This window comes from Rhamphochromis longiceps, linkage group LG3 (assembly GCF_057381845.1).
Source record: "Rhamphochromis longiceps isolate RC_006_pf linkage group LG3, R_longiceps_female_GT1.1, whole genome shotgun sequence".
NCBI classification, from domain to species: Eukaryota; Metazoa; Chordata; class Actinopteri; order Cichliformes; family Cichlidae; genus Rhamphochromis; species Rhamphochromis longiceps.
In genome coordinates, this window is record NC_140559.1 from 61599582 (window position 1) to 61742610 (window position 143029).

General features: G+C 43.0%; 10 protein-coding genes and 1 non-coding gene across 12 annotated transcripts in view; 2 read left to right on the forward strand and 9 right to left on the reverse strand.

Annotated features, from left to right (window-relative positions):
* Positions 1-4739: 4739 nt before the first annotated feature.
* On the reverse strand, positions 4740-5845 carry LOC146675610 (lysophosphatidic acid receptor 6). The gene has a single exon (XM_085402563.1). The coding sequence runs from the start codon at positions 5843-5845 to the stop codon at positions 4889-4891; it is 957 nt and encodes a 318-aa protein (XP_085258689.1). The 3' UTR covers positions 4740-4888.
* Positions 5846-10200: 4355 nt separating this feature from the next.
* On the reverse strand, positions 10201-12897 carry mblac1 (metallo-beta-lactamase domain containing 1). The gene is made up of 2 exons (XM_085400599.1): positions 12445-12897; positions 10201-11011 (listed from the first exon to the last, which is right to left on the reverse strand). Exons 1-2 carry the CDS (start codon positions 12862-12864, stop codon positions 10769-10771), a joined length of 663 nt encoding a protein of 220 aa, XP_085256725.1. The 5' UTR covers positions 12865-12897; the 3' UTR covers positions 10201-10768.
* Positions 12898-16548: 3651 nt separating this feature from the next.
* mpdu1b (mannose-P-dolichol utilization defect 1b) lies at positions 16549-21967 on the forward strand. Its single transcript, XM_085400600.1, has 7 exons — positions 16549-16708; positions 18579-18644; positions 19992-20124; positions 20241-20326; positions 20628-20746; positions 21063-21173; positions 21352-21967. The coding sequence occupies exons 1-7, from the start codon at positions 16582-16584 to the stop codon at positions 21469-21471; spliced, it is 762 nt and encodes a 253-aa protein (XP_085256726.1). The 5' UTR covers positions 16549-16581; the 3' UTR covers positions 21472-21967.
* A 3818-nt stretch (positions 21968-25785) lies between these two features.
* Positions 25786-29723, reverse strand: sox19b (SRY-box transcription factor 19b). Its single transcript, XM_085400601.1, has 2 exons — positions 28696-29723; positions 25786-27124 (listed from the first exon to the last, which is right to left on the reverse strand). The coding sequence occupies exons 1-2, from the start codon at positions 29355-29357 to the stop codon at positions 26863-26865; spliced, it is 924 nt and encodes a 307-aa protein (XP_085256727.1). The 5' UTR covers positions 29358-29723; the 3' UTR covers positions 25786-26862.
* Positions 29724-33998: 4275 nt separating this feature from the next.
* eif4a1a (eukaryotic translation initiation factor 4A1A) lies at positions 33999-38761 on the reverse strand. The gene is made up of 11 exons (XM_085400605.1): positions 38646-38761; positions 37428-37470; positions 37196-37328; positions 36957-37096; positions 36674-36842; positions 36152-36261; positions 35907-36050; positions 35684-35821; positions 35507-35596; positions 34818-34897; positions 33999-34664 (listed from the first exon to the last, which is right to left on the reverse strand). The coding sequence occupies exons 1-11, from the start codon at positions 38666-38668 to the stop codon at positions 34520-34522; spliced, it is 1215 nt and encodes a 404-aa protein (XP_085256731.1). The 5' UTR covers positions 38669-38761; the 3' UTR covers positions 33999-34519.
* LOC146675615 (small nucleolar RNA SNORD10) lies at positions 36411-36551 on the reverse strand. Its single transcript, XR_014910879.1, has one exon. It is a non-coding gene; the product is annotated as a small nucleolar RNA SNORD10 (small nucleolar RNA).
* Positions 38762-41030: 2269 nt separating the features above from the next.
* On the reverse strand, positions 41031-60545 carry senp3b (SUMO specific peptidase 3b). The gene is made up of 12 exons (XM_085400604.1): positions 60374-60545; positions 58900-59042; positions 56697-57371; positions 56192-56305; positions 54063-54174; positions 52528-52675; positions 51500-51547; positions 47241-47318; positions 43944-44081; positions 43441-43524; positions 43264-43314; positions 41031-42305 (listed from the first exon to the last, which is right to left on the reverse strand). Exons 2-12 carry the CDS (start codon positions 58985-58987, stop codon positions 42195-42197), a joined length of 1647 nt encoding a protein of 548 aa, XP_085256730.1. The 5' UTR covers positions 58988-59042; positions 60374-60545; the 3' UTR covers positions 41031-42194.
* Positions 60546-61312: 767 nt separating this feature from the next.
* On the reverse strand, positions 61313-90961 carry lrch4 (leucine-rich repeats and calponin homology (CH) domain containing 4). 2 transcript variants are annotated; one of them, XM_085400603.1, is made up of 18 exons: positions 90586-90961; positions 74157-74301; positions 73237-73366; positions 72937-73042; positions 72441-72687; positions 71490-71586; positions 71255-71348; positions 71088-71179; positions 70943-70995; positions 68125-68280; positions 67893-67961; positions 67699-67762; positions 67551-67614; positions 67166-67267; positions 66992-67089; positions 66698-66835; positions 66140-66217; positions 61313-61726 (listed from the first exon to the last, which is right to left on the reverse strand). In XM_085400603.1, exons 1-18 carry the CDS (start codon positions 90755-90757, stop codon positions 61616-61618), a joined length of 2016 nt encoding a protein of 671 aa, XP_085256729.1. In that variant the 5' UTR covers positions 90758-90961; the 3' UTR covers positions 61313-61615. The 2 variants fall into 2 exon arrangements, with proteins under 2 accessions (XP_085256729.1, XP_085256728.1); XM_085400602.1 differs by lacking the exon at positions 61313-61726 and adding an exon at positions 65068-65949.
* A 10351-nt stretch (positions 90962-101312) lies between these two features.
* On the forward strand, positions 101313-103053 carry LOC146675618 (histone H2A.Z). Its single transcript, XM_085400606.1, has 5 exons — positions 101313-101423; positions 101723-101800; positions 101945-102058; positions 102136-102265; positions 102492-103053. Exons 1-5 carry the CDS (start codon positions 101313-101315, stop codon positions 102551-102553), a joined length of 495 nt encoding a protein of 164 aa, XP_085256732.1. The 3' UTR covers positions 102554-103053.
* Positions 103054-133610: 30557 nt separating this feature from the next.
* Positions 133611-135822, reverse strand: LOC146675619 (protein NLRC3-like). The gene is made up of 2 exons (XM_085400677.1): positions 135527-135822; positions 133611-135385 (listed from the first exon to the last, which is right to left on the reverse strand). The coding sequence occupies exons 1-2, from the start codon at positions 135732-135734 to the stop codon at positions 133611-133613; spliced, it is 1983 nt and encodes a 660-aa protein (XP_085256803.1). The 5' UTR covers positions 135735-135822.
* A 4731-nt stretch (positions 135823-140553) lies between these two features.
* The window catches only part of LOC146675620 (uncharacterized), a 7564-nt gene continuing 5088 nt past the window's right edge, over positions 140554-143029 (reverse strand). Inside the window, exon 5 of the mRNA XM_085400656.1 lies at positions 140554-141846. Coding sequence (XP_085256782.1) covers positions 141729-141846 — 118 coding nt within the window. The 3' untranslated portion in view covers positions 140554-141728. The remainder of the gene's footprint in view (positions 141847-143029) is intronic.

Here is a 143029-nt window from a genome sequence, read left to right on the forward strand (position 1 = left end):
AAAAGCTTATATTTTACACTGCATGATTTACACTGAGATGTACGCTTCATTGCCCAAGTGTACAAATAACTAACTAATATGTAAACCGTTTCACCATAACGTAGGAATGCTACTGTGTTTAGTAACGACTGTGTCGTCCATGTGGCCTCGGTCTCCACATCAACCAATTATTCTGATTGATTGACTGAGTATTTGCAGATATGTCCTTACAGCCTTTATTATAAAGAAGATGTGATTGTGAGCTTCTGATAAAGCTTCAAAGCCAGAAAGTATAATCCTAGAAAAAGTGAAAAAATGCTGTTCTTCTTTTTATTTTTAATGCATTTTGTTATTAATAGTTGTCCTACATTGTCACTGTAATACATCGAAATGACAAACACTTCTGTACCATAGCTACAAAAATAAAAGCACTTATTGGTCAGGAATCGTCGCGTATCCACCACTAACTAAAGTAGTGATTTAGCAAACGCCTCCTTGCCTGAGACCCTCTGAGACTTTATACAAACTCTTTTTCATTTGAAGGCTTGTGCAGTACTCTGCTCTCTGCTCTACTGATGTGTTATTATAGGGCTGATCCACCTCTGTGTGTCTTTAAATATTACATTATTATACTACTTTAAAACATAAGGGAAATGATCTGATGCCAATTTAAAACTGTACAGTTGTATGATGAAGAATAAAATGTGTAGCCTTCCAATAAAGACATGGTTGATATTCCAGGTCCTAATGCTGGATGAAGTGTTCAGATTTTTAAAGTAGCATTCTCAGCTGAACCTTCCGATTGCTTTGATTCTAAATGTTGATTTTAAACTTAATTTGGTCCTCGCAAAGAAACAGCCACAGCGGCATGCTTTTCACAAGTAAAAATACAGTTTCTTTACACATTCAAGCATTTCAGTTTGAACAAGAGGAAGTTACAGCAAAACTAGAGCCTTTGTGTCTAAGGTCTGTTGTTTTTAGAGATCACACACATAGACAACCACACCACAGGAAGCCACAGACATGAACACAATTTCAACTTCTCATAAAGATCTGTCTGTTAAAGTTGTGCAGTCAAAGCAAAAGCAGAAGGTTCAAGGTTCTTTATTTGTCACATGCATAGTTATACAAGTATAACACAGAGTGAAATGTAGCCTGACACGCTCCTCAACATGTGCAAAAAAATGGGGGGGGGGGGGATGTAGAGGAAGAACATTATATATATATATATATATATATATATATATATATATATAGTATATACACATTGGGTGAATGTGCAGTAGTAGCAGCAAGCAGGTGAATTCTGTACATTAATATGAATGGACATCTGACTATTTTACAGGATAGACAATATAAACATATTTAAAATTAAAGGAATTGAAATGTACATTGTGCCTTGGTTTAGTGTCTGGAAGAGTCCTGTCTCAGTCAATTATAGATGATGTGAGAGGGCGGGTGTGTGTGTTTAGGGCACGGGTGGCTTGGGGATAGAAGCTCCTCTTGAGTCTCTCTGTCCTTGCCCGGAAGATGCGGAACCTTCTACCAGATTGCAGAAGTTGGAACAGTTTGTTGCCAGGATGGGACGGGTCCTTCAGTATCTGCGCTGCTCTAGTCCGGCATCTCCTGGTGTAGGTGTCCTGAAGCGGGGGGAGAGCAATCCTGCAGCAGCGTTCTGCTTTACGGATCACTCTCTGGAGAGCTTTTTGGTCCTTCACACAGCTGTTCCCGAACCACGATGTCATGTTCTGTGTGAGGATGCTCTCCACAGCGCCTGTATAGAAAATCCTGAGGATCTTTGGAGAGACCCTGAACTTCCTCAGTTGTCGTAGGTGATACAGGCGCTGCCTAGCCTTTTTGGTCTGGACCTGAATGTGGGCAGCCCATGTCAGGTCTGAGGAGATGTGAACACCAAGATACTTGAAGGACTGCACCCTCTCCACTGGAGCTCCATTGATGATAATGGGCTTGTAGTCTCTGTGCTGACCCCTTCTGAAGTCCACCACCAGCTCCTTGGTCTTGCAGACGTTCAGCTGGAGGTGGTTGCCCTGGCACCACGATGCCAGATTCTTCACTTCATCCATGTAGGCCGCCTCATCGTTGTTGGAGATGGCACCCAACACCACTGTGTCATCAGCAAACTTCACAATGGTGTTGGAGCCATGGGTGGCCACACAGTCAGAAACACCAAAGCTGTTCCTGCCCTTCAATTACAGAGCACACTGTTTTATTCACTTCAGCAAACAATTGTAATTACAAGAAAAACGCTGTGTAAATTCTTAAGTTGAATACTTTGTATGATGCTGAGGTATAATGACCTTTGAAGACACCGTCTGTATGAAGAAACATGCTGCAGGCACTGCTCAGGTGTGGCTTTGGCCCATTCTCCCACACATTCAAATCCTGAAGGTCCCGTGGCCCGTGCTATAACTCCCCATAGATTTGGATTCAGGGCAGCTGATTGGCTGGTACCAGTTTAGCGTTTCCTTGGCCGTGTGTTTGGCATCATTGTCTTGCTGAAACATGCACTCTTTGTTCATCCTCCTGGTAGATTTTTGTCAGGAATGTCTCAGTACATTATTCCATTCATGCAAATTCAGCTCCCAGAGTCCTCAGTGGAAGCTTCGGTAGTTTAGACATTCTTCTGTAACCAATGTCATCGTTATGTTTCGCAGCAATACGATTGCAACAGTCCTTAGACGCTCACTGGTTTTATATATCATGAAATGTCCATTGTGTGGCACATTGGTAATGACACAACGTTTTATTGGCCATCAATTAGGCCTGAACCAGCTGATAATAATCAGTACTAAGTGACAGGATTGCTTTCTAATTACTGACAGATTTCAGCTGATGTCATGACTTTCCATGTGATTTCCCTTTCTTCATGTGTTCGGTACTTTTTCCCCGCATCTTTTCTTATTGTTACACATCGATGGTTTGATTTCTTTAGATTTATCGCATAACTGCTGCATCTATTTCATGCATCAGGCATTCATACATTTAGTCCAAAATGTGTTTATAGAAAGATTATTTGACTTTAAATTCACTTTATCACAATTCCAAGGCTGCTCAGCACCTAAGAAGCCACTGCTTTACAATGAAAAGCCAGGATAAAGTTTCCAACTTCCCAACAATCTTACTTTAGTGAGAACTCCCCAGTAAACTGATGGAACAAAATGTTTGGCCATAAAGGCTGAAATAAGCAAACTTGAAGCCTAAGAGGTCCAATTTTGATATTCCTTTGAAACTCCCACGATGAGGAACCTAATGAGGAGGATGATTGAAGGTTGTTATCATCATGTCCTCATCCAATCAGAATGCAAAATAAAACAGCCACCAGGTTGTTGTTTGTTTGTTTTTTTTTAGTTTTGTGACCTTTTCAAAGTGGACAGACAACAATAAAGAGACAGGAGATAACAGCAGGGGACTTTTCATTTAGCGACTTGACACAGAGAATACAAGAATATCATTTCATGTATTCATTATACATGTTTTGGAGCTGCAATATGCTGGTGTACAGACAAGCTCTGTTTCAGAGATGGGCTTTTAACCAGACGCATTATCTACAGTTTCCAACAGCATTGCTTTCTGGTAAAAGAGTCCAGGTGCTGAACTTGCAAGATAAAGTTACAACATTCGATTTGTTGTGTCCAGTGTCCTGACTTTTTTGGAAACAGGTTTAGAAATGATGAAAGAATACAATCAAGTCTTGGCCCCTGTGCTATCCAACATAACAGAACATAGTAATAAATAATATGGTCTTCAGATGATGCACATACAATTTCAGGTGAACAACAAAATCAGACATCTTACATCGTATAATTATTTATTTAACAAAACGAAGCCAACACACAGAAGCAGTGTGTGAAAAATTAAATACAATATTACTGCTTCAGCGGGAGTCACGTAGCCGCTAGCTGCTAATAATCAGATAATCTGTTTATGTGCTTCTTATATAAATTTTTTAGTGCTGTCAGTGTTAATCTCTTTAAAATGATGTTAACGCCATGACCGCATTAATGCGGCAAATCTCAGTTAGCGAGTTAAGGTGGATCTCCCCGTGCGTGGGGCTGCACGGCATCAACGTGTTGACGAGCTAACCACGCTAACGCATTGATGCCATGCAGCTCTATGCACGGGGCGATCCACTTTAACTCGCTGAGATTTGCCGCATTAATGCGGACAGCACTAAAACAATTTGGAACAGAATAAATGGACCCTTGCAGAGCAATAGCAATTCATGTTTACGTAGTTCAAACGTGTATAATAAAAGATATTATCTTCTACTTTTTTATAATAGAATATTATTTTATTGCATCTCCATGAGCTTTGTGCATTACATTGTTTGTTTTTAGAATCTGTTATTGCATGGTAAAAAAAAACCAAAAAAAAAAACCTTTATGACCATTGTGAAGACATAGTATATACAAGATTATGCAAGATGTGTTGTTGTGGAGAAACACTTCCCTGTGATGGCTTAGTATTGTGCAAGCATAATACTTGCCTTGGTGGTTGATGAAACAGTGTCTCTGGCTGCACTGTGCTGTGCTGCAGGTTTGATATTAAAACTAAAATTAATGCCAGTGAGTTAAGAACCTTTTGGAAGGACCCTCATTTAAAGAACACCTCATAAATAAGACGTTAAAGGTTGAGTAGCAATATAGAGAAAAGCAAAAGTCATTTCACAGTCTGCTTGTATTTCATCAAATGTGATGGAAAGAGCACAAAGGAGAAAAACAGAACTCGTGCTGGTGATGATGTTGGTGAGAACATAAACCAAAGACAGACAGATACAGACAACTGAGGAAAACATGCCCAGAATGCACCTTTCAGGATAACAGTGACCCATGGAGCTAAGTGGGACTAAGAGATCCTCCAACATCTTTCAGCTATTGTGAGCACTCAGCTATCTCTGCCCTGAACTCAGATTGTACAGGGGGAACATCTTTTGAACAGTGCCTATCACCATGTTCTTCCTGAAGGTATCTGTGGTGAAATAATACGCAATGGGGTTAAGCACTGTGTTTAGACAAGCCACCACCAGGCTGTAGCGGTATGCAGCCAACATGGGGTGCATACCGCTACAAGTTCTAGAGGTTATAGGCTCTCTGTGCAGGGAGAGGACAACTAGGGTAGCATGGTATGGAGAGAAACTGAATAGGAAAATAAGCAGACTTGTAGCAATCATCCTCCGGATCTTTCTGCTGTTCAGCAGATTTGTCTGAGCCACAGTGCTTTTTTGAACAGTATGAACCAATATCCAGGAGCATACTAGCATAATTGCTAAAGGGAGCCCAAACCCCAGAAATAAAGTGGAAAAAACTACTGCTGGTTGTGTGGCATAAACCGGTGGGTTATCAAAGCAATGTTTAGTAACATTTAAAGAAACATTTTCACGCTTGAGGATGTAGATTGGCACACTTGGACCAAAGGACAGTATCCACACTCCAAGACAAATCAACCATGACTTCTGTCTTGCTCTCTGAATTCTTGTAGACATAGGAAAGCTGACAGCGACACAGCGGTCAAAGCAAATACAAGCGAGGAATAAGATGCTCCCATACATGTTGGCCTTCAGGATCAAGCCAAGGCAATCACACAACACCAGAGGAATGCCTTCTAATCCAAGGTGGTAGTAGATTCTCACTGGCAATGTGAGGATGAGTAAAAAGTCCGCCACAGTCAGGTTGGTCATGTAGACAACTGTTGGGGATCTGGATTTGATTTGACAAAAAAAAAATACCAGAGCTATAACATTCAAAGTAAGACCCACGATGAAGATGAAGGAGTACAAGCACACGTGGATGATGTCGAAGTGGTTCGTACTGTCATTGGTGCAGGTAGTGGTGTTGCTGATGGACATCGTGACCTGTGAGAAAGCAGAAAAAATAATGCATGAAAAAAACAGGTTTGTTGCAGGTTTAAGTATCAAAGAACAATTCATGTTCAGCTCAGATGTCGTCAATCAAATAACTGTAACTTATGTCATGTCAACATAAAGCTTCTTTGATTACTACGGCAGCAATGTTACAAACTACTATCTCAGCTGGGAAACAGTCAAAGAAGCACACGCTGATCAGAACCATAAGTGAAGCAGCTCACTGAAGTGACTACACACAGTCACACACAGTTCTGAATTGGTGTAAGAAAGACAAACTGTCAGACTCCAACCTGATTCACCAAATCGAAACTGGACTTAAAACGAATCACAGTGAAGCTGGAATTACTGAAGCCGTCGTCAGGCCTAAGTCTTTGCAATATGTTAGTGATTAAAACAGACCTCGCCCTCGCACAGCTTCATACCACTGAAGGGACACTACAAGGATGATTGAGCTCTATCATTGGCTATTTGCTGGGTGGGCTGAAATCACATTCAGGTTACCCACAGAAGAGGCTCCGCAGTCAAAGCTTCTAGTACCAGTATTAGTAGCTCAGGAAGATAGGGTGGCAGAGGAGCCAATCACTGGCTTCAATGTGATTGAACACATGTTAGAGAGGGGAATAGAGCCGCCTCGTGCTGTGAAGGAGGATGTTAGCACAGTATTCTCCACTGACTGTAAGAAAGCGGAAGTCTTTTTAAAGGTGAGTTTGTTAGGAGCAACTCAGGCGGACCCCAGCAGCAGATCACAGTACGCATTTAGCTCGAGTGTAAATGACTTATCTACAGTGACAGAGTAACAATAACAGTTCTGGGATTGCAGGGATAACTGGCGGAGGACTTGAACGGTCTATGGGAAGAAAAGGGAGCAGAGATTACTGAGTGGACACTAGACTTGTAGTCAAGACCGCCTAAACCAAGACAATACCAAGACCACAAGGTATCGAGACCAAAACCAAGACCAAAATCGAGACAAGACCAAGGCCACAAGGTATCGAGACCAAAACCAAGACCAAGACAAAGTCGAGACAAGACCAAGGCCACGTAAAAGTGGTCTCGAGACTGGTATCGAGACCAAGACAGGTCTTAAGACATCCAACTCTAGTGGACACGGAGAGAGGAAGACGAGGGTTGTGTGAGGTAATAGAGTTGGAGAGCTTATTTGTCACGAGTTTGGTAGAAGGCTCGGGCAGTGGTAGTGAGGAGCTGGGGGCTGAGGCGAGAAGAGTGCGTGCTGGTGGCACAGGCAGATGGGCGTGGCCAGTTCCCCTTCTCCAGCACAGCAGCAGAAGGTAAGACAGCTATTGAGGGAGGAGATTGACATGTTTGCACCCAATGGTTTTTCTTACAGCACCTCCTTCTCAAAACTCCACCTGTCTTCTCCTGCCTGCTCACCCTCTCTGCCTCTCTGCATGACTCCGAGGAATTTGGACTCAGTGTATCCCTCTCATTTGAGTAAATTATGGTTGTGGAGAGATTACTCGAAAATGATGCATGGACTAATTCTCCTGTCTTCCTTCCCCCAGACCATATCTGTTCCTCGAGTCACAGTCCACTGGCTTCACTTAAACCCTCACCACCATATGGCCCAAGTGTGTTCATGTGTTTAACTGAGAACATGCAACTCAGTCCTGCTCTCTTGCCTGTTCTCGTCTAGGCCTTGCACTTGCACTTAGTCTGCATGCCTCCAGTTTAACCATTCATAACAGAACAGCACATCATGCTGCGTGTACGCACAGGAAATAAAAATCTGGAGTCTGGCAAAGCTGTTTCCACAGGGTGCAATCGTGGAAAAATAATCCCCCTCTGTGGAGTTTTTGCTACATAATCTGTAAAAGCTGTACTCAAAAGGCATTGTAGCTCCAACAGTATATACACAGTATAAACTTATTGCTTCACTAACACGTTATCAGGAAAGATAGCACTTTAAATGGCATATGTCCTTAAGTAGTTTGGGAGGACGAATGTAAAACAGTCTATCACATATGTTGCCATGCATATCCCCCAACCTACTCAAATATGTACGTGAGAAAAGAAATGAATGGACATGATGAAAAATTAGTCGTCCTATGTATTCTTTTGTTACAAGATCCCAAATCCACCATAAGAGCCTATTGCAGAGTACTTAAAAGTACTTCTAATGTTACCTTTCATAATTACACATCATACAAGTGCTCTGGGTTTACAGCTCATTCACTGTAACATTTCCATTTGGTTATAACAAATAGCTGAAAAGTCATTGGCTACCTGGAAGATTTTAGCTGAGAGCTTGTAAATGAAAATCCACGTTTGGCCAAATGTTGCGCTTTGCTTTAGTTTACTGGGTTTTTGTTTTTGTGACAATTTGTAAAACATTTCACACCATGAAGACATGCAAAGGTACAACAGTATCTCTGTTTCTAAACATTATTTGTGTCTGTTTGAAATAACATGAAATAGTCAGTGCATTTTCAAACCAGTACATTTCTTTCAGTTTCATGTCGTTCACACAGACTAAGGTAAGGACAGGAAGATACACAAATAACATTCCCCACAATTTTCTGGTTTGGTTTTACCCTCTGTAGAGCTGAGTGACAAGTACTAAAATAGTGTTAAATAGTATAAAATAGTGTTTAAAGGTAATTTGTAAATGCGCTGATAGTGTGAGTTTTACCTGTTTGATGATTAAATTTATAAAGATCCAGTGGAAGCAGAAGAAGAGCACTTCTGTGGTGAGCTGATATCTTTGCCACAAGGCAGCTTCCTGTGCTGACATCGGTCAGCTTCTCTCTGCTCAGTTTTCACACGTGTGTGTGGTACGAATACTTTCTTTACATTTTCTGTACGTGTTATGGAAATGTATCCACACACAGTCTGTAGTTTGCTCTCATATCGTTATTGTTTGTGTAAACATAAACAAAATTAATTATGTTACAAATGTTATTGGGTCATCTCCAAGCAGATCTAAAAATCTTTGTATTAAAATAAAAATGACTATTTTCTAAATTCAAAGTCATGTGACAAAACAGACGAGGCTCGTTGTCTTTTTTAAGTTTTAGTTATTATTGACTGGCTTACATGAATAATGCTGAGCTTGATTTACTTCTAGCTTGATGTTAAATTTACATCATATTTATATCTTAGAAGAGAGATCCCTCTAGAGGCGAGCAAATCACCCGGGTTCTGTTCATCTGGATGTTGGAGGAAACATCAGTGGAACAAACCTTTCTTCAGTCACAGCTGACAGGATGTTACCCCAACCTTCCCCAAACCCCAACTAACAGTGACCCTGAGAGGTCAAGTGGACTGCAACTTAAGAAAACAACAGCAAATAGAAAAAAGCTGCAAAAGAACACAAAACACAACAGAAACAGGAAAAAACACAAAACAAGCCCCAAAACTGGCATCGTTTTGGGGCTACATAGTTCTACAGTGGCAGAACTATGTAGATGTAAATGTGACTGAAGGAGCAGAACAAGTGTCAGGCTTAAAGAGTGTTTCAGTATTAGACATGCTGTGGCATATTAACATATTAATCTGTAGAGTTTAATTCGGCTCTCTCGTGTTTGTCAAATATTTTCACTATGTAAAAATAAATTTTTTAATTCAAGTTTCTTTTGTTTTTTCTCTTTTTCTGCTGTTTTTTTAAAATCGTCAAACACGTGACCTTTCATCAGAGTCGGATATCAACCACACACAAAACTGCATGTCAGGATCCAGACTGGCTGGTCCTCCCCCTCCTATCAACCCTCCCACATATCTGACTTCCTGAGTGGGCCGTAGTTCTTCAAATCAGCGAGGAAGAGCGCGACGGTGCGAACGACTGAGTCTGCAGACAGTTTATGTAGGAGGCTCGTCGCACACCCTCCTGTACACGCTGAGTCTGCAGAGTTCTGCTTTTCACCAAGTGTCCACATTTTCAAGTTTACAGATAAAATGTTCATGTTTGTGTTTTAGCTCTCATGGGTCCTCAGATGCAGCTAAAGGTGGGGCTTTAACAAATCACCCCTTCAAAGGAGTTCTCTTTAACTCATCGATCCTTGCTTCTTTGATATCGAGTCCTCTAAAGGTCAACAGCACTAAATGTTTAAAAAAGAAAATGTATTTTCTCATCACGAGCCCTAAATCAGCTGAGTCACATGTCACAGATGCACCTCCATGCATTTGTGTTGATAACACACTGATAACAAGCTGTGGGTCTGTGTGAGGGTACGTCGATGATTTTGATCTTTTCAGAGAAGAATTTGTCTTTGGGCTGTGGAAATGACTTTAACCAGACACGAGCAGATACATGTAGCTTCAGGCTCACCTGTTTGTTTAGCTGTATGTCCGAGACTAACTTCACATGTGGGACAGAAAAGTTTGTTTCTTCGTCTTTAATCCATTACATCGTTTCAAAACCCAGCTCGTTTTGAATAGTCTTTATTAGATGACGCATTAATGATTACAGACAACGGAGTTTGGATTTCTTTGGAAGTTCAGGATCGGTTATAAACTTGCTGACCAACAGTGATAAAGAAACAATGGAGATTTCTTTGTGAACAAATGTTCTGTAGACACCAGTTTGATATTTGAGGCTTTAATAGTGGAACAATAAACATTTCCTGTCACTGACCTCATTTGTGTCGTGTGCTGATGTCAGTGGTTCCACCACAACTTTGCAGCTACATGTTGAAAAGTCCATACAAGTTTTATTATGAGTTCATTTAACATTAACCAGAGAATGTTTTTTCTCAGTCCACTGTGAAAGGTAAGCGAATTAAGGCAGAAATGTAGAAAATCCCACAGCAATTCACAGAAAACTACATTCAGTGTCACAGTGGTGTATGTGGAAGTTTGTCTTCCTGCCAGAAGTTCTTAACTTTGGCTTGAATGATCCGAGTCGAGCTCCTAGTATTCAGTAAAGTCCCTTCAATTCACAAGTTGGAGTCACTTGTTCCTGAGAACTCTGAATGGAAGTCCGTGTCCTGGTATGATCACGTCGGCAGTACGTAAGGCCTCCTGGCGGCTGACCTCGTGTACTGCAGCGTTCATACTTAGATCCCGCCAGCTGTTCTCGTCTGAGCAGCACTCAAACAGATCTCCTGCGATCAGCACGGTGCCTGCTGAGGTCCCCTTCACCTGCACGCTGATATCTTGTCCTGTGTGGCCTGGAGTGGGAACTATAGACACCTGTGGATGAAACAAGACTATTTAAAAACACTACATACATTTAGAAAAACCAACGAGATCACCAACTCTGTCACAGGACTCAAATTTTGAGATTATTGTTGAAATTATTTAATAGTTTTTCTTTATTTTTACTACTTTCTACATTGTAGATACAAACTGAAGACGTCACCTATATGAAGCAAGATATATGGGATTATGTAGTAAAGACAAAAGTGATAAATATGTTTTATATTTTAGGTTCCACCCTTTGCTTTGTTGGCAGCGCTGCAAACCCTCGGCCTTCTCTCAGTGAGCTTCATGATGGGGTCACCTGACATGTTTCCCCTCACAGGTGAGCCTGTCAGGGCTCATTTGTGGAATTTCTTGCCTTCTTAATGAGGTTGGGACCATCAGGTGTGTTGTGCAGCAGTCAGGTTGGTGCACAGCTGACAGCCATATTAGAGAACTATTATAATTCATATTATGGCAAGAACCAATCAGCTGAGAGAAACAACAGCCCATCATTACTTTAAGAACTGAAGGTCAGTCAGGCTGTAAAACTGCTAAAACTTTGAATGTGTCCCCAAGTGCTGTCACAAAAACCATCAAGACCACGATGAAACTGTCTCACATGAGGACGCCCCAGGAAAGGAAGAGCAGGAGTCCCCTCTGCTGCTGAGGATTCATCCGAGTCACCAGCCTCAGAAATCACAAGTTAACAGCAGCTCAGATCAGAGCCCAGATAGATGCACACAGAGCTCCAGTAGCAGACACATCTCTACATGTTCAGAGGAGACTGTGTGAATCAGGCCTTTATGGTCAAACAGCTGCTGAGAAACACAAGGAGTGGACATTAGACCAGAGGACATCTGTGCTTTGGTCTGATGGGTCCTGGCCTCCACAGTCACCTGACCTAAACCCAGTGTGGATGGTTTGGGATGAGATGGAGCTCAGAGTGAAGGCAAAGGACCAACAAGTGCTCAGCATCTCTGGGAACTCCTTCAAGACTGTTGGAAACCGTTTCAGGAGACGACCTCATGAAGCTCATGGAGAGAACGCCAAGAGTGAGCAAAGCAGGACTCAAAGCAAAGGCTGTTTGGAAGAATCTGAAATATCAAACATGTTCTGAGTTATTTCACACTTTTCTTGTTTACTACAGAATTTCATGTGTTTATTCATAGTTCTGATGCCTTCAGCGAGAATTAATGTAATCCGAATGAGAATACTTTATTAATCCCTAAGGTAATTATGTAAATGTAAATAGTGTAATAGTTCATTACTGCGTAAATAGTAATGACAACTGGTACACACACACACACACACACAGTCCGTGTTTGCATCGCGGTGGTTTCAGTGTGTTGTATTCCAGCTAAATGAAGATCAAAATAAGAAATAAATCTCTCGGTTCAACCTTTAAATTTCAGTGTGTGTTGTGACAAAAATGAAAAACTCACATGTTCATCAACGGTGTAAGTCTGTCCCTCTGCCAGCTTGCTGGGACTGTATCTGTCCCCTTCACTGACGTCATATCCAACAATCATCTTTGCAGTTGGGAAAAGACTCAGATTTCCAATGTGGTCTGAGTGTCCGTGGGTGCCCACGACCAACTCAATGTTTTCTGGGTCCAAACCTCTCTTTTTTAAGGTCGTCAGAAGGAAGTCCCGGTCCCACGGCCCCCCAGTGTCGACCAGGATATTCTTCAGTCCCGTTATCAGAGTGATGGTCCCGTCGGCTCTGAAGTTCCCGTCAGTCTCCGGACAACAATATCCGGGTTTCAGGACGGACACGGAATACGCCTGACCGCAGAAATCCAACTCCGTCTCTGACAGAGGGACTTTCTTAAGGGAACAACATCCACCAGAGGTTACCTCCATCACTGCAGTTACGGAAGTGGTGTGGAGCGTTTCTTCTTCTTCCTGAAAAAGCGGAATAAACAGAGAAGTCTGCTGCCCTCTAATGGTTGTTATCTGTTACTGCGGGTTTAAACCGACGACTGAAAGCATCTTTTATATAGTCATTGGGTTGGAGCAAAGCACGAAGGAGTATTAGGGCTTTATTCAGAAAAATATATTATTGATCAGTTTGAGAATAAAGCTGAAATAATACTCTGGACTTTACTCTCTTTATTATTAAAAAAAAGTCTGTGGTGATTATCGGCCTCTGCAAAACGCCTTCTGTAGATGAGTTAATGAGATCATACTTCAGAGTCAGTTTTAGTCATAGGAAATGATTTCTCTTTCAGCACAAACACAGTGTGGTGATAAGAATAAAGACAATGAAGAGATGGAAGCGAAAGCAGGAAATGAAATGGCTGGAAATAAGACAGATGCCAGCATACAGATAGTTACACCCTCGTGAAAAAAGACGATGTATGTTGTTTCACAAGACACAGTAAGACAGCTGGTCAAGTGGTCTGTGTAGGTTCACCATCATCTAGGTCATGGGAATCTAGAGTTTAGAAATAAGAGCAACTGGACTTCTTAAGTTTCCTGAAGACGTGTCACTTCATATCTGAGAAGCCTGGAACTGAAGAAGCTTCTGGATGAGACACTGGGAATGTCTGAGGCCCCAGTCTGCCAGTTCTTCGACTTCCACCTCAAGCAAAGCTTCAGTTGCATTACAAGGGAAGCTGAAGCTCATGGTTCTCCAGGATAAATTTTAAAATCTTATTTCTCACGTACAAGTGTATCCATAAATCTGCTCCTTCATATTTGTGTGAGCTGCTCCACTGTTTCCCGCCCTCTCAGATCCTCATCTGCTATTCATCTTACTGTTCCGTCCGCGGGTCTCATCACTGTGGGTCACAGAGCTTTCAGTGAGCTTTCAGTCGCTCGGCTCTGGAACTCTCTTCCTCCAGCCATAAGAAATATTGACTCCCTTTCTGTGTTTAAGTCACAGCTCAAAACACATCTGTTCAAACTGGTTTATTCACTTTAGTGCTGATTTGATCTGTTGTCGAGTTCTGTTTTGCAATTTTAACTTATTTTATGTATTTTATGACTATTGTTCCTTTTATTAATTTTGTTCTTTGTAAGGTGACTTTGGGTTTCTCGTAGATCTCTTAGGACTGTCCTGGCTGACATGTGTCTGCAACGTTGAGGTTGGGGTGGCCTCTAGATGGGCAAACTGAAGTGATGGTTCCCCTGATTAAGAAGGGGCCTGTAGGATGTGGCTCCAACTATTGAGGGATTATACTCCCCAATAAAGTCTATCCCAGGGTAATGAAGAGAGAGTTTATCTGTTAGTTGAACCTTGGATTCAGGAGGACACATGTGGTTTTCATCCTGGTCATTGAAACACTGGACCAGCTCGTTATCCTCTCAAGGATATTCGGGGGGGTGTGGGAGGTTGCCCAACCAGTCTACACGTGTTTTTAAGGAGAAGGCATCTAACCAGGTATCTCAGGGTATCCTCTGGGTGCTTTTGGAGTATGAGGTGTCTGGCCTGTTGTTAGGGGTCATTCAATCCCTGTACAACCATAAAGCTTGGTTTGTATTGCCAGCAGTAAGTTCAACTAGCTTCCAGTAGGTGTTGGACTGTGTCTTTGTTACCCTTTATCAGCAGTTTTAGTCATAGCTTTTATGGACAGAATAGCTAAGTGTAGACAGATGATGGAGCAAACTAACCAAAAAACAAGTTAAACATAAAGGAAATCGCACAGAAAGAACAATATAGTGTCCACAGCTCCACCACAGAGTAACACAGTGAAACATTAGGTCCCTGTTAGTATACAAATTAATGATGAATTAATATATTGATTGACTCTGTCTTACAGAAACATAAAGGTTATGATTATGTTAGTTTAAGCACCACCCCGACCCATACTAACTATCTGAATACTTGCCGCACAGGCTGAAGCGAGGAAATGGCAGCAATCACCCCCTGTAGCATAGCAACCAAAGACACAGACAGTGTTTCAATTCGTTTCAAAGCCTGACGCTTGTCTACCCTGGAAAACTCAAACACGGTTTTATTTGTGTTCACTTGGCCCATACTCTGAGCTTCTATCTGATCTCTCTGACTTTTTGTCTTATTTCATGTTTTCTAAAAGGAAACTCATCTGTTACTATGCTAAATAAGTGAAGCTCATCTATTTGTTAATTCTAGCTTCCTTTCCATATGAAAGTGGAGATCATAACGGATCTCAGAACACCAAAAGCCCTCAGAGAGAAAGACGACTACACTTTGTAATGAGACTAAATACAGCTTTCAGCAACAATAGCTAACTGCAGCCACAAGATGGTAGTAATGGAAAGGCTGGATGCACATATTAACAGACAGGAGCTTTATGATCAAATCTGTTTCAGCTGCTCCTGACTTTTTCTCCTCACTTTTTTCTTTGACTTTCACTCAGTATTTTAGAGTATTCATTTGTTTCAATAGCTTTCTTTTCAAAAACCAAGACATAATTTTCGTAAGGCTTAATAAAGTTTTCTGATTCTGAAAGGACAGTGATTGGTCTAAATCTTAAATTATGTTTTAGATTTGACAAACTGCTTCCCTTGCTTGTCCTAATGGAATCCCACTGGTAGGACTGCTTTCTTCCATTTGCGCAACATCTCTAAAATTAGAAATATCCTGTCTCAGAGTGACACTGAAAAACTAGTTCATGCATTTATTACTTCCAGGCTGGACGACTGTAATTCATTATTATCAGGAAGTCCTAAAAACTCCCTGAAAAGCCTTCAGTTAATCCAAAATGCTGCAGCAAGAGTCCTGACAGGGACTAGAAAGAGTGTGTGTATTTTGCCCATAATGGCTTCTCTTCATTGGCTCCCTGTTAGGTCCAGAATCAAATGTATAATCATTCTCATCACACACAATGTCTTCAGGCCCCTGCTGCTTTACTTGTGGTTTAACTACATAGAGTATTTAAAAGTAGAATGGGAGGCAGAGCCTTCAGCTCAGACACAGACACCGTCTCTACTATTAGAATTGCACTTAAAAATTTCCTTATTAAAAAATGCATAGTTAGGGCTGGATAAGATGACCCTGAATCCTGTCTTGGTTATACTACAAAAGGTTTAGTCTTTCTTCTTCACGTACTTTTTTCACTCACTGTGTGTTTATACACCACTCTGCATTTATTTATTAGTTGATCTCTGGCTTTCTCTCCTCATCCCCAAACGATCGTGCCAGATGGCCAACCTGATGTCTCAGCCTGATTCTGTCAGAGATTTCTTCCTGTTCTTCCCACTGTCACCAAGCGTCAGGCTTAGTTCTTGTGAACTATGGCTATAGAAATTGAATTGGAATAGTAATCGACCTAAAACCATAATAAGTGTGATTTACTTTAATTCCACTGTAATAATGCGGTGAATTTGATTGCTATCCGATCCCTTACAGTTAGTTACAGCTCCATCGTTTGTAAAAGACACTTTTTCAGCTTCTAGAAATGTTGTTTTTATCTTTTAGGTGGTACCTGTGTAACTGATATATATGTAAGAAATTAACTAAACACGTACTGTAATGTTACATGATGGAGTCGAGCACTTTATGACAGCACACTGTTAGCGGAACACTTGTGATGTCATTTGAACCGGTGGGATCTTGTTTCTGTTACACATTAACGGCGACGTCACATCTTGACAATGGCGGAAGAAGCCGTTGTTGTTGAGGGTTTGTCTTTCATGGATCCTTTCAAAGGGCTTCTGTTGACATATTTTATGCCAGAATCATGCTACGACGAGTTCTTCCTCAAGTTCAACTTTCTAGACGGTAAGAGGCTCGTCGTAGTTTGACAAGCGCAGTTTATTCCCGAAAAGTGTAACTCTGAGGGTCTGATGACAGGACACGAGCGACGTTTCCACGTTAGGTGTAAATAAAGTGAGAGTCATGTGGTGTCGGAACGCTTAGTTAAAATGTAACGATATTTGAATACAGCTGCATGCAAACAATGAGGGAGCTCGTTTGAACCAGCAGTCTGCTACAAAGTAACGACACGAATGTACCTGAACACGGGCTCGACACGACTGGCAACACCGTGTCAGTTCCACTCTGTTACTCCAACTACGAACTACAAAGTCAGAAAAACAGCAAACAGGAAAAAGTTATTGGAGGAATATTTGTGTTTTTATTCTCTCAATTTATTTCAAAAAGTTCATTTTAAAAAATCAGGTGAAGGAAATGTCTTTAAAGTTGATTCACAGATTTAAGTCACGATGTCATTTACTGTAGAAACGTCGTTTTGTTAGCTCTGATTATTCTAGCTACCTTTTCTCTTATTAATCACATGCTGATTTTTGCCAAGTTCATTATTCACAAATGTAGGTTTACAAGCAGATGGCTTCATTTTCGTGAGATTATAAAAGAATTGTAGCAAATGTCTCCGTGATTTCTTTTTCACAAAATCGAAACGCTGGCAGTTCCAATCTCTGTAATGTTGAAGTAAACTTAGTGTAATCCTGTTTGCCGTGTGTTCTGTTTCACTGGAGTTAGAAGTGAATCTTATTGAGAGAGGAAAATGTATTTACGACACAGACTGTGGTACAGAGTTATTATAATTTAATATTTAAATTAGTTTTTGTTCTTGTTCACTTTGGTGGCCTCAGGATCTGATCTTTGGTTTTTGCGGGCGATGTGGTTCTTTTAGCTTCTTGGGATCATGACCTCCAGCTTGCACTGGAGCTGTCTGTGGAGAAGAGAATTAGCGCCTCCATGTCAAAGACCATGGTTCCCAGACAGAAAAGGGTGGCGAGCCCACTCTGAATCTGGGATAGGTTACTGCCTGAAATACAGAAGTTCTCGGGGTCGTGTTCCTGAGCGAGGGGAACGCCGGATTGGGGCGGTATCTGGAGCGATGCGGACGCAGTTTGTTGAGGTGAAGAGAGAGCTGAGTATGAGAGCAAGGCTGTCGATTTAGCGGTCTATATTCCTACCTCACCTGTGGAACAAGCTCTGAGTAGTGACTAAAGAGGTTACGGCTACAAGTGCCAAGAGATGAGTTTCATTCAAAGAGCGGCCGGGCTCTCCCTTACAGAAATGGTGAGCTTGGTCATTGAAGAGGGACAGAGTAGAGCCATAGCTCCTCCACATTGAAAGGAGCCAGCGGAGGCATCCACTAGGATGAATCCTGGACACCAGCTAGGTGACGTGTTCCAGCCATGTCCTACCTCCTGCCTGGCCTCAGTCAGACTTGCAACCTGAGCCCAGATACACAGCAGAAAAATTACTCTATAATTTCCTTCAGGATTAATAAAGTATTTCTGATTCTGATGGATGCTTTGAACCGAGTTGAGTTGTTTCCTTTTCGGTTAGTTTCCAAAATAGTTTTTCTGGTTTTAGTTTAGGCTTTATTACTAAATATGAAATTAAAGATGCCTAAATGTTTGTTCACTAATAGGTTCAGTTAACTTTAATATCCCTGCTGTAGAAACAAAGGCCTGTTTGTTTGGTTTGTTTTGCAACTTTACGATTTTTATTCAAAATCAGTTTAACAGTGCAGTGATTTTTTTTTTCTTCACTTAACTGTTTTCCTTTACTGCAAATAAAAAAATAATAAATAAAATAATAATAAATAATGAATGTATTGCTGCAGACATTACATTCCAAAGGTCCTGATAATCATTCAGCCTGTGTTTTCTTCCAGTGCCATGTCTGAAGATTGTACTGAGCAAAGGCCTGGGGATCGGCATCATACTGGGATCAGTGATGGGTAAAATGCTTCCTCCACCTCTCTTTGTACCTGCTGTTATCTGAATTGCTGCCTTAGTCAATCAAAAGATAGAATATATTATTTGGCTTATTTGTTTTTAATTATAAATAAACATCAATTTCATTTAATTTTAGTGAAATAATTAATTATAGTCATATATCCTATGTAGTATAGGCCCATATTTGCCTCAAGGTGCTTTATATCATGAGGTAAAGGAAGGTTGGAGATTGGCCTATAATTAGCTAAGACTGCTGGGTCTAGAGATGCTTTTTGAGTAAAGGTTTATCTACAGCCAGCTTGTGAGAAGACGTCAGGAACAGTAAGATGAATAGCAGATGAGGATCTGAGAGGGAAACAGTGGAGCAGCTCACACAAATATGAAGGAGCAGATTTATGGATACACTTGTACGTAAGAAGTAAGATGTTAAAATTTATCCTGGCTTCTATGGGCGACCAGTGAAGCTGCTGAAGAACTGGGCTAATATGAGCTCTTAACGGAGTGCAAGTTATGACCCGAGCTGCAGAACTTTGAAGAAGTTGGAGTTTATGAAGGGACCTTTCAGACCAATAATAAATAAAATAATTAATAAGCAATTGGAGTTAAAAAGAAATCATGGGATCACTTTATGGACCAAAATGTAACAGCTGAACACAGTCGTGGCTTCTTTCTGCAACAGAAATCAAATCTTCTCCCGTATCTGTAGCAGAAGTTCCCATGAATGTGGGAATTTATGGTTGCTTTGCTTTCAGTCTTCTGTCCAGTTCAAACCAGCTCGATGGGGTTTCAGTCTGGAGGCTGTGATGGACACTCCGTGTTTCCAAGCTCTCCATCTTGTTCTTTTTTTTCAGACCTGCATGTATAAGTGTTGTGATCTTCTGTCTCTCTTTCATTGTTAATCGCCTTTTCCTCACATCACTCTACTTTCTGCAGTACAGCACTGTTCAGCTGATGCTGACGAGGGTTTGGTACCACAGTGTGTCCAGCACTGCTTACTGCAGACAGAGGGGGCTGGAGCTGTAGGAGCAGCAGCTTCTGCACTGCTGCAGAGCAGCTTCAAACTGTTAGCCCATGTTGTCCCTGAGAAAGGGCTTTTTGTATCATTGTGAATGAGCATTATGTTGTTTAACCTCTGACAGTTCAACACTTTGTACCATTTCAAGCTCTTGACTGGTAGTGTATACACTGTATACAAATCCAAAACCCATTGTTTGCTTCAGTAAATCGCTGCACCCATCTTCCACCTATTTTCCTTGAAAATATAAAGAGGCGAGGGGCGGTGCAGGACTTCTGTACGGTACTGTGTGTTAAATTATTTTACAACTTTTTCCCCAATTGTTTTTTAACAGTGAAGCTTCCTCAGATCTTAAAGCTTCTTGGAGCGAAGAGCGCTGAGGGGCTGAGCTTCAAGTCTGTGCTGCTGGAGCTGTTGGCGATCACAGGGACAATGGCTTACAGTGTTGCCAACAACTTCCCTTTCAGGTTGGACCATGTTTGGTTGAAGTAGAAATGGACACAAGGTGCTCTGAATTCTGCATGTTATTGTAATCAGTGTTTATTAAGGGTCCAGGTTTTCTTTATGCCGTATGTCACTGCAGTTCCTGGGGTGAGGCTCTTTTCCTCATGCTGCAAACAGTCACCATTGGCTTCCTCATTCAGCATTATGGAAAAAGAACCAGCACAGGTAAGACTTCATGCAAACTGAACTGTTACCAGAACTGCTTCGGTCGTTGTAGAATTTTGTGAAGCTTATAGTCGCCTCGAGCATGTATTCATGTGGCGTATAACTGTGACCAATGGTTTGACTTCTCCCCTTGATGTTATTAAATACCAAAATATACATGAAAGACATTTTACATCTCACAGCTAGTCTTAACTGAACGGATACCTTTTTGTTTGTTTGTTTTTGTGGCGGAAACGTGCTTCCACATGAGACGAATCATTCAGTTTAACATTGTTACATCGACATGTTGCTTCCCTTGCAGGTCTCCTATTCATGGTTATATACTTTATCCTGCTGGTCCTGCTGCTGTCTCCAGTGACTCCTATGTCAGTGGTTACCTCCTTGCAGGCCTTCAACATGCCGGCGATCATCATTGGGAGGGTAGGCCTGCACACGTCACACGCGTGGTTTTAAATCATCTGTAGCTTTTTTCAGACGTTGTCTTTTCAGGCATTCCTGTAACACAGTACAGTGCATCCAGACAGACTGACAGTACTCAGAGTGATTAGCTTGTAATACATTTTCAAGACCTCATTGTGTGTATGATATGTCAGCTAACACGTGTCATCAGATGAATCCATCTTTACAGTTACACCGACAGTGTCCACTAACAACATGCAGATAGAAGAACGTGTCAGCCTCCACAAACAAACGCGCGAGCTTGAGTAACACGTGATAATCTGTCCGGTTCTCTCAGCTCATCCAGGCATCCACCAACTACGCTAACGGTCACACCGGCCAGCTCTCCGCCGTGTCTGTTTTCCTGCTGTTCGCTGGGTCCCTCGCACGCATCTTTACCTCAGTACAGGTGAGACGATTAAAATACAATGCACACCTCCGTGTCTTTGCCCTGGTTTGAGCAGTTTTTACGGGGACCATTCCTCATCAGAGCGTTAGCTCTTTATTGAACTAAGATCTCATTATAGAGGACATGGTTCACATTCTGCAAAAAGTAAATTATTGAGCTTTATGCTGTCTTTTTACAGGAAACTGGAGACTCACTGATGGCGCTCACCTACGTCATATCCTCAACCTGTAACGGCATTATTACTCTGCAGGTTCTTTACTACTGGAACAGTTCACCTCAGAAGAAAAAAGAGGATTAGACAAATAACCGTCACTAAACGTGGATAACAGAGAGCCATCTACATGTTCGTTAGACACTATGTGTGTCTTTAAACTTGGAAGACCAAACTTACACATGAAATGTTTGTACAAAGCCTTTGGGACACATGGTATTATAGATGTGCACCTGACTGACGTACAGGTGAAATTGTAACAAGCCAGGCTGATCATTCAGCTTTTATGATGAACAGCTTTGGTGGTGGGGTTAAATTATGGGTCGAGCTGCTGCTCTAGTCCTCTCCCTCCCTGCACTGTCCTTACATTCCTTTTGATGCAGTTTCCCTGATTGTGGTTCACACTGGTTTTAATCATCACAGGGTTAAATCTGTAGGCCCTGTGGAGGAAACACGCCGAGTAACCATTGCACATTTGTTTATCATATATATTCCACTGACTTGTATTGTAACAGCAGCGAGCGACACAACATATCCTTATATTGAATTTCTCTTCAGCTGAAATAAAATATTGTGATTCTAAGTTGGAGGTTTACAGTTTTTCTTTTCTGCATCATCACATAAAGAGTGTGTGTGTCTGTGTGTGTGTGTGCGTGTGTGTGCGCGTGTGTGTGTGCGCGCGTGTGTGTGTGTGTGTTCCTGTCTAGCTATCTTTGTGAGGACCGAAATCTGCATTCTACTATAGTTGTGAGAACCAACAGGCACTTGTGAGGACGCACTCACCGGTCCTCACAAGTGTGAAGCCATTTTGAGGCTCAAAATGTGGTTTTAGTGTCAGGGTTACAATTAGGTTATGGTCAGGTTTAGAGTAAGGGTGAGGCATTCATTTTTAATGGTTAAGATTAGGGTAAGGGGCTAGGGAAACCATTCTGTCAATGAAGGTCCTCACTAAGATAGCTGAACGGGCTTGTGTGTGTGTGTGTGTGTGTGTGTGTACATATTTTTTTCCTGTTTTCTTATAAGTTCAGTGAAGTGATGCAGAAACCAGAGACTGAGAGCTGAACGTGTGCATATTTACTCGCCGGTTAACTTTGAAGAACGTCCACGTCCTGCAAAGAGTTTGTGGATCTCAGGTTTTTGGGTCTTTACCTTACAAAATAAAGAGTTGTTGTTGTTGTGATTTGTTGTCATTTAAATAAAACTAAATTGAATCTTGAATGTAAACACTGAATCACACTTTAAAGCTCTGTTGGTAACCACCACCTGATGCTCACACACAACACTCACACAAACAGAGAATGACTGCAGCTCTTTGTAAAGACTTTTAAGTCACTCTTGGCATATCCATGGCAACCACTTTTTGAAGCCTCATTGCTTGTTGCTAGGTGAGGAGATGTACTGGACCAGAAAATCCTTCCATTGACACTCCCTCCACCTCCTCCTCCTCCCACACTACTCTTTCTCCCCCTTCTATCCAATTCCTATCCTCGCATGGTCCCATGGACCTCAGCAAAAACACCAACATGTGTGCTTCAACGTCTCCCACTTAGAACAAATGGTCAACGATTGTTCCCGTGCTACTTCTGTTGTCATGTCACATGGTTTGCTGTTCTTGGTTTTTATATTTTTATAGCTACTCCCTAAAAGATCCCTGTTTTACATTTTAAGAATCAAGAGTGTTGTGGGAAAGTGTTAAAGGTCCACATCCTAGGAGGGTCCATACCGCCTTCCAAGAGATGGATGGATATAGAGATGTGTGTCACCCTAAAATATGTCATGTTGAAGGGCTGAGAAGCTATAGGTTTTTGCAGTCTCTTATATGTGCTCTATGTTGTTATGCCCCTCCTGTTGTTGGTCTCGGTGCGCTCATCTTTTCTCCCTTTCCTCAGGATCCTATCCCCTCCCCTCAGTGACCGATTAGCCAGTGCGTGATTCCCTCCCATTTCCATGAGAAAGGCGCTGCTCGGTGAAAGGGTTAAGCCTGTGGACTAAGTCCTAAAAAGCAACCCTAATTTTCTGCTCGGTGGGGGAGTGAGGAAAGCGGGGAGTGGGAACAAAGACGCCCAGGGGAGGAGCGGGGACTCTGGGTTTACTATATGCACCTGCGACTTGAAAAGCCACGGACAATGTGCTTCTGAAACGGCCAATTACGAACGGGCCATCCACTCGCTTTTTCTGTGGAAAGACGTGGGGGAGGAGGAAAGACGAGTCTAAAGGAAGGAAGAGACTAAGGAAAGTGAATTTTTAAAGAGGGTAAAGATAAGAAAGTAAATAATCGAGCTCTAAATAATTCTGGGGACAATAGAGGACACCCTGTCCTGCCTTCCCAGCCCCCAAAATTCATCCTCCCATATCACATGATCCCCTGTGTTCTCCCGCTTTAAGTTCATTTTTGTCCCAAGTGTTATCCTGCCTCGGGCAGAGCTAATGGCTCCACCCGGTAGGAGGAAAAGTGTCTCTGGAATGCTGAGAAACACAATTTAAACTTGTTCAATTCAGCTTTAAAGTCAAAGATTCTCTTTTTTTGATGCAAAGCAAAAATTTACGACTGATAAACTCAGAACATTGTGACAACGGGAAAAAAAGGTTTTCCTGTTTTTCTTTTTTTGCATATTTGTAACAGTTTTCAGATCTTCAAACAAATTTTCATATTAGGCAACAATAACCCAAGTAAAACAAAAGTCCTGTCCTTCTGTTGAAGGACAATTTCATTTATTAAGAGGAACAAAGTTACCAAACCTGCGGTCCAAAGTGAAAAAGGAATTGTCCATTTTTAAATCATAAATTAACACGCAGGCCTGATTACTGCCTGAACTGATGAACAACAAATCACTTAAACCGGGCTAAGTGAAGTTGGGTTAAGTGAAGGTTAAGACATCTCAAAGCAACACTTTATGTTGTGATCTAAAGAAACTCACTAACGGATCAGAAACAAAATCATCGATATCATGTCCAAGTCTCCAGCGGACCACGGTGACAACTATTATCAACGAACTTAGCAGAGCGGCTGTCTTCCCGGGAGTGACCGGCCTACCAAATGACTCCAAGCCTGTGTCGCTGACGTGTCCAGGAGGCGATAAAAGAACCAGAACTACATGAAAAGAACCTCAGGCCTCACTTACCTCAGCTAAGTGTTCATGATTCAACAGGGAGAAATAGACTGGGACAAAATGGCATTCATAGATTTCAGAGTGAAAAAGAGCTAAAAAGTCTCGGGGAAAATCACAGGAGTCTGATACAGAAATGTAACTCTGTCCCATCCATCAGGGATGTGTTAGTGTTTGTTGGTGTCAACTTTGGGAGCCGACACGTTTCATAAAAATGAAACCTTACCAACAGTCGAACATGGCTGCAGCGTGACGGTCTGGGGCTGCTCTGGTGCTTCAGGATCGATGACTTGCTGGAACCACGAATTTGCAAATTGATGGAACAATGAGTTCTGCTCTCTACCAGAAAATCCCAAAGGAGGATGTCGGATGTCAGTTTGTGCCCTGAAGCATGAAATGATGTTCGGCCTTCAGGGTTTCAGGTTATGGAGCAGAATGATGATCTAAAACACACCAGTCCCCTTTAAAAAGGGGAAAAGTGAACAAAACAATGGTTTTGGAGCGGCCTGGACAAAGTGCTGACTTAAATCCTGACCGCCGTTCGTACTCAAAACCCTCCATTAAGGCTTATAGTGGGGTACACTCATACTGCATTCATAATGCAAATATTATAATTCAATAAAAGTTCAAGTGTCAAAGCAGGTAAATACTAGGCCGACATTAAAATGGTGAAAAATCAAATTGTATTAAAACAATGTCAGAATCATCAGTCTGTGTAAATGTGGCTCATGATTGTTCTCTTGAGTAGTTTTAAGGGGAAATCGTTTCCAGAATTACTTGTATTCACTATATAATTGTAGTATTCTAACCCACAACCTACCCACCTAATCCAGCCCAGCACTGTGCAAATGGATGAATGATTACAATATAAACTAAGAAGCCGGCGAGAGCATGAAGGCTGGATTAGTGAGTTATTGGATTGGAGACAAAGTGAGCTGCTGTAATTTCATTTTCATGAAACGTGTTGGCATATACCTAATTTATTAATGTTGTTATGAAAGCCACAAATCTTTTCCATCAAAAAGGAATCAGACTCTTAGTCTAAGAGCTTCATATACATACTGTTTGCATAAATGCTGCCTACGGTAACTTACACATGACACTGGGCAGGTTAAACCCCGAATGCTGGACATAGTTCAGCTATGATGACTAGAACAGAATTATATCACAGTACGTGACTGACATGTCCCGCTTGTGTTTGAAGATCACACTTTGAATCCAACCAGGACTAAACTTAAAAAAGAAATTAGCATTATCTCAACGTTTGTTACTGCAAAAAGTTTAGAAACAAGAATAAAGGTTTTCTGAGGTTTAATCAGGAACACGCATCCATTCTCTTTAAAAGTTATAAAAATACAACTGACAGTTCATTTAAAAACAACTCTGGTCTTTTTCCAATCCAGCGTCCTTGTATGGAGACATTTGAAAGACCAACTGAAAATCTAGCAGTTCACATAAAAATCCTTTCAATTATTTAAAAGCATAGAAAAAGAAATACTACACCTGCCTAGCGCAAGAGGACATGAATATAAATTCAGCATGCTCAGTTCAGATCGATGCATCGAAACATGAAAATGTCCTAAAACTAAATTATAGCAAATAAAACACCTGCACACAGTGAACACAGTCAGATCTTAGAGCCGAAAGTGTGATTCTGACTGAGGCTGCTTGTATTACTGCATGTAGGAGGTACTACTGCACAAAGCCAGTCCTTTTCCTCGTAGACACGGTGGTGATTGTCCAACAGAAGTTTGTTTCATTTCATTCAAATGTAACTGAAGAGTAGAAGTCCAGATCTAACACAAGGCTACTAAACCAAAGCCACATGGCAAAGAGTTAGATTTTAAAAAGCTCTGTTATTCAAGTTGTGCATTTCATTCTCGAGTTTCCTGCTGACGCGTCACAGCAGCACTAACGAATGGCCAGCAGCTCAGGTGATGTGGCTATCACATGATTTCAGATGGCAGAAAGTGACAGTCGCCATTCGAAGACGTGGCCACGGGAACCAGTCCAACCAGCACTGACTGTGCTGGAACCATAATGAAAGCCAGTATCGCAAGTATTTAGGGTGGTTCTAAAACACAAGTTCTATAATACACAAAACACTAGAAAATATTACATGTTATGTACAACAGACACCCCGGCTTCACTCCAGACATTCAGTGAGAGACGTCTGTGGCAGGGTGGTGGGTGGAGTCTCAGCGCTGCGTGTGTGGCCTGGATGCGTCGTGGCACCAAAGAGTACATTCGGATACTTGTCGTACTGCAGACACATCATCAAAAACTTCACAACTTCTTTATGCTGACATTCTGAAGTACTCCACACCCGATTCCATCTCCTCTCTAGCTGCTCGTGAACCGTTCGTCAGTCCTAGATGTGTGTGAGAGGAACAGTTCCAGTGAGGTAGTGCTGCTGCACACTGGTGTAGCCCCTCTGTGCTGTCGAAGGGTCGCTGGCATCTCCTCCCGGTCCAGGAATGTACATGCTGATCATGTCTCTGAGGTCACCCTGCAAAGCCCCCCGATGGTGGTTTGGTGTTCCCGTGGGAGGAGAGTGGGACACCGGTTCTGATTTCACCATGGACATAGTGACAGGGCTGGGCTGCTGTGGACTGCTGCTGTATGACATGGGGCTGTGGGGTGAAGACGGCATTACAAGTTAAACAACATCAAAACAACGTAATTATTTTGGAATAAAAACGTCAGGATGTACTGCTGAACTACAATTCTGTCCTGTCTTTGTCCACCATAAAAACCAGTGTGCACCGAGCTAGTTACAGCACTTTATCATCAAACACACTCCTGCATTACTGGAAACTCTGCAATAGTTATTTGAATCCGGTGTAGTAATTATATCCAGTTAACTTTTAAGCACCAGATATTTTCAGTTCTGTGTAACATAGATAATAATGCCGCAGAGCGAAATACAGAATTACTTCTCTTACACTGAGAATTTATACATACATATTTTTATCTTGCACTGGGGATTTTGTTGCTATCATCACGTATAAAAATTCCCAATATGTTAACAAACCACAGCGTGAACTCTACAACAGACATGAGTGAGCGCACAGCAGACTATGTTTGATTTTGTAGGAAAACTGCGGGATGACTGGTCTATGTGTCACAGCTGTTTTCTTTCAGTACATCTGCTTTTCTATCTGAATCCTCTATCATAGTTAAATGCGTATTAATGTACACTGATGCAAACTTGTCTTGATTTTCGACACTAAAATGCATTCATTAAATACATGTAGAGAGATATTTTCAGTGTTGGAAGAGACTGGATGGATTATAAAGTTGATACGTGTTCCTGATAAATCTTCAAAATACTGTCTGAGAAAATTTTTAAAATTTGGATTCGACTTGTGTTTAAAAGCTTAAAGGAAAAATCTCAAGCTTCAATGATTCCACTGCTGTATTAAAAATGCAGTGACAGATACAGCTGCAGACCAGTCAGCAGAACCAATCAAACTGGGAACTACTGCAATAAATTGCAGCATCATCCATCCTTACACCTGAAAATTTATCAAGTGTTCAGACTTTGTTTAGGGTCATGAGATCTGTGCTAGGAGGCAAAATCTCCCCTAACACAGGACAATGGTTTGGACGGGGGTCTGTGGGCAGGGGACCACACACGGAGCAAGCCTGCTTGCCAACAAGTTATACTGATAAAGACTGCAGGCAGAGGAATGCAGACAAACCTCGTTGCTCAATCATATGTAGACTTCTTTGTGATTCGGTGGGAATGGATGCAACATATGTGCCTCATTTGAATAAACTCAGCATGATGAGTCCTGTGGCAGTTTGAGAACATCCAGCATTACTTATTTCTGGTATCTTAATTTTCATTCAGTAAAAAAGACATTTCTCAGACTCGTTTTTTAAAATCAGAATCAGGATACTTTATAAATCCCCAAGGAAATTATGTAAAACAATATAACAGTGAGGGGATTTTCAGCACAGAGAAATAAATTCACCGAGTGAAAGTCCAAGGAACCATGAAGTCGCGCTAACGAAGGATTGCACGCTCCGTTTCCACCAGATTTTAACACCTTTGACCTGAGTTTGGAGAACTCAATGAAGAAGTAACCTACAGTTTAAACGCTGCTGCTCAGTATCGTATCTGCGCGCTTTGCCATCTTTAACGAGCGCTGGGAACATGCGCGGTTGTTGTTTTGCAGAAACGCAGACACACACTCACCTGTATGAGTTGGCCCCGTTCATGTACGTCTGCGGCGCCGTCATTGCAGGTGGGTACTGGAGAGCTGACAGCTCATACCGGTGGAGCTGCTGTGTGTAGCCCAGTGCCTCGCCCTGCATGCCGGCGTATCCTCCGGTGGGGCCCCAGCCATAGCTCTCCATCCTGGGGCTCCCACCTTGGCTCTGTGCCGCTGCCACCAGCAGGTTTCCCGCTGTCAGTGGGTACTTGCCTACCTGAGTGTCTTTTTTGAGTAAAGGCTTTGTCTTGCGTCGTGGCTTGTACTTGTAGTCAGGGTACTCCTTCATATGGACCGCACGGAGCCGCTTGGCCTCGTCAATGAAAGGCCGCTTCTCAGCATCGTTCAGAAGTTTCCACTCGGCCCCCAGCCGCTTGCTGATTTCAGAGTTGTGCATTTTCGGGTTTTCTTGTGCCATCTTGCGCCTCTGCCCCCTGGACCAGACCATGAAAGCGTTCATGGGCCGCTTGACTTTATCCATGGGGTCGGCTCCAGGTGCGCATGCCGTTTTAGAGCTCGGGTGAGAGTTTCCATTGCTGCCCATGCTCCCGGTCATGGTGCCGGTGACCGGTGACATTCCCTGGGAGGTCTGATGAGAAGGGGGCTGGCCAGTCGGCTTCAGCTCGTGTTCCATCATGCTGTACATGCTGGGAAAAGTAGGAAAGTTGAGTTACAAATAAACGATCGAGCACTCAGGAGCCTTCGTCGCCGTCAATCTGGCGACTTTTGGCCAGGTTTAGTTACACGTTTCCCCGGGGCTTACGCACGACACACCCGTGAGACTGCAGCGGACAACCTGCCCCCCCTTTCTTAAATTAAAAGTCTCTCGAGGCAGTCATTAAACTAGCACTGAGATACACTTTCACAGTAAAGTTTTGCGGTTTCAGTGCAGTGAAAGAGTTTACGGAAAACCACTTGTTGTCAGACAGCCAGCTCACACACTGAACTCATCTGTCTGTTCACTCCCAAAGTTCTCCTATTCTCGTGCAGTCAGGCATGAACCAATGGGAATGGCAAAAAGCTTCATTCTGTGCGTGTGCATTTGCAAATGAAAGGGCTCCGGGGGTGCGTGAGACACTTGTTGATGACGGAGTTGGTGAGAGGAAGCATTCCAGTAAGACAAGACGATCTTAATAATCCCCGGGCAACTGTAAACTATATACTGAAAACGAGGTTTTAGCAAAGTTGTCTGTGGAGGCAGCCACGCAGGCTGTCACGCGTCTCCGGGCTTAAAATATGGTTCGAAAGATCCGCAAATATAAATGTATCTATAATCATGAAAGTTGAAATAGTACAAACAACAAAAACTAAAAGAGTAAACAGGGTTTTGTGTTTATAACCAGTTCGATTTCATTTATAAAGCACAACAACAACAGTGTTTGAAACTGCGGGGTAACCGTCCGACAATATCACAAAGAAACCCCCAACGATGAGAGCTCCTCTGTGGGCAACACGGGGGACACAACTCCCTCTAACTGTTAGCCAGGGCCAGGCTGAGAGAGGAGCGCATGCTGCCGCTGGTTGGTTAGGGAGGTGCAAGAGAAAAACCATCAATAATTTCATTTCAACAGAGACATATTGTGTCGCACAGCCTGTCGGGACTGTTTCACACACGCAGCTCTGGTTCCAGAGTTTTTAAAAGAGCAAGAGACTTTCAACTTAGCATTTCAAACCTAAAAGTTTTTCTAGAAAGAGTAAATTATTTGCACACAGTAACAGAATTATGTAAAAATAGCTCCTGAAAACTAACCATGTTATTGAGTAATAGCACAAACCATGGGTGTGCAATGGCTTTGTAAAACTTGTAGCTGGTAAAATCTGACTGAGGCTTATCTTCCAGTTTACATCCAACAGAAGTTTGAGCTGCAGCTTTAGAAAGCTTCATGCCAAAAGCGAAAGAAATCAGTTTAGCTTGAGGAAAAGATATGTTGGTGTTCATAACTCAGGAGGTGGATATGAAAAGTTCCAACTGTCAAGAACTGGAGTGGAAGTGTCATCGAGAAACTCAAAGAGAGCCAGAACAAGCCTTACAGAGGTAGGAAGTAAAAGACTAGTGAGAGATGCATCCAAAGATCCCAGAACAACTGCCGACACACAAGTGACCCCAGTAGGACAGTCACAATTGTTATTTCAAGGAAGACAGTTACTTGCACCCTGCACAGGAAGCAGAGCAATGGAAACTGTGCAGACACCTTCAAGTCAGACTGAGATACGCTAAAGACAACCTGGAGAAAGACTATGCACACTGGAAGCCCGTCCTTTGGTCAGAGAGAACTAGCCATAGAGACGCTGCTTATGTTTGGAGAAAGAACACAATCCCCACAGTGACACACAATGACGAGAGTACTAATCTGCAGGGATGCTTCGGAGCGTCTGGAACTGTGAATGTCGTCAAAGTGGAAGGAATCGGGAAAATCTGGAACCCTGAAGCAGTCGGCAGCAAAGCTGGGTCTGGGTCGCTGCTTTATCTTCCAACATGACAACAACACCAAACACACATCCCTCATGGTGAACCACCTTCAGAACAACAAGTAAAAAAGCTCTGACTTGAATTCCATTGAAAGTCCTTGACAGTTTAATTTGGAGGAGCTTGAAAGTCGCTAAGAATGTACTGGGATTACTTTGGAGATGTGCGAGTCTTGTTGAACCACAGCAAACGACTGCAGCAATGTCGACAACCCTGGTAGTTTTGTAAAATGATTTTATCACCGTGAAGTGAAGTTGCTTGAAAAAGCTGAATTAAAAGTGTTTGTTCTGTTGGTACGTAACCAAATCATGTGTTAACATCAGTTATCAGAGTGTCCTTAAAGCCAACACTGATGAGACAATCATAACGAGAAGCTTCAGATGAGAGTTTGGGTCGAATTTAGTTCCAAGAACTTCAACGTTATTTATACCAAATCACAACAACGTGTTTTATATTGGAAGGTAAAGACCTCTACAATGTAGCCAGCTCTGATTAGTACTCACAATCAGAGCCTTAAAGAATGATAATAGAGTACGATGTGGCTGTTTCGATTACTTTAATTATGCCGTACTATCTCCTGCTGACTTTGTGAACATGTCAGAGAATCAGAGACTCTTTTAATGTTAAAGAGCTTGGACCGTGAAATTTCCATTATATCTCCTCATTCAGCAGACCCACGAAATAATGATGAGATTCAAATGTTTTGGAACGCATCAAAGTCCAAACAGCTTGATGGAAAGGAGGGGAAATCTGAATGAACAGAAATAAAGTTGGATAAAATACGCTGGGGTTTGGAGGTCAGAGAAGTGGGTAAAGGCTATAGATTTATAGGGGGAGAAATAACCAATGAAAACAGGGAAGGCCAGAAAATGAAGGTGAAAAGAAAGGAGGAGGGATGCAATGATGAAGGGATGGATGATGAAGGGGTGGGTGATGGGTTGGTGCAGGAGGGTGGATTTGGATGACAGGGCTTGAATAGACCTCTATTCTTCCCTACGCTGGCTTCTCTTATCATGCAAAACAGGCCCGTTCAGCCTCCCAGCCATCCGTCACACAAAGAAAGACCATGGCAGCCTTTTTACAAGCCTCACACTCACATAATCCACCCACCCCATCCCACCATCTCTCAACCCTGCGATCCAACACCCAACAGGGAGCGAGTTGGTACCCACAGTGTGCATGTGGCATTTGGGGGATGGGCACAGGGTACATTCACCACAAACAGCGCCTTTGGAAAAGGGACCACCTAACCTGAGAAGCAGGCCACAAAGTTGAGCTGTGCACCATGTTTTGAGGCTGTGCAGACACGATTATAGAACCACGGGAAGCTGGAATAAGGCTGCCCGTCCATCCCAGGGCTAACATTTCTCTATCTTACGTCTGTGCCTGTGAGCTGGAAATTAGTCTGTGGATAAACTGTCAGTGTCGCTCCTCCAGCAGGCTGGGAGAGAAAGAAAATGCAAATCCACAAGAGTGTGCATGTGTGCTACAGAGAGTACAGGGCTGATTACGTTAGCAAGGCTGAATCGACGTCTCCCTCTAGTGGACGGAGACGTTATCGTTCATACATTTGTTGGCCTCCTGCAGGACATGCTGATGGTGCTGCTTCTCAGACAGCTTCTATTTGCTCAGCAGGAAAAACACTGTATGCGTCTCTATTTCATCATTTTATATTCCAGCTTTATTACAAATGCACACATGTATCTTTACCTTATCGTAGACATGCCTTATGCCGTTACATGTTTAGTACTTTATTATGAAGAATTGCACTCTATGCAAGAGTCCGTCAACCAGCCGCAGCCTCAGTAAACTGGTACGGTCTGTAGCTGCTGCACCCACGGTGGGCGAGTCAACCTCAACACCGTTTCACACAAACATCAAATATTTGAATAAGAGCAAATTAATTCAGTCCTATGACGCTCCTGTTGTCTCAGGGCTGTCTCTTTTTAATGAAGATTCAGATCTTAATGAGCTCTCTTTAATTGGGAGAAAGAAAAAAAAGACAACGGGAAAATGCAACAGAGACACTGACACGTTCTCCTCTGATGGGACACAAACGTGTCTGAAGATGTGAATATTATAAGAGTTCCAGCTCTAACATTGACTGCTCCACTCCATCGCCCACGTCACTGAGTGAGCTTTGCCACAAAAGTAGACACCACACAGGATTTGGCCAACAGAGGGCTGCTTTACAGCTTTAAAGAAAAGGAAAAGAAAAGGATGTTTTTATTGTTTTTCTTTTAAAGACCAATAAAATAAATACTATACAGTATCCAATGTAGAAAACCTGATACACTGTCTCAAAAAAAAAAAAAAAAAAAGAAAGAGGGGAAACAATCCATACATTTGGGGGAAAAATAAAAAAATATTAGCACTGATAGCACACACCTCATAATACGAGAGCTCAGAAACTTTTGGTGGAGTGGAAAGCAAGATAAAAATCTCTATATACTTTTATATTTGTAGTTTGGTCCAGATGACACTCCCCATTCATCTATAAGATTTGGATGAGGTAGGTTACAAAACATGACCACAACCATTTGAAATCTTATATTCCCTGTAAAAAACAAAAAAACAAAAAAAAAAAAAAACAAAAAAAAAAACTCCAATCTCAACTAACTGGAGACGGGGAAAAAAATAAAAACCAAAAAGCCGCTTGGATCTGGGTCAGGAGGCCAAATCGCTACAACTCACCGTTTCTGCCTGCAAGCACTCCTCATCTGAACTCTACTGTACAAATGGCTGAACAGGGTTACGGCCGCAATGGGAAAGGAGGAAAAGCAGAGAAGCACAGCAGTAAAGAGGATCAAATTTGTCAGCCACTGTACAGCTCATTTTATTGATCATGTCCTGTTTACTTCCAGAACCCAAAACCTGCTGTAAACATGACCGTGGGCGTGCGTTGTGCAAATACACTGAAGATTGTTTAAATACTGAGCTAGTCAATCACACCGCTGTTCATTCAGAACACCGTCGAGTCCAGACTGCTCGGGTCAGCCGACCGACGCTGCAACAGCCAAACCTCACACAAGCTGCAAATCAACAGTGTCTCTTTGCCAACAATCAGCAAGTATAATGTCATCACTGGACTTTAAATGTGCTTTTGGAAACAGTTCTGGCGTGAAGCAGAGTATTTAACCGCTGGGAAAATTTCAGGGTCGATAAAAGACAATGGCAGATGGAGCGGGTCAGCAAGTCATTCTTCCAAAATCATGTCAAATGCTGAGTAAATTCAGGGTGGAATTTAGAAAAAGGAAGTTTTTAGTATTCGTATTGTAGGAAACAAGCTTTTACTTCTAAAACAATCGGATATGGGTGGACAAACAGAAGCGGGGAGTCTTCTAGATAAGATCGGCCACGTTCATGGGCATCTCCTCCACGGTGGTGTTGTAGAATGTCTCAATGTCCCTCAGTGTTCGCTTGTCATCCTCGGTTATCATGTTAATGGCTACTCCCTTTCTGCCGAAACGACCTCCCCGACCGATCCTGTCAAAAACAAAAAGGGATCACCGTCACTGCAGATATCATCTCTTTGGGTTTGCTGCTCATGCTCACGTTGGACAAAGAGTTGACGTGAACATTTCATTTGCCTGTTGTGCATAGCTGCCAATCATGTCTGCAAACCGTTTATGTCCTCACCTGTGGATGTAGTTTTCCCTGTTGGTTGGCAGGTCGTAGTTGATGACAAGGGAAACCTGCTGAACATCAATACCTCTGGCCTGAGAAGAAACAAACACCTTTACTTACATGGCACAACTCAATTTTGGATCTAACAGCGAGCCAAAGCAGGAGAAGGATGGTCTCTGAAAATGTACTGCTCCCCCCTTCCCCTGGAGTTTCTCTGCATCACTCTGAGACAGGATATTTTAGAGATGGTAAGCAGCCTTACATATTTGTTTAATATGTGCATTGAAGGACATGTCCTGGTCAAACAGGAGGCCGAGGTCATGCCATCCAAGAGGAATCTGGCTGTCAGGGCCGAGCACAATAACCTCAGTTTGATCTTTATGGCCATCTATCAATTAAAATTGGGCCGTAAACTGGATGTTTCTTTGCACTCATGTCCTGAATAAGAGCTAACCCCACATACAAACTGGTGGTGGGTCCAGTTTCTATGACCCACCACAGCTTTACCCAGAACTCTCACAGGTGAGCTACAGGAATAAATGTAATCTGCCAATTAGTTGTGAGTCAGGGATTTCAACCCAGCTACAGTGGAGGGCAGATGTCTGCTCTACCAAGGAACTTTCAGTCCTTTACCAACACTGCAGCTGGCAGGAGAGGGAACCTTGGACTGCAAACAGCACTAATAAGAAGCAGTTACATACCAACAGGTCAGTGGTAATAAGGACTCGACTGGAGCCCGAGCGGAACTCCCTCATGATCAGGTCTCTCTCCTTCTGGTCCATGTCACCGTGCTGAAAAGACAGAATGAAGTCTTACAACATGCACTGAAAGTTTCCACACTTGAACCAAATGTTTCAGTCACACAAAGAGGTTCGTACCAGAGCAGAAACTGTGAAGTCTCTGGCATGCATCTTCTCAGTAAGCCAGTCCACTTTTCTCCTTGTGTTGATGAAGATCACAGCTTGTGTGATGGTCAAGGTTTCGTACAAGTCGCACAAGGTATCCAGCTTCCATTCCTGAGGACCACCAGGTCAGACTGTTAGCACAGCAAGCTCAGCATGAACACCCTGATTACAGGGAAAGCGAGTGCACGTTTTTCACCTCTTTTTCCACATTTATGTAAAACTGGCGGATGCCCTCAAGTGTCAGCTCCTCCTTCTTCACGAGGATTCTGATAGGCTCACGCATAAACTTCTTTGTGACCTCCAAAACATCAGCTGGCATGGTGGCAGACAGTAGGACAACCTTAAAAAGATTTAGAGATATCCGTCAGCTACAAGCAGAGTTCATATTTCAAGCAAGGATCTTTGGCTCGGCCGTTACGGCGCTGACACCAAAGTTCTAACCTGGATGTTGCTCGACAGCTTCTGGAAGATCTCGTAGATCTGATCCTTGAATCCTCGACTAAGCATCTCATCAGCCTCGTCCAACACGAACATTTTGATGTATTTAGAAGCTGCAAAAAGGGAACCACCATGTTACACATACGGGCACATAACACAGCCATACGTTTGCACACCGATACAACTGATTCATGTTGGATTTAGGAATCACGTGCCACTAATGAGGTTTCGGTAATGAAGCGTCTTCAGGTGTAAAGGTGCCGTATTCAGAAGTAATGAACGTATGATCATGCCTCTGGACCTCTGTTGTCATGAAAGCTCGAGCCAGCAGAACGCCGACCACAGCTACACCACAGCAGGGGCTTACAGTGTCAGCTGACACGCATGGGTTTCATCATTATACAGCATTATACAATAACTGACCTCCGAGGTGATCAAAGTCACCAGAGACTCGTGTTAATTTCTTTCTTTGTGGTCACACATTTCAAACTAAGCCTGATTTAACTCCTTCTCAGGAAGACTTACAAAGGTTTTTGCGAGTTAGCATGTCAAAGACGCGTCCGGGAGTTCCCACCACGATGTGTGGGGCTTCAGCCTGCAGTTTCTGGACCTCACTGCGGATGTTGGTCCCTCCAATGCAGGCATAGCAGCTGGCTCCCATGTAGTCGCCCAGGGCAAGGACCACTTTCTGAATCTGAAAGAAAGTCAAAGACCAGACGTTAAGCCATGCAAAAGGCTACATGAGAGATCCTTAAGAAACAATAGCACAATATGTCACTAGTGTAAGAGGGCGGGTGTGGAAGCCTACCTGCTGAGCCAGCTCCCTAGTGGGAGCCAAGACCAGAGCCTGAGTGCCTTTCAGCTCCACATCAATCTGCTGAAGGATGGAAATGGCAAAGGTGGCAGTCTTCCCAGTGCCAGATTGGGCCTGAGCAATCACATCGTAACCTGAAATTAAAACATGTGCAATTTAGTATCCAGGGAATTCTTGGGGTTGTTAACTGCTAAGTGTTAGAAACACATCATTATATATTGAAGCACGCTTACCCTTGATACAAGGCATAATGGCCCTTTGCTGGATAGCTGAAGGTTTCTCAAAACCATAGGCATAAATTCCCCTGAGCAGGGTCTCACGTAGACTCATCTCATCAAAACTATCCACAATCTGGTTCCAATTGCTCTGGAAAGGTTAGAAAGAGCACAGGTTTATTGTCAGTTCATTACATGCTGTGCTGTGAAGAACGTCACAGTGTTGGTGAGAGTTTCATAGGAGACTTACCTCAATGATCCCATCTGGCTCCATGCCTTCAGGGCCATTGTCTCTGTGAATGACAGAAACTCAGTTATCTTTCCTCTCAAGCTGCACTTGTAAATGACCTTAATGCACTAAATCCTCTCTGCCCACGAATAATGAGAATAAAAAGAATCTTCTGTGGCACAAAAATATCCCCCTTTAAGTAAACGCGCTGATATAATCATTACCAGGCTCGCAGTTATATCATTCTTCCCAAACTTGGCATGAAAAAAGAAGCCTTCGCCCCTTGTGCTGTGACGCGCGGCCTTGTGGAGAGGCCGCCATTTTTGCTACATACAATCAAGATGGTCGTTTCTCCATTCAGGGGAGGAAAAGACAGGGGCGGGTGGACGCTTCACGGAGGAAACAGAGCCACAGCCACGTCGAATGTGGCCAAGTAGTCGACAAACGCCGACATCTTTGTGTTCAAAGCGTTCGGATCATTTAGAGCTGTCCGCGATGCTATGAAGAAAGCGGCAGAAGAAGCTTCGCGGCTTTCCGCCGCGGCCTGCTCCGCATTAGCTGCTAGCAACAGGGCCTGCTAGTCTGTAACTGTCGGCGAAAGTCGGCGAAAGCTATTGTTCCTTTAGACACGTAAGGCACAGCGCTTTATGGAGGCAGCACACAGCTCCACCACATGCAGCGTGTGTAAGCGGAAAAACGACCATTTTCAGCGGCCTTAAAGCGGCCTTTGTTTAAAACGCCGACCATCCGTACTAAGACCATGTGACTCCATCGAACAGCACGAAACGGCATTAATTCACCTTTACAGACAAAATAAGGTTCGTTACGTGTATTACACCCGAAAATATCGTAGTTCCGATGTTTTGGCTTCAATATCAAGTTACTACAAATGAAAAGAGGAAGAATTTTTAAAGGCCTACATCAGGCTTGTTCACGTGCTGTCGCCGGATGCCGATAACGACCGCAGTCTGTATCCACATCTGAAGCATTAAGACTAATATAACTTCTGACTAGCATGACTTTAACGATCTAAAACATTCAATCTTATTTCACACTCGTCTCCTGAAACGCGCAGAGTCCTAATGTTCATCTAAGACAAAAAGTCCCCGAATGTTACTCGACTACAAAACTCGGTTAAAAATCTGCATTCTTGAGAACATCAAGTAAAATATGACGGATTGAAGAAGAAAATACGCCCTAGAACTCACACTTTATGCGACCAAAAGTAGCCCTCCTTACCTGTTATCATATTCAGCCGACATTATTTCAAAGAAAGAATCCGCAGCAGAAATCTCTTATATAGGTTATGCGCACAAAGAGGCTTTCTCATTGTAAAAGCTCACCGTCACTTAGCTGTGGTCCCGCCCACAGGCACTTGCGATTGGACGAGCTCTACGTCACGTAAAAGTAAGCAGACCCACGGGGCGGACCGTTTCCGTTTACAGTATGCTCGTAATTCACGCTCGTGCCCGAGTTCTTTAGCCAAAGAGGCGGGGTTTCAGTTTTTACGGAATCCGTTGGTGACGCAACCGGGTTTCTTCAGTCCGCCTGCCCAGGTGTGTCCCCGCTGCTTTGTTCAGACATTAAAAAACGCCGAATTAAAAATAAACACAATTTTTAAAAATTAAAAATAAACACAATTTTTAAAAATTAAAAATAAACACAATTTTTAATTCGGGTCATGCAACGTGTTAATGTTCCAGCATTACGTCGAGTATTTACAGCCTATCAGAAATGAGGCTCCTGTGTAATATGCATCAACACACTGCTCTTTACATTCACTCATACTCTATCACGGGAAAGAGTTAAAAAAAAACTATTTCTGTTGATTATCTCAATTTCGTGCTGAATCTGGATAATGGACAAATCTAATGACAGTGCAGTAGGTTAGCTCCATAAATGTAAATAAATAAATAAAGCTTGAAAAACTAATGTCTATAATGGCACATTTTAATGCTTTAAAAAAAACCATAACCACAAAATGACACCATGAAATTAAACTGAACATTGTCCCAGTGACAATAATGTGGCATCTGTACCTGGTTTAGAACTTTTTAAGTGTTATCATGTATATGAAGAACCCATCGTGTCTTTCTAGTCTCTACATGTGCTGAGAATCATTCAGATATTTGCTCTGAAATGGGGTTTTATTACTTTCATGTAATGTGTTTTTTATTTCTTGATCTAATATTCTGTCTCCATTAAAATTAAACTACCATAAACAACTAGGCTGCTCATTTCTTTGTGAGCAAACTTACAAATTCACCAGATCATCAGATGATTGTACCACTGTACTAATATTCACTTTCTACACAGATTGATGCTTTTTCTTTGTGGATTCCCTCATCAGGTATTGCTTTTCTGTATGGGGCCGATTTGGACTTCACACCATGTGGGCAGCAAAAACAAAAAAGCACTTGGGTTTTGGTTACGACTTGTTCTCTCAGTGCTTATGTATCGTCTGAGTGTCGACACCTATCACAAAAAATACTGCAGTGGCTTTCCTCACTTTCACAGCCGTTAGAAAGGGACTGTGAAAAGGTGTTGTGGCAGTGATCGAAGCGCCCATTACAGCAGGTATCAGTGTGAAAGGGTCTGCAACCATCCCCTCTGCAAAGAGCTGGTTGAATACCTGATACTGCAGGTTAATGAGGCACGCATTCACACCCCTCACCCACCACATCCTGGTAGTAGTCACTGCAAGGCCCCCTTTGTACTTTGTGGATGATGCAATCAATATGGGACTGAATGATATCCTATAATATCTAGATGCAGTTAGTTTAGCGACATGTTCAAGGCCGTCAGCTGTGCACCCCCAGCTTCCCCAGAGAAAGAGTCTGGTTTGGTGCAGCCACAGAGCACGGAAGCTCAAAGCAGACAGTTCAGAACTGGGATCACTATCACGAGGAACAAACCATAATGTGATGAAGAAATGACCCAAGAAGACCTCTAACTACTTTAACTTTTCATGAAACCCAAACATATTACCACAATCACTGACAGAGACAGGAAAAAATTAAATGCAATGTAAATATAGTTCTTTGAGCCAACAGGTCATTTCAGTTCAATCTCCCACAAGCTGTTTGTGACTAGAAAGTTTGACTAGGACTAAATTACATCTGCAGAGCTTATGGGGTGTTCCCCGTTTGCAGGAAGAAACAGTGGTTCTGATGGAGACTGCATAGCTGTCTACATCTGCGTGCCGGTTAAACACACTCTTTCAAAATGCTAATGTCCACATTTTGGACAAAGGTTTGAAAGAGGAGTGAACGACCCTCTTTGAACAGACGTGGCGTCTCACACCGACAGCGTCTGCCATCTACGATACAGCTTTGAGATCCTTCCCAGACGCCTTAACACACATCCTGGGCCTTTTGACTTCAGTAAGTCACATGATGGGGGGCAATGGGTTCACCTGAAACCTTGGCTGAGTGTGACCCACCCCATTTTCACACCTTGGCTCATGTGATTATGTAGAGAATCAATAGGGGGTCAACGGCCCTCTTAGGGACAACAGGGCTTAAAATCTGGGACTGATTCTCAGACGAAACGTCTTGAAGAAACTGAACGTAGTCCTTCCATTACTATGATGTGGACGAGTGAAAACCTTCACACACACACACACACGTTTGCCACATATTTTTATTTTTAGCAGTCATAACGTATTGTAGAAGATATATAAAACAGCTCTCTTGCATCAGCTCCTTCTTGGAAAAAAAAAAAAGCAAAGCCAAAAACAACTATTCACAAGTTTTCTTTTGTTATAAAAAGAATAAGAGAGCACTGTATCTCCACTGTGGACATATGCCTGGTGTGTATTTGTGGTCCTCAACAAAATGGCTTTTATACTAACCAGAAAATCTAAACAAAAACAAAAAAAATAACAAGAAAAAAAACAAATCGTCTTTTTTCTTGATCTTTTATGAAACCCAAACATGTTACCACAATTACTGACAGAGATTGAAACACATTAAAAATTAAATGCATTGTAAATATACTTCTTTGAGCCATTTCAGTTCAATCGCTTTCAAGGTTTATGACTTGAAAGCGATCGAGGGGGAAAGTTTCTACTGTGTGGGCCAGCATGAGGCGGGACTCATGGATGCTGCAGAAATCCAACTTTCCCTGAGATTCACCAGAAAAAAGTTTTACCTGCCAACATAACCATGGATTCCCACTAAACTCCAGCTGAGCAGACCGCAGGAAACGGTTAAAAATATTGTACATGGAAGTTTCACACTGTAATACACTGGCAAACATTTTGTGCTGAACAGCTCGTCCACAACGGTGGCCATTGCATGGGGTACGTTTCATTTGCAAAGATGTCAAGTAATGACTGGCTGGATGGAAAAGTCACTGCAGCCCTCTAAACACAAACTCCACTGTGGGACTTCCCTTCATACCTCCTGGACGCAGGCTTTTCCGTACCTCAGTGCTCCCTCTCCAACCAGAAAACTAGTGGACTATCTTTACACGGATAACTAGCACATCCCCAAAATAAGACAGCTAGTCTTGGCCTCTCACAACCACAAAGAACTATGACAGATATTTAAATCAGTGTTTTTCAAACAAACCGAGGGAAGCAGAACCTGAAAAAATAAAGTCAAACAATGTTCGCATCTAGAAGAATTTCTCTGCATGGTGGAAGAGAAAAAGTTAGGTTTGTAATGTTTATTTTCCCCCAGTCACTTGCTCCCATTTTCCTCTTGTTTTAACACTGTCCCTCCATCCTGTTAGACTTCAGGGACGGAGCAGGTGTAGCTGGCCACAAACGATGGAAATGAAGGGTCACACCATAAGCTTGCAGTGACACAGTTCTTTGTACATCTGTCTTCTGAGGCGGGGCATGTCTTGCTGCCCAAAGTTGAACTGCTGCCCGAGTGCCAGACACTTGCAGTACTGCAGGATAGCAGATAAGGAAAGGTCAGGGTCAGATACTGAAACACATTTAAAACAATCTGATGTGTGGTAATTACCATCTATGCAGTAGGTACATGTTTCCCTCATAAATGCTATAAAGAAGTGGAACAGACTAATCCAAATTGTCTATGGCTAGCTCTCAACAACGAGAGTTCGTGTTTATATCAGGGCTGGGCGATATATCGAGTATATTTGATACGTACGATGGTTAAAATGGTTTTATCGTAACCATCGAGTGTAGGTTCCCGCACGCTGCAAATGCATCATCAATCCCCCCTCCTAGCTGGAAAATGTTCTACCTGCCACACTGTGCTGAGCATGCGTGTTTATATGCTAGCAGATGGGAGAAATATGGTGACAGCGGGAGTTTCGGACTCGCTGTCGTCTGGATTTCACGAGAAGGTTGTCGAACAACATGAATAAACTCTGCATGTCAACATCTCCCCACACACCAAAGGAAACGTTAAATACACCAGCTGTGATTAGAGCTACGACGGCCTCTGTTGAAGGAAACCGTTCACGTTATTGTTTATCGTTCCTGAAGCATATTTGCATCTTTGCATCTTTTGCTGCTGGTTCAGATCGTTTTGGTTGGAGAGTGACGAAACCTTTGATGTTAGACAATGTGACGTTTGCTGGGTTACATGAAGCTGAGTGTGGCTTTGTTGTTTGTGTTTAGGCACATAACCTTTTTAATTGTTGTGTTGGCCGTTTGGTGTTTGCAGAAATGGTTTCTATGAGCTTGTGGCTGAGACTTGAAAGTTTCTGTGGATACCACACATGTTGGTATTTACATAAAAAACCCGACCTCACTGAGGCTCACACTGCAGCCCACCCCCTTTGCTGCTCAAGACATATCGCGATATAGCCAAACAATATGGCAATATTAGAGTTTCCTCATATCACCCAGCCCTCATGCACACTGTAGAAAACTCACCTGTAACACAAAAGCCCCACAGTCACTGTCATTGTTCTGGCGGCCCACATTCTGCAACATTACAAATACATTAGCATTAGCAATGGTACCATTTCAACTAAAGTCTACTTCTCGTTTGATTTTTACTCAAAGTCTCACCAGAGCTTTGGTAAGTGTTATAAAGAAAAGTCGTGTTACCATTTTGAAAAAGCCGGTCCATCCTGTCAGGAAGTCTTGCTGGTCTTTTTTGATGGCTTCAGCTTGCAGGTATTTGTAAATGTGCTGGAATCAAAATGAACACGTTCAAAGAGACTGAGACACCTGTTTCCAAAAACAGGGATTCTGACTTTGAGCAGTAGGTTCATGGATACACTATAGGTGTGACAGCCCGCCCTCTCCTATCAGCAACTGAATCACTGGCAGGACAGACAGAGCAGCAGCTCTGGACCCGAACATTTGGGTTTAACACAACCCAACTGAAGAGGTTACAAAAACTTTGGTCTTTTACAACAAATTTGAAGTGTTAAAAAATACTAAGTTTTTTTAAAAAGCAACAATATTAGCTACCAGAAATATCACGCAGCTGCTTATTTGCTACTATTAATCATTTTGACAGAATAAGCATCTATACCCACTGACCTTTCTTCAAAAACCGTTCAATCATCCACTCATTCCTTTTCCAAAAGCTGCCTGATCCCTACCTTTGGGCAACGCCTGTTCAAAGTCCTCTGAGAGTCAAAGTAGGTGATGGCTCGACGAGGAATGTCAACACTGACCAGCGACCAGTGGACCTCAAGATGGATGGGGATCAACAACAGATCCTTCTGAAAGATGTCGACCTGATAAATGAACAGAAATAAACGAGAGTTTGAGAGACGTAACAAAAATCTTGGTTAAGCTGTCGGTTTTCAATTATACGATGCCCCCACCCTGTAACACTAAGCCAGCAGTGCTCCTAATGTGGTCTGAAGCAATGTAACCAACACACAGATGGAAAAGCTTGTAAAGTGGTGTATGCGGCTGCTAGCCAAGAGCTAATTCAGTTATGAACCAAACAAAGCCAGACGCTAACAATGTGAGAAGTATGTTCTTCCTATTAAGACAAGCAGATGAGTAAGGCTGTCATCACATCATCGCTTTCAGTTCTATAAAAACCCGTCACAACATTTTTCCATGGGATTTTACAGGTACTGCAGATAAACCACATGCAAGTATTTCATTGCTTTGGTGTATATTTGTTACACGTTTCAGACCAAACTAATTTTACTCACATTTATCCAAAAACACCTTGATGATCAAAGATAGTTTTACACAGAATATTCTCAAAAAACTAACAGCATTGAATATGATAATATATGGTAACATGTGATATTAAACAATGATATATTAATATAACAAGACGAGGACGGAGTAATGTCCATGGCTGCTCTGCTGCTTCGGGACCTGGACGACTGCAATTGATTCAACCATGAACTCTGACCATGTCCAGCCATCAGGTCACTCAGTAAGCTTAACCACAGGTGGGCAATGCAGCAGGACTGAATATTGTCTAATATTTCATTATGTTTGATTATCTTAAAATGTGTGAACAAGACAAACGTGCAAGAAACTAAGAAATGAGGAACGGGGCATATCCTTGCTCAACAGTGCTGGATGATCAGGGTCGAACAGAAACGGAGGCACACACGTTATCTCAACAAAAAACTTTAAAGTAAAACTTTAATCTCCAGACACTCGTGGGATCTTTTTAGTCATCAGATCGTAAGGTTGCATGATGATGATGTGCCTTCTATGTGTATAATATTAGGATGAGATTTAGAAACCAAAACTATTTTATATTTACAAATGAGCTGGAACTGTGGATAAACAATTACAATTTAAATGTTAAAAAATATTCTGTTTAAACCTTTGAAAAAATAAATTGTAATTGTGTTGTTTATATTATTCCTCTCATGAAAACTGGGACGGGCTTTCAAATCTTAACTTGGAGAAGCAGCTAACTAAACGTATAAAGTTGACTGTTTTTTATTCAAGCACTAAAAGAGCGAGTCAGGATGGCTCCTTTCAGGGGTTTGTAACAAGCTGTAACAGTAATCATGTAAAGACAACATGCTTATCTGAAACTATACAGGAGACAGTTTAAGTTCATTTTGTAACAAAGAACCTTTGAAGTTTGAAAGAACTGGACTCAGTTTCAGATGAACTCTCCGTGCTCTGCTTGCTGCAGAGCTCTTATGTTTGAAATACAAACTAGACTTTTGTCTTAACCAAAGTTAGTCTGACGCCTTGTTTTTGACTAAAGATCCCAGAGAAGATCAAAATGGTCCATTGGTAGTGTCAGTAGATACCAAATAAAAAAGCTGAACCACAGTGGTTTTTGGACAAACAGCTGATTTCCATCTAAAGCCAACGCACAGAGCAGACAACTGTGCGTACAGCTCAGGCTTTGTTATGTTTGAATGAAAAGAGCACATAAACAGTCAGATCTAAAAAAAAACTAAGACATAAAAATATATGTTCATTTTCATTTTGATGTCACAACGTTCTTTGAAAGTTCAAACTGAAGCAAACTGACATTTACAGCACTGAGCCATCAGAAAATGGTCAACGGTCAGAAATGTACTGAAACATGCAAACACACATGGAAATCTAAGGCAAAAATACATTTGGTGAGACCAGCCTGAACTCTCCAAGGTCAGGTTCAGTAAAAACTTTCTAGCTTGAATAAAGATCAGTCCAAAGGTCTTCTTTGTTCCCTTTGTTCCCTTGAGAAGGGAACAAAGGGAACAAAGGGAGGAATCTTGAGGATTCCAGTTTCAACATCTCTGAGGTCCAAACCCTGAGTGGGTCATTCTACGACTGACCAGGTTTCATTGTTTTTCTATCCAGGTCTTTGCTGCATTACCTGTGTGTTTGACATCGCTGCTGTAAAATAAAGCAGTCAGATGCTTTCCAGCTGGAACTGAAGGGTGGCGCAAAATCTCAGTTTGTTCTGCATTCAGTATTACTTCAGGTTTAAGAAGATCCTGAGCTGGCTGACATGCAGTCTCTGTTGTACAGACGAGACCGTTACTGCACCTGTTCATCTACAATCTGAAGCTAAAATCTCACATTTGGACGCATCACTCTATCAGACTGGTTGCCACCAATTTTTAGTGTAGTTGTTGAGTTGTCTGGCACTCCTCAGCTTGTTGTCAGTTTACCCTGCTTCTTTAGATATTTAAGACAGCTACTACTACTTTTGTCCTCCACTTGTCCAGTTTCTTGACTGCATACAATGCCAACATCTGCAGGAGTTTACAGGAAAAAGCTCTTTTTGTCACCGTGTTGGTCACAGAACTACACGGCAGTGTTCAAACAAAAGAAATCTGAACCAATTATGTGTTTCGAAACTGTGACAATGTTTCATCCCCCAGAAAAAAAAACTACTGCTCAACACCACTCGGGTCTTTCTCCTTGGAAGCAAAGACTTCAAGAAATGGGCGGCTGGCTCAAGACCTTTGTGGAGTTAGTAAAGTGAGAAGACTAATCTGTGTAGTTTTAAAAGCAGAGGGTTTTCCCCACTCTTACTCCAGATGTGTAAGAAAACCCCACGGACAGTGAGGCTTTAACCTAGACCAGTGCAGATCATACAATCATGCATCACACACAGAGTCGTATAGAGATTCTTTGACTCTGATATTATGTACCGACTTAATGAAAAACTCAAACTCTTCTAAGCAGATGAAACACGGTTTCCACTCGTGTGCAGCCTGTCATGACGTTTGAAATGTGCTACTGATGTTCAGAAAGTTCTTAGTTGCAACTGTCTGCATGAGAGGTCTGAATTATTTAGACCACCTTCATAAATTTGTGTTACATTGTAATTTAAAGACAAGACTGAATGTCTTTTATCATCCAGCTCTAACGACACTCCTCATTGTTTTATTCCTGCATATTGATACAAAGTGTTAATATGCTGCTAAACTACTCCGAGTATGTTGGCCACATTCACTTACATTTTTTGTCCACCGTTTGACTCCTTCATAGCCTTTTGTCCTTAGCTTATCGTAAAAGAAGCTGTTGAAAAAATGGACCTGAAAAAGAAAAAAAATGATTTTGATTGATGACAGTAAACATGTAGTAATGGGATTACACAGACCAGTCATCGCAGCCAGAGACAGGACTTGGCACAGTCCAACGTTTTATTTTTTATTTTTTTACCATCATAACATGACAGCAAAAGGAAAAAAGCTCCTTAATCCATAATTGGCAGCTCGTTATACCCGTCTGCTGATAGCCACACATCCTGCCAGGCGTGTTTCCACACTTTATAAAAAGAACATCAATTAGCATTCAGACAAACTCTGTGAGGCCCAGGTGGACGAGAACAACAGATAAGACTGGTTTTGGTTTTTCCAGCTGGGGTGGACAAGGCTGAGCATCAGGCCTTCAAACCTCGGCCTGTGCTTCGAGGTTTCCGATGGTTAGAACGACTCAGGGGTGTTGAACCCCGACTATTATGACAAGTTACTCTAAACATGTTACAAATTATCTCCACTACATAAAGACATACTTGAGAAAAACTAAAAAAAATTTGTTATTCATTAAATCTTTGTTGGTTGAAACTATCTTGGAGCCGTGGGAGCAGCCATGTTTTTTCGCACACAATGCATTCTGGGACGATGACGTGTATTGGTTGTCGGTAGTATAGGTGCTTTCGTTCAGCTAACCTGTTTTGTTTTTTAAAGTGTAGCAACCGTATTAATTAACTTGCCTATTACCTGGTTACGACTTGGTAGACCAGCACTATGCGGTCTTTGAGTCTGATGTTATTAGCCATGTCTGGGCCCAAACTCAGCTGCAAAAGTCAAATGATCACTGCGGCATTACTGAGAGTTAAAAAACTGTCTAAAGTTGTTCATCTGTAATAAAATGATCAGTGTGGCTGCTCTGCCAGGTGTATCAATTAAGTTTAATATCCAGGCATCCATGAAAACTGAATTTATGACATTTAACTGAATTAGGAGTTAGCAGGAAGTTAGCTCACTAGTTTCCATCTAAATATAATATACAGTGGAACCCCGAATTATGAAATTAATTCGTTCCAGAGGGTCTTTCGTAAGTCAAATTTTCCTAAGTCGAAGCACCTTTTTCCATCGCCTTTTGAGTGAGGCGATGCTGGCTGAAGACGAAGTTCTTGGTGGAGGAGGTTGAAGAAAGCATACGCATGCATGCATACATACGTACATGTACATAACATTATGGAATTTAATTTAATTTTTTTAAATTTTCTATATTATCCATTTCGTTACGCGGGCACTTTGCCGTACCACGGGCAGAAATATTGCCGTTAAGTGCCTTCGTAACTTGAATTTTTCGTTAAATGGGGTCTTTGTAAGCCGGGGTTCCACTGTACCTGTACCACTGTGTTCTGACTGAGAGATTTATTATCAAATTCAAACGTACAGCTCTGCTATCTCCTCCAACATAAATGAAGACTAAACAGCAGTGACGTTTGTAGGGTTACTGAAGTTGGGCTAGCTGGTATATAATGATGTGCTACGTGAACGCTATGTTAGCATAACATAAACAGTAAAGCTGGAGGATGAACGCTAACAAACTGAGGACTTTTTTCCCACTTGATAAAAGTTCATATGAGAGTTCCCAATGGTTAGGGACGAATGTAATCGCATGGCAGGATGCTGTAAACGGACCAAACTTCAGTCAGGACTGAGATAATCCATCCACAATACCAGGTTAGTCATTAATATACTGCTGCTACATGGGCTGGGCTGCAGTTACATCGTAAGGGTTTAAAATCTGAGCTTTAAAATGATTGGCGGTAATAAAAACCGTGAGAAGCCGACAGTGATCACTGACTGTTTTTAGGGGCTTGTTGAGTTTAAATCGAACAAGATACAAAACATTAAAACATGTTAAAAACACAACAGTCTTATTAAAGGCAGACTACTTTGGGCCCGGAAGCAGGATTCATCACGTTACCACTTAAAGACCGGATACTGGTCATGGAGGCTAACAAGGGCTGCCCAAAGAACATCTGGATTAAGACAAACGCTCTGAGACGCCGTTGCCATTGGCAAGCAGTAGCCGCATAGACACCAGTAGTTTTCCCTCACTCTCTCGTCATCGTTTGACGGATTGTTTTCATCTTCATCTACACTAAGTGCTGGTTGACTGTTTTCGGTTTGCTCTGGTTCAAACTGGAAAGGTTGAACAGAAGTGATTTCCAGTGCGCTGCTAACTGTGAACTGGATGCGGTGCAACCGTGTGACGTCACTACCCAGAGTGCATTGAGAAGTAAATAACAATGGCGACCTACTGGTAAATCGGTTTTATATAAAATGTGCTTAGAAGGAAAACATTTAGTATATTTTAATACCACATGTGTTATTGAAAGCACAGTACACATTTTAGCGCAAACATGTCTTAATAACCGGGGTTCCCTTTAAACTAACATAATCATCCTGCTGTAACCAGGTAAATCCATTTGTTTATTAATTAATGTACTAACAGGGACTTAGAAGAGAGGGACGCAATGTTTAAAGTTTAACATTTAACTGTTTTACTCTTTGGTGCTGTTGAGGACACGATATTGTTCTTTCTTGGTTATTTGTATTTAAATCATTTGCTCAAGTTTGGTTTGTTTTTGTCTGGCAGCAGAACGATTAGACACAAGAAGGTGTTGGTGGTGTACCGGGGGCTTCTGTTTAGAACTATGCTTCCTCATCCCCGTCACCCAGCCATCTTTTTATTCTCAGGTCAATCTGCCAGGGGAGAGCTAACGGAGCCTACGCTACCTTTGACTGCACCGGCTACAGCGGCCTGGCTAGTTACGGGTTTTTCCAATCAGTGATCCTGGCCTCCACAAACGGGCTACATTTATTACATGTATTTCTTATTCATTAACATCTGACCTAATGAGCAGGAAAGTGCAGGAGGAACAGGTCAAGAGGCCACACTGCTAACAAGTCGGCTATGAGCTAAGCTAGTGAATCGCTGAAGACACAGTGAGTGAAAACTGAAAATAACTAGTGTGTGAATCAGAGAGTGCTCTGGACAAACCACGTGAAGATTACACTCTGAAATAAGACGTTATCTGTAAGTTTCCAATTAAATCGACTACACAGATAAGCTACACAAAAACAACAGTGTATGTTTGAAAAGGAACAGAGTGATACAGTACAGACAGCAAACATCAAGTGATGAGGAATAATCAGGCCCCATCTTATCTTAATGACCTTGTAGTACCATATCACCCTATTAGAGCACTTCGCTCTCGCTCTGCAGGCCTACTTGTTGTTCCTAGAGTATTTAAAAGTAGAATGGGAGGCAGAGCCTTCAGTTTTCAGGCCCCTCTTCTGTGGAACCAGCTTCCAGTTTGGATTCGGGAGACAGACACTATCTGTACTTTCAAGATTAGGCTTCAAACTTTCCTTTTTGCTAAAGCATATAGTTAGGGCTGGACCAGGTGACCCTGAATCCTCCCTTAGTTATGCTGCAGTAGGTGTAGGCTGCTGGGGGATTCCCATGATGCACTGGGTGTTTCTTCTTCACTAACTGTGTGTTAGTAGACCTCTCTGCACTGAATCGTTAGTTACTGTTAATCTCTTCCACAGCTTGTCTTCGTCACCCCAACAGATCCCGTTAGATGGCCCCGCCCCTCCCTGAGCCTGGTTCTGCCGGAGGTTTCTTCCTGTTAAAAGGGAGTTTTTCCTTCCCACTGTCACCACAGCGCTTGCTCATAGGGGGTCATGTGATTGTTGGCTTTTCTGTTTTCTTTGCACTATTGTAGGATCTCCAACCTGATAATATAAAGCGGTTTGAGGCAACTGTGTTGATTTGGTGCTCTATAATTAACACTGAATTGAACTACACCAATTCAAATAATCAATAGTTTCTGCTCTAAATATATTATTATTATTATTCAGTTATTAGACCCTCCACAAAAATATTTACCATAATAACAATGAAAAACGAAGGAACATATCACAGCTGTAAGATCTTTGTATACTCAGTTTATATATTCTGAGTGGCTGTTTTCATTATGATACATCAAGTATTTGATGTAGTTGATCTTGTGCACTGATGTATCGAGTGAAGCATGGTTTCAGTGTGTTCAGCACAGAAGGTTCAAACAAGGCTGAAGAATCTCAGAAGATGTTACATATGGCTTTTGCAACGACACAATAATAACTGTGGGTAGGTAAACCATCCACAGCACAAGCTGCAACAGTTTCGTTTGCAGCTTCCTCACCTTCTTTGGCACAGAGTCCATGACCAGCTCACCGTACATGTTCATCACCTGAATAACACAAAAACAATGTAAGAATTAAAGTGCAAAGAGAAATGTTCTCAGGCAGCAACACTTTTGATACAATTCTCTTTACTTTTAAGGCCCGAGTGTGAAACCAAGCAGCCGTTTTCATAAACACAGTCTGATTTTAAAGCCTCGCTGAGGGCCTAAACTTTGCACACGCATCTGCTCTGGTGAAAACGTACATATTTTATGGGTCTGGCATGTGGACAGTACAAAATGATTCTGCATACATGGTTCCACCTGTGTGGGTGAAATTTGGTACACGTGTGCAACTTTCCAAGATCAGTTCAGAGAAGCTTTGAGACAAACCCAACAGGAAGTCTGCCGTTTGTCATTTCCAGATATTACACTTTGTGGTTGACAAGGAATGTTGAAACTTTGGTTTGGAAAGTCTTCAGTAGTTTGTTTTACAGTTTGCCTCAAAGTTACGACAGGAAGCACAAACCTGCATATTTGACGTGATCGTTGAGGAGTTTGATTTAAATATGATTACAGGAAATGGCTCAACTGCACCACTCCACCTCCAGCCAACTGAAATTTTCAATTCAGTTCAGTTTAACTTCGATAGCCCCAAAGCACAACAGCAGTCGCTTCATGGCACTTTATTCTGGAAGGTAAAGACTCTACAATAAACCAAAGAGTGAGTGTCCTGTCATCACTGCTCACAGCTTTAATTTGTTTTGCTTTTCTTGATGATGAAACATTGGATGTTGTAACATCTGGACTTTGGAGAACGAGAACATATACTGACGTACCTAACTCAGCCGATGCCATGCACCTGCATCATTTACAGCACGTACAAGTTACGAAGTATTAACAGCAGTATCTCTAAAATGTGCCACCGCAGGAACAACACAGGTGTACTGAATCACATTTTAATGACTCCCTTTGGACTTAGGTGCACTAATGCCTAAGATTAAGTCAAAATTCCCCCCAAAAGCCCCAGTTAGAGTGTACTAGCATACCTGGTCATTGAGCCAGTTCTGTCCATACAGAGTGCCCAGGTCGTCCATGGTCAGAACATGCCGCTTGTAGTTGACTCTGAAGGTTTTAGCTACAACAGATCCTGATGAGCGGTGGAAGGAGTGTATTAGATGTTGGACCACTGCTTTTCTAAGGAAGAACGAATCAAAATCAGATGTACAGTTAGCTCCATGTATTCAGACATCGCTAATGAAAGCTTTCACTACACAGCCCAAATCAAAGGATCGCTACAGCAAGTGAAAGAGGACACCTTTGCTGCAAAAACAAAACAACTGCAGTTACATAGTGATTCTGTGAACATTAAGTTGTGAGTTGTGAAAACAAAGCTTAACGTCTCATTCACCCAAACATTCATGCAAGCATGTTTCTGTACATCTAAGAGCTTTTATCCATCTCCACACGCCGCTGAATGCCTCACGAGCAACTCAAGATTCTGCAGCTTCCCCAAGGATACTGAAGCATGCAGCCTGGAAAAGCTAATGGATAAAGAAAACACCAATTTTCCGATGAGTAGATGACCTGCTCTACGTTCACAGCCACACTAACCCCGGTTCTCTGAAAACCAAGTGAGCTATGAAGTATGCCATCCTGGTGTGACCAATCACGGGAGCTCCGCTTCCACCACATCAAGAAGATGGTTCAAGCACACAGGGTCCCCAGACCCCCTCTATAGGAGCCCCTGGCTCCACACCAGGCAAGTGTTTCTTTGATGTGACCATGAAGTCCGGCAGCATGGTGAGATACCGGCTTTGGTTTTCAGAGAACTGGGGTTGCTCGTGTAACCAAACAGTGTGTATCTCACTACAGGAGACTGCATGCTCCAGAGACTATAACACCTCGACCGAGGACACGCCCGAGCTCGGTACGGCGCTAACAGCATGCTAAGCATCAAGAGTCCAGTGAGTGCACAGTCACATCAAGGCCAAAAACAAAACCCTAACACATGTGTGGGGATGCAACACCCTTAAAAAGAGAGCCCCTAAAGGGTCCACCTTCCTCTGGTGGACTTAGCAGGTCCACAGCAGAACTACCTCACTGTGGTTGGAGGGAAAGTTTCCACAGGAAGTATTGCTACATAAAATTCACTCATCCCCACACACTCCACAGGCTCAAAACTCAGCCCTGAAACTCTGACACTGCGGCTAAGTCCCAGGAGGGAACAACCTGTTTAACAGCAGGCGTCAGGCGGTGGGGCCCCTTATCAACTGCTTCATTCCCAAATGCAACATGGCTGAAATTGGAGCTAAACACACTTTAATAGTGGGAAATGCTCCCAAGTTATCCAGAAAATCCTGAAGGAGCAAAACACATTTGATTACGAGACGCACACATGTCTCAAATATGCATCAGTAAGTGATGGTGTTGAAGCTCTACGTGGTCTCAACCGCCCTCAGAGTAGTGCTGCAGATTACAGCGTAGATATGGACACCAGCTTAACCTTTACTGCACAGAAGGATGAGAGAAGGATGGTAACAACACAGAACACTGTTAACACAACAGTATCACTACGTCTCACCTGTGTGGGTGTGAGAAGTTTTCATTGAAGATGTCCTGAAGTTTCTCCACAACATCATCCACGTGGATGGGGATCAAACTGCCGTACTGCCGTAGCGACTCTTCCAGAATACCTCGAGACAGATGACAGCCACATGAATGAGGGCTGCGCCACACACAGGTATAATACAGGTAACATCATACAACATGTCCAGCTGAGATACATGCATTTACATTTGCGAGCACCAACAATGAGCAAACCCGAGCAGTGAGTTTCATACTGGCTGATGTTCAACAACAGAGGACATCCAGCACAAACTGAAACACACTCTGTGCTCCTCCATGAAGAGCACAAGGCTGTGACGCAGCAGGGTTACAAACCTGTGAGACTGTACAAGCTCTGGCTCACGTGCTGCTAACGTTCACATGTTCCGCCTCCATCACACATGATGTTAACCATACAAACGGTCTCCCTGCTACCCTCTGGATAAATAACAGTGTGCAGCTGCAGCACTGTGGAAACGCCACATTATTCATGTTCAGTGTTTAGTGCAGTCGAGCTATAGTCTATATTCAACTCATATTCTTTGTGTCAATACTTCACTTTAACTCTTAGCTGTCACCATGTAAATGCCAGCGTTTCACCCACATTTCAAACTATCTGGGAGCAGCGAGTGACAACGTTAAGCCCCACAGCTCCCAGTTTTTAAACAAAAAGCACCAGTGAAGATGATGCTGCCATAGTTTAATGTCCACACACACTAAACAGAAGTGTCAGTCTTCCACAAAAGCACAGCAACTCGTTAGTTTTGTACTTCATTTAGATTTCATATAAACCACATTCATGAAAACGATACCGCTAAGCTGAAAACAGTTTATTTGAGAACATGAACACAAAAGGTTTCATTTGTTTTTTGACAGATGTCAAACTTTAAATGAAAAACATTTGTAAGATGAAACCAACGAGCAGTTCATGTTGAGACGTCTTTTCCTCTTATCACGGCTCATTAATGACATCCAAATATTTCTTGGCCAATGATGGAAATCAGTGGAATACTCGATTACTAGGATAATCTGACCCACCTGCCACAGAGGCAACAACAGGGAACGAGTGGGTACAAAGACACAGCTCTGCTTTACACGGGTCCAGAAAGACTTTACAGAACCAGGTTGGACCGACACGGCACTGCTGACACAGTTACACACGAGACATACAAGGCCACAGACACAGCATGAACTGTTACTGATGCATCACACATGTGTGAGCATGTGTTACAGTACACTCTGTAACATGAACACTGTAGGACCTCACATTGATGCTGACATGAGAAGCAGCGCACACTGAAACACAACAGGGAGGTACACAAGGACGGACATGAACCAGGACGTCACCCAGTCACAATGAAGGAAACACGTGTCAGTCTAAAAGCAGTTTAGAGACTCACAGCTAAAGACAAACTCTAGACCCAACAAAGACAGCGGACACCTCAGACCCTGGACGTAAAGTCCGGATCGCTGCAGTCAAAGCAGCTGTTACGTGAGGTTTACAGCTGAGGATAACAGGACATTATGGAGGAGCAACAAGTGTGTGGACTGATTGGTGCCTCCATATATATATGAGATAAAAGCAATGACAGCTGGATGAATCTCGAGTTATGGGGTCCCGGGCTGCCGTGTAGAGTGTCCCCCCGACTCAGACATGTGACGTAAGGAACATGAAAACAGTTATGTGGAAACAGCCTTCCTCACTATCAGTACGACACATTCAGCATCTGCAGCTCAGACTGTTCAGTAAGGATACGTGTTTAACTCCAAGACTGATTCAAGTCTTTGGGTATTAAGACAGAGCAGACGTCATGTTTGATGCGAGCTGGCAATCACCGCTGCTGCCCGTCAGCCTCCTGCTAGACACACCGATGTTTTTCATTTTCAAAGCCTACGTCGCCTCATTCACAAGCTCTCACATTCAGAAAACCTGACCTCTTCAGCTCGCTGATATTCAAACTCGTCCAAGACTTGATGCCCATGCTGTAGAAGTTTGAAGCGCCTACGTCGCCTCGTTCTCACATTCACGACCTTGAGCGTCCGTGCTGCCCACGCTGGTACTGCACAAACATTTAAGGCAAGGCTAGAAGTATTTGTGATACATACCATTCACACAACTTGTGTGTTCTTCAGTAAGAGCCAGCTCTGCCGGCCTGACCTCTGCCTCCAGGGTCACTCGGTCCTCCTGCTTTCTTGAGGAGGAGCCGTTTATTTGCTGATCTGCCAAAGGAAAGAAATCATATTTGTTATGGAATCTGCAGACTCAGGCATTTTTATCAAATTCCAAAAATAACAGTTAAATCAATTTGGGTCAAAGGTAACTTAACTGCAACTTTTAACAGTAACAGGGAGGCTAAACTAAACTCTACTAAGCATGACGCTGCAGCGTATCACAGCTGGTGTCACTGCAGGTTATGGAAATTTATTATTATTCCCACTTATTCAAATGCCTCGTGGGGATTTTTTCACAAAAGCAGTAAAACTGGCGACTGAAGCAGACTGAAAACATCTGTTACTTTTGTTATGGTACTCTGATTGTTGTCACTGACAAAACATATCATTTTAAATGCCTGCTATTCCCATTACTTAGCATTCCCACACGAATACGTACCTCTGTCAGACTCTGTGTGCCCGTCATCACTGCCGTCATACTCCTCGTGCCCGTACGGGGGGCCCTCATACCGTTTCAGTCTCCTCTGTTCTCTTTGAGTGTTCCTTTGCCCTTTGTGGCTGCACCTGGGTCTTACGGAGCACATCCACCGGGCCTGCTGGCGCCAGCTCTTCCAGTGCTGAGAGAGCCGAAATCCAAGACCTCCACGGCATCGCAAGCGCCCGAGTCTTCTCAGAGCCCTGTACTTGCTTAGGCGGGACCTAAACAAGTCTCCCGCTTCAGCCTGGCTTAGTGCGTGAGCTACGGGGGCCTCGCCGATCTCTTCAGCCTTCTGTTCTGGTCTCTGATGATCGTGCTGCTGTGAATGAAGGTGCTCGGAAGACTGGGAAGAAAAATCTGAGATTCCCCACTCCTCCACCTCCTGGTCTCCATCCTCTTCAACATCTTCATCCTCGTTGTTTTCCAAACTCTTGCTGTCAAACTTACCCATGTCTTCACCATCAAAGTTGTTAACTTCATCGTCACCTACAGCTTCAGTCCCACCTATGCCATCTTCCTCATCCACTACATATTCACCCGTCCACACCTTTTCTTTATGTTCCAGTCTCAGGTGCATGGGGGTGGATACACTGTGATCTGACACTGGGACTATGAGGCGGTCCGCTGGAATCCCACCTATGAAACAAACAGCAGTGATTATCGACCAATCAGGCATCACGACAGCCCAAAAGTACTGCTGCAGCTCATTACAACAGGTAACAATGTATCTATGAGCTCTTCCTACACAATATAAACAAGGCACACTTATCTGTACTTATCTGTATCACATTACTTAGCAACCACCTACCAACAGGCCAAACTATCCCATTTGTAGTGAGCATGGACCTCTGACACATTAAAAAAAGCATCGTATCGTCTTCATTTCACTAAAAAATAACATCTACCCCACAGTGCTGTCCAAAGGCCTTGAGTCACCCCCTCAGGCTTACTTTGAATATTTGAACACAGCCTTAAGTAACAGCTCTAGCTGCTGCTTCAGTTTTCCTTGGGACATCATTAATTTTTTATTTTTGGAGGTTTGGTTTTTGGCCTCATTTCACTCAGTGACGTTGGGGATCTTGTCAAAATTGAAATCTGGAAAAGTATGTCCAAATTTGGGTCGACCCTGCAAAACCACGAGGAAACGTTCTGCCTGGGAACACATTCAATCATTCGTCTGTGTGTTTAGTATCGGTTAATCCGACATCCTTTGTATCCTGGCAAAGAGAGACTACCAGAGTCTGATTAGTGTTTGTTGTATGATCACCAAAAAGAGCTTAAAGACACTATAGAAAAGCAGCAGTTATAATAAGATGAGAGCATGTGTGCATACATTCAGTCCGTGTTTATTAAGGTATCGATGTGTGCTGTGATCACTCCATCCTCGATGAAATGAATGAAATATCCTGGTGGGAAACCTAAGCTGCATGCTGGTTTCACACACCACCCACGTCCACGTTTTAGATACCAAGTAGATCGGGGGTGGGGAACTCCAGGCCTCAGGTCCTGCAGGTTTTAGACCTCACACTGGGTCAACACACCTGAATCAAACGAGTTCATTCACAGGCCTCTGGAGAACTTCAAGACATGTTGAGGAGGTCATTTAAATCAGCTGACACATCTAAACCTGCAGGACACAGGCCCTCGAGGCCTGGAGTTCCCCACCCCTGATGAAGACTTTGAAATCAAAGACTTTCTGGGGCCCCTGAGGGCCACAGCTCACTGCTGGACTTCACTGGTTACTAGATCGATTTTTTTTAAATGGCATAAAAAGCAAGTTCTTAAAACATACATGAGACACAATAAAGAAAAAGGAAAACAAATTGAGGCAAGTTTTATAAACCTACACCACACTGTTGTTGAATATTCACTCATTTATCACCGACATTTAACTTCAGGGGCACAGAGAGGATGAGAAAGTCAGTGCAGGGACTCCAGCAACACGTCATCAGGGTGATGATGACCCTGATGAAGGCCACAAGTAACTCCGTAAAGTTGTTCCTCTTTACTTTTAAGTGTTGTGTGTTGTGACATTTCATTTCAAAAATGGAAGTGACCTCGTGTCCATCAACCTCTTAGGGTTTCCACAGATGCCTGACCCAGTGGTCTGAACGTCCACCCTACTGGGGGGTAAATATTTTACACACAAACAGTGAGTGCTAACCTCCTCCTGTGTCGTTCTGCCCCACAGCGGTCAGACCCAGGTCTCTCTGCCAGCGGTTCTGGGCTAGGCTACCACCACTGTCTCGCATTATCCAAGAAAAACCCACAACCTGCGCCAGCTCGTCACCTACAAACAAACACAGTCTGCAACGGTGGGAGAGAATACAGTCAGTTCATGAAGTCCACAGTGGACATCAGAATAACACAGTAGCTGCTTCTGTCTGTTTGGATTTTTAAGTGACAAAAAGAAAACTCTATGAATCACTTTGCTTCATAGAGATGCAGTGTTATATACCAAAATGTAAAGATGAAAGTACACATTTCCATGCAGATTATTCTAGTTTGTAAATTACAATGATATGCAGTTGAGTGTTTTCACAGCATTTATACATGAGTTGATCTGATTCAGCATAGATCCAACACTGAGACAGTGCTCCATAGGCAGTACAGGACACTCAGGACCCTGGGATAGCCTGGGATATTGTATTTTGTAGGGGAGTCTCTAACACTTTAGGGCTACCGTGGACCCGCCATGTCTTACAATAAAATAAGAACTGGGTGGTTACAAAACATATTCATAAGTAGCCTATAAAAGACAACTTCACACGAATGAAAGCCTATGGTTCAATAAAAAGTAGAAGTATTAGTAAATTTCATTAATTTGACATGGCAGCGCTTTTCTAATCTTACTGAACACTTGGAATGTAAACAAGCCGTTACATAGTCTTGACTTGTTGTTACGAAGTACTGAAGCTAATTTTGGCACAATTATTACAAAACAACTACTAGGAATATAAAGGCAGTAATAATGACCTAAAACCCCCACGCCGTAATTTTACAACTAACGCGTGGGACCGTTTCAGTGGGCAGCCACAGGCTTTGCTACACAGACAGAATACACGTCCCGGTGCCTCCACGCTGCTTCACTTATCCTGCTCACTGATGTTAGTCCTGCAGTTTGTCTTGCTAGCTTCACTCCGACCACTGTGTGATGACAGCGGCATTGACAAAAAGCGACAGGAACTACACGTAGTTATGGACTTAACTGTTTACGTGCAGGATTAAAAAAACAAATTACTAAATAAATCCTCTTCTCAATAAAACTCTTCCATTATGAACACTTCTGCAGGAAATAGTCTACACCAATGCTATCTCGTGAATGCTAATAGCTAGCTTACCGTTGTTTCATAAAATTAGACTGAATAAAGCTCACACCAACTGCAAACTCCTTTTTATTATAATATATCATGACTATTGACAACCAAAGCATCAACACGAACATAAGGAATAAGGTGAAGTTATTCAAATTTGCCGAGTTCTTTAATTATCTGTTGAGTGTGCGGGCTAACCTTTGAGCTATAACCATGTTGTCCTCAGCTAGCTAAGCGGACTGTAGGCAGATACCATGCTAGCAGAAAAATAAACCGCCCAGTGTGTGTTTGTTTCCTAGCTAAATGTTGCCACTGCATGCTTACCCTTGATCTGTAGGGGTGTAGAAATTTCTATCCGCGTTCTTCTGACAGAATGTGAGCGTATTCTGTGTGCACAACACTGACCCAAAACAAACGCTAATTGATGTTGAATCTCATTCAATGAAGTCAAGTGTGGGGTAGCTGTTTCCACACTCTCCCTCCGCTTCCTCTCTTCTTCTTGTGTTTGAAGACGATTGGCCATTAGCTGTTAGGCACTATACCGCCCCCACGTGGTATGGTGTGGTATAGCGGTTGGAAAGACTCAAACTCGGACTTCAACGTTTACCGGTTTCCTGCTTGTTTTGCCACTTTTGGTCTGCTCCCAGGGGATGAACCATTATTATGTCTACACATTGCAGACAGCCTTTGTAATAGCAAAAAAAAGTCAGGCTGTATAATTTATCTTTAGAATCTTTTTTCCATATGTACTGCCCATTTATGTTTGCACATTGCAATAAATCACTTCATATGCTTTTTTTTTTTTGGCAAAATAAAGAAATAAGGGATGGCACAAGCCTTTGGTCCTAGAGCTGCTGTGCAAACAGAACCATTAGAAATTATTCAGGTGATTCTTTCATTGTTGGTCTGCTCCAGGCCGTGCAGACCATCATGGAACTAAAGGAAACCAGATTCACACGCAACAGGTTCTGTCCATGTCTACGGTTAGAAGATGGAACGCGTCGAGTGACCCACATTCATTCAAACTGAACTCTGAGGCGAAAGCAGTGACATTAAGTTATTGTTTACTGTGCTGTCAGGACTGAATATTGAGCTGCAGAGAACAGCAACTCACTGATAATGTTCAGCTGAACTTACCCTCCCAGCGTGCTTGGCAGTGAGAGCAGCTTGCTGGTTCCTGCTGAACTGACGACTTGCATCCTTCGCAGTTCATATTTCAAGTCATAGAAACCGTTTTCCATCGCTCACATCAACAAATTGTAGCTTTGATATATTTTTTATTGTTCATTAACCACTTGTGTTTGTTTTGAACTCACTGCAGTACGACTACAGGTACACAAAAACGTCACAGACTCTCTAAAATGGTACGGATACAACGAGCGCTTGAGTGATTTACAGATCTATTTGAACCGTTACCTTTTTTATGAAATTTGAAAGCTGTTCTTAATACAAACTCTGTAAAGTTGATCAAATATGAAGCATATAAAAATAAAACACTGGCCCTGAGATACTGCTGGCGTGGCACTGGGGTGCCGAGACTGCTTTGAGCTAGCAGCCACAAAGGCTTCATGTTTTTGGGGCTCGCTGGTCTGCCAGATCGGACAACGTCTGGACAGTCTGGGCCAACCGACTCAGGCCTTCGTCCTCCATGATGAGTTGAGGTGAACACAAAGAATCCTGGAAGGGGACGGAAAGAGCAGGAAGTAGATCCAAGTAAGAAACATACACTTCTACACATTCACCAGTAAGCAGTCACTCATTAATATCAAAGTAACAGTATGTCCAGCTTTATAACTTTGATAATGCTGCATATTTCTAAGTGTGGTTTGATCAGATTTGAAAAACTTTGCTAATGAGACAAAACCAAGGAGTCCTGTCACTTAATGAGAGGATGCAGCTACATCACAGTGCAAATGTTCCCCTGAATACCAGAGCATGACTTTTACTGACGTATTCATTCTTTACTGAAGATGATGCATTTGACTGTGTGTACTTACCTGTGTGAGCACGAGCTGCCTCAGGACTAATGCAGGTGTTTAAATGGGTTTGAAATACAGATGCTGCTGTCACTGTATTATAGAAACTCTGAAAGGTTTTTGTTCTTCTAACAGAAAAAACTGAACCGAGAGGTTTCAGACTCATTAGCAGTTTTGATATTAGTTTGATGGTTTGTCACAACTCACACATGACGGGTCGACAATGAAGACAGATGAGACAGTTTCAGGAGGCGAGGTGGACGCATGTAAGCTTCACAAAATGAGACACTGAAGCTGCAGGAAGACAACAGCAGCAAAGCAAACACAGCAGAGAAGCACCAAAAAGTTCTTTTGAAATCATTTAATTACAACAGACAAAGAGTCAAAAATCATCCTCGTTAGTAAAAGGTGTAGAAATATACAATACAAATGCATTTGGACTAACATTAAAGAATATGTCTGCATCATTGTGGATTTTATCAGTTAGTGTTCGTCCAGTTTGACCTACAAAAATATACATCTGAGCTGAAACAACAGCAGAGTGCTCATAAAACTGTCAGATATAAGAAGCAGTTATTTTGGTTTTACAATGGACAAAAATCTAAATCAGTATAAAACAGCGTCCTCACACCAGAGCCAATCAATCCCACTGCACTCACACTGAGGGGGCGGAGCAGAGCCAACATCGCCATCGTGAACGGAGCTCAGCTTCTACAACTATCACTTGCACCTACTTCATATATCATGTCTAAACTGAAATAAACACTTGTGTCCTTGATTTTGCTCGGTCATTGGTCTGTAACCACTACAAAAATAGAAATTTAAACACCATAAAACAATAAATACAATAAAATTTCCTTCAGAAGAACCTGTTGAAACAGGAACTCCAGAAAGTGAGAATTGTTAAATAAGCTTTAAACAGAAAGTAAGGAAACGCTGTTTGTTGCAACGAGGCGTCTGTTCTCACACAGCGCGTCCTTCACCATGAAAACCTGCCACAGCTTCTCTGTCAGCACCAAGCAGCCTATTCTGACACTCTTACGCTGACCATGTGGTGCTGACAGTCAGGTGCTGACTGGAGCCTGAACAGGTCAAAGTGTGGAGGTGACATAACGGGACTCTTACCTGATAAGGTAAGAAAGCACCTTTGGTGGGAGATGCGCCAAAGGTGCTCTGTTCAGAGTTTGGGGACGGTGAGGTTGGAATAGCCTAGCCACAGTGCTGACCTCAGTCCCATCAAACACTCCTAGGATCAGCCTGTTTGTCCCAGACTAACCAACACAATCACACCAGTTGACTTGTGACGCATGCTGGTCAGAGGCCGTCCAACCGCAGTGTGTGACCTGCATGAACCCAGGCTGCTGTACCTGCGTACGGTTCTTCCACAGGCCGATGAGTCGTGTTTCAATCCAACAAGCAGAATAAGCTGTTTGGCATCAGCAGAGAAGGTCTGGCAAGTTTGTCCTGTTATTTCCTCACAAATGTGGCACATTTAAGGGGAAACAGCGGCTCCTGCCAAGCAGCACAGTTACAGCACAGAAGTAAGTGCTCACACACAAATGTGCACACTTACTGTTTGTTTAGACGTTTGTTACACAACTAAATTTACAATAGCTTCTGATTCAGGTACCGAGTGCTTCACATTAAATAATAATGATGAATGCAGTGTGTTACATGTAAATGAGCCCATAATCTATTTACATAGAGAATTACAGGTGGACCCATGTAAGTCTGGGATAACCAAAGTTCATATGAAACAATAGACACGTGTAACAGGAAGGCGCTGCTCGCCGCTCTGAGCTGTGCTGCTCTCTCATCTCGTCAGATTAAAGGCTCGAGGCAGCTACTGTCGCTTCATATTTGGTGCCATTTATATAAACTGATCCAATCAGCTGGCCCACAACATACAGCTGATAGACTGAAGCAGCCTTTAGGTAAAGTGGCCCTGAAGCCAAAAGCCAGACTGCAGCGTCTAGTTTTAGTCCCACAACAACAACAGTGATGGAAATGAATCGTTTGTAAAAAGAGCCATCATCTTTAAATCAATGGTTTTTACATGAATAATGTCCCATTTTAGTCAGTGGGCTGATTCAGTTGCTGTTACGTCTAACAGCAGTGCCAAACTCATCATGAATAAACAACAAACTGTGTCTCAGCAGAGTGACATCACAGGAAGTTTACACCACGCTGACGGGCTAAACCGGCTCCTCAGAGTTCCTTAAAGTGGAAGACGAGAAGGTCTGAGGTGAGATCAACACCAGGCTGTGGTGATGTGCACACTCACTCACTTAGCAAGGACACTGCTGTAAAGCCAAACAGAAAGTTATAGAAATAATAAAGTCAGCACATAAAGAAAGCCCAGAGTTACACAGAGGGACTTTTAATCAGGGCTCATCACAGGAAAGGAAGCACAGCAACTTTTTTAAGGAAGTTGAAGTGACGACGTGTATGAAGCTAAAAGGAAACTGTTTTCATTTCCTATTTCTCCCAGTGAAATACTATCGCTTACACTCAGAGTTTCAGATGTTTGAATATTTGCTCAAACACTGAATGTAGCCTGAATCTCCCAAATGTCTCGTCCTGCAGGTTAAACAGCTGCAGTAACGAGTGTGTCATGTTGGTTGCACACACTGGCCCTGAGTAGAAACAGCAAAGTTTCCACGCTGAGCCAATCACATCTGTGAATCTCCAAAGGAAACTTTGTAACAGGGTTATTTTACCTGGATACATCTAATTGACCTGTTAGAGTGACTTAAAGTGCGCACACTAATCTCACAAAGTTTTAAAACTACTAAGATGTTGGACTTGTTTCACCGAGACAACCAAACATAGAACAAAATAAATAAAGCAATAATTTAATGACCTGTTTACATTTATACAGACAGGTTAGAGTCCGGGTTAACCGTGATTGGTCAAACAGACCATTGACAGTAATGGAGCTGACACAGAGAGCGTCCTGGAGGGGTTTGAACCTCAGGTCTGAGGCAGTAACGGCGCCCCCTGCTGAAGCGCAGGCATGTTTCACTCGCTCACATCAGGAAACATTATCCTTTATTTTGTGTATTCTTGTATTAAATAATGAGGTGCAGATGCTCTCTATGAGCTCCTCACGAGGTCAGCAAAAGCAGAGATCCCTTAGATGGGTGTGTCAGGCATAGAGGCCCCGCCCACCTGTCAGGTACAGCTAATCAGACAGACTGGCTAAGAGCGAGGATTATCTGGAGGGGAGAGGGCTGCAGCAAGGGCCAGCGTAGGAAACATCAGGAACTGTGAATCATGCAAAGCATCGAGCCCAACAACACAAACACACACACAGTGAGACTTGGTCACAGCTTCTCTCTGTGAACATCCTCCTGCATGTCTAATGAGACACTTGGTTAACCTGAGATTTCAAATACACAGAACAGCTGGGCTCTGTTTCCCTCAGACTTCCACCAGTATAACCAGTGTCATCAGGACAGATAGCAGTTACCTTTCACTTGTCACTAATGGAGCGACCCAGGTTTAAACGAACTTCCAGGAGATGGTTGGTGATGGTGCAGGCAGCTGTGACACAGACAATCATCACGGAGCGCTTCTGTTCAGTCACCAGTACAAAGCAGCACACTTACAGGTCTTACAACACGAGCACCGTTTGCTTTCTATGCTAACAGCCTGTTGCTATGGCGAACGTACTCCGTGTCACATGTCGTTGCTTTAAGGGAGCAGGTAGCAGTAGAGGACGTAGAGCAGCGCCATGACTGCACAGTAGAAGAGCAAGAAGTCTGCGGACAGCAGCGAGGTGGAGGACGACGAAGCCTCAGGCGAGGAGTGGAGGCGGGGCCGGTCCTTCTCCTCCCCCTCCACGGCCAGCAGGGCTGTCACACAGCGCAGCACATTGGGCAGCTTACACAGAAGCACATCAGAGCACACACACACTTCAGTCTGGACAGGAGAGGACACACACGCACGCAAACGCACAGAAAGACAATATGAGTAGTTATATTGTTAAAGCTAGGACATCAGAGACGACAGGACAAAGGGCAGAACAGCAAAAAGCAGATTTAGACTTGATTCAAAGCACTGTCATCACAGCAGACTACACCAGGACAGCGTCGGGACATGCACACGTTACCTCGGGGACTCCCAGCCGGCGACAGGCGGCGACAAAGTTTTCCACGTTGAGTCGACACTTTGCCAGGCTCAGTTTGGGCTGCGAACCACACACACACACACACACACACACACACACACACACACACACACACACACACACACACACACACACACACACACACACACACACACACACACACACACACACACACACGCGAGTTATTCTCCATCACAGCAGGAAGCTGCAGCTGTACTTTTACACTCTCTTTGCCGTTTCACATTCAACATCTTCTGGAAGCTTTTAATGTGAAATCTGAGAAGGAAGTAGGAAGAAGCTACAAATATGTAACAGCAGTGTTAGTTGTGACATGAATCGTTCTGCCTGTATGAGCACTTCGTGTTTCTGATCATAGCGAGCCGACTTTATCTGCACAGACGCGCTGCAGCTCTCACAAACTGCTTGTTTTACAAAGAAAGGTGACGTGACCGACAGGTGAGTGGACAATGACCAGGTGAGTCATACAGACTCTACTGCTAACAGCAGCGTCATATTTCGTTTCAAGGCTTCCAGACTCACCACCGCTGGGGAAGGAATGTGGATGATGGACACAGAGCGTGGGCGGATGTGATTCACCAGCTGGCAGAGGATGGTGCCATTGGCCAGAGCTTCACCCATATCCTCTGGTAGAGTGATCTTCAGCCGGGACTCTAGAGTCTGATTAAGGACACAGAGCGTCATGGTTTAAAGTAGACCCCACTCAGGTGCCATGACACTAACACAATTAGTTCGTCCTATGAGGAGCCTGACTGTGACACCAAGCGTCCAGTTTCCCGTTTAGATCACGAGGAAGTGTTGGTCTGTGGGGCTGACCTTGCGTAGCTGAGTGATGTCCGGTCTTTCCTCTTTAGGCAAGCGCAGCGTCGTGCGAGACTCGCTTCTGCCAGACTCCCCAAGAGAAAAGATGGCCCCTGAAAGCAGACAGGTAAATAAAGGTGTAAAGGTGTGTGGATTGTGGAGTGACGCTGTGGCGTGTTCTTTGGGTACCTGTGGGTTTGACGCTGCTGTGAGAGGACGTCCGAAACAGGAAGCTGCTGGGTTTCTGGGCCTGACCAGGAGGAGGGGACGTCTTGGGGGAGGACGGGAAATCTGATGCAAACGTCAACAATGCAAAGTGTTAAAGACGCACTCTCACTCACATCACAACACAAAATGACACACACATACAAACTGAATCGAACATATTTCATAATTACAACACGGCTCCTCTTCATCAAAGCGTGACTGCAACCACTCGTATGTGGAAGACTTGATTGCTTCACTGAAATGTGCGCTTCTGAGGAACTACACTTTGATGTGTTACAGCACATGTTGCACAGTGGGATTTAATTGTGAAACATTCCACCCACACACACTCTCTCTCCTTTGTTACCTGTCTTGCTGCTCGATCGCTGCAGAGAGACTGAAGGAGCGCCTGTGCTCATTTGGTCAGCGCTCTGAGGGAGAAACAAGTGTGATTTAAAACAGCAGACACACAAACCCGTTTACCTCAGTGAACTGAAGACAAGGACAGTACTCACTGCACATCTGTGTCGCAGGCCAGATGTGCCATTCTCTGCTTTGCTGCTTTCTGGTGATGTACCACTAGAGAGAGACACACGCCACTATCAGCAGCAGAACCTCAGCCCTTTGTTACCACTTTAACATAGATTTTTGAACAGGCGTTTGTCTCTATGGCAGGCCTCACGTGTGTTTATCTGCACGCCATCCTTACCATGAACTACTTCCCATCTGCTGTGCAGTGGCCACATGACTTCCTGTTTTGGTGGCGAACTTCAGCGAACTACAAAATAACAGGTTAAGACAGGCAACAGCGTATAATTAGATGAGAGCACAGTTACAGCGTTGACTCGAGGGACACGTAAGGTAAGCAGAAACGCCGAGTCATCTTCAAAATAAAAGAAATGTGCAGACGCTAAAAGCAGAATATCTCCGTCAGTATCAACCTTGCTTTCTCCTTTTGCTGCTGCTGAAGCCGTTCTCTCTCCTGCCAGATAAACAAGGTACCAGGTCTCCTTCGCTCCTCTAGGGAGGGGCTGGAGGGGGACAGAGGAGACGAGGAGGCTGAAGATGAAGAGCCCAGCTCGATGTGGAGGCTAGATCTGGGAGTGACAGACACAAAATGGATACAATCAGAGTTTTTTATCCGATTGTTTCCAAGCTCGTGAGCCGACTTCCAGGACTTCTTATTACTTATCACTGGCAGCTTGTCTGTTAGAGACGCTGCTGACATACAAACTAAACTAGGACTCTCTGAGAAGAAGCTTCCAACATTTAAACTCTGATTCCTCTTCAACAACACAAACTTTCATATCCAAATGTTTCCCATTACTGATGTTTACGTACGATTTACATTCACAGACGTTTGAACCTTTTACTTTATCCAAAGGAAGTCGGGCAAATACGGAGGGCTAAACGTGCACAACTAAACAAAAGAAAAACACATACGCTGTTCCAAACATCGTTTTAATCAGAGAATGGCATCAAGTCGGTTCAACATGTGAGATACTGATCTGGTCATCTAAGGAGCTGCTCTGCTATTAATTAAACTAACAGGAGCAACAATGAGACAAAGTCCAAAATAAATAAAATGGTTTTATAGGTGAAAGCCGCTGAGTTTGGTCAGTGTTCCTGCTGACTGGCTGACACCTGGATCATACAGAGGCTGCACAGGTAGTCCGACTCCTCCAGGACGGCACATCAATACGTGCCACTGACACAAGGTTTGCTGCCTCCCAGCACAGTCTCAGAAGCATGAAGGAGACTGCTAACTCTAGCTTGACATTGCCAGAGAAGGTGCTTAACCCAACAGCATTACCAGGATCTGCTCCTTTGTGCCATGAGCTACAAAATGACCTTCAGCAAGCCACGAGCGTGACCGTCTCTGACCAACAATCAGACTTGGGCCCTGTGCTCACTGCCTGCCCTGGGGCCTGACAGGTCCAGGAGCGGTGCTCCGTCCTTTCCACAGATGAGAGCAGGTTCACCCTGAGCACAAGTGACAGGTATGAAAGGGTCTGATACCTCCAGACCCGGACTTTCATCAAGCATCTCAAACTTGGGATGGACTGGTCCTGTGGTGATTGACTGGAATTGGACATACCACCACAGACAGACCCTTCAACCACAACTCAAAAGCTTTGCAGAGGTCTTTGGACTGAACTTCCCAAACATCATGCTGATCCAGTGAAATCTGTAGGAAAAGTCCAAGATCAGAAACAGCAAAACCCCGTCAATGTCAAATATTTGATTTTAAAAAGTCACACATGGCACTATGGCTCCAGTTTTCCTCACCCACCAGCATAAAATACAAAGAGCTTTATCACAACGGCAGCGCGAGCAAAGGTCCACGACAATCGTCACACCGAGTCAAACATTCCCTCAGATCGTCAGAAAGGAGAGAGGCTGTTCTTGTTAACAGCTGGTGTAACCCTGCTCACGTCTCCATCACAGAGCCCACTGCGTGCCTGAACTGTGCGCTGCTGGACTCGAGTTGTGTCATTTGCAAGTGAATTTACCCACGTGACCTTGGTGGCTGTGGACGTTCCTTCCTCTACTAACCCACAGTGCACGTGACACTATCCACTCGGCCACAGCGTGGTTACAGAATCAGCACCCTGGCGTCTCCATTGCTGTCTCGGGTGACTTCAACCACGTCACCTTGGACATGACACTTCCACCCTTCACACAGGACGTGGTCTGTGCCACGGACCGACTGCATGCTAATGTCAGGGAGGCATACAGTTTCTCCTCCTTTCAGCTCTATGTGCCTACTGTGAAGATGCAGAGTGTGACCACAGGAGGTGATCAGAGGGCTGTTTTGGGGTGACAAGCATGCGCTGAGACCCACGGTGAGGACATCAGTGGGCTCACCCAGCGTATCACTGAGCGCATAACCTCCTGCACAGACTCTGTTGTCCCTCCATTGTTACCCAGATAACAAGCCGACACTGAAGATGAACTGAAGGGGTCCAGATGTGGACTGACATTAGACTGACACCAGAGCTGAGGACACCAGCATCTACCTACTCAATCGAGTCTACGCCCTGGACCAGCCGGAGAGGAGCGTGAGCGTCATGTTGTTTCAGTTTCCTGGTGCATTCAGCAGCATCAGACAGACCTGCTGGGTGATGATCTGACAGCGATGCAGGTGGATGCCTCGCTCGTCCTGGATTGTTGATTACCTGACAGGAAGACTAGAATATGTGCGTCTTCAACACTGCGTGTCTGACCAGGTGATCAGCAACACAGGGAACCACAGGGGGCCTCTTCACTCTCTACACCACAGACATCAGCCACTGCACCTTAATACCACTTTCCACCACCGACATCTACCAAAGCTTTAGCTTTTAGCTAACTAAATGCAAACAGTCTTAATATATTTGCCAAGTCTTGTTTTGTTTAGTGTGCTGTGTGCAGAATATAAAGTTATGCATCAGCATTGCTCAATCACACTAAAGGCCTAAAGTTTCTTCTAATAACATGTATCACTCTGGGTTCCAGTGTTATAATACAGTATGAAGTGGATTCATGTTGTGTGAACCTGCAACATATTTAACCTGGAGAACTTTTGTGCTGCACAAAGCAAGTATTGCAGCTACACTTTGGGAGGTGAGATTTGTGCAGATAATCAATATTCCTCTTTTAATTTTGAATTCAGATTTCTGCTTGTGGTGTTACAGAGCAGACCCTGCGCTCTGAGGTTTGAACCTACTGCAGGTGATACAGCCATGCAAAACTCTGACTGTGCTTCACACCACTGACCTGGATGTTGTTGACTCCTGGGATTGCAACGGTGACGATCTGTCCTTCTGATCCTGAAAAACCAATACGCGGTCAACATAATCAACACAAACACAGGACACGACACTGCGTGACAGCTGCAGATCGGCGTGAGGATGACTGGTACCGAAGGAGGCGTGGATGTATTGGTCCTGATGTCGTCCTCTTCCTCTGTCACACTGCTGTCAATGAAGTCAACCTGCTCCGCATTTCCATTCACTGTGAAGAGTACGATGGTGTTCAACACGTCTCACAGCACAAACAATGATTTATGGCCTGTGCCTCTTTCCTCACCTCTGTTGGATTCCTCTTCTTCCTCCGCCAGGTTACTTTGGTCTCTGTTGACCTCAGCCATGCGGAGGGAGCGCTCTGAGAAGTCGTCAGCAGACTGAACACACAGCACATGTCAGTGAAACACTGATCTGTTTATCTAATACTACACAATGCATTTCTATATCCACTATTATAGATATTAATAGAAGAATATATAATGCAGTCACATGTGACAGTGTGTATCCTGTAACGTTACCTCGTTCCCAGACCATCGTTTGCTGCCGCTGTCAACGCTGTTGAAGCCAGAGTCCAGCCCTCCTAACTGACCTGGAAACAGTTCCTGGTCTGACAGACTGCAGGGAAAACACCATAAGCACCCATTAAAATGAAGAAGAGCAAACATTGTGTTAGTCGGGGCAAACTGTGAAAGAGCGCCGCTCTAAAGGGCAGTGACTCATGTTTTTAGGCTCTGGTGCAGTGTTAGAGTGGATTTCCCACAGCAGAGTTACTCCTCTTATCTCTGTCCTTGGTTCAAGTACTACAATGTTACTGGGCGGCTAAATGGAATGCATTGATTTACAATGGTACTATTTTCATTTGAGTGTAGATGGATACTGAGCGGTGCCCAACCCCCGGGCCACGGACCAGTACGGGGCCGCGAGAGTTGAGGTTTGGATGTGAAATTGACAGTTTTCAGGGTTTTTATCGTTAACTCTGTTTCCCTGGGTCTTTTCCCGTGTTGCAGTTGTGCGTCTTATTTTGAAAGAAATATTTATGCGTTACCATAGCGACCAGAGAACATTGGGGTTGGGGTTTAAAGCATTAAGAGGCACAGAGGAGGAAGTTGCGCTAAATGTTGTTGGCGCATTTCAGGAGGACGCTGCTAATAAAGTTACACAGTGAATCTGCATTTATCATTATATTTACCAAATCCCACAGTTTGTGTCTTGGTCGTATCATTTTATTTTGTTGTCTCGCTTAGGAAATCAACTTCCAAAGTATTTGTTACTCACAGAGGTAAATTTACAGGATTATAATATCCAGACAATCCAAACACGCTGGCGTAGCACCTCCACATAGAAATATGTATCGTCACATGTGTTCTTAGGATCTGACTGTTACAGCAGGAAATTGCACACAGCGTCTTCACTGACTTAACCCAACCAGTTAAAGAAGTCTTGACTATCTCTTAGACCTTTGTCCTTACCAGCTGTTAAATCCAGTGGGTCTCAGGTGTTTCTCCAGCTCTTCTTGGCTCCTCTTACAGGCCTCCATGTTGAGGTACTTGAAGATGTGGTATTTGCCCTTGGAGCAGATCTGCGCTGGTGGCATCTGCAGTGGATTGCTATCCAGTGAGATGCTTTGCAGATGCCTGAGGTGACGGTAGCACAAAGGCAGATGGGAAACTCGGTTGCAGGAGACATCGAGCCTAACGAGGGGCAGCTCGGATATTTCTGTGTGGGGAACAGAGAGGGTAAGAGTCAGTCGCGCCGGGCTTGGAGCTTCGTAAACATTAAAATCCAAACTGACTTCATACAGTTGAAACCTCAACTCCTTCACCACTGGACGTCGATCCAATAAGAATTCACTTCTATATTATATTATCTACATTCCCTCTCTGATTGGCCTGTTCAGCACTCTCTTTTCCTACTGTGGATTTTCAAGTAAGCATGAGTGGCAAAGGGCTCCAAGTTTATTTGTACCTTCAGGCAACGTGGTGAGCCGGTTCCTTCTTAGGTTCAAGTCTCTCAAACACTCCAACTGCCCGAGCTCTGCTGGCAGACGCTGAAGTTCATTACAGCTTACATCCTGAGAGAGAAAAAACTATAATAAACCAAGAGGAAAACTGCAACACAGAAATGTGACAGTGATTAAACTGTAAGACTGGACGTCTGACCATGAATCACAGGAAGGTGAAAGGGATGCTGTGAGGGGTACCACTGTACCCTCCACAGTACAAACAGAACATTTCAAGGAGAAATGATGGTGTGAGTGTGTCGTACCAGCTGTCTGAGTTGTGTGAGGGAGTATATGGAGGCGGGCAGTGAAGACAGCTTGTTGTTACTGATGATGAGCACTCGAAGGAGGGGGAGCTGAAAGACCGAAGGCTGTAAACTGGACAGGAGATTACGACTGTGGAGTCACAGAGAGAGTGATGCAGTTTAGGAGGTGTGACCTGGGACTGCACACAAACACAGTTAGATGCTTTACTACATTACACAGTGTGTTTGCTGTGAGCTGCACTTTTCCTGCTCCAACTAACAACAACCTGGAGGGTTCGCCTTGTCTCCTAGCAACAGCAAAATTAAAGTGTCCAGGCCCACATTAACAAACACTAAGACACAGAGGCTCGCCTCAGAGGTGAACCTGATTACCGACTGCTGCCTTTGCACTAACCAGCGCCTGGTTCTACCAGCCTACTGAGAGCATTTGTGTGCTCCCTGATTATTATCAACAGTTGGATTAGTGATCAGCCCATGATTGTTTTATATAGACTGGATGAACAGTGTACAGATGGAATGATCACTGTTTGTGTCACTGATACCAAACTATGACTGCTGACTACTCAGTAAGTTTGTTTTTAAAATGTATCATTTTATATGAACAAAAACAGCATTTTTATTGGACTGAACGTGGCCCAACAGTCCACCTAAAATAGTTCAGGACCAAAGCTAAACCTGTTTCCATTTTGCCAGAAATGTTGCTGCAGTAACAGTGTTTCTCACTGTTTTTGAAGTAGGACTGGCCTCCATCTGACGTTACGACAGAAGCGCGTTACCTCTGCTCTTCCATTACCACGGCTCTAAGAACTGTTGGAGGTCTACATTTGTCACAACATTACTTACTACAACAGAATACAACGCTACTGCTAAACAATGCAGTGCAGTAATCAGAGTCACGTGTTGCGGTGTGTAGGAGTTACCTGAGGTTGAGGTAGGTGAGAGCCTGCAGGTTGCTGAGGCTGGAGGACAGGGACCGCATCCCATTGTGGTACAGGCTCAGTGTCTCCAGGGAGATGAACTGACACAGCTCCTCTGGCAGCTCACACAGGCGGTTCTTTGACAGATCTGGAAAACATCAAACGGCCCAAACTTCAACAGTTGTAGATACATTGATACAAATGTTAAAATGGACCAAATGTTTATTAAATGTTTTTATGAATGAGATCTTTGTTTTATGCCACATACAGCAGCTTGCACTGTAAAACCTGCAGCATAGACTTAACCACCACCGCCTCCTGCCTTTCACATTACTGTACAACACTGTCAGTCACCATGAAGACAGCGTGGCGCAGCAGTCACGTCTCAGCTCAAATTAGACATTTAAATGAACAAATGCAGTCAAAGGATCAACTTGATACATATTTTTTTTTTAAATTACTTTACAAATTGTTTTTATTTGTTTATATTTTGTATGTGTTGGTAAACTTAAAGGTCAAGTTTCCTGATAATCTCATGAATGCAATAACCCTGAAAGAAGTCACCTAGCACTTTGCATTTGATACCACGAGTGTATCCACTAATAATCTCAAACAAGGTTAAATCTCAGGTCAGAGGTCAGAGGCTGACATGTTCATGCTTCAACAGGACATCTGTGCTGTAGCTGTGTCTATGTAATCGCACACACCCCTGAAACCCGACACTGTGACCCGAGGTATATCCTGATGTGCATGCCCCTGCATTGATTTCAAAATCCTACACTGCATTGTTATCTGGAATTATTGCACCTCTGACCCCTGACTTTGAGGTCAAGGTCACTGAGATTCATCAAACTCCAAGATTTTTAAGAGATACACCAATGGGATCAGTGTAAAACTCCTACTTTGCTTCGTTCTTGAGTTATTGCATTCATAACCTCGGGTATTCCGGTCACCCACCTTCCTGCCTGGCATAATGACGACGATATCACATCAGCCTTTCATGGCCGAGGGCTAAAAATGTAACTTAACGTTGGGTCAGTGCAGGTCCCAACTATTGTCATTGGGCCGTTCGATACCATCAGATCCTCCTGGGCATTTATGGCTAATTTTTAGATGCAAGTTTCCTCATTTATGAGTGAGACGATAACAATCACCAATATAAGGACTCAGAAATGTCAGCAAATTCCCAGAGGGAGGTTGCTGACATCATCTGAAAGGACATGAGGGAACATAAAAAGAAATGGAGGGACAAATATGTCTGACCTCACGAAAGAGTAGAGACTAAGGAGGGAAAAGGTTACTGCATGTAATTTTTTTCTATCATGGGCAGAAACACATAAAAACAAATAGATAATTAACTGGGACACAAACACACGGTACAGTAATTAGCACCAAACACACCAGCACAAGCAGGTCGTAGGTCTACAAATATTTCCTGCTGAAGCCTAAATCAAAGATCTCGGCTGGTGAGAACAGGACACCGTCACTGTGTGGGTGTGGAGTTTTTGTAAAATCTCTTTCAGTTTAGTTAAGAAATAGATTAAATGACTAGTAAGCCTGGTACCAGGTAGTGACAACACCGATGATTAGTTGATTAGTTATTCCCTAACCTTACCCAAGAAAACCTCACCAGCCCAAACTCTGCTGACCTTGTTAGCAGAGTCAGACTGATTTCACATTAGAAAGTGTCCTGCTGTGTTTCAGCCTGGCATTAAGCAGAAACGCTCCACAGCGAGGAGGCGGCCCAGCACGTCACCATGATAAGAACTGAAACCTTTTGTCAAAGCTGACTCAGACCAGCTCTCTTCAAACACTGCTGTTTTCTCTGTCCTCTCTGGGGAATCAGCTCACATTCAGCTGAGCTGAAATGTGATTGGATTTCCTCGTCAGGACACACGGTGCAGCTTCTTACTTCCTTCAGTGTCTACAGTAGAGGTGAAGAGAACAAATCCACGATACTCTATAAAATCTAATATACGATTAAAAAACCTGAATGTTCTTTTTATTTACATTTATTTTATTCTCTTATTATTCAGTCCTCGCTCCCACTCTGGGACTCAAAGCAGTTCAGCTGCACACAACCCAAAAGACAAAACATTAAGAACTGAAAAAAGTAAAACGTGTGTTGAAGAAGCAGAACAGAAACTCAAATATATGACAAAAACTTTGTCCACATAGTGTGTAGGGCTGTAATAATCTATCAATTACTCTATTAGTTAATCGAGTGATTATACAAAAGCAAAAAGACAAAATGAACAATGTTTTAATGTTTAACTACGACATTTGTATTTACGTGCCACATTAAAATGTCATTATCTAAAGAAAACATTTTCTTGAAAAAAATCTATAATTTCAAGTACAGTCAAATACAGAGTAAATAAGATAAATATGCAAACTGCACTAAGGCTTAAAAAATGCTCTGTGTTGTTTCTGACATTAATAGGAGGCAACGAGACGTTATGAAGGTGCACATGTTAAAATCCACCCAACACTCTCATGGGCTCAGTTTTACTGGTCCATGTACTTTTTTATGGGCCTGTGAAAAACTTTACAATTTCATATTTTTAGATATTAAGACAAAATTTTATTATTATTTCACTTTAAAAATGTTATGAAAGCCTTGAAATAAATGTGGTCTAGTACACCCCGGGCCCCCCTTTAGACTCACCCCTGTTTGCTTCCATATAAACTATGACGGCTGCCGTCAGCCTTCAGCGAGCTGTATCATTTAAAGATGGCACCAAGCTAAGGCTACGTCCACACTAATGCGTTTTCTCTCCGTTTTGGCCTCCCGTCCACACTGAGACGCCGTTTTCCTCAAGCAAAAATGCAGCGTTTTGAAAACACTCTCGAAAACGCATACATTTCAAAACGGAGCTGTCCCGTCGCAGCGTGGACACTCGAAAACACAGACTTTCTAAAATGATGACACATTTTAGTCATGTGATGCAGTCATGTGACCAACTAAACAGAGATAGCAGAGGGCATTATACAGCAGTTTTGTTTGACAGCGCTATTAAAGATTAATATCAGCCTGCACGTGCTCCAGAGAGCTTTTCTTCAAATTCTTTAATTCTCACTCGCTTTTGCAACTTTGTACTTTTGTGTTACTCGCAGCAACAACAACACCTCATTGTTAGTCTGTTTAAAAAACTTTTTGTTGCGACGTTTCAAAGAGCCAGAAAGTAAATAAGCAGCAGACAGAAATGAGGCAGGTCGAATCTTCTTACGTTTCGCGCACACGCAGGACTGCAACGTAAGCGTTTTCGGCCGTTTCAATGTGGACGCACAACTCTGTGAAAACGACTGAAAACACTAGTGTGGACACGGAGCGTTTTCAGGCGTTTTCAAATCTATCTGGGCTGGTGTGGACGTGGTCTGAGTTAACAGTTCATCTGCATATCTGAAACCCCCTGTGGAGGCTTACAGCAGACTTGTCTGTGTGAAACAAACAGCGGTGGATGGAGGAGCTACAAAGTTTGTTTTTCATCACGGTTTGTTGGTCCGCTGGTCTGATGGACGACTGCTGCTAGCTTTGTTAGGTTTGAATGTTGCGTTTTCTTTTCCCTGACTCACTTTACCTGTCATTGCTCGATTACTTAGATATAAAAATGCTTTGTTAATATAAATATATATCATGTTTATGGTTATTAAATGACTCCTCTTTGTTGGCTGTATTTCAATCAAAGAAAATTCAGACCAGCTAGATCTGTATGTGTTCACTCAATGAGAAGTAACAACGACTTTCATTGCTAAGCATTGCACATGCTGCTGCACACTCTGGAAAAAGTTCAAATCTAACCAAGCAGGAACAAATGTTGGATCGCTGTTAAGCTAACACATCATCAGAGCTACTTTCTGCGTCTTGAATACCAAGGGTAAGTAATGCATGTGTACAAATATAGACCTGAATATATTCATTTCTGTAGGGGTGGCGAGTAACCCTCTACCTTCATGTCACAGGTCGTTCAGTGTTACCCTGTCTCACAGGATTATCGGCCACTTCAGGATACCTGCTGACCTGGATCGACTCCCGTTAAATTACCACAGTGGGTGTGGAGATGTTTCACCAGGCTTAAGAACAGGGTCAGCGATTATTAGCTCGGAGAAACTGGATCAAAAATATAAACAAGGAAAAGCACATAACAAGAAAAAAACAGTATGCAGGTTATAGCAAGCTCTCACTTGCCCTGTGCCACCGTCACACTCTGTGGGTATTTTCCAGTAAAAGTCACAGGCCTAACCAGTTTGAGCCCTGGTCCATATGCAGACACTCTGACAGTGAGCAAAGTGAACAGCTGCTGTGGATCAATGATTGTGCTGTGGCCAGAGGGCACAGTAAAACACAGGGTAATGAACCCTGTCAGCAGTAAGACGGCAGCTCTGAAGCTCCACGTCTGCTATAAGGGACCTAAATACATATAAACACTGTCAGATTAACCATAACGCCTCACTGTCAATGCCATTAACTACAGACATCATGGTGAAGCTCATTGGAACGTGACATTTCACAGAATTTGTGCATCCATCAGGTTCATTGATGCTTTTTGTTCTCAACCGTATCAGCAATGGATGGAGTTTGTTTATTGCCACAAATGATATGGCAGACAGTGAGCTGGCATATCAACACGTCCATCACATACAGCAGGTACACGTCACCAAGTTTCCCAGTAAATATATTTCTAAAGCTGCTCCTGACGCAAAGAAATCCAACCATAGATGTCCATAAATTATGTGTAATAATAAGAAATGGAACAGGATTGAACGCATGAAGAAAGAGAGGTGCAAAACCACATGGAAAGTCATGAGACCAGCTGAAATCTACCAGTAACTAGAAACCAGTCCTCCCACTTAGTACAGATGAATATCAGCTGGTTGAGATCCAACTAATGGGCCATAAAAAGGTGTGTCATTACTAGAGATGGCACGATACCACTTTTTTATGTCCGATACCGATACCGATATCATAAATTTGGATATCTGCCGATACCGATATGAATCCGATAGTGTTTTTTAATCAACAAAACTGTTTTTTTATATCTTGCTGCATTTTGTATAAGTTCATACTCAAGTTTAAAACAACAACTACACTAAAGCTATTCTGTTATACCTGTATGCAAAAAAAAAAATTTCATAGTTCAGCAATACTGATCAATCTAATAAACTTAAACCTACACCATCCTCCCTATTCTGGTATTTTAAAGAGTACTTAGCATAAATATTAAGCAACCTAACTAATAGGGTTCCAACTCCCAGCAACAACAAAAATAAATAAATAAAAAATAGGGAACCACCCCTCACGCTCCACCTCATGATGCTTAATCGACGTAATCAACCTTAATTTGATGCAGTGTGAAAAAAATGCACAGAAATCAATTATTTTTCAAGAAATATTAAATAGATTCAACATCTTTCTTCAACAAAATTGCAGACTGCACAGATGGTACCTTCCCAAAGGAAAAAGTACTATAGCTTACTAGGGTATATATATATTAGACTTAATAGTTACTATATACAGTAATTGACTTCTATTCATTTTACATCAAATTAAAACTTTGGGTGTCAGATAATTATTTATTAAAAGCTCGACATTTTAAATGAGAATAAGAAAGAAAAGTATGTCTTTGTGCCCCCTTTTCCCTGTTAATGCCCTATCGGCCCCCCTGGCTAAACTTTGCTAGATCCGCCCCTGCACAGTTACCAGCCGTCAGCTACGTAGAAAAATATCCTCGAGTAGAAAGTAATAATAAATAAATTCTAACAACAGCTTATCAAGCTTAAACGTGCTGCTGTTGTTTAGCCGCTGGTTTCCTCTTTCTGGTGCAAAGTGGGCCAAAAACAAACCAGAGAGACGGACTCGCGACAGAAAAGCCGATCAGCTGATCATTAAGCAGTTTCATGATTGAAGTAGCAGCCAGAAGAGGCAGTCGCTCCATATATCGTTTGGTAAGCTTAACGTGGGAATGCTTTACAAACATTCAGAGATGGACTTACACACTTGCTTTACTTCTCTCGGGGATAACTTTGTCGGAGATGAAATGCCGGGTTGCTAGCGAAGCTCCACATGCTATCCAGACCACCGACAGGTCCTGCATGCCACAGCCGCTCTATCACGTGATGCATACTGCTCCGACGTTCTGAGGCGAGTTACGGCGTGTTGCAAGTTTTATGAGGTGCTTTCGTGATATTTAATGGATCGGATTACATTTTTTATTTTTCTCCGATATCCGATCCAGTAATTTAGGTCAGTATCAGACCGATACGTAATATCGGATCGGTCCATCTCTAGTCATTGCTGAGGTGCCCCACAAGAAACATCTGATCAGGGTTAAAACCAATGAGCTCTCTCTCTTCACAAACCTGTTGTTGGAAAACATACTGACGGCTCCAAAAGCAAAGACCGCGAGCAGGTGCTCGCCACGAGATGCCAGACAGACGAGTGAGAAGAATGATCAGAAGAGTTCTCCAAGATCCAAGAGCGCCATGGCCTACGCTCACCCTCACCACACACTCCAGAGCTAAAGAAGAAAGCATGGTGAGGCGTGTTTAAAGATTGGTGACAAACATTCAGACGAGCCTGTGAATAACTGGTCAGATGAGACACGTCTGGAGGAAGGACCAGCACGCTCTGGGCACGCTTCATGTAACTGAAGGAAGGATGAATGGAAGACGTACCGAGACCTTCTGCTACCAGGATGACGAAGATGAAATGAAAACAATGATCCCAAACACACGGCCAACGAGACTGAATTGGTTAAGAAAATAAAGCTGGCGCAGCCAATCGCCTGACTCTAATCGAACATCTGTGGAAAGAGCTAAAGGTCAGAGTTCAAAGTAGGGGCTTACGGAGCAGGTTATGGAGCACTGTTTATGTGGAAGAATGGGCCAAAGTCATGTGACTAGTTTCTCTATACAGGACGTGTCCTCATCAATAGGCTTCTGTACAAAGTATTAAATACATTTTTGTTCAATACTTTCCTGTTTCACTGTGTCATTACACACAAGTCAACATCTATTGTTTCATTTCTTTGCATGTGTGGATTGCATGGCTATTACTGACATTCGGTCACAATGGCAGCACGTTTACTTTTAAATACTTAATTCACCCTCTGCACCTGACTGGTCAGAATAAATTCATTTTTAATAATAAATATCTGTTATTATGCTGCCTTACCTTCAGCTGGAGCTGGGCAAGTTTTCCAAAATGTGAAAGTAGGGAAGGTGTATTTACTGGAACAATGAAAGCAGATCATGAGGCTTAAAAGGGGGCTGAAGGTTTTAAACAGATCAGTAGAAAGAGGAGGATTTTCCTTCCAGAGCAAAGCTCTGCATCTAATTACAGGCTCTGCAGGAGGCTTTATCCTGGACACTTACGTCACCTCTCACACATTGATCAGACAGAACTCGGTGGAAGGCAGAGGGCTTCCAAACACCTACAGCATGATAACACAGGACACGAGCTCGAGACATCAAACAGGTTTAAACTCATTGTTTAAAAAAGAAAAAAGTCAAATGAAGTCATCGGCCCTCTTATGTTCCACCCTGTATTGCATAACAGCGGGCCTGAGGAGCTGCTCAGCACACGTTTGTTTGTGTTATGAGCTTCATTTGATCACAGCTGACACACTGAAACATTACAGCCTTCAAAGTCTGAATATTTATCCAGGTAAGATGGACAGATGGACATAACCTGGACTTCATCTGCACAAAACGCATCTATGTTTCATGAGAAAGTCACCACTACTACAAAATACAGCGGTGTCTCCCACGAGTACTTGGGAGAGTACTTGGGCGAGTACTTGGGAGAGTACTTGGGCGAGTACTTGGGAGAGTACTTGGCAGTATTTATGTAAATATAAATATCATTATATAATCCATTGGCTATGCTGTCCACCCCTGCTGTACATTTTTTTACCAGCTTTAGTCGTTTCTAGGATGTGACTGATGCTCTGCATGAAACTGACCAGGTGAAGACCACATTGTGAATGACATATTAAATAGCATTTCATTGTTGTTCACTTTAACTGCGGTGGCTGATATCATATAAACATCATAAGCACATTTTACAAACAAAATAAAATAATATTTCTTTAGTTGAATTTGTGAAACATAGACACAAACATTACAGTTTGACATCATAAAAATAGTATTTCTGCACCAATGAGGTGATTCCCAAAAAGCTATTAGCCAAAATGTTGGCACCTTTAGCATGCTGCGCTTAAAACAATTAGAGGGAACCGGATAACTCAAAGACGTGACGGGGCTAAAAATGACATTTAAAATGAAATCTGATCCTTTGTGTGCAGACGCTTCATCACAAACTCTCACTGGAAGATGTGTTGTCAAGAAGCCATCTCTAAGGAAGGGAAATGAGATAAACACTGAGGTGGATCCAATTACACAAACACTGCACTGAAAATCAGTAGCAACACAGCTCAGAGTGATGAATCCAGATTTGAAACTGTCATTGCATGATCTGTTTAGCAGATCTTATGAAAAACTGGCTCCATTACTGATTGTCCCATGTCACGTTTCCTGCACATTCTCCACCTGCCTGTGCTGAGGTGTGTTCACGTTAACAACATGAGCCTGAGTTAGTGGGCAGGCACCACTGCCAGGAGACAACAAAAGAACTGAGAAGACACAAATAAATGAGTCACAAGGAGAGGCTGTAGGCAAACGTGTGCGTCGCTTTTTGTAATAACATGAAACAACTTAGCAACAAGTGCTCGACATATGAGACAACCTTACATTTGTATTCGTGTGTGTCAGAACATCTAATACTGACTGACAGTTATAGACTAAAGTTACTTTACTAGAGTTCGACCAACCACGCGTCTTGGAAATGACCTCATTCGACTACTTTACAGCATTAAATATGCACTGAACACAAGCATTCCTGCTGCTGTGAGCGACTACAGCGACATCAAGCTTTATTATACATTCGATTTAGCGCCATGTAGCAACCAGCTACCTCTTCCCCTCACCCTGGCTCTTTTTCATAAGACAGCATCAGACCACAACGTCTGTTCTGATGCTGTTTGTTTCGCAATGTTGCCAGTGACAACACAACTCTGTGTCTGCTGAAAGACAGGATGTGGCTGTGTGGATTCCTGTTACAGTGTTAGTGATAGCAAGCCGATGAGCAGCACTACAGACAGAAGCTAAAGGCGTTCGGTACAGCGTGTGTGAGAATAGACAGAAACTGCACTATTTCATTAGGTGGGAATCTAAATGTTTCTGTGAGTGATGGAGACGTGCAGCAAGTTACCATTTAAATCATAGCGAGATGTTTGGATATGACCCGATCTTAACCAGCAGCGTGTTCCAGCAGCGTGTTTCCTACCAGCAGTATAACTAGCAGCTCTGTCTGACTCATGTGAAACAGACTGAGAATGTTGCCTCATTATTTGATGCCCTTATTATTTTATTCATTATCTTTTATCCTGTCACACCTCCCGTCTTCGTTCTGTTAAAGCTATACAGACTGCAGGTTTTGCTTTAGCTCCATATGCAAAGCTCAGTGTGTCCATGCAAAAGGCAGAACATGCTGCTCAGCACACTGACAAACAAATAATACGACACAAATGATGGGCATGAAAAACTAAATCTAACTAAATAAATGTCCCATGGTGGTTGGAGGTAAAAACATATAAATAACATTGTTTAAAGACTTCTTTTTAGTTTTAGTTTGTTTTCCACTGAGTTATCAGCTTTGTCACTGGTTAGCTAACAGAAACTATTGTAAGTCTAACTGCTACCAACCAACCAAACCCAGTGACGTAAAGGTTTGTACTGGCACCAAACGTGTTCTAGAAACTCTGAGCACTTATGTCTTAAATGCAGTTGCACAGTTTGAGGACAGGGAGGCTCCATAACTGACCTAAACTACAGTTCGTATAAATCTGTTAAACTACTTTCCTTTCATTTAAACTCGCCTGAACCTACCTCTTGATTAAAGACACCAACAACCTACAGCCACATTATTAAGAAGCACATATTTCATCTATCAAATTGTAAAAACTTTGACGTTTGCTACAATAATAACAATAAATGGGTATATGTGCACATACAGTATTTATTTCAACCCCTCGAGGCCCCGTCTTCTACCCACTTGCACAGTGAATCTGCTGTTACGTAAGAGAGGGACGGCCTCAGCTTTCATTATAGAGGAGGCGGTCCTCTCCACACAATTCGATTATTTACACACCAATAGTGGTAGATTGTGTTTCAGGGAAAAACACAGGACTATGTGACCTGGGTTTATGGATCACGTGGTCTCTAGCTCATGTGTGTTGTCATGGCCCCGTAACACAGAACGTGTTATTTTTTCTCCTATACCGGACTATTTAAGATCAGATAACTCTCTTTATTGTCATTGCACAGTCATACATAGTACAATGAGATTGGAAAACTGTCCTACGTCGGCACTACATATAACACAACACGATATGAGACATCACATCACAACGCAACACAAACAACACAACACAGTATATTAACTTAGTAATAAAAAAAAAGAAGAATAAGTGCATGTGTATTGCAAACTGTTATTATTGCACATTAATTATAATTGCACCTTGTTATAAATATAAATATTATTATTGTTTTAAACATCGTTACCTCCCCCCCCCAAAAAGTCCAGGGAGGTAGCCAGTCAGGTCAGCTATTTGCACTGATCAGGGCTACTGCCCTGTTGTAAAAGCTGTCCTTTTTGGGAATTGAAGATGGTAGATTACTTCATATTTTTTTTTTAATGAAACAGGTTAACTTTAAACTTTTAACTGGAAAAATGGAAACGTACTGTTGGAATTTACATCCAGTTTGTAGTGGTTAGCAGGCTACGACTTCCTGAATAATAAAGTAGCCTGGAACGCCGGACCTGTTGGAATTTAATGCATTTAAAACAATGTGGTTAAACAACAACAAACAGCTTTAACAAGGAAAGAAAACATATCAGCAGGAGGAAACTCTACACTCACATACCGTGAAACTTATTCAAGTTCCAAATACAACGTTCAGTTCAGCTCTATTTAAACTAGCACCAAATCACAACAACAGTCACCTCAAGTCACTTACTAGTGTAAGAAAAGGACCCCACAAGAACACAGAAAACTCCAATAATCAGACGACCCCCTATGAGCAAGCACTTTGGTGACAGTGGGAAGGAAGAATTCCCCTTAAACAGGAAGAAACCTTTGGAAGAACCAGGCTCAGGGAGGGGCGGGGCTTAGAAAGACGGGACAAACCATAAACTATTGTCAGTCCTTACAAACAGATCAAAATAACAGTAACATGTCTCACAACTTCCTACACACTGAAGACCAACAGCTATGGGAACATAGGAGTTCTGACTACACACAGACACACACAGGCCACAGACCCAAACTAGTTATCGTCCTTAAAGCTGAAGACAGACTCTGGATCAGAGAGAAAAAACAGCAGCAACCTTTAAAGCAAACAGCTGTTTGTTACTAAAAGCACTACCATGAAAAGATGTCATACTGAAAACTCACTCTGAACTAAAGTGAAAGACTCTGATTAACAGAGCCATCCATGAAGACCACCAGGCTGCCCTGTTCACCAACAAAAAAGAAAACCCTTTTCCTCACAATGAGATGTCCCATCCAGTCTTATCAGTTCATGAGACGCTCCTTCAGTATTCCCATGGATATGTTTGAGGAAACTGCTGGTTGGTTCATAGACTCACTGTGATGTTTTTAGTCTCTTACACTGACATGACAGCTGGATGGAAACATGGTGCCTGGCTAACAGAACCTGCTCGGTAATCGGAAAGGGAAAGCAGGGAGGCTCACAGAAGAAAAAGCAGAACTAAAGACTGAGTGAACATGCCGCCCACATCCGCAGAGTAAAGGAAATAAGACCTCTCTCTCACAGAGCAGATGCCAGCTACTGACAACAAGGCTCGAAGCCATACAGAATCCATACTGAAGCCACACAGCAGGTAAAATAAGTATTGAACACATCACCAATTTTCGTAGTACATATATTTGTAGTAGCACGAATTGCTCAGGTGTGATTTTGGCCCAGATCTCATTATTACACATAACTTATGGACCTCTGTGATTAATTTCTTTAGCATCCGTGGGCTGAATGGGTCGCTACAGACGTCTGGTGAGAATTTCATCTCATTAGCATCTTTAGAAATATATTTAATTTGTTCAATACTTATTTTACCCACTGTGTGTTAAAGTGTGTTCACCGAGTTCACAAAGTACAGAATAGCTTTGTAGCTTCTAGCAACACTTCCCAAATATGTTCCCTTGGATCCCCTGTGGAGGCACCGTGGGCAGACACACACTGCACTGTGGGCCCCTGCAGGGGTTGGTGCTAGCATACCTACATTATGCCCACACACAACTGCTCAAGTGTGGACAAGAACCCCCAAGGGATTTATGTCTCTACCCAGACTCAACAAGATATACTATGGAGCTGTTTACAGAAAATAAGATAATCACATGTGGCCTAATATCATTGACTTCTTTAGTTGGTCAGCAGTACATCAATAAGGTCTCCATCACCCTTTCTCTGCCCCTTGCTGACAGTGTGATGGCTGGAGATTAATAATAACTGATAATTGAATGTAGTGGTGTATAAACATATAGTGAGTGAGAAAGGTGACTGAAAGAGAAACACCCAGTGCATCAATGGAGTCCCCCAGCAGCCTACACCTATTGCAGCATAACTAAGGGAGGATTCAGGGTCACCTGGTCCAGCCCTAACTATATGCTTTAGCAAAAAGGAAGGTTTGAAGTCTAATCTTAAAAGTAGAGATAGTGTCTGTCTCCTGAATCCAAACTGGAAGCTGGTTCCACAGAAGAGGGGCCTGAAAACTGAAGGCTCTGCCTCCCATTCTACTTTTAAATACTCTAGGAACAACAAGTAGGCCTGCAGAGCGAGAGCGAAGTGCTCTAATAGGGTGATATGGTACTACAAGGTCATTAAGATAAGATGGGGCCTGATTATTTAAGACCTTGTATGTGCGGAGCAGGATTTTGAATTCTGGATTTAACAGGAAGCCAAAACAGGAGAAATCTGCTCTCTCTTTCTAGTCCCTGTCAGGACTCTTGCTGCAGCTGCATTATACATGTAAGCATGTATAATGTAAACAGAATTGGTCCTAGCACTGAACCCTGTGGAACTCCATAATTAACCTCAGTGTGTGAAGAGGACTCTCCATTTACATGAACAAATTGGAGTCTATTAGATAGATATGATACAAACCACTGCAGCACAGTACCTGTAATACCTACAGCATGTTCTAATCGCTCTAATAGGATATTATGGTCGACAGTATCGAACGCTGCACTGAGGTCTAGCAGGACAAGCACAGAGATGAGTCCACTGTCAGAGGCCATAAGAAGATCATTTGTAACCTTCACTAAAGCTGTTGGTGGCTATGAACGATGTCCGTCAATTGAACGGGTGGTGGTGTGGACATGAGGCAGCCAGTCATCACAGAATGCATTTCAAACAGGATCACCAGGAGCAATGGTGAAGGAACGTGTCCCAAAAAGTACGTTCTAACATACTTTTGTTTATGTATCACCAAATATGCAATACATGAGATTTTTTTAAAGCAAGAATGTTGTTGCGGTCGATTTGCCAAGATAAGATAATTACTCCAACATTATCTGAGATGTCAGGTCTAGAATCAGCTCTGATGTTGATGTGTGAGCCTCACAAACAGAAGCTGTCAATAACCAGAAGGGACAGGACCGAGGAGGATTTATTAGAATAAATAACAGTATGGGACAGAGGTGGTAATACCAGTACTCTATCGTATTGTTTTTGCCTTATACGCTTCATTTCCAAATATGAAGACATGATGGGTGTCTCTAGACTTTGGCACATAACTGTATCTATATGAAAAATGTAAAACATAAACAAATGCGCGCGCACACACACACACACACACACACACACACACACACACCAAGTGAGCAGCTGGGGTTCTCAGTGCCGGCTGTCCAAATCCCCTCGTGCTCTCAGCATAGCTGTACGACCAGCAGGACCCCAGCAGCCTTTATTAGGAATTTGGAGACGTGGCGAACGACACTACAGGACAACTTCAATTCTTCAACAATTTTCTTCTTAAAATGCTTAAGAAAAAGTTACCTAAGTTTCTCAGCAGTCCATTTAATCTGCTTGCTGCATTGAAGCATACTTGGGGATTAGCCGAAACCTAACCTCACAGCACTATAGCTCCAGAACAGCTTGGTGAATCAGCACTAGCTGAGTACGTCCCTTACAATCACAGAATCAGTGGGTGCAGTTTTCTGCTGATATAACGTCTGTGTCAGGAGGCACAACTACCAGGTACTTCTGTGAAACTCAAAGCATCTCATTAGGCAAGACACTCAAATACAGGCTAGATGCTACAAAACTGACTGTTTCCTGCTAAACAACAACTGAGTCACTGTGAGCCAGTGTGAATGACAGATGTCAGCAGCTGCCTTGTTAATGAGGACAACTGAAACGCTGATTTCAAGATTCTGCCACATGCCTCGCAAATGTATTAAACTTTAAATAAAAAATGCTTTATTAAGTAACTAACACATTTGTTAAAGGGCTGTGTGTCACCGCTTCTCCAATCAAGCCACAAACGCGTAGTATATGAAAGTCTGTGCACCACTGCATCTGAAAATTTAATTCTCTGCTAAGACTTCAGTCTCCAAATGTTCAATTCATACACTTAACCTTATAGTGTGAAGAGTATGTAAACAGAATTATCATTAACAGTCTCAGCGGCATTCACTTTGATGATATAGTGATGAAAGCCTGAAATACTTCCTCATCCTTTATTATCAAAAAGCACTGACTGAGTGACACACAGGAAAAATGATGTGTCAAGTAGGCATTTAAGCGAGGCCTTGGGACATAAACACCCAATCAGAATCCAAGCATCGTAGCCTCTTTCATATCACAGTCACCACTCAGTGAGAGAAAGCAGAGCTTAAGCTGATGGATAAACTCAAACACCCAGATAAATGATAAAGATTAGGACAGCGATACTGTAACTAATAGATGTCCAGGTATATTTTGCAGCTTATTTTAGCTTTTATTTTTTAGCCTCCCACCCTGTCACAGCACATGCCTGACCTCCCTGAGCCTGGTTCTGCCAGAGGTTTCTTCCTGTTAAAAGGGAGTTTTCCTTCCCACTGTTGCCAACAATCAGGAGGAATGTGGTTGTTTGGGTTTATCTGTATTAGCGTTAAGTCTTTACCTAAAGTGCCGAGGTGACTGTTGTGATTTGGGCCTATATACACTGAACCGAATCCGCCCAAAAAATGTTACAAAAGATTTTTACTGTTGGGGATTACTGGATCCCACCTCTTATTTTGAAAGATCAGATGCTGCTAACCAGCTAGCCCAGTTTCAAGTCCAGTTTCTCTGCTGCAAGCTGATCAAGTCACTGTTGCAGAGGATGTCGTTCAGATGCCTCTCCTTCAGGCCACGAGGGCCCATTTCACAACAGAGTAGTGGCTTTAAATGCTGTGCTTGACTCTTTCATCCAACGCAGGTTCTTGAACAGGTTCACACTTCTTCCACTACTGATCTTTAATGTAAAACCACGACATCCCAACATTAATGCTGTACACAGCTATCCCCCACAGTCATGAGTGCCCCACTCATGCCCGTAAAGCAAAGAGCCAGATGGTTACAATATGCAAAGCAGCAGCAGCAGCACTGCGATCAGACTAATTTCACCCGCTTGGATGAGGTAATCCTCTTTCACCATCGCTAGGCTAATCCACACCTACTTCACTGTTTTTACTACTTTTACTCTGTTACCAACAGCACTCTGCTTTGATAATGATAACTAGCATGAATCACCGGTAAACACAAAGTCTAAACCCCGTTGAGGGTTTCACATGATAAGTTGAGGAAGAGGAACTCGTCTGGCGTTTTTTCCTTTTCTCGTTGGAAGTTAGCTTCCTGAGAATAGCAGCTTTCTTAAAAGCGATACTTATGACTGTGCTCAACTAGAAACGGAACTACAACCTCATATGTTTGAAGCTCTTAAGCAGAAACGTATTTGGGAGTTATATTGGCCGCTAACGGCGCCGCTCAGGCCGGTGGGAGACGGGCCAGCTGTACGAGGCTGAATCCCTGTTAGAGATACTTGACGTTCATACGGTTAGTCACGTTAACCTGCCGAAGCAAGAAGTCGCTATGAAACATATAAAACAAGTCAGTTAAAACGTAGAGAGGCTGGCCATGTAGCTAGGACAGGATCGGGGAAACTTTGAAAACAGTGTTGTGCAACGCGGCGGGGAGGGGAAGGATGAGTGTTCGCCCTGAGCAGAAAGAAGCAGGTGGCGATACAACAAAAGGCGTCTCTCATAATTAAAGCTAGCATGATGGCAGGCTTTTTCAACTTACTTAGAAAAGTGAAAAACAAGCTAACCTGCGTGTGTTATGTCGGACAGGTCATAGTTCTTGGCGCTCCGAGGAAACTCCTTCAGTTTACGGTTTGACAAGTTGAGAGCCCCGCTCGTGGCAGCCTCCTCGAGCGCTTTTTCCACGCTACGACTGGCCGCTACTGTGGCAGGCAGCTGGGCTCCATCCCCAGCAGCCATCAAACGTACAGGTCTACCTCCTCTTACACTTTGTTTGAAGCGTCCACTCCACGTTCATACCCTGTAGGTCCGTGTAAAATCCAGAGTGGGCGTTCTTCGTGGACACTTTCAAAGCAGGGAATTATTTCTTTTTTTAACGCAGGCTTCGCTCAACAACGGAAGCTCTCGATTCCGTTACTGAACCAGGGGCTGTCAATCTTCCAGGAAGTCGCGCCAAGCTACAAAATGTCGCAACTGTTTTACGGGAAGCCCGGGTTTCTCCTTCAAAATAAAATACCAGAACCAAAATAAAATAGTGTAGTAAACCTCCGACGGTTATGAGTGCTGCTCTGTATGTGGCAGGCTTTTAGCAGAGCAAACAGAAAAATAACATTGCACCAATAAAAGAGCTCACAATCCTGACAACTGTGCATATTTTAAGTAACTAACTAAACTCATTTTTAGCGATAGATGATATGGTTTGGACATTTTATCGTCAGTTGTGATAATTTTAGGTTCAGATTTTGACTTCTAGGCTCCTCGTTACATGAAGAAGAATTGCAAAATGTTGGGAACTGTAACACTGGCACTATCATAAGGGTTCAGTTTAGAATGAACTGGCTTTACAGCACATATCTATTCGCTTTACATGTCAAATGATGTACGGTCCATCACAAAGAAATATATAGAGAAATAAATGTTGATAGGTTACATGAAAAGTAGAATAGCCTTTTATTGTCATTGTACATGTACGGTGAAATTGTGGGTGCTCCACACTAACTGTGCATGAAATGGTAAATGGTAAAAGCGCTTTACACATCCAGTCATCCACCCATTCACACACACATTCACACACTGGTGAATGTGTGTGTGGAATAAAATATAAACAGTTGTATAGACAGAATTAATAACAGCCAAGAGGAGTACATACAAACAAGAGAACCATATACAAAACAGGAGGAGGGCGCACATTACAGTTTTGAAACTGATGAAGGTTAATCAGACCATGGCTCAGATTGGTAAGTGGGTGGGTAGGGGTGGGGTGTGGGAGGGATAGTGTTTGTTAACAGTCTGAATGGCCAGAGGGATGCAAGGGATGCAGTAGAAGGCCAGCATCAGCTTCTGGTCCAGGTTATTCTTCCTCAGGACACGGAGGAAGTGTAGCTGCTGCTGAACAAGGCTTGGTTTGGTCCAGGAGTACAGGAGGAGGCCCTAATCTATACTCATTACAGAATATTTAAGTGTCCTTCCTGAATGTGGCTTAAACTCTACAATAATCAGGACTGAGTTAAGTAAGGTTAAATTAGAACACGTGGGTTAAACCTCATAAGGATAAGTAATCATACATAGTGCTGAAAGTATTCATGGGTTCAAAATACATATATTAAATGAAAACTGTGCAGAAATGATTTCTGTTGAATATTTGCTGCTCATTGTTGAACTGAGATATAGAATTAGTAAAAAGGTTACTGTGACCATTTAATCCTCTCTGAAACCGAGCGTAGAATTTAAAAAGAAATATTGAATCACAAGTTCCACCTTTCCAACTAGAATGATCTTTGTAGAAATTACGACTACATACGCTCACCGTGATGACTGAAATCCAGTTGTATGGTTGCATAACCCTCAGCACCAGGTGCTGATGGGCAGCTGATGGAAACATGACAGCCACCTACACAAATACTCATTCTTGGCGACCTCCCACACCGTGGTCGACTTGGTCAGCAGCGCTGGGAAATTTAATGTAGACACTGCTCAGTTCACAAATATCCCTGCAGACTTTATCTGCCAGTTGACCTCTATTAATAAGTACAGAAATCACGTGCCTGTTGGTGTTCATTTACTAATATTACCAAACAAAAGTCAAATCAGTGTCCATGAAGGATTAATTTAAAGCCTCTGTGCAGTCACAGCACTCCTGGTTAAATCTGTAATTATTCAAAAGTCTTGAAAAACTAATCGCTTTGAGCTAAGACAGATGAAATGGCCATTTGAATTAACTTTGTCTATTAAGCGTTAGAACGCAGTTATGTTGCCTATTCTGGGTTTTATTTTGTTAGGATTGACCGGAAGTGAAGCAACGCTGTGTTTGTCGACGTAGCTTTCACGGGGGTTATAAGGGGTGCGGCCAACGCGAGGGTAGAGGGAAGCATGGGCGTCGCCTCAATGAAAGTATTTTTGAGGCAGACTGAGGAGGCGGAGACTATGTGAAGCCTGTTAATATAATAAATGTATTTATATCTACATTAAAGTTTCAGAGTGTAAACTTTTTACAACACAATCATAATCACACACAAGCTTTTTCCAAACGAAGGCAGAAGTTAATGAAATTTTCTTTAATCTTTCATTTTCATTGTAGTACCGACGGGATTAAATTCAATATTACTGTGTCCAGTATTTTCATGTTTTAAGCATCCATATGAGACATACTATAGCTATAGTTATAGAGTGATTCACTGTGTGTTTGTGATTCGGATGCATTCCGGTTTGCAGTGTGTGGCTCTTGTTGGAGGGTTGTTTGGGTTTATAAATAGTTGATATGGAGGATTCATCATCCTGCAGGAATCATAGGTTTGTCCTTCTTTAATCTACATTCAATGTCCCCATTTTAAAGTGTGATGGTTGTAAAATAGTTTACATTATTAAAGAAATGCAGTTTCTTATCCCTTTATTTCTTCTGGCAATGTGTTGTTTCAGTTCTCTGACTGATCGTTGATAATTACAGTGTAAATAATGTTTGTTTATTCTCCACCATAACTTTGTCATGGTCCTGGATTCTGAGCGTAGCATAATGTTTTAGTTCTGTTTAATATGACGTTTTCCACATAGTCTGCTCTTCATTTACATCCTTTGAAGTTTGTATTTAAGTTTAAATCTGAGTTTATTTTTCATGAGTCTACTCTCTGATTTCCCTACTTTTATCCACAGTTAAAGTCATTCCCTACTCTTCAATCTTCTTACCCTGTTCCCTGTTCTTAAGTCAGCTTTGGTGTCAGATGTTCACGTTTCGTTATTTCCTGTTTTATTATAGCTTCTTCCCTCCTGTGCACTGTATTTAGCTTTGTGTCCTGTGTTTTGTTTTACCTGTTCCAGCTGTGCACAAAATGTGCACATTGTGCTTTTCATTTCAGGTGGTAGAGCGGGTCACCTACTCACCGGAAGGTTAGTGGTTCGATCCCCGTCTGCTCTAGTCTGCATGCCTTGGGCAACGCCCATGTTCCGATGCATCCATCAGAGCATGAATGTGAGTGGATGTTAGATAGAAGCACTAAAAACCTTAGATAAAGTGTGTGAATGGGTGGATGCACGAGTTGTATAAAGCTCTTTGAGTGCTCAGTGACAGTAGAAAAGCGCCATATAAGAGTTGTATCCTTTGTCTCACTTCAGTTCTTTGTTGTGTCATACTAACCATTTGTCTGCCTTTGTATATTAGTCACGTCGCGAGTCGCCTCGGGGGGACACCCTAGCATGTTGATCCAAACCGAGCTGACGTTCCATGTGATGTGACAAAAGATGCCCTGACCGATGTGTCACGTCATGTGTCGCCAGGGACCCACACCGTTGGCCCAGGACCAAGGATCCTTGTTTCCAGCTGGCACCATGAGGAGGTGGTGTTGGGGTTTCACCAGACCCTCCGGATGTAGGCTCACGAGCCTACGCAGCATGGCCTAAATGGTGCGAATCCACTGGCATCCAGTGCGTTAAGAGGATGCCCAAACACCTCAAAGCTAAGATCAACAAGAGAGTCATACGGCCGGTGGCCCTATAGGAGCAGAAGATGGAGATGAAGATGCTCAGGTGGATGGTGGGCGTAACCCGCCTGGATCATGTGACGAATGAAGGTGTTTGAAAACAACTCGAAGTTGCCCCAATTGAAAAGAAGATGAGGCAAGCGCACCTACAGTGGTATGGACACGTCATGTGCAGTGAGGAGAATTTGGTGTCAAGAACAGCCCTCTGACTTGACCCTGGATCTGCCGACTGCAAGGAAGACCGAAGAAGCGGTGGATGGACGCAATCACCAATCTCGCCGTAGAGGACACCCAAAACTGATCCAAATGGAGAAGACAGAGCCATGCAGCATGGAGGAGAGGAAGGCACTCACATCACTTAGTAATGACAATAATATTATCATCCTTCAGACAAGGGTAGGTGCACAGCTCTGCTAAACCAGAAAGACTGTCATGAGAAATAGACAAAAATACTTATGAGGCCTTAAAACCAGACCCAGGTTGTGGTTACAGGAAGAAGGTGATAGATTTTCTGGCTTCGATCTTCAACCCGCTGGTGGGCAGCTCTGAACACCACATCCAGAACATCCTGGGTTTTGTTGAGAAGGTGAGAGATGTCATGATGGAGGCAGATGAAACCATGGTCTCCTACGACGTTACATCTCTCTTCACTTGCATCCCAGTCACAGAAGTGTTGGAGGTAGTTCGTAAGAGATTACAGGATGACCCCAACCTCAGCAACAGGACCACTCTCAGCATCGACCAAGTGTGTTTGAACTGTGTCTTCATTCCACCTACTTCACATACAAGGGTCAGTACTACAGGCAGAAACATGGGTGTGTCATGGGCTCCCCAGTTTCACCCATCGTGGCCAATTTGTACATGGAAGAAGCAAAAAAGAGGGCTTTGCTATCCTACCCTGGAACACCACCAAGCCTTTGGTTCAGATATGTGGATGACACCTGGGTGAAAATCAAATCTCAGGATGTTCCACAATTCATGGATCACATTAACTCAGTGGACCGACACATCAAATTCACCAGGGAAGATATGAAAAGTGGCAAGTTAGCCTTCTTAGACTGTGAGATTTCCATCAGTAATGGGGGACATCTAAAAGCTGACGTGTACCGTAAACCTACATATACGGATCAGTATTTAAGGACACCCACAAACTGGGTGTCATCAGGACGCTACAACACAGAGCGAACACCATCCCCACAGACACAGCAGCCAGGGAGGCAGAAGAACAGCAAGAAGGCCCTGAGTAAATGTGGTTATCCCAGCTGGACTTTTGTCAAAGCTGGAAAAACGCCTAAAGAAAGCTCCAGCCGATCCAGGAGAGAAGGACAACTGCTGCCCAAGCGAAAACCTGTAGTGATCCCGTATGTGTCAGGAGTATCGGAGCAACTGAGACGCATTTTTTCTAAACACCGGGTCTCTGTGGCTTTTAAACCCCAAAACACGCTGCGCCAAAAACTGGTCCACCCCAAGGATCGGGTCCCCCGACACAAACAGAGTAACATAGTGTAGCTGTTAAGTGCAGGAGGATTGTCAGGATTTATATATCGGGGAAACCAAACAACCTCTGGCTACAACACAGCAGAGCCACCTCGTCAGGCCAGGACTCTGCAGTCTATTTACTCCTACAGGCCAGTGGACACTCTTTCAATGATGAGGATGTAACATCCTGGACAGGGAGGAACGCTGGTTTGAGGGCGGAGTCACGGAGGCCATTTACGTGAAAAGGGAAAGACCATCTCTGAATCGAGGAGGGGGCCTAAGGGTACATCTTTCAATCATGCTGTGTTGCTGTGTGTAACTGTGGTCATAAAAATTACTACAGTGAATTTTTTTTTTAATTGTATAGTAGAAAGTAAAAAAGAGACATTTTTCTGTCGTTTACCCGTTTATAGCTTAATGACTTTTTGTAGTATGAAGGCCAATAAGGGAGGTTTTTATCAGCAGGAAACGCTGTTAAAGTCCATTCTGCTTGTACTTGTTTGTGGTGCACAGCAGCTCAAACAAGTTGGGAATTATAATATAATAATAGACTAATTTAAACACCCAGACAATGAACCATGGCTACATGCACAAAGACACTTTGTATATAGTTTATTTTATGTAATATTTAATACTGAATTGTAAACTAAGTCTTTTTAAGGAAGCAAGTTTTTGTTCAGTGTTATCATAACAGCTTTATTTTTATGCATTTACTACTGCCAGGGAAAGCACACATGAGGCTAAAGTTGTGGACAAGTTTGAAACATTTCATTGACTAACATGGAAAATGCCTGAAAATAAAAAAGAGCATCATCCATCCATCCAGTCGCTTCCACTTATCCTTTTCAGGGTCACGGGGGGCGCTGGAGCCTATCCCAGCTGTCATGGGGCGAGAGGCAGGGTACAACCCGGACAGGTCGCCAGTCTGTCGCAGGGCGAACACACAGAGACAGACAACCATTCGCACTTAGTGGCAATTTGGATTATCCAATTAACCTATCCCCACAAGCTGCATGTCTTTGGACGGTGGGAGGAAGCTGGAGTACCCGGAGAGAACCCACGCAAACACAGGGAGAACATGCAAACTCCACACAGAAAGACCCCGGCCTGATGGTGGAATTGAACTCAGGACCTTCTTGCTGTGTGACAACAGTGCTAACCACCGTGCCACCGTGCTGCCAAAACGAGCATCACTTTATCCTAATTTCACTACTTTACCGCTAATTTTACAGATAGACTCTGGGCATTGGCATCCTTCATGCAGTGGAGCCAGTGCATCCGAACAGAGGGCGGCCCAGGAGGTAATAATAAAGAGAGTTGATGTGTATCTGGCCTCCTGCTCTGACAGTTTCCTGCTCATGTAAATGTTCGGGCAGCTGATCCCCTTTACTTGGAGTGTAGAGCAGGGGTTCCCCACAGAGTAATGTGACGACCGACCCGACACCCTGTCATGCTTGTCACATTGGGAGTGTTCTTTCAGTACCCAGTACAGTGGTCTCCAGCTTCACTATATAAAGGAGAGAAACCTCATTAGTTTTATCATGCACACCTGTCCCTCCAACCCTACTGCCACTGCCCCTTGAGCTCGCTGCACCACCCCTCCCCTGCAGCTGAGGCAGGGACCACATCTCCGCCACAGCCTTCTCTGTACGAACGCTGCCTGACACTGCTTCGTCCACTGGACCAGACCTGGGGCGAGATCAGTCAACGGGCTGATCAGTTCCGTGAAGCCTGGCATGAACTGACAGTAGTACCCAGCCAGCCCGTGGTCAAATCCAGTGTTGTGAAAAAACGAGCAGTGCGTACCTGGTCCAGGAGCTCAGCTCCCCTTGCTTTCACTCTGTCTTTCCTCAAACAAAGGAACACTGCAGACTCCTATGGGAGTCACTGACAAACTTATGCTTACAGCTAGATAGCGCAATGAAAAAACACCTCTAAGTACTGGGTGAATCCGACAGAACTAGACATGCAGTATAGAATGAAAATATACATTAGGCACTATTCTCAGGAACCAAGAATGCCTGCGGTGAAAATACTGGCTTTGAGGTAAACCAGTACGAAACTAACATTTAAAGTCTACATTTTTTGAACATCAAAGATAAAGTTACCCAAGAGAAAAAAAAATACACTCCTCAAAACGTGAAGTATAAACCGGAAACATTTAGCAACTGCAAATCGGCATCCGTGGACGCTGACAATTGGTCGTCTTCCAGAACACCAATGATGCGGATGTTTTGACACCGGGACTCCAAATCTTCATATTTATCCTCCAACTTGGCCACCGCCTTAGTTAGATGGTCCACTTTTCTCTGGAGGCTGATGATGTCGTCAGTACAGGTGGACAGGGATTGCTGCATCTCGGTAACCGTTACTTTTAGTTAGGTGAAACTCTCCTACTCTACTTTGAGAGCGCTGACACGGTTACTATCGGTGGCCTGGGCCCCAGTCCCCGACTCAGGACAGGTCAAGGGCTCATCAGGAGAAGCTGGAGGCGAGGCTGGATCAGGTTTCCTCATTTAGTCGGCTTTGGTGGCATTTTAGTGACCGAAATATAAAAGTTTACAATTGTAAAAGGACTTGTAAAATGTGTGTGTGAATGGGTGGATGACTGGATGTGTAAAGCGCTTTGGGGTCCTTAGGGACTAGTAAAGCGCTATACAAATACAGGCCATTTACCATTTACTTTGATATTGCTTGGGGTCAAGTCAGAGAAAAAGTGCTCAGTAATAATTGAAAAATAGGGGTGGCACGGTGGTTAGCACTGTTGCTGCACAGCAAGAAGTTCCTGAGTTCAATTCCACCATCAGGCCGGGGTCTTTCTGTGTAGAGTTTGCATGTTCTCCCCGTGTTTGCGTGGGTTAACTCTGGCTTCCTCCCAACATCCAAAGACATGCAGTTTGTGGGGATAGGTGAATTGGTTAATCCAAATTGCCAGTAGGTTGTCTGTCCCTGTGTGTTGGCCCTGCGATAGACTGGCGGCCTGTCCAGGTTGTACCCCGCCTCTCGCCCCATGACAGCTGGGATAGGCTCCAGCGACCCTGAAAAGGATAAGCGGAAGCGAATGGATGGATGGATATTGAACCAATGCCAAATAATAACGTTGGGTTTGTAAAGCTCATTCCTTCAGCACTCTTTAAAGGTTGAATTTCCCGTGTTGGCTGGTAATAACTAGCGCAATGGATTAGTTCACTCAACACATTGAGCTATTTTTGTCTTTCATTTTTGTCTTTCATCAGTGACCCAGTCAGCTACTCTCCAGCTGCACTATTTTCCCACCAAAGATTTTGTTTATTTATTTTCTATTTTTGCTTCCGCTCAAGTCCCAGCAGGAAAAATGACATCAGTGCTTCTCACGCTCTTTATGCCTTTTTCTTCTGAGCTGTCCCTCTCTTTCTCTCCTACACTCAGTATTTCCCTCATGTGGATGTGATCTCTCCATAACCAGGACATGATGGCTCACACTACAATATTACTGATTTTACAGTATTGTGATGCAGCCATGTACAACAAAGAGCCAACAAGACAGCTCTTCTTATGACTTTACAAAAAGTTCTGATGATTTATTTATTTATTTTTTCAAAGTCCATCTGCTGTGTTAGTCAGCCTCCCCTGACACCACACATCCCCCAGCAGACCCATGGCTGATTTCCTCTCCTGCTTAGGGGGGTGGGGGTGGGGTCAGAGGACGCTGACCAACACAGCAGATCTCCATCAGCTAATCATCCCTCCTCTCTTTTAGCCGGCTGTTGCGAGCAGTGCCGGACTGAGCTGGAGTGTGACAGCTGGAAAGCTGCACAAACAGACTGACAGGTCCTTCTGTTACAAGCATAGAGCATATTATTGGTCCCCGGTCCTTTGAATGTTAAATCAGTCTAAAGAAGTGGGCATCGTACTGGATTCACTTTATCTGGCCAGGATCGCTCTGATTTTGAAACAGAACTGTGACCCTACTTTCATCTCATAGTACAGACCTGTATCTCTCCTCTCAGTCCAAGCAAAACGACTAACCAAGATCTAAGCATCTGAAAACTTATACTGCCAAAATCATACTTCTGGATCAGACAAAGTTCATACCCTGTGGGCATATTCATTTCAACATGCAGAGACTTTGATATCATCTACAGTATATCCCTGCTCACAGCAGGGAGGATTCAGTTGTATCTCTTTTTGTGCCGAGAAGGCTTTTGCTCAGGTTGAACGGCCTTTTGGTCGACGACTTTTCACCTCTTCCTGTATCATCTGGGGTGGTTGGAACAAGTGGTGTAAAAGATCATTATGATGCTCGAGCCATTTCCTTATCAAGGCTGAGTGGAACAGAGTCTACACCCAGTCTTTGGCTAAAATCTTGCATATCTGAGCCACAGCTGTAGGAAGTGATAGATTTCTGGCTGATCTTTATGAGTGGCCGTTGCTCTGTCTCTCTCTCTTTCTGCCTGGGAATTTTTACAGGTAGCTTGTGACATCTATGTAACACACAGAGATTCATTCAACATTCATTTAGGATGGATGGATTGATGCAGGCTGTAATTAAATTACTTCAAACACAGAGCACCAACTTTTTCTTCAGTTTGCTTTCTTTGTCTGCTTGTGGCTGGTTGCTTTATCCTGTTGATGGTGTGGCCAGTTGTCCCAGTCAGCACAGGGAATCCCATTATTTTAAACATTTGATCATGCTGCTACAGCAAAGTTCTTCCAGTTATACAAGAATAGCAGCAATTTCCCAACCTTAGAGTTAAATGATATTCAGAGCAATTAGATTTCCAGGCTATTGCACTGACCTCTGCTCGAGTACATATGTGTTTTTAGAAAAGAGGTAACGTGCAAGACCCTGATAATTGGTACGTGGGGGAGGCGGGGTGAGCACTCTGCTGTGCTTCATATACTAAACTACATGGTAAATGGCCTGTATTTGTATAGCGCTTTACTTAGTTCCTATGGACCCCAAAGCACTTCACACTACATTCAGTCATCCACACATTCACACACAGGTGATGGCAAGCTACATTGTAGCCACGGCTGCCCTGGGGCGCACTGAGGCGAGGCTTGACCAAATGGGGCTATTTAATTTTACCATCAACTTTGATAGCTTTCTGCCTGCTAAACCCTAAACTGGATAAGCAGATAAGAAGATGAATGTATGTGGGGACTTCTATCTATACTAAATTAAAAGTTAATGCCATGTGAAAGAAAAACTAAAGCCAGCTCATTTCGATATAAAATGGGAAAGAGATACGCCACATAAACTACATTACCCATAAGCTCTTAGAACGGAACCGCACAGAGAGCTCATTTATTGGCTGAAAAGCTTCAGCGGTAATCACGTGACTGCCGTCATCCGGGTAGCCATGGCCGTATATAACGACCCGCGGTGGGGGGGAGGGGGTCTAGTTCAAACAACAGTCGATATTCAGTGTAGACGGAGGATATTATTTTGGCTGCCGAGTCAGAGTTTCTTTGTAAGTTTTTAAATATGGTACGTATTATATGTCGTATTAACAAAATATTATAACGACACACTCTGTTTAGGTAGTTTATTTGAAATAAATCTTTATTTGGTAGCGTTGCGTTTTCTTTATTAGTTAACAGTTGGCCGCTAGCATTGGCTGGTGTAGTGGATTAGCATGCTAAATACCCACTGGCTTCACTGGGGAAGCGCTAGCATGGCTAGCGAATATTAAGCGGACCTTAAGTTAATGTTGGGCTACAATAAGGCGCGTTTCGGCGGAGGCACACTAATAGTACTGGTGTTTTACAGGCTGGTGGTAAAGCTGGTAAAGACTCTGGAAAGACCAAGACCAAAGCGATTTCGCGCTCTCAGAGAGCAGGACTGCAGGTTTGTCCCCAAATTTCATTCATTTTCTCGGTTGCACAAGCACGAGCTATTAGCCAAAAGTCAGTGGCTCTTTGTCGGTGGCGGGCTCTCATCGGGCGGCCAGCACGGCTTTGCTTCTGTTCACTCGTGTCATTATCCCCGCAGTTCCCGGTAGGCCGTATCCACAGACACCTCAAGTCCAGAACAACGAGCCACGGCAGAGTAGGAGCCACCGCGGCGGTGTACAGCGCGGCTATTCTCGAATACCTTACTGCTGAGGTGACCCTAAGCTCCGTTTATCTTGCACTTCGTTGCTTGAAGTGTTGATCTTTTTGTAAAGGCTGTCTCTCTTTCAGGTTCTAGAGTTGGCAGGAAATGCATCAAAGGACCTTAAAGTAAAGCGTATAACCCCACGCCACTTGCAGCTGGCTATTAGAGGAGACGAAGAGCTGGATTCACTTATCAAGGCCACTATTGCAGGCGGAGGTACGAACATTACAGAGAACTGTGTTACGGTCTTATACTCTCGTACTCTAGGGGTTTACACATTTTGTTGAGGCACAAATCCCTTTTGTGTTGCATCTGGTGTAAAACTGTAACATCAACACTATTGTGGCAACTCTTTGTTACAAGGGAGCAGCTGAAAGTGGTTACTGAAATTAAAACTTAACTGTTCAAGTATATAAACTGTTATAACATTGATTTTTTTCAGGCGTGATCCCACACATCCACAAGTCTCTGATCGGGAAGAAGGGCCAGCAGAAGACTGTATAACCTGAAGGGTTCAGCAAGTTGTGCCATCTCAGGATGAAGTCTGCATCAAGTGGTTAAATGTCTTAGATTAGTAATCTTACATTATTTTATGGTAGTGTGCATTTACTACTCTGGGTGGGGTCTGTTTTGGGTTTTTTTGTTTTGTTTTTTTAATAGTGGGCCCCTCCCCTCTCCTGCAGGTTTTTGGGGGCGGGGGGCGGCTCCAGCCGGCTTGTCTTGGATGTATACGTGTATTTGGCCTTTCTGTTTTTAATCTTCACAGCTTTGAAAGGAGCTCACAGCCACCAAACCTAGTCGATACAGAGTACAGGATGTGCATAGCTTTTGTGAAAACTCAAGATGTGCTTATGTGCTTTGTATGTACCTTTAATGCAGACCATCCATTTCAGACTTGTATTTCAAAGCATGTTCATTCTCTTTACCACTGGACTGTCATGGACCGGTTCATAACCTTGTTGGTATTTTTGGATTCCTGAATAAAGACTGGATTTGGCACAGTCTGAGTGTTTCCCCTAGTTTGTCTTATTCTCTTTGAACAGAGTGCTGTGGCTTTCGTCTTAATCATGCAGTGATGTATGACTACAGGTGGTGTAATGTGAAGCTTTGACTTTCATTCCACCTTTGTTCAGTTTTACACAAAATTGGAGGAATGCTAATGGACCAGTTAGGTGAGGTGGCTTCACGCAGTGTTATAGATTTCATCTTTATTTTCATTGCATAAACGGCCAAGTTTTAAACTGTCAGGGTTCATCCCCCTGACGTCCCTACTGCAGTGACCTAAACATCTGGTCTAGTGCACTCGGTGGCTTTTTAAAGTGCTGCAGTGTCAACACGCAAGAGTTTTCTGTCTTTGCCTGTGTTCAGAGTTACAGGAGTGTTGTACATGTGAGTTTTTAAAATGATATACTGCAGGCGTAACATCATAAACCCAATTGTAGTATATGATTCACTTCATAGAAACAACTGGGAGACCACGTTTTTATTTCATTTCACTGAAATGTTAAGAATTCTGATTGTTTTTAAAACTGAAGGTGCCTCAAGTTTACTTTTAGAAACCAAAGAAGCGTTTGGACATTTCCCATTACTGCAAACATATTAGACTGGTCTCTGCTGCATTTAAAAGGTTCTTCAATGCAGCACCCATACCTGATATTGAATACATGCTTTCTAATGCATTAAAGTTTACTGAGTAAAATGTTCATAGAAATTAAAACAGAAAGCTAACAGCAAGATATCATTTAATTGTAATTGAACTGTCCACTGTTGCCCACTCACATCCTGGGCCTTCTGACCTCAGTAAGTCACATGATAGGGTGGGGCTACGTTTCACAGTGGGTTCACCTGAAACCATGGCTGTATCCCAATTCAGGGTCTGCAACCTTAAAGTACTGTCTAACCTTCGTAGCGCTGCCCAGGTTGCCTAGCAACCATGATAGTAACAGCTGGAAACGTTTCATACAGCTTTGTTTGACAGAAATGAAGGAGGACGTATTTTGTACATTTGTTTCTACATGAGCTCTGTGTGATGTGATAAGTATCTGAGGCTGAGACCACAGGACTGTAAAACATGATTGTTGGGCTTCATTTCTGTGCTGAACAGTCATTTAAGATTAGTTAGTAAATAACAATTAGTTAATGTTGTTCATGAGACTAAAGTCATCTCACTGTGGTAATGTAAATATAATATGGCCAATATTATAGTCACTATATTAATCATTATTAGTTATTACAGCAGTGAACATGAACTCTGAGCTTCAGTAAAGATTCAAGTTGCATTTATTTATATTTCCTATCACCTTAAATCTTCACTCAAAGACAAGTGTCTGTGACAGTGTATATATAGATGTATTACATACAAGAGACAAATATTGTTCTTTTAATATGTTGGCATTACTAAATGTGGCTCAGTGCTTACATATATGTGTAAAAAGCAAATGTACGAGCTGTGATAACTGTGTCTGATAGAATGAAGAGTAGACTGATAAATGAAATATTCCTTTATTGGGTGAGAAAATCAGACCATGTCATAACTGCTTTAAGTCACACAGAATAGATATACTCAAAGCTTCATAGAACTGAAACAAACATTTATTTTTTAGCTCCATTCTGCTGCTGATACATACTTTAGGTTTCTGAACATTAAACTTGTTGCTGCCTTTCATAGTGTGTAACTTGAAGGCCCTGAGTACTTTCTCCCACACTGAAAACACTGGAATGACAACATTATTTGAACATTACCTAATAAGACTGATTCAGGACAGACAGTTATGTTAAACTTTTCTAGCAGTCCTTCACAAACAGGGAACAGTCTGTCTATTCTCTCCATCTGTCAGCTGCTGCTGGCTCTTCCTCCTCCTCTTCCTCACACACTGCTGAGTTTGTCCTGGTGGATCATCAGGGCTGCAAAGCCTCACAGATGATGTGCAGCAGTGGGTCCCTCAGTCTGTCCTCACTCTGGACACTTGCAGTCGTCACACATGGAAATCAAATGTGTGATAAGCTGCAGGATTCAAACACAAGTGTAACTTATAAACACATGTTCATACTTTTATTCCACAATCAGAGAGAAAGAAACAGAGAGAGAGTGCAGGACAGACAGACAGGTGACAGTCTCAGGTGTACACACTGCTACAAACAGGAGGATTTAGTGTTTGTGTTATTACGAGTGCTAAACAAGAAGAGTTCCAGATGGTGCAGTGGACACATGTGTGACTGCTGTGATTAAAGCATCTTTCTTTCAGCTTAACGAGTGAACCGTCAGCTCGTTCAAACACACGTTAAAGTCCGTTTGGCTCGACACCACCGAACAGAGGCAGCAATATAACATAGCTAACATTAACAGTGCAGTGAATCCTGCTTGTGCCGTGATATTCAGGACTGCAAACCGAGCAGCATCACTGACTTTCAGCTTGTTGTGTTTGTGGATAAATGACTGACTTTAATTATCCACAAAATCATCACATTCTCTGTAAGATTAAAGTCAACTATTGAACAGCGTATATTTTAAAGTAAAGGCTTTAAAACCAAGTAAACGCTGAAAGTACAAACATCACTAATGTCACATAACTTTGCCAACATGTGGCCAACAGGAATGTTTTAATGTTCTTCATTATTAAACATTTGCACATAAATAAGTGACATAATATTCAGTACTTACTTCTGAAAGTTTACTCTTCAGCCGCCCCTCTTCCGCCGTTTTTTTAGTAAAATTATCCACACCCACCGCCGCGCTATGGAGTCTGGGATATGTTGGGTCATGAAGTCTACACCGCCACATCCTTAAAATTCAGGGAAATGAAGGACGCATTTGAGGGCCGCATTTCGAGCAGCCTTTGAATTGGGACAGCCTTCGTCGCGTCGCTGTGACGTAATCGTCCTTAAAATGCGGCCTTTGAGGCTTCAGACCCTGAATTGGGATACAGCCCTTGGCTGATTGTGACCTACACCCGTTTTCACACCTTGGCTTGCGTGATTAGGCAGAGGATCAATAGGGAGTCCATGACCCTCTTAGGGGGACACTCACACCGGACCTAAACCTGGGATTCTCCACCAGTCGCTCTCAGAACTGAAGAAACTTCTTGGATAAAATGTCTTCAAGAAATTTAAAGCAGTTCAGACACTTTTCTTTCCCAGCTCCTCAGACTGTCCACCCTGTTAGCTTGGTTAAGCAGCCATGAACAGTAGAAGGCCAAGTATGAGTTTCAAACAGTAAACACATTTTTAAACCCTGCAAACAGTAGCGGTTTCAGATACGGGCGACACGGACGGTTGCCCGGGGCGGCATCATGGGCATCGGCAAAAAAAAAAAAAGTTGCTCGTACTCATGCTGCCCCGACGTCAGCCAGCGCATATTGGGAATTGCATACGCACCTATCGGTTTTGGGAGTAAGGGCGCCCTCCGTTTGCAAGGTGCGCCTGCTGCCTGCGGCACTGAGAGGAGAGGGCGGGGGATTCTCTGACCGGCTGGAGCAGCATCTAATAACCAACTCACAAAATAAAGAAAAATAAAAACAAACCAACAAACACAAAAACACCAGGCATCATGATACAGACTTATAATTTGCACCAATGTTTTTTCAAAATTCTATACACGAAAGTGAGCGCGAGAGCCCTCGGTGCGCCTGCTCGCTGCCAAAGTCAAAGTAAACTTTATTGTCATCTCCGCTACAGACAGTCCAGTATACAGAGATATGAGATGACGAGGCTCCAGTTACAGCAGTGCAAGTAAACAAACAATAAGAAGAGTAAGAAAATAAATATACACTTTAGGACCAGGGGTAAAGGATCAATAACAATTTAAATTTACAGTTTGAGGGGAGGGGGCCCCTGCTGCTTCCAAAAAGAGCACATTTCATTTATAATGTTGTAAATCCAAGTCCATTATGTATTCATGATTTGAATCCTGGGTTGTGTGAAATCTCAGAAATGCACCCTAGATGAAGTGAATCTGTGAACTAAGGTGTCGGTCTATTAGATCATGTTGTGGTGATCCTTGTGTTGGGGGATTTGTGTTCATACTGGAGTGCAAAATTAAAACCAATGGAAGATGGACAAGAAAAGTTCAAAGCCATCATGGTGCTCAACTTAGAAAAAATAGAAAAGAAGAGGAGGAGAAACGAGCAAAAGATGCAGGTAAGCAGATGTGTGATTGGATAATGGCAGGTCATCCTGAAACTATCAGAATCAGAGTGAGTCAGAAATTATGTGGGTTACAGTTGCTCCAAGAAGAAATGGTAAAAAAAACAAACAGTAACAGACTAAACTCCAAACAATACATTATGTTACAGATTTAAATATTAATTAGTCCTTGTCAATTGTTGATTTGTCCTGTTCTCATTGTATGACGAATTATGATGGCTGTTTGGTAGCCGTCTGCATACAATGCATACTCTCTCTCTCTGTGTGTGTGTGTGTGCAGCAGCTTTATGTTAATGTGTGTAAGGATTTGTGTCTGTGTGTGTGTGTGTGTGTGTGGGGGGGGGGGGGGGGGGGCGCCAGAGGGATTGTTCGCCCAGGGTGCCAAACAGGCTAGGACCGCCACTGCCTGCAAATAAACAACATTGACATCAAAAGTTTTACATTTCCTAAATGTATCCCACAATCTGAATATAACACCCACTTCCCCACGTTTGATCCGCTGTGTTAAATATGATTAAGAACAGAATGCAATCATTTGCAAATCCTGTAAACCAGTATTTTAAACAAAGTGAGAAAATGAAACATTTAAAGAAAAATATTAGCCCATTTTGAATTTGATGGCAGCATCCTCTCTCCATAAACTAAAGGCGTTACGATGTTTAGTGCTGGACCATGTTGGTTAATGTGTAAACTCAACAGTTTCCATTTTGATTAACCTGACCAACATCTAACATAGAACACCTTTGAAGTGGACCTCGCAGCCTGTGGATAACTTCAAACACATCGAGGTCTTCAGAGGCTGAACTTTGACCCAGCATCACAAGGAGCGCCATAAACACTTGTTACGGTTATTAGAAGGAAGCCAGCCTTTAGACATCCCCACAACGACATCGTGACCAAGGGTCTGTTGCATGATTTTTAACATGGCTACAATGTGTCGTCTGCTGAGTCATCGTTTAATACAACAACGTACTGAAAGAGAGCATTCAGCATCTGACTGAGCTGGACTAACCTTCCCTTTCAAAAGTGAAAACTGCAACATAAAACTGGAATACAACCAACTTCTAATGAAATGTAACATTTTATAACATGAACACAGATTCCAGGTGAGCTGTGTCCTCCAGGACTGGATTTACCAGAACAGGTATGAGGATGGTGCCTGACGGGCATGTACGAGCTGGAGTGGATCCCAGCTAACACAGGGTGAGGAGACAGACGACCGTTCACGCTCACACTTATTCACCAGTTAACCTAACCCCACTACCTGAATGTGTGTGAACTGTGGGAGGAAGCCAGAGTCCCCTGAGAGGACCCACACAAACACGGGGAGAACATCCAACCTCCACAGAGACTCTCTCTGCACTAAAAGCACAAAATAAAAATCACACCGTCATGTAATTCAAGAAACTGGTCTTAAAAACAGTTAATCTAATGTGTCCACATGGAGCCCGTGTTAAGGTCCGTACTGGGCTTCAGAACATCAAGTGAACAACGTCAGATGGGACCTGGGTGCGTTGTCTCCTGATAGAAAGTGCTGAGGATCAGAAGGACTCAGGGACAACACGATATCTGTCCAGCAGAGGGCGGCATTATTCCAAACGGCTCCATCCTAGAAACATGATGTGGAACAGCTGACCTGTAGATCTGCTCAAGAACAATCGTCACAGTCTGATCACAGTCAGTCCCACGTCTGCCATGTTCTCAGCTTCCTTTAGTACAGGTAGCTTTAATGATCATTTCAAGTGTGGTTGTTTCATGGAAACAGAGAGCAGACTGCAACATCCGTGACAGCCGCCTCTAACACTCTGATGGACGTGTGGACAGCAATGCTGCCTGGAACAGTACCGATGTTTCAGGGCTGATGACGTTTTTGGGTGGGACATCTACATCCTGACATATCAAGGTTACTTTACTTTTACGTAAATTTGCTTTACAGAAAAATAATAGCATTTGTCATCCCTTCACAAACACACACATCGATTTAAACCTGACAGACACATATTTGGAAAGTAGACGCGATTAATCAAATCAGAAAAACAGTTATTAGTTATTAAGTTTAGTGACGGCAGCAGGGACAAAGCTGCTTTTATAAGACTTTGTCCTGCATCATTGCATGATAAAACAGACTCAATGGCCCCAAGATATTTATATGACTGCACTTGCTCAGGTTTGTCCGGATTTCAAACTGTTCTAAAAGTCTTTTGATTCAAATCTGGGGCTGTGTTATTGAAAGCAGCAGAGAAATCGATGAACTGAAGTCCTTTACTCTCTACATGTTTGACAATCAGGTGAAGTAGAATCAAAAGCGCGTCCTCCACTCCTCTGTTGGGCTTATGTGCAATCTGCATTGAATCAAGCTGAAGTTCAGTGTCTTCCATAATCACATTTCTGATGATTTGTTCAAAGACTGAGGTGAGGGCAGCAGGCCTGAAGTCGTTTAGAACTTTTGGACGACTAGATTTAGGACCAGGAACCACAACAGCTTCTTTCCCAAGAGAGGGCATGAACGATTTATTCAGAATAACCTAAAATATAGGACTGAGTTCTTGAGCACAAGTGTAGGAGCCATATGAGTTGTTCCTTTTTGTTTTGGATTAAGAGGGTTGGTTTAAATGCACACCTTGTATTGGTGCACGGGTGTGAGGCGTGACTCGTGGGCGTGTTAGGTGATAAATGTGGTTGCACTCATCTGTTCACCGCACCTGATGAGCAGAAAGGTCGGGTGAGCATGAGGGGAAACCTGTTGACCCCAGCTTGAGTCATTGTGATGCATTTTTGGCTGTAACTTGATGTATGTTTTATGCACTAATTGATGCCATAGGCCGATGTTGTAGTTTGGTGTAGTAATTGGTGTAATTCGTTGTGAGTTGCAGTCATTGTGTTTGTGCAGTCTGTGCATTTGTTTAATAGTTCGATGAGCCGTTTGGAATAATGCCGCCCTCTGCTGGACAGATATCGTGTTGTCCCCGAGTCCTTCTGATCCTCAGCACTTTCTATCAGGAGACAACGCACCCAGGTCCCATCTGACGTTGTTCACTTGATGTTCTGAAGCCCAGTACGGACCTTAACACGGGCTCCATGTGGACATATTAGATTAAATGTTTTTTAAGACCAGTTTCTTAAATTACATGACGGTGTGATTTTTATTTTGTGCTTTTAGTGCAGAGAGAGTCTCTGTGGAGGTTGGATGTTCTCCCCGTGTTTGTGTGGGTCCTCTCAGGGGACTCTGGCTTCCTCCCACAGTTCACACACATTCAGGTAGTGGGGTTAGGTTAACTGGTGAATAAGTGTGAGCGTGAACGGTCGTCTGTCTCCTCACCCTGTGTTAGCTGGGATCCACTCCAGCTCGTACATGCCCGTCAGGCACCGTCCTCATACCTGTTCTGGTAAATCCAGTCCTGGAAGACACAGCTCACCTGGAATCTGTGTTCATGTTATAAAATGTTACATTTCATTAGAAGTTGGTTGTATTCCAGTTTTATGTTGCAGTTTTCACTTTTGAAAGGGAAGGTTAGTCCAGCTCAGTCAGATGCTGAATGCTCTCTTTCAGTACGTTGTTGTATTAAACGATGACTCAGCAGACGACACATTGTAGCCATGTTAAAAATCATGCAACAGACCCTTGGTCACGATGTCATTGTGGGGATGTCTAAAGGCTGGCTTCCTTCTAATAACTGTAACAGGTGTTTATGGCGCTCGTTGTGATGCTGGGTCAAAGTTCAGCCTCTGAAGACCTCGACGTGTTTGAAGTTATCGACAGGGTGCGAGGTCCACTTCAAAGGTGTTCTATGTTAGATGTTGGTCAGGTTAATCAAAATGGAAACTGTTGAGTTTACACATTAACCAACATGGTCCAGCACTAAACATCGTAACGCCTTTAGTTTATGGAGAGAGGATGCTGCCATCAAATTCAAAATGGGCTAATATTTTTCTTTAAATGTTTCATTTTCTCACTTCGTTTAAAATACTGGTTTACAGGATTTGCAAATGATTGCATTCTGTTCTTAATCATATTTAACACAGCGATCAAACGTGGGGAAGTGGGTGTTATATTCAGATTGTGGGATACATTTAGGAAATGTAAAACTTTTGATGTCAATGTTGTTTATTTGCAGGCAGTGGCGGTCCTAGCCTGTTTGGCACCCTGGGCGAACAATCCCTCTGGCGCCCCCCCCCCCCACACACACACACACACAGACAGAAATCCTTACACACATTAACATAAAGCTGCTGCACACACACACACACACACACACACACACACACACACACACACACACACACACACACAGAGAGAGAGAGAGTATGCATTGTATGCAGACGGCTACCAAACAGCCATCATAATTCGTCATACAATGAGAACAGGACAAATCAACAATTGACAAGGACTAATTAATATTTAAATCTGTAACATAATGTATTGTTTGGAGTTTAGTCTGTTACTGTTTGTTTTTTTACCATTTCTTCTTGGAGCAACTGTAACCCACATAATTTCTGACTCACTCTGACTCTGATAGTTTCAGGATGACCTGCCATTATCCAATCACACATCTGCTTACCTGCATCTTTTGCTCGTTTCTCCTCCTCTTCTTTTCTATTTTTTCTAAGTTGAGCACCATGATGGCTTTGAACTTTTCTTGTCCATCTTCCATTGGTTTTAATTTTGCACTCCAGTATGAACACAAATCCCCCAACACAAGGATCACCACAACATGATCTAATAGACCTACACCTTAGTTCACAGATTCACTTCATCTAGGGTGCATTTCTGAGATTTCACACAACCCAGGATTCAAATCATGAATACATAATGGACTTGGATTTACAACATTATAAATGAAATGTGCTCTTTTTGGAAGCAGCAGGGGCCCCCTCCCCTCAAACTGTAAATTTAAATTGTTATTGATCCTTTACCCCTGGTCCTAAAGTGTATATTTATTTTCTTACTCTTCTTATTGTTTGTTTACTTGCACTGCTGTAACTGGAGCCTCGTCATCTCATATCTCTGTATACTGGACTGTCTGTAGCGGAGATGACAATAAAGTTTACTTTGACTTTGGCAGCGAGCAGGCGCACCGAGGGCTCTCGCGCTCACTTTCGTGTATAGAATTTCGAAAAAACATTGGTGCAAATTATAAGTCTGTATCATGATGCCTGGTGTTTTTGTGTTTGTTGGTTTGTTTTTATTTTTCTTTATTTTGTGAGTTGGTTATTAGATGCTGCTCCAGCCGGTCAGACTCATCTGGCTAACCTAACAGCAGTCCTGGCCAGGCTAGAAAAATATGGATTGAGAGCAAACAAAAACAAATGTGAGTTCTTCAAGGATGCCATTGAGTATTGTGGACACAAGATCGACAGACATGGGCTCCACAAAACCGAGGACAAAGTTGAAGCAGTCCTGAAGGCACCAGACACTAAAAATGTGAGTCAGCTACGTTCATTCTTGGGCTTAATTAATTATTACCACAAGTTTCTACCAAACCTTTCAACAGTCCTGCACCCGCTGAACTCTCTGCTGCAACAAAATGTCAAATGGAAATGGACAAACTATGAAGAGGCATTTAATTTAGTTAAGTTAAGCAGCTCATTACATCAGAGGAGGTTCTGACACACTTTGACCCCAATCTACCACTTCGCCTCGCCTGTGATGCCTCACCATATGGCATTGGTGCCGTGCTATCTCACAAAATGCCTGATCGATCCGAACGACTACTTGCCTTTGCCTCAAGGTCCCTAAATGCAGCCGAGCACAACTATACGCAGATAGACAGAGAAACACTCAGTCTAGTGTGGGGAGTGAAGAAGTTTAATCAGTATTTATATGGACGACACTTCACCCTGATCACAGACCACCGACCGCTGGTGTCCATCTTTAACCCTCAGAAAGGTATTCCAACCATGGCTGCGGCACGCTTGCTTGGGCTTTGTTCCTGGGTGCACACACCTACACCATTGAGTTCAAAGGGACAAAGCTACATGGAAATGCAGATGGACTTTCACGTCTTCCACACATGCAACCCACCGAAGAAATGACTGATCCAGCTACTGTGTTTCATGTTACACAAATGGAACCCCTACCTGTCACAAGTGCTCAGGTGAAAAGAGAAACGAGCCAAAACACAATCTTGTCAAACGATCTTACTGTGAATGGTTGGCCGTCCTGTAGTGACACTCAGTTCTCTGCGTACTCCACCCGCAAAGACCAACTATCCGTTTGCCAAGGATGTGTCATGTGGGGAACTCGTGTCATCCTGCCACCCAAACTACGTACAAAGGTACTGGACTCACTGCACGATGGACATTTGGGTGTTAAGATGAAAGGTCTTGCTAGAAGCTATGTTTGGTGGCCAGGCACTGATTGTGAAATGGAGAATATGGCTAAATCCTGCATTGTTTGCCAGCAGACGCTGCGCCAGCCTCAAACAGCACCTGTACACGCGTGGGAGTGGCCATCCGCTCCATGGCAATGCATTCATATAGACTATGCTGGCCCATTTATGGACTAAATGTTCCAGGTTGTGGTTGATGCCCACTCAAAGTGGCCAGAAATCTTCCCCGTAAAGCAAGCAACAGCTGCCAGCACGATCAATAGTCTTTGGTCACCGTTTGCACGCACAGGTCCGCCACAACAGCTCGTAAGTGACAATGGTCATCAGTTTACTGGAGAGGAGTTCCAGTGTTTCCTTGGGAGTAACGGCATACGACATATCACTTCAGCTCACCATCATCCTGCAACAAAGCTGAACCAGCCAGTCGCACAGAGGGGAAACCGCTACAACAGAAAATTGACAATTTTTTTACTGTCTTACCACTCATGCAACAACTGGACACACACCTGCAATGCTCTTCATGGGATGAGATCTGAGATCACATCTAGATTTGCTGAAACCAGACATTCGCAAGGATGTCCAAGATAAACAGTCTTCCATGGTGGAAGCAACAAGAAACAAAACCAGGTTCTTCAATGTTGGACAAAGAGTTCTCGCCAGAGACTACAGAGACCCAAGTCAGAAATGGCATTCTGGCACGATTCGTTCACGGACCGGACCGCTGATATACACCATAAATGTTGGAGCCAACTTAGTCTGGTGTAGACATGTTGATCAGATTCTAGATGCAGAATGTCACGTGGTTCCAGAGCAACCTGAGAGGACACATCTACACCTCAAGATTCAGAAGAGTTTGCCCTCGCTTCACCACCTGAGGTTCAGGGTTTACGTGAAACCACCAATGTTCAAACACCTGAACTTTCCACACAGAGCACTATGGACTCTGACCAAACAGGCAGACGTTACCCTGAGAGAAATCGCAGAGCACCTCAGAGACTGAACTTATAGGTTTCCAGTTCATTTTGTAAGGAAAGCAGTTAAAATGTTTAAGAGGAAACAACCTACCTCTATGTTGTAAATCACTGAGTAGGTGTCATATTTCAGTTTAAGTACAATCTTATGCTTATGCATAAGCTTATGCTAGACGAGTCCAGAAGTACAGAAACCTTGTGTACAGCATTGGAGATGAAGTTCTTCTCTTGAACATGAAACGTGGAAGGAAGGGAGGAAGACTTGATCGAGATTTTTCAGGACCCTACACCATTCAAGACATCGCTGGCAAATGTGTGAGATTAAAAAAACACGGAAGGAGCAACTTTAAGAAATCACTACAGCATTGACCATATCAAGCCGTACAGAAGAAGCCACCATGTAAATATCAGTGACAATTAAAAATACCCAACTCGCAGTCAGACAGTGAACAGCAGCACAGACCTGAAGATGCCCCCCTGCCATCCTACTGCTAACCCTCAGTGCTAGCAAAGTCCAGAGGATTCATTATGCACCCAAAACGGCTGACACAAGGAGTTTAATTGTGTTCCAGGACCAGAAACGCGTGAACAAGAACTTCCCTCCCGGAAACAAAGCTTAGAAAATGAAGGTGACATAGTGAACAACTCTTTTTGACCAGTTGGTCATTTGTTGCCAGTTTGGCGTTGCAACTTAATTGACTGTTGCATGACTTTGTTTGCATTTTGAAGTCTTCAACTCATATTGGATATAAAGAAACATGCAACGTGCACTGAGCTTGTGGAAGTCTGGAAATGGATCTGCCTGTCAGTAATTTTCTATTTTGCCCACCCGCTGTACCTTTCCTATTTCTCTGCGTGTAAATGCATGCCTATTGTATTGACTTTTTTCCTGTTGTGGCCCGTTGGCCTTTACCAAGCGTATCCACTAGAAATCTCATGCATGCCTAAGCTAACTTATCATATTTTTCTTTTAGTAAAGAGGCTATGGCGTGCAAAGGATACTGGGCGCTTGGAGGCAGCTGTTGGACCATACAAGTTATTGGATTCCTCTTTTCGAACACTGCAGGGGTCACGGTGGTTTCTGATGAGGTAAGAGAACTTATCATTGTTGATTCTGATTTCGAGGTTCTGCTCCTTCTGAAGCATTTGCAGTGCAGAGACCATTAATAGTTTAAAATGTGCGGGTAGGTGGGGGGGGGGGGGGGGGGGGGGGGGGGGGGGTTTGTATTGCAAAACTCTGATAAGGTTTCACCCATTCACTTCAACAGGAAAAAATGTTATCAACCACAACACAGATGTTGTGACATCATAATACCCAGTTCCAGTATATGCAGAAAGAACCTTTATCAGCAATTCGATTCCTTTAGATGTTTTTGTGTACAGCACTCAAGCAGTTACTTCAAAAATTGTTGCTGTTGTTGTATAAACTCAGATTTTTCAAAACAGGTCATTGATGCATATCTGCACCGTGTTATTGACAGACGAAAGGTAAGTAAGAAATGTCATTTACCTACTAATTTTGAAATTAAAAAAAAACCCTATTTACTGTTCTATAACATTTTTCTATACTTGTGCAGAATGCTGCACACCTGCTCTGTTCAGTAGTTGCAAGCTCGTTGTTTTCTGGGCAGTTCAGATGCCTCAACTGGTATGTTGAAAGCTCAGAAGTGGTCCAAACAGTTGACTCCTTTCTGTTGCTGAGGAAAGAGTTCGGTTCCTTTAAAGAAGACTATATTTGAAAACACCCTGAGACGCATGGTACCTAAGTAAATCCAAATTACTCTGCACTTCCAATCCCACAGATGAAGTTCCCAGTTGAAGACGTGGCTGTGCCCTGTGAACTTTGGTACACACTGGATTCTTGTGGTATGTGTTCATTTTGTTATTAATTTGCATAATTTGTTGTGAAGCAGTTTCTTGCACAAAGTGTTTTTTTTAAATAAGTTTTCAGTGGCACAAACAATTGTAATTTTTAATTTAACTTTTTCTTTAGATTGTCAACATTTCTGCACAGAAAATACTGCTCATAGACCCCATGGGAATGAAGGTGTTTATGACAGGAAAATTCTGCGCAACTGGAGGTATGTATGATACTGAGGTGTTATTCTTAGATTAAAAAAAAAAATCTTGTTTCATTACAAACACTTTTGTTCAACTAGGAATTTTCTGAGGATGAGAGGGCATGAAGACACCATGGAGTGGCAGTTACAGACTATGCAACACAACAAGCGACAGGATTCCTGCAGTTGTGGAGTTTTACTGTTAAAGGTAACCCTTATTCAAATGATTCAGTTTCTTGTTAGCTAGAATTAAGACTTTAAGTGAATTTAAGTGAAGTGAAAGTTATTTCGGTCAACAACAACAAAGATGATCATTTTACATAGAAGTACTTAATCATACAGTAACTGAAAAAGGAATAGGCTGAAGCCTTGTGGCTTATAATTATCCTATCCTTTACCTAATTAAGACTTTACATTCTAATTATGATCAATCTCACAGTTTGCAGAACACTACCTTGATTTTGGAGAGGTCGGTGAGGTGTCAACCACTACAGAGCCAGTTGTGCTGGAGCGAATGCAGATAGCTTGCACCCTACTTGAAAATCGAGGTAAGTCCAGTAAAGTCCTTATCACGTTAGTGCGTACTTCCAATTTAAATAGTGCTTTTCAAACAGCACAGTACAAATAGTGCTCTTCAAACACTTTCAGATAAGACCCTTCTCAAAGTCTAATTTAGACTAATTTTCCAGGAAGTATATTTGGAAAAAATGTACTATTATTTTTTAATTATTCAATAAATAATGTTTGATTAAAACCTAACTATGATTGTGTTTCAGGGAACGCTGAGGACTACTGCATTGTTTGCTCCATGTTAGATGCTAACGCTGACCGCAGCATGATTGAAATGGTAAAACAAAACAAAACAAAAGAAACACATAAGTCTTAGTATCATTACTTGCCAATCATAATTAAAATGTTGAGTAATAGTATTCACCAAACAGAATATGAGCCATTTATTTTTCCTTTCCAGGTGCAGTGTGAATCTTGCCAAAGATGGGCACATTTTGCATGTGAAAAATATAAAGAGAGCAACCAAGAATATAAATGCCAAAAATGTAGCCAGAGTCAGACAGAGACTGTGCAGAGACTGTAGAAGGACAGAGCAGCAGCAGAGCAGTCCAGATACACTGATGATCCTCTGTCAGATCCAGAGGGACACACAGGGATGATGCTGGACTCTACATTGTGTCTGACAGTGGAGCTGTTCTCAGAGCAGTTCACTCTGCAGCACTGACAGTCATCTGCACTTCTTCTCATTCCTCTGTCAGTCACTGCTGGATGAAGCTCTCCTCTCCACCTCCCAGTAACATGGCCCAGTCAGAGCGTCTCTACACACAAGCTGCTGCTGCTTCAACCTCTCTGGATCATCAGGACACAGCTCCTCCTCTCTCAGCACACACACCGTCCTGTTTACCATCATCACCTCCACCTGCAGAGAGAAGAAGGAAGAGCAGAGGAGATAAACGAGTGTTTCCAGAGACTCTTCATCAGCTGTCAGTCAGTGATGCAGCACATCCAGTATAAAGAGCAGCAGGGACTTCAGTGCTGGGACTGTACTAGGACTCATTGTTGCTTCACTTTTTCTAATCTTTGGATTTTTATTGAAGTTGATGAAGATGTTTTTCCCTCCTAGTTTGAGTTTGGACTTTCATTCATTAGAAGAACCTTGGTGTGTCCACTCTGAGCTCTGTAGGAACCCCAACAACAAGCCCAACAATCCAGATGGACGGTTCCAGCTGTTAACTGGAGGAATTCCATCCAAACATCTGCTCTCACTAAATTCTTCCTCACCTACAGACTGTGTTCTTCACTGCTTTAAACTTGGAAATGAATGCAGTCATTGGTCTGCGTGCTGCTTTGTTCAGAGAGCTGATTGGCTGTTGACAGTGTTTGATCAGAGCGTGTCAGCCGTTACTATGGTGACCATAAAGGTCAGAAACAGGAAGTGTTTGTGTCCAATCCTGAAGCCTGTCACCATTCTCCTCTCACAGCTTCACTGAGAAGCTGCAGCTTTACAGGAAACACTGGATCTTTGCTTCATACTGACTGTGTTTAGTACAATACTGCTGACAGCACCACCCACTCACTCCATCACTCTACTTACACCAGAGTCTCCAGTCTGTAGTCTGGACTCTGCTGAAGATCAGACAGCTGCTTCACATCTGGATCCTTCAGGTTGTTTCCCCACAGGTGCAGCTCTCTCAGATGGGAGGGGTTGGACTTCAGTGCTGCTGCCAGATAATCACAGCTGATCTCTGACAAATCACAGAGCCTCAATCTGTATAAAGAATGAAAGATGTAAGTTTATTAGACAAAGTGTGAGCTTGAAATCATTCAGTGTTTCATCATCTGTTCAGAGCTGAAGAAGGTTCAGAATGTAGAAGTTTAGAAAATGGAAACTCCAAACAGCTGAAGCCAACAGGAAGCAGCTTCAAACAGGAAACTGTGCAGAGTTTCAGACTATATGTCCTGATGCAGCCAGTTGGATTTTGGAGATTTGAATCTCTGTTCTGTGACTAAGTCCTTGAATCATTTCTTCCAGTTGGTCCAACAAGACAGACTAAGTGTTGGACATGTGTTGTGGCTCCATTAGGGGAGCTTCTAAATGTGATGTGATGGCCCCTCTGGGTCTGTCAGGTCACAGGACTGAAGAGAGCTCAAACTGGGCACACAGTTGTTCCAGTCTGGACCAAAGACTCTATACTGGGACTGAGGGACTGCTTTGACTGCACCCACTGGGACTTTTTAAAGGCTCATGTTCTCACTTAGATCATCGATTTCTACTTACATTTCTTTCTGGGAAAAATGGGGATTACTTTGGAAACAGGAAGTATTTTCCCCAATAAGCAGCCCTGGATTAGTAAATCACTCCAACATGTTCTCAGGCAGAAGAAGCTGTCTTGTTATGAGGGAGAGAAGAAAAAGATTGAGGCACAGAAACTTGTTGAAAGAGAGATAAAGCAGCTAAAATCAGGTGTAAAAGTAAAGCAGAGGATGAGCTGAATAAAGGACACTCAAGGCTGGCTTGGAAAGGAATGAAGTCCATGGTGGGGATGCAGAACAAGGAGCAAAGATGAATGTGATGCTGAATCAGCAGAAGACTTGGACTCATTGGATTCCAGCTTTGATATCATTGATTTCAATGAAGAGCTTTGTGATTGTAGCAAAGGGCTGGTAGCTCTGAGAGTCCCACTGATGAGGTGTTTGTGTGGAAATCTCTTAGTGGGACCAAAGAGAGAAAAAGCCCTGGTCCTGATGCTGTGGGAGGGAAATGATTGAAGTGTGCTGTGAGGAACTGACTGGGAGGTTTTCACACATTTTCCAGTCCTCCTTGGAACAACAGGAAGTTCCCAGCATATGGAAACAAAGGTTAAGTGTCCTATGGCACTCAGTGATGATGGTGCTGTGGCCCCACCACCTCCACCTCTTTGTAAAGGAACTAACTGTCATCTGAAGCTTCAAATGGAACTAAGACTTCCTCCACTAGGTGGCAGTGTCTGATGAGAAAGTGTTAGTGGAGCTGGCCTGGAGTCAGAAACAGGAAGATGCAGGATTTGGGCTGAAATGGGGAAAAGTGGTTCGCACTAGTGCCTTAAAGCAAGAAGGTTGTAGGTTGAAGCTTGTTGGCCTTTCTGTGGAGGTTGGATGTTCTCCCACAGTCCAATGAAATGCTGCTTAGGTTCATTGGTGCTTCTAAATTGGCTGTAGGTATGGATGTGAGAGAGTGCTTCTCTGTCTCTCTCTGTTGGCCCTGTGATGGACTGCTCACCTGTGCAGGTGGACCACGCCTCTTGCCCTATGACAGCTAGGGCACAGGCTGCAGCCCTGTGAGCCTAAGCTGAATAAACAGTTAGCAAAAATGATCCATAGATGGCCTGAAATCCCCCAGTTAGCAGTTTGGTAGATAGCTATGACATGCTAATCCCATCCAGCAGCTGTATTCTACCTGTAAGCTGATCCCTGCTGAGCCAAAGCACTTTTTCATATACAAATTACAACCTTTAATAGAAACCTATTGGTCAGCATCTTATTAGCCTGCTGTTAGCTTCATTCCACAGAAAACTGAGAGAAACTAACAGAGTTGATAAAGAATAAAGAGAAATGTGCTGATTTAAAGCCTTTGAAGTGCTTCAGATGATCTCTGTCCACTTCTGTCCACTCATTCATTCATGTAAGCTTTCTAATGCAGCTTTGATCTTCACAGTCTGCTTCATGAAACTCATTCTAACCCTGAATGTCAGAGTGTTCCTCCTTCTCTTTCCCATCATTCATGCTGGCAGTGGAGGAGATTTGGATGTTGGACTGTGTTTTGGATGATGTGTGTATGTTTGTGTTGGACTGCTGTCTGTAAAGCAAACGCACATTTTGCTTTGGATTTCAGTGTCAGACAGACTTTAAGGTGGAATGAAGAGTTGGAGAGTTTCACAGTGAATTATCCAGTGGAGGATTTTTCTTCTTCTTTGAAGGTTTGAAATGTGAACATTGTTCTGCTGCAGTCAATGGACTAAACCAGAGAAGAAGAAAACAGACTTTACCATGAAGATCCTCAGTGTGGATCAGTATAATATCAGCCTGATGTCTGCAGTTTAGTGTCAGCACAACTTTCACATCATATTCATCTCAGCACAACTAAAACATGCTGACTGACCTCAGAGTTTCAAGTCCACATCCTGGACTCTCCAGGAAACCACACAGATGCTTCACTCCTGAATCCTGCAGCTTGTTGTTGCAGCTCAGGTCCAGCTCTCTCAGATGGGAGGGGTTGGACTTCAGTGCTGCTGCCAGATAATCACAGCTGATCTCTGACAAACCACAGAGCCTCAATCTGTATAAAGAATGAAAGATGTAAGTTTATTAGACAAAGTGTGAGCTTGAAATCATTCAGTGTTTCATCATCTGTTCAGAGCTGAAGAAGGTTCAGAATGTAGAAGTTTAGAAAATGGAAACTCCAAACAGCTGACAGAGTTCATACGCCTTTGTCAGGGTCAAATTCAAGCAAGACCATGTGAAAATTAAAACACATCATCCTAGGTGAACTTAAACACCTTTGTTCCCCTTTTGTTAAGACATAGAAAAGTACACCACACAAAAATACTGCAAAAGGAAACGGTCGCCTTATATACATAGTGTATAAACTCAAAATGCACATTTCACTTCAAATTAAGATTAAGGCTTTGAACAGATCACATAGTTCAGTTCAACATATAAGACTTTAAGAATGCACAAGCATCTACTTAAAATCTATTTAATTTATCATCCATGATATTATTTTGTACAATTCCAATGTATTTTGTTCATCTCCCTTAAATAAACAGGCAGTCTTAAAGTATGAAATATTCATATACAAACACATATAAATGTGTGTACTGTCTCAGTGGCTGATAGTACCCCACAGGCCTCAGTGTGAGCTTGAAGACATTTATAATGTTTAAGTAGTTTAATGTGCAGGTGCTGACGATAAACACATTTTGAATGAAAGCCGGGGAACTTTGGTAGCACAGAAACAAGTGGCTATTCTTTGTGACTATATGGATCACTCACAATACCATTATTTCACACAAAGGCACCAAATTAATACTCAAAAAAGCTGCAGCAATACACACAAATATAAACAGTACTTGGTGACAACTTTGCTTTTAGCCTTTAACCCTTCTTGACTACTTTTGATGTGGCCTCTATATTTTACCTTTAAAAACAGTTTATCTTGCCAATCTGTTATTTTCTCATTTTGACCAACTGTATCAGCACAATTTATCTAAATTCAGACAAAATTTAAAATACAAGTAGAAAGTGATATTTTGACTGTAAAAACCACACACATGTTTAACGAATCATCTTCATAACTTGAAATGCAAATAGAGATTGTACACTTTTAAAAATACGCACACGTTTTGCAAACAACAAAGTTATATGGTACTATTTACCAAAAAATGCAGCCAAGGCTCAGACGTTTTTCATATAATCATTTCAAACTATTTACAGAACAATCAGGTGTCAAACAATAGTTTGTGTCACTCTAACACATATGAGAACAGCACAGGGATAAACCTGCAGGTCTGACAGCAGGTGTGTCACTCAGCGTTTACACTGCAATCTGCCTTTGTTGGCTTTAAGGCAGCAACTGTGACGATCACTAGTAGAACTGACACACAAAACAAAACAACAGCTACACACTAAATACACAAGACAACAAACTAACTTGAGACCAAACACGGTAAACGTCACAAATCTCTCACGTATCAAAACTCTCTCTCTCTTTCGCTCACTCGCTCTCTCTTGCCGGTCACTCCTAAAACTTCCCCCTTTTGCTAAACAACCAAATGTCATGTTTCCATATCATTTTTGATTGGTCGACATGGTACATTTTCCCACCTATAGGGCTTTGGAGCGTGATGTCACGGGAGATGGGCCATGCCCCCTTCCGCCATGACAGTAGGCCAGCCAAAGGATACCATTTCAGCTATGGATCGTACGTGTTGTGTTGTCGGTTGCAACGTTAGATCACATGATCGTGAAGGCAAGAAGCTGGATAACGGGCTCTCTTTTCATCGTTTTCCGTCCTGGAGGCAACGTGAGGGATCCCATGTATCCGATATTACTAAACAAAGACGTCAGGCTTGGATTGCAGCGGTGAGACGAGCGGATATCGAGTTCTCTGCAATCCCCAGCTTTTTGTTGGTTTGCTCACGGCATTTTCTTTCCGGTGAGTTCTAAATTAATTCATATCACTCTTGAAAGGCTTTTAGTGTTATTTTCAACGTGCTGAGGTCATAGATAATGAGATAAAACATGCTAATGTGTGATGCTGCAGAACCACATCATGTCAACTGAGTAGCTTATGATTTGGCATTATTGCAGGCAAACCAGCATATGAAATGGATGTAACAAATCCAGACTGGGCACCAACACTGCACATGGGGCATGACGACATACCTGTATCAGACTCGGACCGGCACTCAAGGCGTACGCAACGGAAGCGAAAAAGAGCACCCATCGGAGGTAAACAACCCCCCCCCCCCCTCTAAAAACATACTAAATTGCTATCACTGTACACTAATCCGCACATAACTTCCAGATGAATCACACACCTGTCATTGGAATATTGGTGTACATTTACCTTATGTCTAATTTTATCTTACAGGCTTTCGTTATGCAGCTGCAGAGTCTGAAGGTGTGCCCCGTGCAGAAGTGATTGATGAAGATCTGACAGAAGACCAACAGCAAAATCACAATGTCATGGAGGCAGTGGACAGCAGTTGTGTTGGACAAGTGGAGGTTGAGGTAGCAGCTGCAAATGTGGATATACTGAAGAAATGTAAACCTTTTAAAATGATGACAGATTACAAACTCTCAGCTGTGTCTGTAATCAAACCTCTGTAACTTTGCTTCACTTCAGCAGCATCAGCTCATGTTCACATGTTGATTCATGGTTTGCTTCAGTTTTTGATGGACTGCAGAATATTTTGAAGGTTATCTGCTATAAAAAGCCAGAACAGGAAAATCTGCTTCATGTGTTTCTGTTTGATCCTCAGTGACTTTGACACAAAGGCCTCTGCTGTGATGATCACACCTCTGATCAAGTCTCACAGTGTCAGCTTTGTTTTTATACATATGGATATGTGCTGATAAATGATCAGAGTTATAATATTTCCCACTGCCTGCTGTGTGCCGTGACCTTTGACCTGCTAAACACAGTCAGCTGTGGATTATTCATTGTTGTGTCTGATACTTAGAACTGTGAGGAAGAACACTACACAGTTAATCAGGGTCCCCTCTCTCTGAATCAGGGAAGGTGGGCAGGCCGCGTGTGGGCCGCGGGCCATACGTTGAGTCTCACTGTTTGAAATGTGAACATTGTTCTGCTGCAGTCAATGGACTAAACCAGAGAAGAAGAAAACAGACTTTACCATGAAGATCCTCAGTGTGGATCAGTATAATATCAGCCTGATGTCTGCAGTTTAGTGTCAGCACAACTTTCACATCATATTCATCTCAGCACAACTAAAACATGCTGACTGACCCCAGAGTTTCAAGTCCACATCCTGGACTCTCCAGGAAACCACACAGATGCTTCACTCCTGAATCCTGCAGGTTGATGTTCAGGCTCAGCTCCAGCTCTCTCAGATGGGAGGGGTTGGACTTCAGTGCTGCTGCCAGATAATCACAGCTGATCTCTGACAAACCACAGTCCCACAATCTGTATAAAGAATGAAAGATGTAAGTTTATTAGATAAAGTGTGAGCTTGAAATCATTCAGTGTTTCATCATCTGTTCAGAGCTGAAGAAGGTTCAGAATGTAGAAGTTTAGAAAATGGAAACTCCAAACAGCTGACAGAGTTCATACGCCTTTGTCAGGGTCAAATTCAAGCAAGACCATGTGAAAATTAAAACACATCATCCTAGGTGAACTTAAACACCTTTGTTCCCCTTTTGTTAAGACATAGAAAAGTACACCACACAAAAATACTGCAAAAGGAAACGGTCGCCTTATATACATAGTGTATAAACTCAAAATGGAGGGTGCTCCACCTGGAGACTCTGTTGTCCTGCTGGGAGACTTCAATGCTCACGTGGGTAACGACAGCGAGACCTGGAGGGGCGTGATTGGGAGGAACGGCCTCCCTGATCTGAACCCGAGCGGTGCTTTGTTATTGGACTTCTGTGCTAATCACAGTTTGGCCATAACGAACACCCTGTTCGAACATAAGAGTGTCCATAAGTGCACGTGGCACCAGGACGCTCTAGGCCGTAGGTCGATGATCGATTTTGTAATCGTATCAGCAGACCTGCGACCACATGTTCTGGACACTCGGGTAAAGAGAGGGGCTGAGCTGTCAACTGATCACCACCTGGTGGTGAGTTGGATCAGGTGGCGGGGGAAGACGCTGGACAGACCTGGTGCACCTAAACGCGTAGTGAGGGTGTGCTGGGAATGTCTAGCAGAGGCCCCAGTCCGCGAGATCTTCAACGCACACCTCCGGCAGAGCTTCAATAGCATTCCGAGGGAGACCGGGGACATTGAGTCCGAATGGACCATGTTCAGCGTCTCCATTGCCGAAGCTGCTGCATTGAGCTGCGGCCGCAAGGTGGTTGGTGCCTGCCGTGGTGGTAATCCCCGAACCAAATGGTGGACACCAGAGGTGAAGGGAGCCACCAGGCTGAAGAAGGAGTCCTATCGGGCTTAGTTAGCCTGTGGGACTCCGGAGGCAGCCGACAGGTATCGACAGGCCAAGCGGAATGCGGCTCGGGCAGTGGCTGAAGCAAAAACTCGGGTGTGGGAGGAGTTCGGAGAGGCCATGGAAAAAGACTTTCGGACTGCCTCGAAGAGATTCTGGCAAACCGTCAGACGTCTCAGGAGGGGAAAGCGGTGCTCTACCTGCACTGTGTATAGTGCTGGCGGAGCGCTACTGACGTCGACTGAGAAAATTGTCAGGCGGTGGAAGGAATACTTCGAGGACCTCCTTAATCCCACTGACACGTCTTCCGAGGAGGAAGCAGAGTCTGGGGATGAAGGGAATGACCCGCCAATTTCCGGGGGCGAGGTCACTGAGGCAGTTAAACAACTCCTTGGTGACAGAGCCCCTGGTGTTGATGAGGTCCGCCCCGAGTTCCTGAAGGCTCTGGACGTTGTAGGGCTGTCCTGGTTGACACGCCTCTGCAATGTTGCGTGGAGATCAGGGGCAGTACCTGTGGACTGGCAGACCGGGGTGGTGGTCCCCATCTTTAAGAAAGGGGACCGGAGGGTGTGTTCCAACTACAGGGGGATCACACTCCTCAGCCTCCCTGGGAAAGTCTATGCCAGGGTGCTGGAAAGGAGAGTTCGTCCGTTAGTCGAACCTCGGATACAGGAGGAACAATGCGGTTTTCGTCCTGGTCGCGGAACACTGGACCAGCTCTTTATCCTCTCCAGGATACTTGAGGGTGCATGGGAGTTTGCCCAACCAGTCTACATGTGTTTTGTGGACTTGGAGAAGGCATTCGACCGTGTCCCTCGGGGTGTCCTGTGGGAGGTGTTGCGGGAATATGGGGTGTCTGGCCCATTGCTACGGGCCATTCGATCCCTATACAACCGTTGCAAGAGCTTGGTTCCCATTGCCGGCAATAAGTCGGACTCGTTCCCGGTGGGTGATGGGCTCCGCCAGGGCTGCCCTTTGTCTCCGGTTCTGTTCATAATTTTTATGGACAGGATTTCTAGGCGCAGCCAAGTGGCGGAGGGCTTTTGCTTTGGTGGCCTCAGAATCTCATCTCTGATTTTTGCAGATGATGTGGTTCTGTTGGCTTCATCAGGTGAGGGCCTCCAGCTCGCACTGGAACGGTTCGCAGCCGAGTGTGAAGCAGCGGGAATGAGGATCAGCACCTCCAAATCTGAGGCCATGGTTCTCAGCCGGAAAAGGGTGGAGTGCCCACTCCGGGTCGGGGATGAGTTCCTGCCCCAAGTGGAGGAGTTCAAGTATCTCAGGGTCTTGTTCGCGAGTGATGGGAGAAGGGAGCCGGAGATCGACAGACGGATTGGGGCTGCAGCTGCAGTAATGCGGACGCTGCACCGGTCCGTCGTGGTGAAGAGGGAGCTGAGTGTAAAAGCGAAGCTCTCAATTTACCGGTCGATCTACGTCCCTACCCTCACCTATGGCCACGAGCTGTGGGTAGTGACTGAAAGAACGAGATCGCGGATACAAGCGGCAGAAATGAGCTTCCTCCGAAGGGTGGCTGGCCTCTCCCTTAGAGATAGGGTGAGAAGTTCGGCCATCCGGGAGGGACTCAGAGTAGAGCAGCTGCTGCTCCACATCGAAAGGAGCCAGCTGAGGTGGTTCGGGCATCTGACAAGGATGCCCCCTGGGCGCCTCCTGGGTGAGGTGTTCCAGGCATGTCCCACCGGGAGGAGGCCCCGGGGCAGACCCAGGACACGCTGGAGAGATTATATCTCTCGGCTGGCCTGGGAACGCCTTGGTATTCCCCCGGATAAGCTGGAGGAGGTGGCTGGGGAGAGGGAGGTCTGGGCCTCTTTGCTTAGGCTGCTGCCCCCGCGACCCGGCCCCGGACGAAGCGGATGAGGATGGATGGATGGATGGATAAACTCAAAATGCACATTTCACTTCAAATTAAGATTAAGGCTTTGAACAGATCACATAGTTCAGTTCAACATATAAGACTTTAAGAATGCACAAGCATCTACTTAAAATCTATTTAATTTATCATCCATGATATTATTTTGTACAATTCCAATGTATTTTGTTCATCTCCCTTAAATAAACAGGCAGTCTTAAAGTATGAAATATTCATATACAAACACATATAAATGTGTGTACTGTCTCAGTGGCTGATAGTACCCCACAGGCCTCAGTGTGAGCTTGAAGACATTTATAATGTTTAAGTAGTTTAATGTGCAGGTGCTGACGATAAACACATTTTGAATGAAAGCCGGGGAACTTTGGTAGCACAGAAACAAGTGGCTATTCTTTGTGACTATATGGATCACTCACAATACCATTATTTCACACAAAGGCACCAAATTAATACTCAAAAAAGCTGCAGCAATACACACAAATATAAACTGTACTTGGTGACTGTTAAGTCTAATTGTTGAATGTTGCCATTGTGTTTCTTAAATTTGTACAGTCTTAGTTCAAGCAGTAGGATCAAAGCCATTCCTTTGATCCTGGCCACCTCTCCAACCACTCTGTGCTGGGGGAGGTTTTATTGTAGATACATCCTATCTGGAAGATCTGTTTCTGTTGATGTAAACTTCCTGGGTTTACGACCCTTTGGTCAGCAGGAGGTCTGACACACACACACACACACACACACACACACACACACACACACACACACACACACACACACACACACACACACACTTACAGAAGTTCACACATATACATAAATTGCTTTGTCTTAGAACAAAGGGGGCGTGGCTTTGTTCTGACGTGTTTTGTGTGAACTGTCTCCCAATAAAAGGTAGCAGGAGGTCAGATCTGTGGTCATTTTCGTGGTGGACACAGACGAGGCCTCCCTTGCACAAATAATCGATCGATCGACTGTCTTGTTTTCTTCATGATGAATAAGTCTCTAGAATTAGCGGGGCTTGTGGAAACACAGACCCAACAGTGACAACTTTGCTTTTAGCCTTTAACCCTTCTTGACTACTTTTGATGTGGCCTCTATATTTTACCTTTAAAAACAGTTCATCTTGCCAATCTGTTATTTTCTCATTTTGACCAACTGTATCAGCACAATTTATCTAAATTCAGACAAAATTTAAAATACACGTAGAAAGTGATATTTTGACTGTAAAAACCACACACATGTTTAACGAATCATCTTCATAACTTGAAATGCAAATAGAGATTGTACACTTTTAAAAATACGCACACGTTTTGCAAACAACAAAGTTATATGGTACTATTTACCAAAAAATGCAGCCAAGGCTCAGACGTTTTTCATATAATCATTTCAAACTATTTACAGAACAATCAGGTGTCAAACAATAGTTTGTGTCACTCTAACACATATGAGAACAGCACAGGGATAAACCTGCAGGTCTGACAGCAGGTGTGTCACTCAGCGTTTACACTGCAATCTGCCTTTGTTGGCTTTAAGGCAGCAACTGTGACGATCACTAGTAGAACTGACACACAAAACAAAACAACAGCTACACACTAAATACACAAGACAACAAACTAACTTGAGACCAAACACGGTAAACGTCACAAATCTCTCACGTATCAAAACTCTCTCTCTCTTTCGCTCACTCGCTCTCTCTTGCCGGTCACTCCTAAAACTTCCCCCTTTTGCTAAACAACCAAATGTCATGTTTCCATATCATTTTTGATTGGTCGACATGGTACATTTTCCCACCTATAGGGCTTTGGAGCGTGATGTCACGGGAGATGGGCCATGCCCCCTTCCGCCATGACAGTAGGCCAGCCAAAGGATACCATTTCAGCTATGGATCGTACGTGTTGTGTTGTCGGTTGCAACGTTAGATCACACGATCGTGAAGGCAAGAAGCTGGATAACGGGCTCTCTTTTCATCGTTTTCCGTCCTGGAGGCAACGTGAGGGATCCCATGTATCCGATATTACTAAACAAAGACGTCAGGCTTGGATTGCAGCGGTGAGACGAGCGGATATCGAGTTCTCTGCAATCCCCAGCTTTTTGTTGGTTTGCTCACGGCATTTTCTTTCCGGTGAGTTCTAAATTAATTCATATCACTCTTGAAAGGCTTTTAGTGTTATTTTCAACGTGCTGAGGTCATAGATAATGAGATAAAACATGCTAATGTGTGATGCTGCAGAACCACATCATGTCAACTGAGTAGCTTATGATTTGGCATTATTGCAGGCAAACCAGCATATGAAATGGATGTAACAAATCCAGACTGGGCACCAACACTGCACATGGGGCATGACGACATACCTGTATCAGACTCGGACCGGCACTCAAGGCGTACGCAACGGAAGCGAAAAAGAGCACCCATTGGAGGTAAACAACCCCCCCCCCCTAAAAACATACTAAATTGCTATCACTGTACACTAATCCGCACATAACTTCCAGATGAATCACACACCTGTCATTGGAATATTGGTGTACATTTACCTTATGTCTAATTTTATCTTACAGGCTTTCGTTATGCAGCTGCAGAGTCTGAAGGTGTGCCCCGTGCAGAAGTGATTGATGAAGATCTGACAGAAGTTGTGTGTCAGCACAACTTTCACATCATATTCATCTCAGCACAACTAAAACATGCTGACTGACCCCAGAGTTTCAAGTCCACATCCTGGACTCTCCAGGAAACCACACAGATGCTTCACTCCTGAATCCTGCAGCTTGTTGTTCCTGCTCAGGTCCAGCTGTCTCAGATGGGAGGGGTTGGACTTCAGTGCTGCTGCCAGATAATCACAGCTGATCTCTGACAAACCACAGCTCCTCAATCTGTATAAAGAATGAAAGATGTAAGTTTATTAGACAAAGTGTGAGCTTGAAATCATTCAGTGTTTCATCATCTGTTCAGAGCTGAAGAAGGTTCAGAATGTAGAAGTTTAGAAAATGGAAACTCCAAACAGCTGAAGCCAACAGGAAGCAGCTTCAAACAAACACAACAAGAGAAAAAACTCTGAATGTTTCACATTAAAGTCGTACATTTCTCATAAAAACAGGACAAAGACTTGAAAAAGTCGTGTTTTTCGTTCCAGGAACCACAAGGCTTCACTTTTAAAGGTGAAGTGTGAAAGAAATGGACATATTTGAAGTCCAACACCTTTTTCCAGTCACATTATTAAAGCAGACAAACTACAAGCTCATTTTCATTCCAACAAGTCATCTTCTGACCTGGACTAACAACACTGGTCTCTATGTGCAGCTGGCTGTGAGACCAGTGCTCAGGGAGCGTCTACAAAGTGCAACACTGAAAGAACATCACACACTCATTTGCTTCCATCATCCAACCTGAAGAGGAAACAGAGACGCCTCCCCTTCAAAGTAAATGCTGCTCCTTTTGGACACAGTATCAAAGAAAGTCTACAGTATAACATAGAAAAGACAGAACAAAGTTTTGGTTGTTGTTAAATTGTGCAGAAATGAAACTACACTAAGCTCAATTATGTGACAGACATTTCATCCCATGTCAGTTTGGCCTCATCCTGGGCCGGATTATCCAGCACACACTCTGACCACAGGCCCAGGGGCCACGCACAGCTGGGCTCCATCCAAGAGACAGGAAACAAACCAACACAATAATAAAAAGCACCATGTGATCTTCTTACATCTTCAAGACAAACATAGTAAAAACATGAGCATATTTGTTTCCTGATAAAATGATGTGACAGGTAGAACAGAGTAAAGTGGTGGTGTTACAGCCTTTCTCCCCTCTGCTGCCGAGGCTGTTAGTCTCTCCCAAACTCAGCTACAGGACTTCCAAATGAATGAAAGCAGCAGAAGTGGCTTTACAAATGAAAGAGGAAGAGGAGAAGAAGAGGAAGAGGATTAAAGTTGGTGAGGAAATGTTGAGCAGGATGAGCTGCTGGCTAATCTGGAGGCTGTAGCAGCAGCTCACAGTCACAGTGGGTTTCCACTCATGAAAAAGCTCTGGCTGCTTCATTTCTCATCTCATATCAGAGACTTTAATGCTTCACTGAAGCTGTACTGTGATGCTTCCATATCCCAGTGAGGCCTCCATAATGATTTCAGCTGTTCTGTACACACACTGTGTGCCCTGTATGGCTCAAAGTCTCTGCAGCCTGTTTTTATCTGCTATCATCAGATCTTCATCATCCTCATTCACATCCCTCACACACTCTACAGCCTCATCAGCACTGACTTCATCTTCACTGACTGATGGAGCACAACATGAACCTGTGGAGGCTGAAACACTGTCCTGTCAAACATCTCCCCGTCACCACTCCACTTCTGTCAGCCTTTAAATGAACCCTGCTCAAGTCTGTCACTTCTGTTTGGAGCCAAACGAGGTTAAAGATTGTGCCACTACATTCTTGTCTAGAAAATATTAAAAGTGTATTTGGTGACACACAAAAAAGGGTAAAAGTATAGTTTGGGTCCACACATGTCCAAACCCTGGTGTGTAGGCCTACTTAGTATTGAGAAAAGCCCACTAAAAGAACGCCCACCAGACCAAAGCAATGGTGTTGACTTGGTCAGCATTAACCCCGCCCCCTGACTTTGATGGGTGAAGCTGACAAATAAAATGTATTTATGAACAACGATGCAGGGCCAGGAGTAGCAACGTGAATTAAATAAATACATCATTAAATAATTCATTAAATGTGTCAGTAAAATAATTAAAATAGAAAACAAACCAACAAAATATGTAATTAACTAATTTGAATTGTACATAAATACTTAATGAATTATTTTAAATGAAATTAACTGATAATTAATTATCAATATATTTTTTTTAATTAATTATATACATTTTTAATTAATCACTGAAATAAATAATTCATTAGTGATGTATTTATTTAATACAACCATAAAATTATTGCTAGTTTAATCAAAATAAATTTAAGACATCAATATTAAAGGTTAAATTATGATAATGAATACATGCAACTATAACTGATGACGTAAGAATTTGGATTTTTTAAGCTAAAGCGAAGGTGCTGACTCACTTGGCATGTTAGGTTACGTTCACTCTGCAGGTCTTAATGCTCAATTCCGATTTTTTGATCAAATCCGATTTTTTTATCTGCTCGTTCACACTACAAATAAAATGCGACAGCAAACGCGCTCTAGTGTGAACGCTCAAAGCGGCCCGCATGCGCAAAAGAAGATGTCACACACAACGCGCTCTGTTTAGACCCAGAGCAAACAATATTGTTTGACAGATGGCCCTTAATATAAAGACTTCGGACTTTACGTTTCCCAATTTTTGCTTTAAGTTATTTTGTTATTTACATAATAATGTAAATAACCTAATAATGATCCTTATTGCTGTTTTAAAGGAGCGGTGCTTCAAAGGATAGCTGCAGATTTCTGTCAGAATCTGCAGATTATACAGTACAAATAAAAAGTTCACGTTTCTCCAACGCTGTCTTCCCAACAGTTTCACTGACATCTACACGGGATGGCCAGGAAGCGTTTGCGATGTCTTATCGGGCGCTGATAATTGGCGTCTGTCTTGTGTTGGTGACGTAAAAGACGGATTTAATGCGACTTGACCATTCAAACAGCAGTCGCTTTCTAAAACATCGAATATGTATCGGATTCAGTACCACATACGAAAGTGACCCAGATCGGATTTGAAAATATCGGATTTACGCCGTTCACACTGTCATAGCATGATCGGATATGGGTCGCATAGGGTCAAAAAAATCGGATTTGATGCGCTTTCGCCTGCAGTGTGAACGTAGCCTTACTCTCAAATCCTCCCTAATAACAAGAACATAATTACACTTTAGCCACAAGAGGGCAGCAGCATTAAGTCGCATGTATATAAAGGTACAGTGATTATATTACAGTGATTTTGACAAAAACAAAACAGAGGTTCATGGCAGTGTGTTTTTCATAACATACCAACCAAATTAAATAATAAAAACTTTATAACTTACAGAGCTTTTTTAGAGGCTTTGACCACTGGCAGCAGCCTCAGAAGAGCCTCCTCTGAAGCAAAGTATTTCTTCAGGTCAAACACATCCAGATCTTTTTCTGATGACAGTAAGATGAAGACCAGAGCTGACCACTGAGCAGGAGACAGTTTATCTGTGGAGAGACGTCCTGATCTCAGGGACTTTTGGATCTCCTCCAGTAGAGAACGATCATTCAGTTCATTCAGACAGTGGAACAGATTGATGCTTTTCTCTGCAGACAGATTCTCACTGAGCTTCTCCTTGATGTACTGAACTGCTTCTTGATTGCTCTTTGAGCTACTTCCTGTTTGTGTCATGAGGCCTTGCAAACGAGTTTGATTAGTCTTCAGACCCAAGAGAAAACGAAGGAACAAGTCCAGGTGTCCATTGGGGCTCTGTAAGGCCTTGTCCACAGCACACTGGTAGAAGTATTTCTCTGTCTGAGAGCTTGTTTGTTGTTTTTCCAGCTGATTGAGTCCAGAGTTGATGAAGGTCAGGTGGACATGAAGAGCAGCCAGAAACTCCTGAACACTGAGATGAACAAAGCAGAACACCTTGTTCTGGTACAGTTGTTTCTCCTCTTTAAAGATCTGTGTGAACACTCCTGAGTACACTGAGGCTGCTCTGATATCGATGCCACACTCTGTCAGGTCTGGTTCATAGAAGATCAGGTTTCCTTTCTGCAGCTGATCAAAAGCCAGTTTTCCCAGTGACTCAATCATCTTCCTGCTCTCTGGACTCCAGTGTGGATCTGTCTCAGCTCCTCCATCATATTTGACCTTCTTCACTTTGGCCTGAACCACCAGGAAGTGGATGTACATCTCAGTCAGGGTGTTGGGCAGCTCTCCTCCCTCTCTGGTTTCCAGCACATCCTCCAGAACTGTAGCAGTGATCCAGCAGAAGACTGGGATGTGACACATGATGTGGAGGCTTCGAGCTTTCTTGATGTGGGAGATGATCCTGCTGGCCTGCTCCTCATCTCTGAATCTCTTCCTGAAGTACTCCTCCTTCTGTGGGTCAGTGAACCCTCTGACCTCTGTCACCATGTCGACACACTGAGGAGGGATCTGATTGGCTGCTGCAGGTCGTGTTGTTATCCAAAGGCGAGCAGAAGGGAACAGGTTCCCTCTGATGAGGTTTGTCAGCAGCTCATCCAATGAGGTGGACTTTCTGGTTTCTGTCAGGATTTTAGTTTTCTTGAAGTCCAAATTAAGTCGACACTCATCCAGACCATCAAGTATGAACACAACCTGGAAGTCTTCAAGCCTGCAGATTCCTGATTCGTTAGTTTGATTAAAGAAGTGATGAACAAGTTCCACCAAGCTGAACTTTTCCTCTTTCAGCACATTCAGCTCTCTGAAAGTGAATGGAAATATGAACTGGATGTCCTGGTTGGCTTTGTCTTCAGCCCAGTCCAGGCTGTATTTCTGTGTTAAGACTGTTTTCCCAATGCCAGCCACTCCCTTTGTCAGCACTGTTCTGATTGGTTCGTCTCTTCCTGGTGAGGCTTTAAAGATGTCTTCTTGTCTGATTGTTGTTTCTGGTCTGTCTGGTTTCCTGGATGCTGTTTCAATCTGTCTGACCTCATGTTCCTCATTGACCTCTGCAGTCCCTCCCTCTGTGATGTAGAGCTCTGTGTAGATCTGATTCAGGAGGGTTGGGCTTCCTGCTTTAGCGATGCCCTCAAACACACACTGGAACTTCTTCTTCAGTTGGGCTTTAAGTTCTCGTTTACAGAGTGGAGCAAATATTTCTGAAGGTAAGAAATTCAGAAAAAAATATTATATAATAAATATCATAGCCTTTCAGTACCCTGAAAGGATGAATGTCTATTGGTCCATTTCTTGAGCTATTAGGAAAGATCAATATTCAGTCTTTAGAGAAATTCTCTTACTGCTCTGCAGATGGTCAGCCATCTCATGCTGCTTAAGTCTCCTCAAGAAGTGGAGTGTGATCTTCAGAAATGCTTCTCTGCAGCTCTTTCTTTCATCTTCATCCTCTCCTTCAAACATCTCCTCATCCTCCATCTGGCTCTTTAAAGTTTCTGGGTGATCTGGACTCAGAAGCTTCTGGATCTTCTTCAGCTCGTTCTTCACAAACATGGTGATGTTGTCCTCCAGCCGCTGGAAAAGAAGACTATATGAATTACCCAGTGGTAAATGGACTGGTTCTTATATAGCTCTCTTTGATACTCTGTGCACACAAAGCATTTTATACAACATGCCTCATTCAACCAAGCACATTGTTCTATGCTTAAATACTTTCTTTCACACTCTGATGGATGCATCAGAGGGCAGCTTGGGTTTAGTACGTTACCCAGTACATTTGCCAGCCAGGGTTTGATTCACAAACCTAACTAGTAGCTGACCTGCTCCCCTCCTGAGCTACAGTCACCCCAATCTGACTGAAATCATGGAGCCCAAACTCTGATTTATGTTGGACACACTGACAATCCTCTGGTCCACAAAGTGCAGCATAGAGGTGACTGAAAAGAACAAATGTAAACGTAGTACTACAAACCATAACCACAGAGTCCAGGTGTGTTTGATGCTGCTGTGCAGACTGACCAGTGGAAACCTCTGCTCTCTGCTGGTCCACTCTGTGGAGGAGTAATGTATAATTAGCTCATGTTATGTCTGTCCACACACAGACACAAGCTAAAGGTCCATGAAGTGATGTTTGGATGGGTTCAGTCAATCAGATGACTGTCATGGTGGAGCTTTGCTAGTCCTGCTGATCCCACTGAGAATTAACAACTCAGTTTCCAGATGTCTGTAGTTTTCTGCTCAGTTTCTTTAGTCCCAACAGCTCTTACCATCTCCTGCATAAAGCTTTCCCTCCATGCTCAGATGCCCTGGAACAAGGTGCTCTCTTTATATCAGTGACTGGTTTAAAGGGACAACTTGCAGTGCTCGCCAAACTTTGTGTCAGCAAAAGTAGTTCTAATGTTTCTTACATTTTTACATTTTTACACACACAAATCAATGAACGCAAAAACATGAACTTTCCAGATATTTTGTTTCACAATGTTACAAAACTCAGTTCACAACTACACAGTCTGATTTACAAGTACAAAATATTTATGACCACAGTTTGAGCCGATGTATGTCCCGAGTCTGTGGACTCAGTAGTTTTGTTTTGATTGTTATTGTCTTTTGTTACAATTTCATTCTGATTAAGATTTTCTAGTTCTGAGGTTTTGGTTTCTGTGTTCCCTCTGTACTGTGTTAGTATTGTGTCTCTGTGTTCACTTCCTGTTTTATTTTGACAGTGCCATGTCCTATGTTAGTGTGTCTACTTTTGCTTCCCCTTGTCTGGTTATGTCCAATGAATCCTGCTGTGTCTCCCTTTTCTCATTCCCTGATGGCTCTTTTGTGTATATGAGCCCTTTGTTTTCTCCTGCTTGTTGCTGGTTCGTCTGTGTTGTCTCCCCGTGTCTCCGTTTAAGGTTTCAGGTTAGTTTTTTAGTTTTTCAGTAGAGGTTATCTTAGCTTCTGCACAGGCCATCTCCACTGCACTTCACCGTTTCAATAAAGCTCACTCACTTCACAGCAGTGTCGGCATCTTGGGTCCTTTATTAAATTCAACATGGCTCGCCCCGCTAGCCGTGACATAAGATGTGAAAACAATATCCAAAAAACATGAAGGACAAACAGGAAATAGTTTTAAGGTGCAGGGCCAACAAACTGAGTCTAGCCATGAACTCAGAGTTGATTGAATTAGCATTTTGAATTGGCTGATCTGAGTTACTTCAATCAAGTCTATGTTCACTTTGAGTTAAGATTATACGTGATTAATGTAAAAGAAAAAAGCCGTCATCAGCAACTGATTCTGATTTAGTAGGTTTTCAAATCTAAACGGTACCCATCGCTAGCTGGCTGTAGTTAACTCTTTACTTAAAAAGCATCCCTAGACCCAGCTGTCTTAGCTAATTATAGGCCGATCTCCAACCTGACAATCCTTGAAAGAGTAGTTGGGGGGCGACAATCAGAGGGGCAGTGTGATGATCTTAGGTTACGAACTACTGCAGTCAAGTCATTAAGGGAGACGGGATCAAACTGCTCTAAGACAGCTGAGCACACAGGAGAAAGACTCGGATCTGAGGCAGCAGTCGGCGAGACAAGAGCCCTAATAGATAGAAGCTTGTTGTTAAAAAACGCTAAAAAGAGTGACGCTGAAAAACTAGTTCATGCATTTATTACTTCCAGGCTGGACGACTGTAATTCATTATTATCAGGATGTCCTAAAAACTCCCTGAAAAGCCTTCAGCTGATCCAAAATGCTGCAGCAAGAGTCCTGACAGGGACTAGAAAGAGAGAGCAGATTTCTCCTGTTTTGGCTTCCCTTCAGTGACTTCCTGTTAAATCCAGAATTCAAAATCCTGCTCCTCACATACAAGCAGTGTTGGGACTAACGCGTTATTAACTCATTCACTGCCATTGACATCTATAGCCGTCAATGGCAGTGCATGAGTCAATGGGTTTAACTCATTCACTGCCAATGGCTGGCAGTGAATGAGTTAAGTAACGCGTTACAGTAACTACGTTATTATTGTGGTAACGAGCACGGTAACTAGTTATTATGCCAAAATCAGGAACACGTTAGTCGTTACTGAGATTTAGATAGGGTCGTTACTCGTTACTTCGTGTGGTGGCTATCGCGGAGCTTCCACAGATTCAGTAACATTAGCAAGTGGTGGAGGCCAGCAGGTGGATGAAGGAAAGGGGACGCAGAAGGAAAAGAGACCCGAGGCGGCTGCCGCCGGTCCAAGTGTGAACTGAACTTCAGGTAAGAAGTTATGACCTGCAGTCTCTCTGGGTCAGATATGAACCAAGTTTAGGTGGAGTTTATTTTCGTTATTCTGACTTTTTCCGTACTGCGTGCTAGCTAGCATGACGGAGTTTCTATACAGCTGGGTGGTGCTATGAAGTTAATGATGTTGAACTTTATTTTGTTCATAAGTTATTAGAGTTGCCAACCGTCCCGTCTGGTATTCAGAGAAAATATTACGCGTTTCTTATTGAGGTGAAAAGGATCAGTTTGTCCCGGACTTCAGCTACAATGAAAAAGGCACAAAGCTGGAGTTATTCTGTGTCTTTGCTGCACAGCTGCCTCTTCTTCTCTCATTCTCCCCCCTCCCTCTCCCGTTTCTACTTCAATCATGAAAACTGATCAATGATCAGCTGATCGGCTCTCTTGTTTGTTTATCGCTCACTTTGCGCCAGAAAGAGGAAACCAGCGGATGTCGCGGTAAACAACAGCAGCACTTTTAAGCTTGATCAGCTGTTGTTAGAATTTATTTAATATTAATTTCTAGTATCAGCTGATGTTTGATGGAGCCACAGCTGTAAAGCTGCTGGTCATGATATCGGTTTGGTTATGTGGTGAGAGGGAAACATGAAGATGAAACCAGGAGATGTCCTTACTGGATCATCAGAGCTGAACAGGTGATGGAGAAACAGGTTTACCTTTTAGGTGACATGAATGAGTTGAAGGGAAGTTATGAACTGTTTCTGAGAGACAAATAACACCAGGATCCTTTTTTAGGTAGCTGACAGCTGGTAACTGTGCAGGTGCGGATCTAGCAAAGTGTTGCCAGGGGGGCATGTAGGGCATTAACAGGGAGAGGTGGGCACAAGGAAATACTTTTCTTTCTTATTCTCATTTAAAATGTCTAGCTTTTAAAAAATAATTATCTGAATCTTACAACAAACGATTGATAGATTGATGCATATATACCATCAAAACAGTGTACATCACTGTCACAACAGCGTTTGTTTTCATTCAAAGGCTTTATGTTTTTCCTATAATGGTGGGCCGGTCTCTAGTCAAAATGCCCGGACCAATTTTCTGTCCCAGTCCAGCCCTGTATGCAGCTCATCTGCAGTCTGGTGTTACCTACATCTTCCTATTCAGAAGGCAGAATTTCCAAGTTCTGAGTACAATCAAAGCACCACGACTGCAGTTTTTGTGTTGGATGTAAAAGGCGCACATGACGCTGTGACGTAGGCTAGAATCATGGCAGCAGTCAATGACGGTCCAGGCGTGGGATTTCTCTCGTGGAAATATGCACATTATCTTTTCCTTTCTATTGGTAGGTGGCACAGTGCACTGTGGCAAGTAAGCAAGCTAGAAGACTGGCAAAGTTATGGAAGCAACACATTAACAAGAGAATTCTGAGTAAAACCAAAGTTACTTTCCCTAGTAACTAGTTACTTTGAAAGTAACGAGTAACTTGAAGTAACTGAGTTACTTTTGAGAGAAGTAACTAGTAATGTAATTAAGTTACTATTTTAAAGTAACTTACCCAACACTGCATACAAGGTCTTAAATAATCAGGCCCCATCTTATCTTAATGCTGCACCACAACACCTGATCTCTGGTTTCCTCACCTCTTCAATCCCACTTTAATACTTGACTAAACTCATTTTCCTGTTTAGGTGTTGAGGCAAAGCCGTCCATCTACAATGCAGGCAACAGCAAACGGAGCTATTTTTGATTCCCTTTGAGTTTTTTCTACTTTTGTGCTACAAAATGTTCAAGCTGATTAAATTCATTAGAATAAAAGTTCAGATAATTTTCTCATATTAATGTTGGAGGTAGAAATTCAGGGAACTTTGCACAAAAACTGGCAGAAATTTCCTTCAAAGATGCAGTTTTTACTTTAATACTGTGAGTACATTTCAGAGCCTGGACTCTTTTACCTTTACTTGAGTAAAGAAGTTGAATCAGTATTTCAGCTTTAAGAGGGTATTTTAACACAAACATCAGTCCTTCTACTTCAGTATGTTTGACACTTTGTTTACGCCTAAATTAACTTTACTGTTAACGAGTTTTCATGTTTCTGTAATCCACCAGTGTGCTCATGCTTTTTTAATTGAAAACATATTTTTAAAGATCAAATATAATTATGTTTGTTATTTGTGGATTTTAAATGTCCTTGACAGAGACAGATGATGATCATTATCCTGCACTGTGGTCTCAGGTTTGGTCGAGCTAGCACAAAGAATGGCTATGTTGAACTTCCTCCTGGGATCTACACTAAGAAGTGAGTCCAACATTAGCAGGGTCTCTTTCCTTTATCTGATTCACTTTAGCATTCACAGTCACGTGAAGCTTGTTATTAACTCGATAAGTCAACCCAGGCTTTCAGCTGAGCGCTCACATGAAACACATGGTGTTGGCAGCATCTGATCAATCATATTCATGGAGACGTGTATCAGCAACAGAGCAGCTGAGTTTGCAGAAGGAAGTCAAACTAAACCACAGGAACAATATGAGGAGATTACACACATAATAAAATACTAGCAGCAACACAGCTGCTGCAGACAAATCAGTCGTGTGATCGTGTGTGAGAGGAGAAGGACTGTAAAGGAGTTTGGTGTTAAAAGCTCTGTATGAATGTGGGAGACTTTGAAGGGCTTTAAAAAGGCCAATATAAAATAAAAGGCAGCAAAATTGCTGAGTGTGAAAGTCACCAGACTTATCAGAGCTCTGTGATTAAGACCTGTAAGAACACCTGTTTGTACTTGTTGGCATTATATCAAACACACACGTATATTAAGCCTTTGTTTGAACTCTGGTTGAATTTGTTACTTTCAGACTGTGAAACATCACAGAGGCTGCAGCTGCAGATCTTTTATTCACCTGGAAATTTACTTTAAATGTTAGATGGAAAATGTATTGCTCAGTTTAACCAAAGTAAGAACAAGAATCCATAAACCTTCATAAAGACAAACATCTCCCAGAACATTGAGCTGCTGAAGTGTCACTGAAGGGAAAAACTATTTGTCCTCCTCCATCCAGCAACACCTGAAACACCTGAGTGGAAGCTCCTCCCTACACTGTGTTTGAAGCAAAGCACAAAGGAGACACCTGCTGGAGCAGCTGGAGTCCTACAGACACTCAGCCTCTTCACTACACAAACACCTCCTACAACATCCACTCTTTCCACTCTGACTGCTGTGTTTGTGGAAACACTCCAACACACACCGCTTCACATACCAACATAGAAATGTGTGAAAAAGAGCTGAGCTGATATTAAACATGAGGATTTATTCAAAAATACAGAGTCAGGAACAACATCTAGACACACATTACCTCTCAGCAGCAGAAGAACATCCTTTAAAGTTTATAAAAGCATCCTTCGACTCGTTGCTCTTTAAGGAAACACAGCTGGGTTCAGGTCCAGGAGATTCTGGCCTCTTATTGATCCTAAGAGAAAAACAATAAATGTAACAGCTTCATGAGACAGGAAGGAAAAACTGGAAATATTAAATTAAAGACATGATGAACAATCTCATAAAAATAATGTACTTACTCTTTGTCACATAACAGTCTTTTGTTAAAGTTTACAATAACACCCTTGCTTAGTCTTTGCTCTGTACTGCAGTACTTGCACTGGTTTCACTGGACAAGTCTGCATGTGAATCTACAACTGATCTGACATTGTGGCACAAACACAGTAAACAAACACTACGAGCACCTTGTTTCATGTGCAGTGGCTTTCTTCTCATTCTGTTACTGAACACTGTATGAAAAGCCTCTCACTGCCAGCATCCTTCCAGCCCCACGACAACAAGACCAACTCACATCTTCACAACACCAAGAATTTTTCCCCTTTCCTTTGGAGAAACTGAGAAGCCAATAGGATTGTAGCTCAAACTTGCCCACAGTCCTGCTTCATCACTGCTCACTCCTACCTGTGTTGGTGCTGAGTGGACAGTCATAGCCTGCTGCTAGCATGAATGCTAAACGTACTGCTGTGGATGATCAGCAGAAAAACATGTGGTCAGTTTGACTGTTTGCTGTATTTAAAGTCTTTTTCTCAGTTCGTCTGTATTCAAAGTGCATTCGGGGCTTTAGCTGACAGCTCTTTGTGCTAACAAACTAAACTCTCTTAGTTTAAGCCAACAGACCAAACACAAAGCCTGCTGCTGCCTCCATGGGTTAGCTTGTGTGACTGGTGTTTACACCAATGAAATCTAAATCACACTACAGGGAGTGCAGAATTATTAGGCAAATGAGTATTTTGTCCACATCATCCTCTTCATGCATGTTGTCTTACTCCAAGCTGTATAGGCTCGAAAGCCTACTACCAATTAAGCATATTAGGTGATGTGCATCTCTGTAATGAGAAGGGGTGTGGTCTAATGACATCAACACCCTATATCAGGTGTGCATAATTATTAGGCAACGTCCTTTCCTTTGGCAAAATGGGTCAAAAGAAGGACTTGACAGGCTCAGAAAAGTCAAAAATAGTGAGATATCTTGCAGAGGGATGCAGCAGTCTCAAAATTGCAAAGCTTCTGAAGCGTGATCATCGAACAATCAAGCGTTTCATTCAAAATAGTCAACAGGGTCGCAAGAAGCGTGTGGAAAAACCAAGGTGCAAAAT

Bases quoted from the DNA above. Each gene is read 5' to 3' on its own strand.
- LOC146675610 (XM_085402563.1), bottom strand. From the start codon at position 5,845: ATGTCCATCAGCAACACCACTACCTGCACCAATGACAGTACGAACCAC.
- lrch4 (XM_085400602.1), bottom strand. From the start codon at position 90,757: ATGGCTGCTGGGGATGGAGCCCAGCTGCCTGCCACAGTAGCGGCCAGT. The intron at 71,587-72,440 runs GTAAGGACAAAG...TTTTCCCTGCAG, and splicing joins CCCACTGGATTTAACAGCTG to TCTGTCAGACCAGGAACTGT. The intron at 67,962-68,124 runs GTTGATACTGAC...GTTATTTTGTAG, and splicing joins CAGCAAAAGGAGAAAGCAAG to TTCGCTGAAGTTCGCCACCA.
- sox19b (XM_085400601.1), bottom strand. From the start codon at position 29,357: ATGTACAGCATGATGGAACACGAGCTGAAGCCGACTGGCCAGCCCCCT. The intron at 27,125-28,695 runs GTGAGTGTGTGT...TTCACCCCACAG, and splicing joins AACGGGGCCAACTCATACAG to CCCCATGTCATACAGCAGCA.
- mblac1 (XM_085400599.1), bottom strand. From the start codon at position 12,864: ATGGAGGTAACCTCTGGTGGATGTTGTTCCCTTAAGAAAGTCCCTCTG. The intron at 11,012-12,444 runs GTGAGTTTTTCA...TTTCATCCACAG, and splicing joins CTTACACCGTTGATGAACAT to GTGTCTATAGTTCCCACTCC.
- LOC146675619 (XM_085400677.1), bottom strand. From the start codon at position 135,734: ATGTTTGTGAAGAACGAGCTGAAGAAGATCCAGAAGCTTCTGAGTCCA. The intron at 135,386-135,526 runs GTAAGAGAATTT...TCTTACCTTCAG, and splicing joins GGCTGACCATCTGCAGAGCA to AAATATTTGCTCCACTCTGT.
- mpdu1b (XM_085400600.1), top strand. From the start codon at position 16,582: ATGGCGGAAGAAGCCGTTGTTGTTGAGGGTTTGTCTTTCATGGATCCT. The intron at 20,327-20,627 runs GTAAGACTTCAT...CTTCCCTTGCAG, and splicing joins TGGAAAAAGAACCAGCACAG to GTCTCCTATTCATGGTTATA. The intron at 20,747-21,062 runs GTAGGCCTGCAC...CGGTTCTCTCAG, and splicing joins CGGCGATCATCATTGGGAGG to CTCATCCAGGCATCCACCAA.
- eif4a1a (XM_085400605.1), bottom strand. From the start codon at position 38,668: ATGTCGGCTGAATATGATAACAG. The intron at 36,262-36,673 runs GTAAGTCTTCCT...CCCTTTTTGCAG, and splicing joins GCTAACTCGCAAAAACCTTT to CTTCTAAATACATCAAAATG. The intron at 35,822-35,906 runs GTGAAAAACGTG...GGTGGTCCTCAG, and splicing joins ACATAAATGTGGAAAAAGAG to GAATGGAAGCTGGATACCTT.
- LOC146675618 (XM_085400606.1), top strand. From the start codon at position 101,313: ATGGCCGTATATAACGACCCGCGGTGGGGGGGAGGGGGTCTAGTTCAA. The intron at 102,059-102,135 runs GTGACCCTAAGC...TCTCTCTTTCAG, and splicing joins TCGAATACCTTACTGCTGAG to GTTCTAGAGTTGGCAGGAAA. The intron at 102,266-102,491 runs GTACGAACATTA...GATTTTTTTCAG, and splicing joins GGCCACTATTGCAGGCGGAG to GCGTGATCCCACACATCCAC.
- senp3b (XM_085400604.1), bottom strand. From the start codon at position 58,987: ATGCGAGACAGTGGTGGTAGCCTAGCCCAGAACCGCTGGCAGAGAGAC. The intron at 57,372-58,899 runs GTTAGCACTCAC...TTTGTTTCATAG, and splicing joins GCAGAACGACACAGGAGGAG to GTGGGATTCCAGCGGACCGC. The intron at 42,306-43,263 runs GTGAGTTTTCTA...GCTATCCTGCAG, and splicing joins GTGGGGCTTTTGTGTTACAG to TACTGCAAGTGTCTGGCACT.